Source organism: Dreissena polymorpha, chromosome 5 (assembly GCF_020536995.1).
Source record: "Dreissena polymorpha isolate Duluth1 chromosome 5, UMN_Dpol_1.0, whole genome shotgun sequence".
Taxonomy (NCBI): domain Eukaryota; kingdom Metazoa; phylum Mollusca; class Bivalvia; order Myida; family Dreissenidae; genus Dreissena; species Dreissena polymorpha.
Genome location: NC_068359.1, coordinates 125,043,032 through 125,187,210, shown reverse-complemented (window position 1 = coordinate 125,187,210; position 144,179 = coordinate 125,043,032). Strand labels below are relative to the sequence as shown.

The 144,179-nt window shown below is 35.0% G+C and overlaps 4 protein-coding genes across 6 annotated transcripts in view; 3 read left to right on the top strand and 1 right to left on the bottom strand.

Annotated features, from left to right (window-relative positions):
• Nucleotides 1-40,989, bottom strand: part of LOC127880882 (nucleolar complex protein 2 homolog) — a 192,257-nt gene extending 151,268 nt beyond the window's left edge. The window contains exons 1-12 of the mRNA XM_052428359.1: nt 40,921-40,989; nt 38,829-39,044; nt 35,568-35,686; nt 34,137-34,696; nt 33,063-33,176; nt 31,488-31,599; nt 29,875-30,047; nt 27,394-27,504; nt 25,966-26,079; nt 18,172-18,360; nt 16,984-17,123; nt 15,879-15,990 (exon numbers count right to left, since the gene is read on the bottom strand). Coding sequence (XP_052284319.1) covers nt 15,879-15,990; nt 16,984-17,123; nt 18,172-18,360; nt 25,966-26,079; nt 27,394-27,504; nt 29,875-30,047; nt 31,488-31,599; nt 33,063-33,176; nt 34,137-34,696; nt 35,568-35,686; nt 38,829-39,044; nt 40,921-40,961 — 2,001 coding nt within the window. The 5' untranslated portion in view covers nt 40,962-40,989. The remainder of the gene's footprint in view (nt 1-15,878; nt 15,991-16,983; nt 17,124-18,171; nt 18,361-25,965; nt 26,080-27,393; nt 27,505-29,874; nt 30,048-31,487; nt 31,600-33,062; nt 33,177-34,136; nt 34,697-35,567; nt 35,687-38,828; nt 39,045-40,920) is intronic.
• A 9,139-nt stretch (nt 40,990-50,128) lies between these two features.
• LOC127831932 (sex peptide receptor-like) lies at nt 50,129-56,752 on the top strand. The gene is made up of 3 exons (XM_052357018.1): nt 50,129-50,242; nt 50,391-50,500; nt 55,343-56,752. The coding sequence occupies exons 1-3, from the start codon at nt 50,226-50,228 to the stop codon at nt 56,545-56,547; spliced, it is 1,332 nt and encodes a 443-aa protein (XP_052212978.1). The 5' UTR covers nt 50,129-50,225; the 3' UTR covers nt 56,548-56,752.
• Nucleotides 56,753-71,556: 14,804 nt separating this feature from the next.
• LOC127882354 (sex peptide receptor-related protein 2-like) lies at nt 71,557-87,177 on the top strand. 3 transcript variants are annotated; one of them, XM_052430941.1, is made up of 2 exons: nt 71,557-71,696; nt 85,036-87,177. In XM_052430941.1, exon 2 carries the CDS (start codon nt 85,059-85,061, stop codon nt 86,199-86,201), a length of 1,143 nt encoding a protein of 380 aa, XP_052286901.1. In that variant the 5' UTR covers nt 71,557-71,696; nt 85,036-85,058; the 3' UTR covers nt 86,202-87,177. The 3 variants fall into 3 exon arrangements, with proteins under 3 accessions (XP_052286901.1, XP_052286902.1, XP_052286903.1); XM_052430942.1 differs by lacking the exon at nt 71,557-71,696 and adding an exon at nt 76,586-76,653; XM_052430943.1 differs by lacking the exon at nt 71,557-71,696 and adding an exon at nt 84,706-84,830.
• A 17,070-nt stretch (nt 87,178-104,247) lies between these two features.
• On the top strand, nt 104,248-119,428 carry LOC127832236 (interferon-inducible GTPase 1-like). The gene is made up of 4 exons (XM_052357543.1): nt 104,248-104,344; nt 112,120-112,215; nt 113,570-113,604; nt 116,399-119,428. Exons 2-4 carry the CDS (start codon nt 112,131-112,133, stop codon nt 117,632-117,634), a joined length of 1,356 nt encoding a protein of 451 aa, XP_052213503.1. The 5' UTR covers nt 104,248-104,344; nt 112,120-112,130; the 3' UTR covers nt 117,635-119,428.
• Nucleotides 119,429-144,179: the final 24,751 nt, after the last annotated feature.

Below are 144,179 nucleotides of genomic sequence, written 5' to 3'. Positions count from 1 at the left end.
AGCGAGCAGCTTGGAAAACTAGGCTTTATGCATGTTCGAAAAGGGTCGTCCCAAATCAGCCTGTGCAGTCCGCATAGGCTTATCAGGGACGACACTTTCCGCTTTTATTGAGTGTTTTGTTTGAAGGATGTCTCTTCTAAACGAAAATCCAGTGCAGGCGGAAAAGTTTCCCCTGACTAGCCTGCGCTTACAGCACAGGGACGACATTATACGCACATGGATTAAGCCCTGTTTTCCAAGAGCGCGGCTTTTATATTGTTCACATTATTCGTTGTTTATTCACTATAGTCGTAATGTCGCTGTTAAACAACTCGGACTATCGCACTCTTGCTTTAATTATTAAGCGTACAATCGTTGTTTATAGACCGACAAACGACTATAAATACGAACTTGTTTCATAAATGAATAATGCATCGATTGGTCGATTGGAGATTATTCCAGCGGCAACATGAGTGACACTCGAAGACTTGTTTGTAACACAATAAATGAAAGCTGGGATACATTGATAGGGATTGACAATTATATGAGTCGTGTTCTGAAACAACTGGGCATAATGCATGTGCTTAAAGTGTCGTCCCAGATTAGCCTGTGAAGTCTGCACAGGCTTATCAGGGACGACACTTTCCGCTTTACGACATTTTTCGTTTGAACGAAGTCTCTTCTTAGCAAAAATCCAATTTAGGCGGAAAATGTCGTCCCTGATTAGCCTGTGCGGACTGCACATGTTTATCTGGGACGACACTTTACGCACATGCATTATGCCCAGTTTTCTCAGAACACGACTCATAATGAAAACACCCGATGACTTGTTCGCATCTCGCATGGTTGATGCCATAAAAAGCGATGCGCACATGGTTGCCTTGAAGCAGACGGTTTATGTTTTTGGGAAAAAAATATTAATTATTGAAGTGACATAACAATTATCAAAGCAATTACGATTTCCACACGGAGTTAATGTTTTTGGAACCCCAGACAGTGACGCTTAGTCTTAAATACCCTCCTTTCGTTCTTAAGTTCAGATTCAGAACAGTATGTTAACTTTCCATATTGGCTGGTATTTACACATATTAAAGATATGCGAGGAAAACATGAATACACGAGAGGCGAACATCCAAATCAAAACATATTTAACATTCTTGGCTCAATAAACGAGCTTTGTCGGACCGTATTTGGTACAAAAACGAATATGTACAAGTTTGTACCATATTCGGCCGAATATGGTACAACTGTCTAATTGTACCATATACGTATCTGCAGTTTTGGGGTAAAATGCCTGACCGAATATGGTACAAACTTGTACCATATTCGGATGAAAAATGTACCACATTCGTTCCGAATATGATACACACTCATCATCGTAATCATCATCATCATCATCATCGTTATCTCATCATCATCATCATCATCATCGTTATCTCATCATCATCATCATCATCATCACATCAATTATCAACACCCCAATGATCATCATCGTTGTTATCTTTACCAACACCACCATCATCATCACCATCAAAACCAACATCATCATATCCATTATCATGATCGTAATGGTGATCACAAGTTTTTTTTGTGATGATAATGACAGCGATGTTTTCGGTCGATAATGAGGATGTTGTGATGATGATGACGACGATGAGAATATCATCATCATCATCGGCCAATAAACATCGCCATCATCATCATCACAAATATTTTGTTATCATCATCATCATTATCATCATCGTCGGCCGATAAACATCGCCGTCATCATCATCTAAAAACTTATCATCATCATTATAACCATCATCATCGTCCGATAAACATCGCTGTCATCATCATCCCAAAACGTTTGTTATCATCATCATCATTATCATCATCATCATCATCATCACCACAATCATCAAACCCCAATCATCATAACCACTGTCATCATCATCACCACCACCATCATCATCACAATTTTTTTACCATCATCATCATCACAAATGTTTTGTCATCATCATCATCACATATTCATTTTACATTTTGTATTTTATATTTGTTTCATTCAAGAGATTCAACAAACTTGTACTTTTTTCATTTATTGGTATACTGACAGGATTTTTCAAAGTAATATTGAAGAACATAGAACAGCATTTAAATTTTAATCCAACTGTAGCATTTTGACAAGACATAATATACATATATACATTCATTTTAGTAGCAGCCAAAATATCCCAAATGTGCTTCGTAAAAAGTTACCAGTAAATGAGCAAATGACAACAAATTTCCGGTAGAAGAACATAATCATCAATCACAAAAATAACATAACAGGTTTCCAAACACCGATATACATGTATATTTGACCTGTAATGTCTGTACATGACATCTATGATATCATACCAACCGATTCCACTAACACGCAAACGCAGCCATGCGTTTGCCCATTTTGGCCCCTTGATGATTTCTTTTATTGCCGAAATAAGACCGCTGTTTCTGCCCGCTCTTGTTAATAGGAAACGAACGCTAACAGGATTTCTGTTACTAGTATCTAGTCCAATATCCGGCCGAATGTAAATTCTAGGTGTTTGCAAACTCATTGACCTTATTAAATCTCTAAAGGGTTTGCCGACCTTCGCCAACACAAACTGGATTGACGGGTTTGATTGTATGCAGAACTTAAAAATTTCAACTTGAATGTGAAGTGGTAACATCAGAAATGGAAAAGTCGTTCGCTTCTGTGCCCTCCTATTGTTTATCATATCTTGAAGCTCTTTCAGGGCTGAACACACAGAGACGTCACCGTTGTCGCCAGAGTCACCGTTGTCGCCGGAGTCACCGTTGTCGCCAGACGCAGCGTTGTCGCCGGAGTCACCGTTGTCGCCGGAGTCACCGTTGTCGCTGGAGTCACCGTTGTCGCCGGAGTCACCGTTGTCGCAAGAGTCACCGTTGTCGCCAGACGCAGCGTTGTCGCCAGATGCAGTGTTGTCGCCAGACGCAGCGTTGTCGCCGGAGTCACCGTTGTCGCCAGACGCAGCGTTGTCGCCGGAGTCACCGTTGTCGCCGGAGTCACCGTTGTCGCTGGAGTCACCGTTGTCGCCGGAGTCACCGTTGTCGCAAGAGTCACCGTTGTCGCCAGACGCAGCGTTGTCGCCAGATGCAGTGTTGTCGCCAGACGCAGCGGTGTCGCCGGAATCACCGTTGTCGCCAGAGTCACCGTTGTCGCCAGACGCAGCGTTGTCGCCTGACGCAGCGTTGTCGCCAGACGCAGCGCTGTCGCCAGAGTCACCGTTGTCATACGACTGTTCTAAGCGTGATATTATGTCCTTGTACACGCGTTGATTGATACGGATACTAACGTAATGCATGCCAAATCCTTCTGGGAAATACCCCAATGCAATTGTTCCAACATCACCATCGAACTTTCCATCTGCTGACACAATTGATGAGTGTTCTAGTCCTCGGGTAGAAACTACCAGGCACTGCAAATTATATTCTCTCATAAGTGCAATGAGCGTGAGGTTGTCGTCGTATGTCCCATTCTTAGACATATTCTTAACGTATTCATCAAATGTTTCATCATAGACAAAAGTTTCATAGAAATATCTGTTTTCTACAATGTGATGGACTGCTTCCTTACGTAAAGCATCTACGTCTTTGTATATACCAATTTTACCAAGTTGATGCGATATAGCAGCAAATTGACAATTTCCATCCGGATTTGGGTCCATGGCAATATTCACCCCATCCAACAACTGCAGATTTTCATGGTGTGTTAAAACATGATAGTACTTAGTTCTGTGATTTTGTTTCTCTGAGCGGTTCTGTTTTAATGAATGTTTTTTAATTTTTCGTTGTTTCTCTAACGCAACAGTTAGGCTAGTCATGTTTTCGACCCCAACCGATTTGCTTACGAATCCAAGTTCGGGTTTGTTCGGTACTTGAAATGACACGATATAAACACCATTTCGTTTTACTTTTTCTACCTTGCCTTCGATAACATATCTTTTGGTTGGCACCCTGGATTTTCGAAAGGGATAGCGAATTAATACTGTCTCTCCTACTTTGTACTTGCTTGGGGAAGTTGCGTTTTTCAACAGCGACCTGTAAGCCTTTTTATTTGCTCGCCGTATGGTTTTCTTTATTTCACGAGAACTATGACGTTCTTTGGTAAAAACATGACTTCTTCCGTAGTAGGCTTCAAAGGGCGTGAGACCCCCAAGAACTCGTTTGAAACTTGTGTTTATGGCATAGGCTAAATCTTGAAGCCCTTCGACCCAGTTAAATCCACGTTTACTTTTTGTTGCAAATAGAATCTTGGCCTTTATAACACTGTTTGACCTTTCACACTTGCCCTGTGATTGAGGATGATACGGCCTACTATTGATCATTTTGATGTTGTACTTGTTCAACAAAAGTTTCATACTAGGGCCTTTAAATTCCAGTCCGTTGTCACATTGGATGATGTCAGGGGCAAGGTTAACCATCAACACGTCCTCTAATGCCTTTGCAACTTCACGCGAACTCTTCGTTTTCAGGGGTTTTGGCATAACGTACCTAGAATAAACGTCCACGACTTGTAGAATATAACTGTATGTGGACCCCTTGTAGCTAACACTTTGATTTTTCATGTTAATTATGTCAATCTGCCATCTTTTGCCTGGTTCCTCTTCTGTAATTGTCTTTGGCTTTGGCTTGTTTGTAAATCTCGGATACTTCTCATGGTAATACTTGCTATTGTACAGTATTTCAAGGATAGCTTGTTCCGAGAACCCCGTGTAATTTACTTTCAGTTTGTTGTAAATAACCCTTGCTCCACATCCTTTGTTTTCCATGAACATCTTCTCAACAAATCTAGGAAGATCTTCTTTCACAAGGACTTGCTTTCCGCCACACAATAAAGAACCCCGGTCACCAAGCTCGAAGTCCTTACGTTTTCTAATCATGGCCAAACAATTATTCTCTTCAGGTGTCCGTTTCTTCACAGGGACATCGAACGATCCGTTTAAACATCTGACAATAATGTCGTACTTCGACCTGGGCAAGCACCCTAATTGCTTCCTTTTTCTCCTAATTGCTTCCTTCATCTGAAATAATATAATAAGTTATTATACATTTATACTTCATTAGTTAATAGAGCTTGTATTGAACACCGCGTGTCGAAAACGAATGTCTCACGACATGAGCTGAGCTAAAATCACTCGTCTGATAGCTCCGCTAAAATTTACAATCCGAACTTCCGGGCAATATGCGCAATGAAAGTAGCAAGTACTTCATGTAAAGTTTCATTGAAATCCAACCGAATTCAAATTCAGGGGAAAAATAGCGGGCAAACTTATGGCGGTCAACGGACAAACGGTCTGTAGAAACCAATGCTACGTGGATGGAAGGGATATAAAGAAGGGGCCCTGGGGGCCTAGGTCGCTCACCAGAAGTCACGACTAGGCAGGGTTCGAAGGTCAAAGACCTATAAACTCCATAAAATTTAAAATGTTCAAATCTACAGATTACAGGAGCTCGATCTGATTTTGGTGGAAAATACACTTTCGAAAAAATGACTGTAGCTTAAATATTTTAGCAGTTTAGGAGTTACGCACCCGGAAGGAATGCCACGGACAATTGGATAGACGGACGGACAACTGCAAATGCACTCTGAGGGGGGGGGGGGGGGCATAAAACATAAAAATCAATGCATGTTAAAACATCAATGCATATTAAGACAACTGAAAATTAAAATTATGTACAGTACTTACTGTCAAGAATTCTTTTGAAGTTTGAAGAAAGTTTGGATTTCAATTCTTTCTAGTCGAAAATCACAACTTTTCTTGCCGACCGCCAAGTCAAATATGGTTACTGACTTCTGAGTAAGACTCGTGTGCAAAATTCCCGCCTTTTTAAAGCGGCACGTTATCAAAGAAAAAATCGGAAACTTCAAAGCTTTGTCGGCTTCTCAGCAATATGACGTCGGAACGACAAATCAACTTTACAAAGTAATGTTTAGGAATACAGTCACACCTGTCTAAAGCAGCCAGTCAAACATCCTTATTTTTGGAGAGATATATTCATTTAAAAGAGCTCAAAATCTCTTAAATCGGATTTTGGTGAAAATACACTTTCGAAAAAAAAAGTTTTAAAAATTTGAAAATTGCTATTAATGATCTCCATGAAAGTATCTGGCCCGCCCGGGAATCGAACCCAGGCCGCCTGCGTGCCAATCTGACGCGCAACCGACTGAACTAGCCGGCGAAACAGATGATGATGATGATGATGATGATGATACTTTTGTCACTTCCAATATTAGGTTAATACAATGTATTTGAGTTTGAAAAAAAGTTTACACATCGGCAGACTATTTCATTTATTAAGAAATACATAATTTATGTACCATATACGTAGGCCATTTTCATTTTTATGAGTTTTTTTGGTATGTACCAAATACGTTTTGGCGAGCATAGAAAAACTTATTCCAACCGAATATGGTACAATGTTTGTACCATATTCGGTCGAAAATTGTACCATCTTCGGTCCGAGTATGGTACATTTGTACCATATTCGGCCGAATATGGTACAAATGTACCATATTCGTTTTTGTACCAAATACGGTCCGACAGAGCTTCGAATACAGATACGGGCATTCAGTTGCAATAATGCAGGGCGCAATTATTTGTGGGCATTCACCCAAGATGTTTATGTCGATGAATACTTATCAAGATGTTTTTATACCTTATTTGGCATTACATTTGTTTACCAAAAGATCATATACACTGTCATTTTACTGTATCGTCGCTTTTAGACCCGTGCTTTAAGAAAAGGGGGTTTAATGCATGTGCGAAACTTTCCGCTTTTATGATATTTTTCGTTTCAAGAAAGTCTTTTCTTAGAACAAGTAAAGTTGAGACGGAAAGTGTCGTCCATGATAAGCCTGTGCTGACTGCACATGCTTATCTGGGACGACACTTTACGCACATGCATTAAACCCCTTTTTCACAGAGCGCTTCCCATTTATATATAAGCAATACAAGCAAGTTGTGATACTGTTTATTTTAGTGAAGTGCCTCTTGGCTTTCATCGCATCTAAACACTGTCAGATAACAATTTATTCACATTTATATTACACGGTCCAATGCAGAACACGTGTTAAGTGCATTCCGTAACAATATCAACTTTTTCATGCAATGTGTATGGAGCTTAAAATGTTGGCACTCTCTTGACGGCAACCCCAGACTTACGTGTGGTCACTTATCACTAAGCAGTTGAGACGTCCAGTATGAAAACGGGGCTTAATGCATCTGCGCAAAGTGTCGTCACAGATTAGCGTCTAGTCTGCAAAGGCTTATCAGGCAGGGACGACACCTTGCGATTGTTCGCGTTAAGGAAGTCTTTTCTAAACGATAAACACAGTTATGCGGAAAGTGTCGTCCCTGCGGACAGAACATTCTAGTCAGGGACGACACTTTACGCACATGCATTAAGCCCATATTTGCCAGAGCTCGGCTAAATTATATTTGTGCCAATTTGTACACACCACGTCGTTATTACGAGTCCCAACCCTGCCGTTAGTAACCAGCCATTGCATGATTACGCCGGGATAATTTATCTGATGTCGTTGATTCGCAAACATTTGCGATGCGTTACGCGGCTAAGTGCACGGATAACAGTAACCTTGTGAGGTCACGGTACGTTTACAATCACATAATTATGCGTGATTCCGAAAGCAGATTCGATGTCCACTTAACCGGACCACGTTAATTTTACAAGGTACTTACAGGGCTCATTAAGTTAACATTTACAGGCTATTCACGCCTATTTCGGGCTACACTCCACCCTAATATAGCTCATGTTTGAAAGGAACCTGTCAAGTGTTCGCCTACTGACACCGACTGACTCAACATTAACCTTGATGTTTTATCAACCTGCATGACCGGTGTACGCCTGTGGTAATATTGTTTAAACTGGCAAACAATATTTTAGTATCGATCTGGAAAAACGGGGCTTAATGCATGTGCGTATATAATCAAAGATATTTTCCGCTTCCATGGAGTTTTTTGTTTAAAGAAAGACTTTTCTAACTGAAAATCCAGTCTAGTTTGATTAGCCTCTGCATAGTGCGCAGGCTCATCCGGGACGACACTTAACATACATGCATTGAGCCTCGTTTTTAGACAGCGCGGAATATTTGAACATGATGCTCGCTCATCTTCATATAAACGATACAATACAGCGCTTCATGTAACATAACTATTTGAAAGGCACATCCTGCAAAATTCGAGTTCATTTTCGCATGCTTGTGTAGTAATTACTCAAACTCTTTATTTATTAATCGATCAATACCGACAACTCAAAAATGTATTCTTTCTAACTAACCTTTAGAAAAACCCAACGATACATTATTGGAACCAAACAAATCTGCATTGGGGGCAGACAATTATAATTATAGCAAAACATATACATTTTACAATCAAGCAAGAGACTGACAAGATCTTACTAGAATGGCGGGCAACTATACTATTGTAAGAGTATGTGGTTAACCTATGTATGCCTAGTGGACTCTCACATCCTTCTAAATTGGATCAATTTATTTCCAAAATTAGGGATGTCTAGTATACTTATATCTATATAAATTTTAGAATATTTCTTACAGAAATTCCTTTAAGCAAACAGCGCAGACCCTGATGAGACGCCGCATCATGCGGCGTCTCATCTGGGTCTTCGCTGTTTGCCAATGCCTTTTTTTCTAGACGCTAGGCATAATTGGGTTAACAAAATTAATGTACATCCAAATGCATATCTATATGAAATAAACAGCGACTGCATTCACAATATGGACATAATTATTTTCGTCATGATTCCAGCTTGCAAAACAGATGGTAGATTTATCATTATACTTGCGCTTCGTTCTAAGAAAACGGGGCTGAATGCTTGTGCGTAAAGTATTGTCCTGGATAACACTGGCAGTACGCACAGGCTAATCAGGGACGACACTTTCCGCCTAGATTTGATGTTCGCAAAGAAGAGACTTTCATAAAACAAAAAAAGGCCATAACAACGAAAAAGGCCACACAAGCGAAAAGTCGCGTACTTGATAAGCCTGAGAGGGCGGTACAGGCTAATCTGTGACGATATTTAAAGCACATAAATTAAGCCCTGTTTTCCAAGAGTGATCTTAGCCCATGAACTTGACACAAATGTATACTGCAACATTCTTAACCGGCGAATAACATTCATAATTAGATGCGCGACCTATAGCCCAGAGCTAACATTATTATCCGTCGCGTTATTTATGGACGTCGCTGTGATACTTTTAGCGAACGAGTCCAGGTGGGGTGAATTATATTTCTGATGTATGCTTTCTGTTTTGGGGACAAAGGTGTGGTGTATACTATTTCATATTTATATTGTCAATATAGGGAACAAAGGTCGACCAGAATTCATCAAATGTAACATGTTACACTACTGGTCAAACCGTATGTCTTATATTGTCTACTATTGTCACTAAAATTCAACAAAGACAGATGTCAAGAGATCTATCTCTTTCTTTTGGACTTTCGCACTGAAAATCATCATACGTTTGTAAAATTGTTCGTGGTGTTCTCGTTCGTTGCCATTCAATTAACAAACATTGCTAAATTGCACTACAGCTACACGACAACTGGCAACGCAAAGCAACCAATTTCCTTGAACGTTTTCGTTTTAAGATTCTTGTTAAATGTAAATGCTAGTATTTTCGCGACACCAAACTAGATGCATGCACTGGATTTGGGTTACCTTAACACACGCAATTCTGTAATAAATATTCGTAAAACTCGAATTCCCTTTAACCCGAACGTCTTCTCTCAAATGACAACAACACATATATGAGAAATACAGCTTATATTTTGGATAAGCCTGCGTACTACCGGTTGACACAATGCAATTCGTAATGCGTTTATACATCATACAAAAATACATAATTATATACATTCGACGTTCTTTACAAATATGCAACATTGTAATAATCTATATATTTATAAGAAAACTTGTCATTCATAGCCCTTTACCTAAACTTTAGTAAAATTAATGTGTAAAACCGGTCAGCATCGCCAAGCTGAATGACAATTCCTCGTGCGTTCACCCGCATTTACCTTTCTACAACGCCCTCTTGCGGTGACTTATCTTATTCAAGGGAAATTAATTTTCATCTAATCAACTTTTTTCAAACTAGGAAAATTATAATGCTGGATACGAATATCAAGATTGCCGACTGAAGGTTATGCATAACATAAATTAATGTTTCGCCAGTGCAATGTGTTCAAACGCAACTGAATGCAAAACTATTGTATTACAAATTTTTCATTTACATATGCATTAGGCCCGAAATTGCCGACGCGACAACATGTTGCAAGGCTTTTCACGTTCAATTTCTTGGCATCACAGTGTTTTCAACTGCCTTTCTGTAGCGAATCACAGACCACTGAAGGGAATAAACATATTCTTTTGCGATCCGTTACGATTGTAAATGAGTTATACAACACTCGCACAAACAATACAACATTTTTTATAGCGTTTCGATTGCATGAATCACTCCACGCAAGATCATCGGTAACAGTAGAAAAATAGCCCGGGTTCGACATGTATAATTTTACTTATGCAATACCTGCCAATAATATTAACAAGAAATAAGTCCGTCGGAAACGGATGCCTCCGCTTCCGCTTTTGGCTCAAAACTACATTTACGTCGGAAGAAACAGACTCAAAATATAGAGGTGCGCAAGTTCACACGCCAGTTAACCATTTGCATGCTGGGAAATTTGTCGTCTGCTAAAATGTCGTCTGCTAAATTTCCAAATTCGGTTCCAGCACTGAAGGAGTTAATGTTTTTGTAAAGTTACATCCCTCTACCAGCCATTCGTATTTGTTAAGTGCGTATTTTTTTATAAAGAGGGTCCTTAATTCATGATTATCAAGAGCGGGGTATTTTCCGTCAAAAGGCAGTACGGACTAGGAAAACTTGCCGCTCAAAAATTGCCGGCGATGCTTTCTTTAAAAAAATTATGATGAGAAGGGCGAAACAAACAGGAATTAAAAGGCTTACACTGAAGGACAAAATGATACAACTAACAACCGTGAACATACATATATATAATAACCTGTTACTTATATTGCCATTTATAAAGGTCTACTTGAATATCCCAAGAAACCATATGCACGGGTAATAAAACGGCACACACAAAACCGCAGTTTAAATATCAGAGCGCCGTTATACACACCTGTGCTTGAGTGACCTTTCTTTTACTTCTTTTACATTCTCATAATGTCGCGCTATCGTGTTCAAAATAAGGATAAAAATTATAACGAACCATGATGCAGATCACCAAGTCCTTGACAGTCATGACTTTTAAATGCCATTAGGTCTGAGAAACAATAAACAATATGCCAAGTAACCAGGTCATGGAATCTTAAAGCCCTGCATCCTAGTACCAGTGCAGTGAGTGCACTATGAAAAATCTTCAGAAACCAGCTTAATATTTAATACTTAGTCACTCAGGGAAAATAAATATACAGGTTTTGAGGCAAATGCTAGGTTTCAGTCAAAGTCCCAAATGGTTTTGATTCAAGAATGGTTGAACACAACAGTCTATATTTATGTTTTCAAGTATTAAAAACATACACTACATAAATTTATAACAAGCATCTGGTATTTTTAGACAAAATTATACATGCAGGACGTTTGTGGGTTCATCGTTTCAAATTTGGAATACAGCTGTTTTGAGTCCACAGTAAACTAATTCTAAGGTGGACACGAAACAAGAGGGCCATGATGGCCCTGAATCGCTCACCTGACTAACCAAATACAATCCCAACCCAGATTTCATCAAGATAAACATTCTGACCAAATTTCATAAAGATTTGATGAAAACTGTGACCTCTATTGTCTACACAAGGTTTTTCTATTATTTGACCTAGTGACCTAGTTTTTGACCCCAAGTGACCCAAATACAATCCCAACACAGATTTCATCAAGATAAACATTCTGATCAAATTTGATAAAGATTGGATGAAAACTGTGACCTCTGTTGTCTACACAAGGTTTTTCTATTATTTGACATAGTGACCTAAATTTTGACCCCAGATAACCCAAATACAATCACAACCCAGATTTCATCAAGATTAACATTCTGACCAAATTTCATAAAGATTTGATGAAAACTGTGACCTCTATTGTCTATACAAGGTTTTTCTATTATTTGACATAGTGACCTAGTTTTTGACCTAGTGACCTAGTTTTTGACATAGTGACCTAGTTTTTGATCCCAGATGACCCAAATACAATCCCAACCCAGATTTCATCAGGATAAACATTCTGACCAAATTTCATCAAGATTGGATGAAAACTGTGACCTCTACCGTCTACACAAACAAATTGTTGACGGTTTTTCTATTATTTGACCTAGTGACCTAGTTTTAGATCTCAGATGACCCAAATACAATTCCAACCCAGATTTCATCAAGATAAACATTCTGACCAAATTTCACAAATATTGGATGAAAACTGTGACTTCTACTGTCTACACAAGGTTTTTCTATTATTTGACCTAGTTTTTGACCTAGTGACCTAGTTTTTGACCCCAGATGACCCAAATACAATCCCAACCCAGATTTCATCAGAATAAATATTCTGACCAAATTTCATAAAGATTGGATGAAAACTGCGACCTCTTTTGTCTACACAAGGTTTTTCTATTATTTGACCTAGTTTTTGACCTAGTGACATAGTTTTTGACCCCAGATGACCCAAATACAATCCCAACCCAGATTTCATCAATATAAACATTCTGACCACATTTCATTAAGATTGGATGAAAACTGTGAACTATACTGTCTACACAAACAAATTGTTGACGGACACACGCACGCACACACACACGCACATACGAACGCCAAACATCACACGGTCACATAAGCGCACCATGTCACTTCGTGACAGGTGAGCTAAAAACACTTCAAGGGAGCGAATGAAGCTTTATACAGTAATTAAGGTGTCAAGAGTTGTTGGTTTACATTTTTGAATTCCAAAATTGTCAGCGCTTTTTGTCATTTAAATTGTGAATAAATATAGTTCATACATTAAAACAAGAGGGCCATGATGGCCCTGAATCGCTCACCTTACTAACCAAATACAATCCCAACCCAGATTTCATCAAGATAAACATTCTGACCAAATTTCATAAAGATTTGATGAAAACTGTGACCTCTGTTGTCTACACAAGGTTTTTCTATTATTTGACCTAGTGACCTAAATTTTGACCCCAGATAACCCAAATACAATCACAACCCAGATTTCATCAAGATTAACATTCTGACCAAATTTCATAAAGATTTGATGAAAACTGTGACCTCTATTGTCTATACAAGGTTTTTCTATTATTTGACATAGTGACCTAGTTTTTGACCTAGTGACCTAGTTTTTGACATAGTGACCTAGTTTTTGATCCCAGATGACCCAAATACAATCCCAACCCAGATTTCATCAGGATAAACATTCTGACCAAATTTCATCAAGATTGGATGAAAACTGTGACCTCTACCGTCTACACAAACAAATTGTTGACGGTTTTTCTATTATTTGACCTAGTGACCTAGTTTTAGATCTCAGATGACCCAAATACAATTCCAACCCAGATTTCATCAAGATAAACATTCTGACCAAATTTCACAAATATTGGATGAAAACTGTGACTTCTACTGTCTACACAAGGTTTTTCTATTATTTGACCTAGTTTTTGACCTAGTGACCTAGTTTTTGACCCCAGATGACCCAAATACAATCCCAACCCAGATTTCATCAGAATAAATATTCTGACCAAATTTCATAAAGATTGGATGAAAACTGCGACCTCTTTTGTCTACACAAGGTTTTTCTATTATTTGACCTAGTTTTTGACCTAGTGACATAGTTTTTGACCCCAGATGACCCAAATACAATCCCAACCCAGATTTCATCAATATAAACATTCTGACCACATTTCATTAAGATTGGATGAAAACTGTGAACTATACTGTCTACACAAACAAATTGTTGACGGACACACGCACGCACACACACACGCACATACGAACGCCAAACATCACACGGTCACATAAGCGCACCATGTCACTTCGTGACAGGTGAGCTAAAAACACTTCAAGGGAGCGAATGAAGCTTTATACAGTAATTAAGGTGTCAAGAGTTGTTGGTTTACATTTTTGAATTCCAAAATTGTCAGCGCTTTTTGTCATTTAAATTGTGAATAAATATAGTTCATACATTAAAACAAGAGGGCCATGATGGCCCTGAATCGCTCACCTTACTAACCAAATACAATCCCAACCCAGATTTCATCAAGATAAACATTCTGACCAAATTTCATAAAGATTTGATGAAAACTGTGACCTCTATTGTCTACACAAGGTTTTTCTATTATTTGACCTAGTGACCTAGTTTTTGACCCCAAGTGACCCAAATACAATCTCAACCCAGATTTCATCAAGTTAAATATTCTGACCAAATTTCATAAAGATTGGATGAAAACTGTGACCTCTACTGTCTACACAAACAAGTTGTTGACGGACACACGCACGCACACACCCACATACGGACGCCGGACATCACACGGTCACATAAGCTCACCATGTCACTTCGTGACAGGTGAGCTAAAAACAACAGATTTCATTCATTATAACTTTAAGTTAAAACAAAACAAGTAACTGGTCTCAAACAAACAAGCTTATAACATAATGTTTACACCAAAGTTATATAGATATTTATTTATAGATGTGTGGTTTCTACAACAGTATTCAATAACTCAGTAAACATAATTTAGCTCCTGGTTTTTAGTGTGTTTTTTACACATACCATTACAAAATTATTGCTTAATTTTCCAATTCTATACACGTTTCGGTAATATTCAATTAAAATAAATGTTTTCTAATGCCATTTCATTCAGTCTCAAAACAACATGGGTCAAAGTGATTACCAATTTCCTAAGTAACAGGCATGTTGACAAGTTACTTAGCACATGACTTGGCTCATTCACAAACATAAAGCAAACTTCCGATGGGCAACACACACAGCATATATATATATATATATATATATATATATATATATATAGCTTAAAAAAACAAAATTTTCATTTTTAAACAACCAGTTTTAATTTTGCAATGTTCAAGTAAAAAAAAACGGCATGGAAAACATGTACAGATTGAACAATATATAACTCTTCCGTCAAAACTGCAAATATGATGCTACACCTCAAACACGGGTCAGTTTGAGGTAGACAAACTACCCGTCCTGAGTCCTGGTGTAAATTATAAAACAAGAGCATCACATAACGGGTGCCACGCTCGGCTACAGGTGGAGTTTTGAATAAATGAAAGCTTGTCAGAATATTATTTTTTTTAAAGGTCACAGTGACCTTGACCTTTGGCCTAGTGACCAAAAAATGGGTGTGGCGTGTAGAACTCATCAAGGTGCATCTACATATGAAGTTTCAAAGTTGTAGGTTGAAGCAATTTGATTTTAGAGCCAAAGTTCAAAAGCTTAACAAAATGTTAAGGTTTTAGCATGACGCAACGGCTGACGACGAGCTGGCTATGACAAAACCTCAGGTTTTCTCCGAAAACGCTGAGCTAATAACAATGGTACTGTCTTCTAAAATTCTAAATGAGCCAGATTCTAGGAAAAACTAGCTTCATACATTAGCATTAAGTGTCGTGGGACAACATTTTGCACTTTTATGGAATTTTTCATTTAAAGAAAGTCTCTCATAAACAAAAATTGTCTCTAGACGGAAATTGTCGCACCCCGATTTTCATGTGCAGTCTGCAAAGGCAAATATGGGACATTTCATGCACATGCATTAAGCCTGGTTTTCCCAGAACACTGTTCAAATCTATCTTACCTCAAGCAGGAAAGGCAGGACTGGTACAAACGTCTTCGTAGCCTTAGACAGCTGGGTCAAGGTAGCGCAGCAGTGGAACCGTAGTGGGTAGTACCTCTGGGTTGGAACCAGTCTATATTATGCAGGAAACCCATCAAAAAATATGCAACAGATTTAAAAAACAGTTTAAATATGCATAAGATTTGAGAACCAGTAAAAAAAATGCATAAGATTTAAGAACCAGTCTAAAAAATACATGAAATGTGAGAACCAGTCTGAAATATGCATAATTATTGAGAACCAATCTAAAATATGCATAAGATGTGAAAACCAGTCTTAAATAAGCATAAGATCACATTCATAACATGGGCAGTATACTAAGTGTTTATTTTTGTCAAGTTAAACGTGTTCATCATGAATATTTGAGCCTCATTCTATGAAAACTGGGCTTAATGCATGTGAATGGTGTCATCAGAGATTAGACTGTGCAGTCTGCACAGGCTCATAAGGAACAACACTTTCAGCTTTTATGGTAATTTTTTTTAAAGAAAAAAAGTTAAGTTGAAAGGTGTCAATCCTGATAGTGATTAGCCTGTGCTGACTGCATGAACTAATCTGGGAAGCAGCTTTAGTCACATGCATTAAGCTACATATTACCCATGCCCAGCTTATTTCACAACACAGGCAGCACATTAAATGTTTATTTTGTACAGCTTAAATTTGATCATTATGAATATTTATGTGAGATACACAGGTTTTGCCTCAAAATGGAGTCTCCAATGGTTCTCATTTGTGCAATGCTTCTTAAACATTGCCTGAAATCACCGCTGACCTTGACCTTTGACCTTGCATGTTGTGTTACATAGTGACTGCTCATGGTGATCACTGCTGACAAGACATGAAAAACTATCAGAAAGCTAAAATGGTTTTGACAAAATGTAAAATGGTCATTTTTGACCTTAGACCTCTAAGTTTGACCTTGACCTTTGAGCTAGGGACACAGACATTTTCAACAACACAATGTCTCTTTATGGTGATAATTTGTTGCAACTTACTTTTAAATTTCCTTACAGATCAAAATTACAGCCTGGGAAAGGCTTTAGGCAGATGACCCCAAAATACTTACTTGATAGTGCCAATGATCACTTGAACCAAGGGATAAATAAGGGGCTGCATGACCTCGTTAGGATACGTGGCACACAGCACTCGACACCAGAGACTCAGACAGTGGATGAACTGCCAGTTGTATACAGCCTGGCATGACTCCTGAAAGGATAGCATTACGTACCAATTAAGCAGCCTTTTTACTGGAGGTATAATTACGTAAGAAATCGTGCGTACAAATGTTTATGAAATGGGCCCATTTTGCTTTTGACTTATACTAAGTTGAATAAGTACTGATAGATTTTGCAAGCTTGTGAATATTTTACTCACTTTTAAATATTTTACTCACTTTTAAATATTTCACTCACTTTTAAATATTTCACTCACTTTTAAATATTTCACTCACTTTTAAAACTGATAAACGTGAAGAGTGAAAACAGCTTGAACTGCAACTTTTAGATAATCAAAGGGCAACAAGGATGTATTTTCTAGTACACACATTACAAAATGTTTTGTACACATTAATCATGGATGCTATTTTACAATCTTATAAGAATGCTGTACAATTGTCCAGAGACTGCGTATTTAATCACACTTTTACAGCAAATTCGGTTGATTAAAGCCCCGTTGATTAAATTTCTGCTATAAACCACGACACGTGCTACGTTGTTACGCTACGTTGAAAACAAATGTAGTTTCTTGTACAAAACAACTTATGTTTTAATATATTGATGTTATAAAACTTTTAGATTAGCAATTTAATATGAATAAAGTTGTTATTAATTACGCACGACTCTTGTCACAGAATGATATTCTGATACAAAAAATGATTATTTGATCAGCTGTTATTTTTGGAACGCGGAGTAATACACTGACCTTGGTTACACTACAGTCGTTATCAAAATACGACAAACACTCATGAAAACTTATTTCGTTTAAATGAAAAGGTTTACTGAATAAAAAGTGGGATTAATAGAATAATAGGTTAGTGTTGATTATAGATCAGGTTTATCATGATCTGCACGAAAACGAAAAAGCACAGGCCAAGACTCTTTTTGTTTTGTTTTGTATGCCTCGCATGATAAACCTGAGCTATAATCAACACTAACCCATTATTCTCTATATACACAATATTTTACAGTATTCAATTCACTCAGCTGCTCCTATGACTATTTAAATTTGTTTTCAGAAAATAATTGATTGTTTTTACCTTTTTCTTGGTAGTGATAGCATTCCTCAAGTGTATGGCCAACTGTCGGATGTAAATGAAGGCGTATTGGTACGCGAGGTCATAATCAAGGGAGAGAACCTCTACAAACGATCGCTGCATGAAGTTGATCAGGGGTAGCGTGTTAGGAGACGTGAACTTGCAGTTACGCACATAGGCAATGTACAATTGCTGAAAACAAAATATACAAGTCAGTTACAAACTTTAGGCAATGTACAGTTGCTGAAAACAAAATATACAAGTCAGTTACAACTTTAGGCAATGTACAGTTGCTGAAAACAAAAGATACAAGTCAGTTACAACTTTAGGCAAAGTACAGTTGCTGAAAACAAAAGAAACCAGTCAGTTACAACTTTAGGCAATGTACAGTTGCTGAAAACAAAAGATACAAGTCAGTTACAACTTCAGGCAATGTACAGTTGCTGAAAACAAAAAATAAAAGTCAGTTTCAACTTTAGGCAATGTACAGTTGCTGAAAACAAAATATACAAGTCAGTTACAAACTTGAAGCAATGTACAGTTGCTGAAAACAAAAGATACAAGTCAGTTACAACTTTAGGCAATGTACAGTTGCTGAAAGCAAAAAATATGTCAGTTACAAACGTATGCAATGTACAGTTGCTGAAAGCAAAAGATACAAGTCAGTTACAAACGTAGGCCATGTGCAGTTACTGAAAACAAAAGATATTTGCATTAATTGTCAACTCAGATAAGCGAAGACAGTCCTCAAAAGGATTAATCAGGGGCAACACTTTCCGCCTAAACAAGATGTGAACTTGCAGTTATGGACGTACGCAATGTACAGTTGCTGAAAACAAAAGGTACAAGAAATTGAAGGAACTTTGTTATAAAAAATTCAGACACCGCTAAAAATGATAGTGAGAGTATAAGTTAGGAATGTGCTTAACAAAGGCATGTTCAAAACAAAACTTAATCATAACTTCTATACAATGTGATTTTGTATAAAAACAAATAAGTTAAACAGTGTGAACAAGAAACAGTGTTATGGATTTTAAAGGGGCCTTTTCACAGATTTTGGCATGTATTGAAGGTTGTCATAAATGCTTTAAATTGATAAATAAACTTAAAAGCTCCCGGAAAAAAAAACAAGAATACAATTTAAACAAGAAAAAAAAACAAGAGATGTGTTTGTCAGAAACACAATGCCCTCTATTGCGTCGCTTTGAAATAAATTTTAAATATATCATTTTGCAGGTTAAGAAATTATCTCCCTCTTAAAGCTTATTACTTCCCTTGGATTGTATTTTTTGACTTTTGACCTTGAAGGATGACCTTGACCCTTCACCACTCAAAATGTGCAGCTTCATTAGATACACAGGCATGCCAAATATCAAGTTGCTATCTTCAATATTGCAAAAGTTATCGCAAAACTTTAACCAAGGTTAAAGTTTTGGGACAGAATGACAGACAGACAGACAGACAGATTGACAGACAGACAAAAGGCAGGCAAAAACAATATGCCCCCGATCATTCGATCCGGGGGCATAAAAAGTAACCCTCAACAGGGCTTGAACCACTGACCGCTGGAGTTCTGGAGTAAAAGTCTACCGCTTAGACCATTCGGCCATCTGTGCTCAAACTATGAAGGATGTATTTTTTACCTTATATAAGCAATCCTCATAGTTTCACAAAATATAACGACAACAACAGAACTCTCCAAATTATTAAATTGTTTCGCGTTGCAACGCTTTATAATTTTCAGGTTTCCAAATCGTCAAAAGATGCATATAATGGTTATTTTAGAGCATGGTAAATGTTCAGTATAACTGTTTCCTCACAAAGATAATAACTAAAACGAAATTTAGCGAATCTGAAAGTCAAACACATTTTAAATTTTTTGTCAATTTACCAAAAATTGAAAAGGCCCCTTTAAGCATTCAAGTTATAAATTTTAAAATAAAAATGTGCTATGCCAAGCTCGTTCAGCAAACGAGTTACCTACACATTGAATTTCAGTGCAATATCTTCATCAAAACTTAAAGCCACACACCTTGAAATGAAATACATGGCATAGTAAATTTAAGTATAAATAAGAAACATATTTTATATATGCCAATTAGAATATATCTGGTGGTTATAAGGTAGAAATCCGTCTTTTTTGCGCTTTAAAACTTAAAAATAATCACGTTTGTTGAAATAGACGTATACGTCTACAAATCCTACTTTCGGTTTAAAGAGCGGTACCGTTTGAAAAACCAATAAATTACTTGCTAACTAGGCTATAGATTTAATTGTATCAATGCCAATTAGAATATATCTGGTGGTTACAAGGTAGAAATCCGTCTTTTTGTGCATTAAAACTTAAAAATTTTGAAAAAATAATAAATTACTTGCTAACTAGGCTATAGATTTAATGACAATTTTGCACACTTTCAAATTGCATCTATATGAATTGATTGACATGTATTTCATTTCAAGGTGTGGCTTTAAGCTATTAAATGGAAAACATTTGGGCCATGTTCTGTAAAAAGGGGGTTAAATGAATGTGCATAAAGTGTCATCCCAGATTAGCCTCTGCAGTTGGCACAGGCTAATAAGGGACTTGCAGCCTGTTCAGGTTTTATGCTGTTTGCTACTCATCAGTATCTAATGTTTGGAACTGAAACTTTTAAAACTTTGATCTTTTAAGAAAGGCCTTTAATTAAATTTATTGTTCTAAGTGATGTTCTAAGTGACTACAAATGCATCAAAATACGTATCTAAGTGGTAAAGGGTTAACTACTTGTTGGCTGTTTTTCTTTTTTAGTTACAGTGACCTTGACCTTGATCTAACTGGCCCAAAATTCAACCGAAGCTAGGTCTTCATTAAAGCTACGTACACACACAATTTACATAAATACCAAAATTTCTGAACATGCTTATTCAGAGTGTAGGATTACGTGACTTTGTTAGGTACCCAATTAAACGTAAATTGATTAACACACTCCAATAAGTGGTGCTTTTTCTCTTATAACATTTAGAAACAATTTTAATTAAGAATTTTAACTAGTGCATAAACGACAGTTTTTTTTACTCTGCATATTGCAATGTGAAATACATCACAATTATTTTATTTAATAAGTCTGTGTTTTTGGACTAAAATTTGATACCTACTGCATTTACAGTCCAACCTGTCAATAAAGACCACTCAAGGGATTTGGTCGTTGTGGTCTTTGTTCACAGGTGGTCTTTATTCGCAGGGTCGATCGAATCTTTGCAAAATATGATAGTAGTTTTTTAACAGGTACCTTATCTATGTATGTGCTCTATTGTTTAAATGTTTGAATACTTATGCATGTATAATGAAATAAAGGATTGAAAACACAGTTTTGTTATACATTTGTATATTTATTACATGTTGTATTTCTATTCCCTTATGTTTTATTATTTATTTAATTTATAGGTCCAGACACAGGCAAGAGCCTTGCACTTGCGTCAACAAACCACTTATGCACTAAGTCATTCACTGACGCGAATTCCGACTCACGCTTAGGGCGTTTACTTTCACAGTTTACGTTCTCCTTGAATTCGTCCATAATCTCATGTTTACGCTTGAAAATGCTCTGAATTTGAGTTTTTCCTACACCAAGATCACTAGCCACTCGTCCACAACTGTGTCCTTTACCTAACAAACTAATGACCTTAACACGTTCTTCCAACGTCAAGAACTTACGCTCGGAAGCCATGATGGTTAACTTGAACTGACAATTTACTTTTCTATTATCTATGAACGTCTTATTACGGAGAAATTTAAGAAGAGAATGACTATCAAAATGTTTGTCTTTAATAGGCATCGTTAATGATATGAAACCGTTAATTTCCTTAATGAGTTTATGAAAGCCCCAAATTTGTCTTTGATATTTTCGGCAATTAGTACATTAATCGCGAGTCACTTAAATACAAAGGCAAATTTTTACACTTTTGACAAACTGTCAAATGCATAAAAGAAGCAGGCGACTACCAATTAGCAATGCATGTTAAATAAACAAACAACTGCTATCGAGTGCAATAAACTGTCACTTGCCAATATCTCCATAGCGACCGACGAGTCCACTGGTAAGATGTGTATCACGTGACTACGCAGCGTCCTGGCCGCCATTTTGTTTTTTGAAAGTTGCGAAATCGTTGATTTTTATGATTGCAGTGGTCGTTGTAAGCTATCAAAATGGAGATTTCGGAATGTAAAAGGGTGGTCGTTGGTCTTTGTTCACAGGTGGGCTTTATTCGCAGGTTCAATATATAGTGAAATCGTTCGGGAGGAAATCGGTGTGGTCGTTATTTACTGTTGGTCGCTATTAACAGGCGGTCGCTCGGGCAGGTTGGACTGTACATGTATGTACATCTTAATGCTTCACAAAACATGGAATTTTGTGACCGACTTCAGACGTATTCAAGGATTTTTCATAAATCTTAAGATGTCCTAAACTGCAAGAAAACCTGTCTTGTATGCATTAAGGACTTTTGCAAATGTATTTCAATAATTTGAGATATTTGCAAAAATAAAGTTCTTAACGATGTCTATACATTCTGTCCAGCCCGTGTGTAAAACCCAGAAAAACCCTGTTGATTCTGCACCCTGATTTGTAATATTGTTAAAATATTACACCCAAGTGGACCTAAAAATTGTGGCATGTGTATCTACAAACCTTTACACATGTTCTAGCAAGACCTTGCATGTACATAACAATACTTTCGATACAAAAAACAAATGTATTTAACATTTATACAGCTCATGGGAATTGGTCGAGTCTCTTTTTAATTCACATTTACCTTCATAACTATTAATATTTTTTATTATATTTCTATAGCGGTGACTGTATTTTCTTAGTATCCCAACAATGTTTGGATACAAATGTGCAATGCATATTGGGGATTAAATAGTGTTCAAAGAAAATAAAGAAAATTCGTTGAACTGATATCCCCCGCAAAATAAATGTTGTTTATGGATCGGTGCAAATCCCTTGATTAACAGTATAATAACTCTTGTATCAAAGAAACAAATGTTCTGACCAAATTTCATGAAAAAATTTGCCAAAAATGTAACTTTTAGAGTGTTAACGTTTTCACTATATACATATAGAGAAAAATGCCCCGCTCACTGGCGGCCATGTTTTTTCACCGATCCGAACTATTGTCCAACTCGTCCAAGATATCAATAAAACCAATGTTTTGACCAACTTTCATGATGATTGGGCAAAAATTGTGACTTCTAGAGCGTTTACAAGGTTTCTCTATGGCCGAATAGGGAAAACTGCCACTATATACATATAAAGAAAAATGCCCCGCCCACTGGCGGCCATGTTTTTTCACCGATCTGGACCATTTTCAAACTCATCCGAGATATCAATAAAACCAAGTTTTTGACCAACTTTAATGATGATTGGACAAAAATTGTGACTTCTAGAGTGTTTACAAGGTTTCTCTATAGCCAAATGGGAAAACTGCCACTATATACACATGTACATATAGAGAAAAATGCCCCGCCCACTGGCGGCCATGTCTTTTCACCGATCTGGACCATTTTCGAACCCGTCCAAGATATCAATTAAATCAATGTTTTAACCACCTTTCATGATGATTGGGCAAAAATTGTGACTTCTAGAGTGTTAACAAGGTTTCTCTATAGCCAAATAAGGAAAACTGCCCCGCCCACTGGCGGCCATGTTTTTCAACAGACCGGAACCACTTTTAAACTCAATCAAGATATCATTAAGACAAACATTTGACAAAGTTACATGAAGATTGAACATAAAATGTGACTTCTACAGCGTCAGTGATTTTTTTTGATTTTTTTTGTTACAGCCTGTGGCATTTGGATTGGGAAAATTAGCGCGATAAACCATGAAATTGGGAAAAATAGCGCGATAAACCATGAAATTGGGAAACATTATAAATATGATTATAAGAACAGAATAAAAATTATTAAGTTCATGTTTGACAGCATTTTTATATTATAAAGTGTTGCTTTTGTGTCTTCTTACAACGTTTAGTTAATATCCTTCCACATGGATATTAAACTTGCAATAATCTATAGATTCTTCAATATATATGTACCATTATGATTTAATCATAATCTCTTTAAGAGTATGAATTTAATTCAGGATGTTTTTTTTAAGTAAAATATGATATGGTGAAAACATTAACAAATGTTAACAAACTTGCTTAAGTGTTCTTGCTGTGTTAATGTTGTATTAAATGGAGCTAAAATAATACATTTCATTTGTTTACCTTTTAATATCTTGCACAATTGACATCCTCAGTCCAATGCCATTTCACCAAACTATACGGCGTGACAAACATAATAAAGCAGAATATGCATATGGATCTGATTATACACAGATCAACTAACATATAAATCAAATCATGTTTGTCTCTTTCCATTTTCGAACGATACCCATCTTAAATGCTTTAACTTTGTGAGTAAACTTACTCCAATTTCCCAACACAGATTTCTGTGACGCACATTCACTGTGAAGATTTCTAATAAATATTTGTTGTTGTTCATCTCAAACGAAGTATTTTGCGTTAATTAACAAACATATTAAATTATCTCCTAATAACCATGTGATGTCTGCTGTTAATTTTAGTGTTATTTATCATTTTCGCTGCTCATCGCAAACTTCTCGTCTGCTTGCCGCCATCTTGGACGTTTGTAAAAACAGGTGTTAACAATCGGGATACATCGACTATCGACGGTATCCTCCGCAATATAGAGAGAGATGTGTGGATAGCAAGGTAAAGTCGTATTCTGCTACATTCACGAACATTCGTAAGTCAGTTGTCATTCGGCGAAGACTCGACAAGCTCGATCGGCACTCGTTCTACGAAATTAACGCTAAATGACATTGTAATCTTATTGGCTTTATTGGGAAAATTTGGTCATTTTTTGGGAAATTTTGGTCAGATTTTTGGGAAAAAACGTCATTTTTTGGCAATTGGGAAGCAGCCGAATATCGGCGGTAATTTTGGGCAAAAAAAATCACTGAGTGTTTACAAGGTTTTTCTTTTTTTTAACCTAGTGACCTAGTTTTTGACCCGGCACAACCCAGTTTAAAACTAGGCCGAGATTTTATTGGGGCAAAGCTTCTGACCAAGTTTCATGAAGATGGAACAAGAAATGGGGCTTCTAGAGTGTTTACAAGCAAATGTTAACGGATGGATAGACGTACGACGGACAAAGACCCGTCAGAAAAGCTCACCTGAGCAATCAGGTGAGCTAACAACAAGGTGCAATAACTCTTAAGTTAAGAACTGGGTTGTGGCTCTTGTGAATGACATTTCTTTCCATTGATTTCTACACACCCATCAAGTTACATGTTGAAACATTGCATCATATCTGAGATATAACTCTGAAAAGTTCCATCATACAAAAACAACAAAGGGAAATTACTCTTACTTAAAGTGAAGGGTTATGGTTCTTGAGCATGGCACTTAACATCATTAATATCAATATACCCAAGAAGTTTCATGTTGAAATCTTGCATGGTATCTGAGATTGAGCCCTGAAAAATATTCATCATAAAAACACAACAAAGGGCAATTACTCTTACTAAAAAAAGTATAAGGTTATGGTTCTTGTGCATGAAACTTCTCCTTATTGATATCTATACATCTATGAAGTTTCAAGTTGATATTTTATATAGTTTTCGAGATATATCTCTAAAAAGATTGTGACAGATGATGGACGGACATTTTTATGGACCGACAGACGGACAGCCAAGCCCAATTCTATATACATCCGCCCGTGGCGGAGATAAAAAATAATCATTCAATCACCTTGACACAGTTTTCCAGCATGGCCTCGGGGTTGATCCGAATGATTCGATTCACGCACAGGAATGCCAGCACCCGCGATGTCTCTTCACCCGCGCTCCATTGGTGGATCACTTTCTGTAAATACAAATACATGTGTGTGCTTTATAATGAGGCTGCATTGTTTGAGAAATTATTGTACACACCTGGGTGTGTTTTAGCAACAATCACACATTTTGAATCAAAGACTGTAAATTGCGAAATATTGTCTGTATAATGATGTATTTTTTTCGAGAATAATTGAGTCTTGCTTTGAGAAATCTGTGTTTAATGCACGTGTGTAAAGTGTCATCCCTGCAACATGCACAGGCTAATCAGGGACGACACTTTCTGCCAATACTGTATTTTGTCATGTGGAGACTTCCTTATAAAAAAAATTGCATAAAGGATGACTGAACACGCCAATCTGGGACATTACTTTATGCACATGCATTTTACTAGGTTTTCTCAGACCAATGCTTAATTTGTATTTTGGAGTGGTATTGTGCTGTGAGGGGAAACCAGAATACCCCAAGGAAAACACACCTGTTCGGTATGATGAACAACGGCATGAAATAAATATTATTGACATGATCATTTTGCATGGTCTCTTATTGTAATCACAATGCTTCTCATAAAATTTAAACCTGAATTTATCATAGAAACAGTTCAAATAAATCTTGAGGGTGCACAAGATATTTGTGGAAAGATATTTGCTGAATTGTTGATGCTGTTAAAGGGGTACTGCTTGCACAAACTAATGTAAGACTACTGAAACGAGCTTTTAAGAGAAAATAAGCCATTTACACATAATTTCAACAAACTTTATCCCTTTACCATTCAGATACGTACTTTGACCCCTTTGTAGTCCCTTAGCAAATAAAATAGAACTAAAGACCATTCTTACCAGATTCAAGTTTTTAAGGCTTCATTTTCAACCCTTAAATACTTATGAGCAGCAATTTTTATCATCATCAAAAGTGTACTTTTTCTTAATCATTTCCAGTTTCAGCTAGTATCAAACGCGTTCCAACCTTCAACATGATTTTCACCACTTTGGAGTAGCAAGCGTAAAAGATAACAAGTAGAAACAAACTATTGACTGTAAATAAGAAATTTACAGTGTATATCTAGTTTAAGGGAATTAAAACGAGTTTTAACCCTCAACAGATTTTCGCTACTTTTGGGTAGCAAGCGTAGAAGACGACAAGTAGAAACGAGCTATTGACTGTAAATAAGACATTTACCGGGTATATCTAGTTTTAGGGAATTTAAATGAGTTTCAACCTTCAACATGATTTTAACCACTTTTGGGTAGAAAGCGTAGAAGACAACAAGTAGAAACAAGCTACTGACTGTAAAAAGACATTTACCGGGTATATCTAGTTTAAGGGAATTTAAATGAGTTTCAACCTTCAACATGATTTTCGCCACTTTCGGGTAGCAAGCGTAGAAGACAACCAGCTTGTGGATGTGCTTCAGAAGGACGTCTATCATGCCGCTCTGGGACAGACCGGTCAGTAGCTGAAAAAGAACATACAAAATACAATCTTGGCCGGTCAGTTGCTGAAATAGAACATACAAAATACAATCCAGGCCGGTCAGTTGCTGAAATAAAACATACAAAATACAATCCTGGCCGGTCAGTAGCTGAAATAGAACATACAAAATACAATCCAGGCCAGTCAGTAGCTGAAATAGAACATAATAAATGCAATCCAGGCCAGTAAATAGCTGAAATAGAACATACAAAATACAATGCAGGCCAGTCAGTAGCTGAAATAGAACATACAAAATAAATTCAACAAACAGTCTTACAAAAAATTAGAAATTAACCCTTTCCCCCATAAGAATCAAAGTGAAAATGGCTTTTGCAACCAGCATAAAACCAGAACAGCCTGCAAGTAACTCGCAGTCTGTTCAGGTTTTATGCTGTTTTCTGCTCATCAGTATCTAAAGGTTGGAAATGAAGCATTTAACACTTCAATTTAGTAAGAAAGGTATTTAATTAAACGTAGCTTTCTATGACAAATGCGTCCAAGTACGTTTCTAAGTGCGAAAGGGTTAATATGAGTTGTGTTCTGAGAAAACTGGGCATAATGCATGTGCGTAAAGTGTCGTCCCAGATTAGCCTGTGCAATCTGCACAGGCTAATCAGGGATGACACTTTCCACTTTTATGTCATGTTTTGTTAAAATGAAGTCTTTACTTAGCTTAGCAAAAATCCAGTTTAGGCGGAAAGTGTCGCCCTTGATTAGCCTGTGCGGACTGCACAGGCTAATTTGGGACAACACTTTACACACAATCATAAAACCCACTTTCTCAGAACACGACTCATATGAGATCGGCCATACCAAAAAACATCACCAAACCAGCCTCTCTCTTGGAAAAAGGGGCTCCATGCATCAGAAATACAAACTAGAACATACAATCAAATATTTAATGCAACAATTCAAAATCAATATGAGCGTGTGTGTAAAGTGTCAAACCAGATTAGCCTGTTCAGTTTACACAGGCTTATCAGGCTTCAGGCTCTACACTTTCTGCCTTAGCTAAATTTTGGCTACCAAGAGACTTCCTTTCAATAAAAAATACCATACACGCGGAAAGTGCTGTCCCTTATTGCACAGGCTAATCAGTGAGGAATCTTTATGCACATAAAATAAACCCTGTTTTCTCTGAGCAATTACATTTATATACTTGAAGTGATAGTTATGGTTAATTGAGTTAGACATGCATGTGAGCCAACCAAAATAATGATAAGAACTCAATTCAAATTCTGGGTTACCACAGGAATCCAGTAACAAGGCATGTTCAGAATTTTAGGGGGTATAATAGTTATTGAGCTGTTACCCGATTAGGTATTATTCTTTTCGTCAGTAACATTGACTTGAACTTGTACTGTAGTGAAACTATCTCTTAATCTTATGTCTAGTATCTCTTAATCATGTGTCTTCTATCTCTTAATCTTTTATCTAACATCTCCTTATCATTTGTCTAACATCTCTTAATCATATCTTTAATATATACATCCAATATCTCTTAATCTTGTGTCTACTATCTCTTAATCATTTGTCTAACATCTCTTAATCATATCTTTAATATATACATCCAATATCTCTTTATCATGTGTCTACTATCTCTTAATCATTTGTCTAACATCTCTGAATCATATCTTTAATATATACATACAATATCTCTTAATCTTGTGTCTACTATCTCTTAATCATTTGTATTTCATCTCTTAATCATATCTTTAATATATACATCCAATATCTCTTAATCTTTTATCTAACATCTCTTAATCATTTGTTTATTATCTCTTAATCATATCTTAATATATACATCCGATATCTCTTCATCATGTGTCTACCATCTCTTAATCATTTGTCTAACATCTCTTAATCATATCTTTAATATATACATCCAATATCTCTTAATCTTGTGTCTACTATCTCTCAATCATTTGTTTAACATCTCTTAATCATATCTTTAATATATACATCCAATATCTCTTAATCTTGTGTCTACTGTCTCTTAATCATTTGTCTAACATCTCTTAATCATATCTTGAATATATACATCCAATATCTCTTAATCTTGTGTCTACTATCTATTAACCATTTGTCTAACATCTCTTAATCATATCTTTAATACATACATCCAATTTCTCTTAATCTTGTGTCTACTATCTCTTAATCATTTGTCTATCATCTCTTTTTCATGTGTCACAAAATGTAATTGTGCGTCATAAAGTATAGTTTTGCATCAAAACATATAATCATGTGTCATTTAATATAAGCTTCTGTCATAAAACATTGTTGTGCGTCAAAAAACATTATTGCATGCCATAAAATATAATTGTCAATCTTAAAATATGATCATGCATCTCACCTGCAATACATCAGTCAGGTAGGACTTCACATCAGAGCGCACCACCTTCCACTTCTGGTCCTTGCTGGTAGGCAGCACAGGCTTCTGGAGGTCGGTGCGCGCAGGCAGGTTGAGAATCTTTTGAAGGGCCCCAGGGACCTCCACCAGACACATACGCACCACCGCGTTGTACACTGACACAACAAACAGAATAAAGTTTTTCAGGATTTAAACTTCTTTTTATCTTTGCTTATCGTTCTATAAACAATGGTTTTAATTAAACAAATAATTAATATAGGCAAAACAGAAGATTTAAAAAAAAATTAGCCGTGCTCTGCGTGAACGGGGTTTAATTATTGTGTAAAGTGTTGTCCTAGATAAGCATGTGCATTCCACACAGGCTAATCAGGGACGACACTTTTTGCTTTTATGAATTTTTCCTTCAAAGGAAGTCTCTTCTAACCCTAAATCCAGTTTTTGTGGAAATTGTAGTCCCAGATTAGCCTTTTTTTTGTGGACTGCACAGGCTTATGTACAACACTTTATGCACACACATTTAGCCCCTTTGTCCCAGAAGCTCTACTTAACCCTTTGCATGCTGGGAAATTTGTTGTCTGCTAAAATGTTGTCTGCTGAATTTCTAAAATTAGCATTTTCTTCTATTTTTTTTCAAAGAATACTATCAGAATAGCAAACAGTTTGGATCCTGATGAGACGCCACGTTCTGTGGCGTCTCATCTGGATCTAAACTGTTTGCAAAGGCCTTCAAATTTCGGTTCCAGCTCTGAAAGGGTTAATGAACAGAGATTTATATTTATCACACACCATACCCTGTTTCCCATGTAATATAACCATTATGAATATTTTATCTTACACATGTGTAATATACTTTTGAAGCATTTTCACTGGCTTATTTTCATTTGATTGAACCATCTCATTTTGTTATTTTGCTGAAATGACTTTGCAACGTCAAATGATGTCACGAAATGTAAACAACATTTGGGATTTATCATTATGTTTGCGTAAATATTTACTTAATTTCCTCATTTAAAAGCATGTGATAAAAAAGATCTGAAACTCGTCCAGGAAATTCTTTAGTCAGTTCGCAAAAGGCTCGCATACTAACAAAATTCCTGACCTCGTTTAATTCAATATGGTATGATATGACAACTCGTGCCAGATCCTATATAAACGGAATACAAGCAAATTTGTACTAAAATTATAATCATAGCTCCAAAACTTAAACTGAATCTAAATAGACAACTAATATAGAAGATTACAGTGGATAAGATTATATCCCATATTTTATACCACCAACTGTGTTTGTGAAAAACAATGCACCCTGCTAGGCTTTAAAGCAGAACATAAGATATTTTAGACAAAATTGTTAAGCCCAAGGCCTGTAACTTGGTAAAATTAAGAATAGAAAAAAAATCGAACTTGATTTGTAAGTCATGATGGTAGAAGCCCACAAAAAAGGTAAATATCTGAAAGCGTTTAGGTAAACAACTCCAGAATTTGAATTTCTGACAGATGGACAGACAGACAGACAGGGACAGTGTATATGCCCCCGAACAGAATAGTTTTTAAAAAAAAAGTGTGCAATATCAAAATAAATAAATAATTGTTTGCACCTTTTGCTCCCTCCACCTTGTATTTCGTGGACACAGTCTCCCCAGATGTGTGTAACACAGCAGCCTTGAAGGCACCCACTGCCTCTTTAATCAGGGTCGGAGAAGGGGTGGTCTATTGTAACACAAACAACAGCAGTTAACAACATTAAGTTGCTATATAGTAAGACAAAAAACAGCAATTAGAAATATTTTAAGGTGTATCATAACACACATTACAGCAATACACAACATTAACAATGTATGTGATTTCAGAATGGGAAACATTTCTTTCCCTATTCTGTATTCAGATTAACAAGTTGAAATCTCAAATGCATTTCTTACGAGGCATTGGCAGACCTAAGCTTTATTTAAATGAGTCGCATTCTGGGAGAAATGGGCTTAATGCATGTGCATCAGGTTATCACAGATGAGCTCGTGCAGTCTGCACAAGCTATTCAGGGAAGACATTTTCCGCTTTTTTGGAATTCTTTGTTTAGGAGGTCTCTTTGAAACGGAAATCAAGGCAAAAAGGGTTATCTGGGATGACACATTACTGTCATGCATTAAACCCTGTTTTCCTAGATTGTGACTCATATGTTTAGTGTAATCTAGATGCCGGCTACTTTCCCTAAAATATCAATTGAAATGTAGCAAATACACGCATTTTATTGCTTAGTAGCTGGCTACTTTGAAAATACAACTGACTGCTCAAATTTTTCTGGAGAAAACTGCATATATTATCATACCTTGTATAAAGTACTTGATTTATAATGACTTGATAAGATAAGCCAGGTCACATGCTGTATGTATTTTACCATATTAGATAAGTATAATTTTTTATCACGTTTGTAAATTTAAATGACTTCACAAATGTAAATATTCAATGTCATTTAATACAGTAGAGAAAACTTTTCTATGGTTATTACGTTGATGCTGGCTAAAAATGGTACTTGGAAAGATGTATTGGTCATGGCTTCTTTATGACCCCAGAGGCTGTGATACAGGGTAGTAAATTCATACGCTCTCGCCAAAAATTGATTCACAGATCCTGTATTACACTGTTGAGGGACAGTAGGTCATGTTACTTATAATAGTAGTTGACAGTAACAAGAACTTCTCTCATGATAATGATTCTTAAGTTTCATTATTCCTATTTAAATTGCACACAAGTTTACTATAAAAAATAAATAAAACAAATCCACAATCTCCTAAAAATCTATAAAATCTAAACTAATTTTTTTTTTTTAAAGTTTACTTTCAATTTACCATATCTAAAAAATAAACTTTTTAAGTAAGTGAAGGAATAAATGAAAGGAGTTGTTTTAACAACTGGGCATATTATTATTTCCCACTGCAGCCTGCCCTTCAATAAAAATAATCAAATCTTCAACTTTGATGAAAACGATGCTTATTTGTATATGCAAATAAAGCCAGCAACTTAACAAAAAGGAATTGTCGAGAAGCAAACAAAGCAGAGACACCAAGTATTTGTTCTTCCCAGGAAACGGACTCAAGAACTTTTCAAAATAAGCCTGAGGCAGATGCAATCAAGCTAAAATGAATAGGTTTGAACATAACTTAACAAAACAATCTTACCTTGAATCTCCGAGTCCAGTTTTTCACCATTTTCACTGTCACTGAAATCCGTCCACCTTTCTTCTTAGGCTGTCCATCATCATCGTCATCATCATCATCACTGTTACTCATCTCCTAATAACATATGAGTCGCGTTCTAAGAAAACTGGGCTTAATGCATGCGCGTAAAGTGTCGTCCAAGATTAGCCTGTGCAATTTGCACAGGTTAATCAGGGACGACACTTTCCGCTTTACTAGTATTTTTAGTTTCAAGGAAGTCCCTCTTTACTGAAAATCAAGTTTAGACGGAAAGTGTTGTCCCTGATTAGACTGTGCGGACTGCAGGGATGACACTTTACGCACATGCATTATGCCCAGTTTTCTCAGAACAAGGCTCATATTGTACATTTCTCTTCTTTTAAGTTGTATTAATATTCAATTTTTTTAAATTAATAAACTTTATTGCCACAAAATAATGTAACTATCCCAAAAATATTTAACAACCACACAATTTCAGTAATTTCTTTACAGACTAAGTTAATTCCTTATGTAGGGTCTAGCTTTCTAGCAACAGAAAAATAGGATATAGATTAGTGGGACATAATACCAACTTCCTGAACAAGCCTCCAAGAGTTTGCAATCAAATTTTCTTGTGTGCATATTATTGCAAGGAACAATGTTCAAATTCACATTAAGCTGAAATACAAGAGAAATTCAGAAGACTTGTCTTATATGATTTAAACTCAAAAGATATTAATTTTTTAACCTAATTAAGATTGATAAAGCTAAAGGTTACATTTGAGCCGCATTCTAAAAAAATGGGGCTTCATGCATGTGGGTCAAGTGTTGTCCCTAATAAGCCTGTGCAGCACGCACTGGCAAATCAGGGACTACACTTTCCACTTTTTACAGTAATTCTTGTTTAAAGGAAGTCTCATCTAAGCAAAATATCCAGTTAAGACAGAGAGTGTCATTCATGATTAGCCTGTGCAGCCTGCACAGGCTAATCTGGGATAAAACTTTAAGCACATGCATTAAGCCCCATTTTTCCAGAGCGAGGCTCATGTAAAAAAGCCATGCTTAACACAATGCTACCTCCAGTTCCATATCAGGTTGATGTAATATTCCATCCTCATCCGAATCTGATTCATCCATATCAAAATCATCCTCATTTTCTTCCTCTTGCTCTCCGGCATCCTCCTCATTTTCCTCTTCCTGGTGATCATCATTTTCATTATCATCATCATCACTATCATCTACACTATTTATTTTCTCAACAATATCTTTTGCCTCCGCATTGTGGTCAGTTTTCTTCTCTGCTGTCTTCTTATTTCCCTTATTTTTTTCTACCACATTTTTCTTATCAGAATCAACGACCTTCTTGTTCTTCTCAGCAGCCTTAGCTTTGGCTTTATCAAATTCCTCTAACTCAGCTTTCTTCTTTGCAATTTCCTCCTTATTCTTCTTCTCCAGGAATTTCATGATCTTATCTTGAGAGATCTCATCCTCTGATGAAGACTCAAAGTCACTGATATCTTCATCCTCATCTTCATTGTCATCATCATCATCAGGTTTCTCTTCATCAGCGTTATCAGATTTGCTTGTCGAGTCATCGTCATCACTGCTGTCAGAAACATCTGATCCTGATAATTCCCCTGCAAAGCGACCAAAAACATGTTTTTAAAACATATATATTATTTCAGTTTTTCACATATAATGTGTAGTTGAAGTTTGACTTTTTTTATCACTAATGACACTTAATTCAAAATAACAGTTGTTATCTTCAGTAATTCCAAACATGTCTATTAAACAGGTTCATGTTTTCACATGTTGATTCCTTTCGTTTGTCATTGCAGATTTGATCTCCAACTTCCTTACATAGACTCTTACAATCACCGACAGCAATGAGCAAATATGTTAACCCTGAACCCCTTAGATACATGTATCATACATTTGTTGTCCCATAGACATTTAAATTTAATTAAAGACCTTTCTGACTGTATTCAAGTTTTAAAGGCTTCAGTTCAGACCCTTAAATACTGATGAGCAGCAAACAGCATAAAACCTGAACAGACTGCGAGTTACTCGCTAGCTGCTCTTGTTTTATGCTGTTTGCTCATAGCCATTTTTCACTTTGCTTCTGAGTGGGAAAGGATTGACAAGACATATATTTGTCCAATTAAAGGGACTTGTTCACAGAACGGACAAATTGTTCTCATACCTTCTCAATAAAGATTTAAAAGATATTGTTTATACACGCATAGAAATATCCTTTAATAGTACACATCAAAATAAGCTTTAAATACTGTTGTATTAATGAGTAGTGGTCAATAAAAATTGAGAACATCTCATGAAAAATGTCAATGGAGTTGCGCCCAGAAGTGTGTCATAGACAGAAGCACACAGGCAAAAAACCAAATGACGCCTACACTATCTATATCCCTAAGCCTTGCTGAGGGTGGGATAACATAAAAGCCTGAAAGAAGAGCCAATTAAAACAAAGAGTCATATGTTAATGGTACTGACCAAATTTAAGTAGAGATTCATCTTCATCTTTAAGGAACTCATAAAATTCAGGATCCTGCTTTGCGAGTCTGTCTAGTGAAGCCTGATGTTTTGATACTACCCCTTGGGACTTCTTGCCACTGAAAAGACATTAATGGAGTTGCACTCTGGAAAAACTGGGCTTAATGCATGCGCGTAAAGTGCCATCCCAGAGTACATATTTTGCGCAGTCTGCTCAGGCTAATCAGGGACGACATTTTTCCACTGTTTTGGAGTTTATTGGCTTAAAGGAGGTCTCTTTGAAACAAAAATCCAGTGTAGGTTGAATGTGCCTTCCCTGATTAGCTTGTGAAAACTGCACAGGCTTATCAGGGACGACAGACACTTTACACACATGCATTAAGCCCAGTTTTCCCAGAATGAGGCTCAATTACATGATCTTGTAGAGTGAAAACAATTTTTGGGAACAAGCATAGGATAATTGCTTCTTACCTATTAAAAAAAATAATTGAACACACATTTAGTACATGAACATAAAAACAATAGATTGTATCATTTGTATACATAATATTTCTGATAACTTTTATTACGGCTGAAATTAAAATGGAAAAAAAACACATTCATTAACACAATACAAATATATTTTATGTTTCTACAGAACCATATTAACTATAAACGGCAAAGCAAGATTTGTTCATGTGTAAACACAGATCTTTAGGGTTTTTTGGGGTTGTGGGGGGTGGGGCTTTAAGACCTAACATGGGGGAAAATTTACGCGTGGTTTTCCACTTTGGGGGAAAAATTATGCGAGTTTTTTTCTTAATGGGGGTAAATGTTAAGAGTCTTACTTTTACTGTTAAATGGGTTAAAAAAAGACTGTTATTTTTTTCATAGATCAATGTTTCTGGTTATAATTAACATTTCATTAGACAATTTAACAGTGGCATTTCCCTGTTTTTCTTCCCTTTAAACATTTCCACTAATGTTTCCATGTCCTCCTCTGTCAATAACTGGTCTGGCCCTGATAATTAAATATTAAATAAAGTGAATGTTCAAACGTTTTAAATACACTTTTAATATTTAACATGTGTACTTATCAATCACAGGTAAGGCTATCACGTTAAAACGGTCACGTTTCGCATTTTGCTCATAAACGTTTACCAAAACAATAAACGTTTAAACGATAGTCAATATCAATACAAGGCTATTGTCAAGCAATATGGTCCCCTACCGGCTCCACCATTGTCAGAAATTCCACCATTTTCAGATTATTTTTTTTTGGGTTGCCATAGCAACAACAATTTTTGACATAGGAACAAAATGAAATGACGTGCATTATGTCCATATTGCCATCTATCCATGTTGCGAGTTTCATGCAAAAATATTAAGAACTTTTAAAGTTATCGCAGGATCCAGAAAAGTGTGATGGACAGACAGACTGACTGACAGACAGACAGACACCCAGAGCGCAAACCATAAGTCCCCTCCGGTGAAACCGGTAGGGGACAATAATAAATATTGCGGTGCAAATAACGTAGCCGACTAGCCGTACGAAGTATAGCGACGACGAACTGCGAAATCCGGGTACTTGCGGTAAATCCGGGCTACCCAATTCGGCAGTAATTTATTTCTGAATGGTTAGAGGATGGCACAGACATGAACGGAAACTAACGGAAAATCTTCGCTACTTTCCAAAAATCGTACAACATGGCAAGAAACAGTGCATATGCTGCCATCTTGAAATATTTTAAGTGATTGATTAGCAAAGTAAAACACTGCAGTAGCATGTTGAAAAGCAATACTTTAACCAAATTATATATTGATTACGTTTTTGCTAGTTAACTGGTTTTTCATTTTCTGCGGTCAAACTATATGCACATTTTATTTCATGTGCAAAATACGTACATTTTTTTCGGAGTGTTGTTTTCGGATACAGTATTTTTCATCGATTTTACATTATTTTCGACATTCTTTAAAAAAAATTATCGAATGACGAATACACATGACTAATTGTGGTGATACGCGAATGGGATATGCACTGAATATTACTTCAGGAAAAAATTATTATTTTCGGTTTGGAAATGCGATGGTACTGGTGCTTTTTAAACGGACATAGGGATACCGTTTAAACGGTAATTTCGTTTATTTCATTTCGTTTAAACATTTAGAAAAATCTGTAAACGTGATACCCTTAATCACAGGATATTAACAGCAATTGATGGGGTGGGCTAAATAAAAGACCTGACGAGTATATAATAATGCAATCAAGCTGTATCTCAATCAGTGATAATTGTTCATTTTTAACCAGTGCGTTTGTAAAGTGCACATGTGCTGAAACAATGAGCTTTTTCCAAAAACAATCAGCTTTTTTGGTTTTTAAATTAGTAATAAAAAACCTTTGAAACATCAACAAATTTTTAATGATGCATAAACATTTGAATTTCTAAAAGAAACTGTTATAACTAAAAACTTGGATGATGCTACATGGTTATTACTTTCGGCAATTCCAAATGCAGCCTTCAAAGTTATTTGATCTTGACAGGGTTTTATTTTTTTGGAGGCGCATTTTGACAGTTCAGAAAGCAAAAGCGGATGCGAACATTTAAATGATTCTACGTCGTCTTATTCAACCTTATAGTTCACGCACAAAGCAAAGAGCCAGTATGAAACGCAGATACGAATGAAGTAGTACACATATAGCCGGCGTTACAGCAAAAATCACCTTTTGCGTTCCGATAAAATGCGGAAAAATTTGGGCCCTGTTAAGTATTGACAAGTATCTTATTACGGCATGTACAGGATGGAAACCATAATTAGAAGGGTACCCAACAGTGTTTTGTATGATTTTGAGCGAATTTGTTTTTAAGTTCAATTGTTTGCAACTGTTTTATGGAGGGGGAAAAAGCTTCTGCTGGGGGAATCTTTCGATCCAGAAAGGGGAAAAACCAGCCTAGATTGCTGGGGAAAAACGCCAATAATCGGCGTTTGTTATATAAGGTAAAAACACCCTGATCTTACTTGTCTTACAGCTCAAGTTTGCAGCACAGCCAATTTTTTAAGGGTTAGTGAAGTTTTAATTTTCTCAGAAGGTACCACACACTTCTCAACATAATTATAAGCCAAACTCAATATTAATCACTCCAGCTTCAAGCATGCATTAATTTTGCTCTAATGATATGATATGAGACATGAGTACCAGGTATTCAGTTTTATCTTATCAAAACAACACTTTGCAAAAACAAATTGCAAATGCAAGACAAATGCATCTTGCTTGTCCAATACCTGTTAGTGTTTTGCTTCATCTTTGATTGTTGTTTACTAGAGCTCTGTTGTTTACTTGGGGTCTGTTTTTTACTTGGGGTCTTTTGTTTACTTGGGATCTGTTTTTTACTTGGGGTCTTCTTCTTCTTAGACTTTGTTGCAGAGTGGTCTGACTCCGTCCCGCTTGTGTCCAGGTCTCCAGCCATAAACTCATCCACACTCAAGTCTCCAAGTTTCCTAAAAACAAATGAATCATGCTCTTGGCTTTATGAAGTTGCTCAGTGTTTTTTTTCACAAATAGGGAAATGGTGGTGGGGCCAGTCCAAAGGGGAAAAACACGTCAATTTTTAGGAAAAGAGGAAAATAAAAAATTTACTCATTTATATGTTATAATATTTATTATATGAATACACATGTATGTATGAATGTAATATTCACAGCTGAATTTCTTTGTCCTTTTTCTTAAATATATATCAAAGATTTTTTCAACATTAGTTTCAGACAATTCAGCCTTCATGCACAGTCTCAGTTTTCCTAGCCATTTTGAGTCTAGTTGGGATTTTGTAATCGATAAAATGGCAAATTAGAGCATTTTTAATCTATCAAAATGAGCAAATTGGAATGTTTTTATCAACAAATATTGACACAATATAGATACATACATCAGGTCTTTTCCTGGCCATTTTGGGAAAAATGCAATTCATATGAAAAGTCCACTGCATGCAATTCATATGAAAAGTCCACTGCATGATGTGGGAAAAACTAATTTAATATAACTCTTTATAATAATTCAAAATCAAATCATATTAATTTGTTATATACTTTGTTAGTTGTTTATGAAATTAATTTGAGATATATTCATCAATTTTTTTTTTAACTTCTAGAGGGGATTTTTTCTATAAAATTGGGGAAAAGTATATACTCTTTTATTAGGGGAATGGGGCTGAATATCGGCCGAAAATTGCCATAAAAACACTGTTGCTTAAAGTGTGTTGCTGTTTTGGAATGTTTTTGTTTCATCTTTGCAAAAATTCAGTTTATGCAGAAAGTGTTGTCAATGATAAGCCTGTCTGGCCTAGATGTTGTAAAAATTAACATTTTAAACATTCTTAACAGGTTTCATCAAGATTAAGTAATTAATGTGGCCTCTAGAGTGTTTATAACAAATAAGACCCAGATTTATATTCGGCCTAGATAGTGTAAAAATGAACATTATGCAGTTTTTTTTCAAATTCTGGGCCTTTATTTGGCCCCATTGTCAATGAAAAAAGTAACAACCAACAAAACAACATTTTTTTTCATAAGTCTCCATATTTAGTTCACATCTGGCTCTATAAAAGTTGAAACTTCATAAAAATAATAATCAAAACACTTTCTCAATTTTGAATCGTTTGTAAGCAAAACAACAACAACAACACTATTTTCTCAATTTTAGTCAAAACCAATCCAAAAGGACTGGGTCACACAATAGCTTGCAATACCCAGTGCTCTAGATAAGTCAAAAGTGCTACATTTTGTATTATAACACCTGGCAGTATTGAATCTGAAAAATCTGGTCACACTGAAATTCGTTGTTGTACAATTATGTTTTGTAAAGTCAACCATTTTTGAAGCAATAATCTCAATGTTTTCATCAGGCTGACTGAAGGGACAATTTATAACTCAAGTGAAGGAAAAAATGAAGCCTCAGAACACAATTAAAGTACATAAAATACCTTAGCATACACACCTCCCCTTTATGTTAAAATGTAAGAAATATAAAAAAAAATCAATATTGCGCAACTGAGCTCATACATTTTTTAAAATAATTAAATATTTTACATGATGTAAATTAATAAGGCATGTAAATTCAATCGCTATTACAGATTATGATTTTAATTATAATTTTTTCTTAAATCTATTTGATGCCCTGTACTTTAAAACTTATTACAAAAGTTCTTTAATGTCCGAAAACAAAATGTCCGAAATACCAATAAACTATGAGGATCCTTGCATTCAAGTGATACATATTAATATTAATTAATAGATCATGAACAACTTATTTCTGACAATAAACAAATATTTTTATAGGATGAAATACAATACTTTTGATGGCATTTACCATTTAACGTACCTTTTTTTACTTGACATGCTTTTTTTTACGGACGCAGCCATGATGGTTCAGTGCAGAAGACGGTTACAGGAGGCTAACAGTCACTAATATACAACAAAATTTGAATTCGTGTAAAACTGCTTTACCTCTCGTTTGAAACCAAAACGGAATTTTATTTAACTGTCACACGCAAATCAAACATCCGCCTGAACTAGATTTTTGCTAAACTTTCATTAAACGACAAATCATAAAATCGGAAAGTGTTGTCACTGATTAAACTGTGCGGACTGCGCATGCTAATCTGGAACGACACTTTGTGCACATGCATTAAACCCCTTTTTCACAGAACGCGGCCCATATGCACTATTGCCGTGTTGAATTATTTTTCAAGTGAATCATTAGTGTATGTGTGCGTTCGTATTTATAAAACCGTTAATCAAAAATTAAAACAGATATATTTTATGGCGTGTAAAGCGTTGCAAAATTTAATGTTTGCACATGTATGTGATATCTTTGTGTATACATGTCCTATATTTTCATGTTTATGTGTTATACTTGTGTAGATATGTTATATAAAGCCATACATGTGTATTGTAAAATATGTATGAAAAAAAGTGTATTGCATAACTTCATGTATGAGTTTGTTATTTTAATTTATGTATGCTAAACATGGTCATATACCCGGTAGGTAAGGTAACACTAATTCCGAATCCCGTAGGGTCCCATTATAAATCTGCCAACTTTAGAAACATTTGCGTTCCTTTAATAAATATCAAACCTTTCAAGCCTTACATCACTTTAAAGATGGACAATCTTCAAAAAAAACACCTTCTCTCACATTTTTAGAAAACATTAATCACTCAAATGCAAGCGTCCTCAGATTACAGGGTTTCTGGAGGGCGATTTCGATAAAATCTATGACCATTTTACAACAAATACATAGACAAAATGCACCTAAATATGAACGTGTAAATCACACACATTCATTTTTTTTGAAAATTATACAACACAAACATCACAATTTGATCATATATACATATAAGAAGATATTGCACAGATACATTAACTTTTTGAAAAGATATATGAAAATATGAAATATAAATATGAAATTTATACAACACATATTTATTTTGCCATATAATAATAGGATTTTAGCTTTTATAATTATATGTATATAACTTTATACATGTACAACAAATATATACAACTATACCACACGAGCATGGAAATATAGAACTTATATACACAAATATATCACGTAAATATGCAAAGCTTGACTTTTGCAACGTTTGACACGCCTTAAGTTCCATTTGTTTTATGAAAGTAATACATCGTTATCCCGTGCTCTCGCATCGTGTTTTCGTGTTCCGTGCTTGTCTATTTGAGGTTTAAAATTAAAACACGCAACAAAATCTGTACAAGCGTACAGGAATGTATATTTTCAATGAGCATGATAAACTCCATTGGACAAGAACAAAAACAACTGCATTTCTTATACAAGTACAAAGTTTTCAGTGAAATAAGCGAACACACACATAATCGTGCGTGGAGCGTGAAACTACTGTTTCTAGTAATGTCTTATTTATCAGATATAACTGAGTCGCGTTCTGAGAAAACTGGGCTTAATGCATGTTCGTAAAGTGCCTCCAAGATTAGCTTGTGCAGTCCGCACATGCTTATCAGGGACGACACTTTCCGCTTTTATGGTATTTTTAGTTTCAAGGAATTCTCTCTTTACCGAAAATCAAGTTTAAGCGGAAAGTGTCGTCCCTGATTAGCCTGTGCGGACTGCACAGGCTAATCTGGGATGACACTTTACGCACATGCATTATGCCCAGTTTTCTCAGAACAAGGTTCAACTTATTCACGGATATATTCGTCTATACGCTAAGTAATTACACCAGCAGGTAAAGTTTACAATGCTTTATCGTAAATGGAAGTAAAAAAAAAAAATCGAAGATATGAGCCGTGCTCTGTTGAAAAGGGGTTCAATGCATATGCGTAAAGTGTCGTCCCAGATTAGCATGTGCACTCCGTACAGGCTTATCAGGGACGACAGTTTCCGCTTTTATGTTTTTTTTAGTTTCAAGGAAGTACCACCTTACCGAAAATCAATTTTAAGCGCAAAGTGTCGTCCCTGATTAGCCTGTGTGGACTTCACAGGCCAATCTGGGATGACACTTTACGCACATGCATTATGCCCAGTTTTCTCAGAACAAGGCTCAACTTATTCACGGATATATTCGTCTATACGCTAAGTAATTACACCAGCAGGTAAAGTTTACAATGCTTTATCGAAAATGGAAGTAAATAAAAAAAAACGCAGATATGAGCCGTGCTCTGTTAAAAAGTGGTTTAATGCTTGTGCGCAAAGTGTCGTCCCAGATTAGCATGTGCAGTCCGTACAGGCTTATCAGGGACGACACTTTCCGCTTTTATGGTATTTTTAGTTTCGAGGAAGTCCCACCTTACCGAAAATCAATTTTAAGCGGTAAGTGTCGTCCCTGATTAGCCTGTGTGGACTTCACAGGCCAATCTGGGATGACACTTTACGCACATGCACTATGTCCAGTTTTCTCAGAACAAGGCTCAACTTATTCACGGATATATTCGTCTATACGCTAAGCAATTACATCAGCAGGTAAAGTTTAGAATGCTTTATCGTAAATGGAAGTAAATAAAAAAAAACGCAGATATGAGCCGTGCTCTGTTAAAAAGTGGTTTAATGCTTGTGCGCAAAGTGTCGTCCGTACAGGCTAATCAGGGACGACCCTCTCCGCCTAAAGTGGATTTTTGATAAGAAGAGACTTTTAGTAAATCATAAAAGCGGAAAGTGTCGTCCCTAATTGGCCTGTTCGGACTGCACAGGCTAATCTGGGACGACGCTTTACGAACATGCATGAAACCCCCTTTTCACAGAGCGCGGCTCATATATATTTGTTTTCCAAACCTGCATCTGATTTTACGCATCATGCTGTATGCTACATATCGTTGACAAAAATGGCCTGTTTTGGCTCATGCAACAGACAGAAAGTCGAGAGTTCAAATTAAATCTCGCGATCTCGCAATATAGAACTACGCTTATGCGAAACCGCGATATTATATTCGATGCTCTAGACGGCTTTATATTCAGCTCTTTCAAGTTATATTATAATTGTGAACGTTTTGCACATGGCACTGTTCGATTCTATATTTATTTAATGAATGATTGAATGAATGATTTATTGAAAGATTTATTGAATGAATGAATGATTTAGTTATTGATTGATAGACTGACTTACTGACTGACAAATTGATTGAATGATGATGATTAATTGATTGATTGATTGATTGATTGATTGATTGATTGATTGATTGATTGATTGAACGGCTAAGGCTAACGCCTTTCATTGAACTTATTTTGATGAAATTCGATGAAAGTGCAAACCGAACATCCTTCAATGTCGGGAAATATTTTTATATTACTGCCAGCTAGGGAGGTAATGTTTATAAATATTTTACTTGTGAATGTATTGTATGAGGCTGGAGGTTATTTCTCGACATATTTTACTTGTGATTGGATTGGTTACCGCAAGGAAGTTCAGTTATGGAAGTATTTTACTTGTGATTGCAATTGTTACCGAAACGGAGGTAAGTTCTGAAAATACAATGTATACAATTACATGTGATTTCAGTGCCGGTCACGAGGTATTTTACCCATTTATGCCTAGTTGACTCTCCCATCCTTCTAAATTGGATCAATTTATTTCCAAAATAAGGAATGTCTAGTATATTTATTTCTATATTTAGAATATTTCTTACAGAAATTCTTTTAAGCTATCAGCGCAGACCCTGATGAGACGCCGCATCATGCGCGTCTCATCTGGGTCTACGCTGTTTGCTAAGGCCTTTTTTCTAGACGCTAGGCATAAATGGGTTAAGTTCTGGAATATTTTATTTGTAAATCCATCGGTTACTTCAAGGAAAGTAAGTAGTGTGATTAGATTGTTACAAGTATTGAAAGAGCATAAGTTCGCGGATGGGATCTATAAACAAGTATGTCATTTACATATGTGAACATTGAAATCGGCTCTTGTGTTTTATTTCATGAATTCTGCGCACGACCGTGTCTCGTCTAACTGATAAGTCCAGAAAACACTATATTACAATGGGCATGTTGTTATAATTAAACATCATATGCTTGTGTTTCTTTAATGATATTCCATCTCCACTTACGAACATGTTACCCGGGATGTCAATATATTCTTCAAATTCCCACTATATGCCCGTTGTAGTGTGATGTAACTATTCTCGTGGAATATCTTTGATACTGCTGCACTATCGTTTCGACCATCTAGTGTGTACCGCAAACAACGAGTTGGCTACCATCGTGGCCATTAACGTCATTTTGGGATAGCAGGGTGTCTTGTCAGTACTAATGAGCGATCTGTTGCACCAGCCCCCGCGCATAGATCTGGTGGTTCCGAGGGATGTTATGATGTAGATGATATGATAATTTAGATGTAAATTGTAAAGATGAATATAAGCGAAATCCAATGTATGCCATATTTAACATATTTAACATGACGTTTCATAATTCTGTCGAAAATCGAATTGATTTTTTAAATATATTTTTATTGTATAATTGGGTAAATATTGTATTATACGTTCAAATCGACTTCTGCCCTTGTTAATTATTTCGTTAATCATTCTAAAGATAGCCCGCGGTAACGTTGTCATATATGGACGAACAAAGAATCATACACCCGAGAATGTCAACGAATATGGATTTTATATGCTTAACTTACCGCGGGTATTAATTTATATTCGACTTGTTCATGCATTTTATGAAAACAATTAGTTGTAACCGCACATTTCTATCAACTTCTCCAGGAACAATTTATTATTTTTAAAAATAATGTTACCTCTTAATGCGAGTTAAATACGAAGTGAAATAAGCCCCGTAATCCATTGCATAGGTATTCATGTATTTTGTTTTCTTCACATGCACTCTTTTTTTAAACAAATATCAAGAATAGTATTTTAATACAGCCTTTGTCTTATTTCAAACGTATACGGGAATTGAAACATACGAATTTTTGAGCTTTAAATCTGATGAGCAACGCATAAAAATGCAGGCCTTTTAGCGCCATCAAACATAATATGAGTCGTGTTCTGAGAAAACTGGGCATAATGCATGTGCGTAAAGTGTCGTCCCAGATTAGCCTGTGCAGTCCGCACAGGCTAATCAGGGACGACACTTTCCGCTGTTATGGTATTTTTCGTTTAAAGGAAGTCTCGAAAGTGTCGTCCCTGATTAGCCTGTGCGAACTTCGTTTTCTCTAGTCCTTTGGCGGGATATTTTTCCAATTGTTTTAGAAATGCCAAAAACATGTGCCATAAGCCAGTAGCAATTGGAATCGTGCACAAATCATAGAAGTACCTATTTCAAATGAGTCACTTTTCTCTTCTTGTTTTGGAGCAATTTAGCGATTCCACTTATGCTATTTGTTATTATTTGTTACTGTATGCCATGTGTGTCTGCAACATTTTGGTTCATTTCATTGAGACTATATAGAAAGATGATTGCGTGGGATGCATTTATTGAAGTACGCGGCTTTTGTCAAAATCTCACGTCCGAAATTCTGTGTTCCGAGGGTGCTTGCCTTTGGGCGAATTTTACTTTTTTCAGAAAACCATATAACTAAGTTTGACTGAAATTATTGAAAGAGGACATATTTGTCTTCGAAATGATTCCAGACTTGCAGAATTTGATATATACGAAAGGCAAGAAAAATGCCTTGAAAGTTGGAAAATTTATAATTGGCATTGGAATTTGTGTAATCCAACCATAGGGCACAGGGCAACAAGAGCGTGCGTGGAGCGTGGCTTATACGGCGATAACAATCACAGAGAAAAGTGTTAATATGTATATTGGTCGATGTTAGTGTGGCACAGATACGTTCCCCATGTTTAGATCGTTGATGCGGTATCATACACTTCGCCACATAACTATGGTGTACGAACTGGTCCAAAATTATTCTAAGCCGTCCGGGACTGTTAATAAACCGTCCCGGACGGTTTACTAAACTGTATCGGACAGTTACATACTTTTGAACCGCTCGTGCGTCTGTAAACCGTACCAAGCGATTTATTTTGTGGATAACAAACCGTCCGATACAGTTTAGGCAACCGTCCGGGACGGTTTTCTGGCGTAAAATTATAGTATGGCATAGATTTTGAAGAGGAGTCAATCAACCAATCAGAATCTGACGTAATTAAAGATACACCATTTACAACAAGTGTAGAAGAAAAATCATCAATTGCTTTCTTGTCATTGTCTTGTCAAAACAAATAAACAAAAAAGAATGATGAAATTTAATTTATGTTAGGTCCAGTATATTTTTATCACAAAGTTCAAAAATCAAATATTTATATAAAAAAAGTATTTCTTTAACTAATTCAGAAAACTTTCAATCTCCGGCTTTGCTTGCGGTATTTTTGTCAATTGTTACTTGAAAAAGTATTATCCTTTTGAAAAAAAAAACTACTGTTCAGCAAAAAAAATACCGTATCGGACAGTTTAAACCGTCCCGGACGGTTTATGCACACGAACGGTCGAAAACATTCCTACATCGTCCCGGACGGTTTATAAACTGTCCGGGACGGTTTACAAACCGTCCGTGACGGTTTATAAACTGTCCCGGACGGTTTTGAATAGTTTTGGACCAGTTCGTACACCATACATACCATCCGTCTTTTGCTTTTACTTTATCGGCTTAACACTTTTAGTCAGGTATTATAAGTAGTGCAAATTGATATTTTTGTTTATGACGTCTAGCTGTTAGCAACTTTCCTTATCAATTGGAGTACTATGTTCATTGCCATCGTCATAAGGCACTCTATATTTCATTTTACTATAGCAAACATCCTATGACAAATACCAGAAAGATCGAGCTGCAATAGAGATGTTTACGAAACAGCTAATATTGACATCAGTAGTGTTTGCAAATGTTCTTGTGGCTAGTCATTTCATCTCTTACACACATGCATAAACGCTACGTAATATTACTTGGATTGGTACTTATCTGCTTCGTATTTATGAAGAACACAGACTCGCTTCCACTATATGGACATGATAAAACGCGCGCGCGCGTGTGTGTGTGTGGTTCTAGGGTTTAAAGGGGCCTTTTCACAGATATTGGCATGTAATGAAGTTTGTCATTAAATGCTTTATATTTATAAATGTAACAATTGGATCTAAAAAGCTCCAGTCAAATATCAAGAATTAAAAAATAAAATAAATAAATAAATAAGTAACCCTTAACAGGGCTCGAACCACTGACCCAGGGAGTTCTGGGGTAAAAGTCTACCACATAGACCACTCGGCCATCCGTGCTCATACAAACACTAATGTATTTTTATACTTTATATTAGCAATCCTCTTAGTTTCACAAAATATAACGATAACAACAGAACTCTCCAAATTATTCAATCGTTTCGCGTTGCAAAGCTTTACAGTTTTCAGGTTTTTAAATCGTCAAAAGATGCATATAATGGCTTTATAAGAGCATGGTTAATGTTCAGTATTACTGTTTCCTCACACATTTTATAACTAAAACGAAAATTTGCGAATCTGAAACAACTTTATTTTTGTGTCAATTTACCTAAACGTGAAAAGGCCCCTTTAATGTCCATCCACGCCGGAGGCTGCATAATGTGATGGCCTCCCGTGCGAATATTCTGAGTGATAAACATATGTGGTCGGGGACAACAATCGCCTTTCTTTTACGATCAGTATATACGATTGACAGATATCTCCGTTACATGGGAAACGAATGGATTTAGTATCATACGATGAGACACCAGCAACATATTTGTATATGATAGTTCATGTCAGTAAATTATACACTGGTTCTGCCCCTGTTACAAGAGCAATACCATTGCCCCTGTTACCAGAGCAATACCATTGCTGGTTGAAGTGAGGTGGATTTTATTCATTGCAATTAAAAAAACTGGTAAACTGCTGTGATTTGAAGGAATGAACATAAGGTAGGTTTGCATTTTGTTTTATTTGTTATAATATAATATATATAATTATTTATTTTTAAATTATTTATCGTTGTTTTTCAGTGAATAGAATACACTATTTTTTACTTCTGATGCAAAGACATTTACCCATGATGACGTTGCCCAGATTTATTTTATATTCATGAATCGAAAAGAAAAGAATTGTTTATTAAACCATGAATAGTTAACACACAGATAAATTTAAATGATGTACTTACCTATGTTTACATTAATTTAGCTCTTACATGATTACAGATATAATCTTAAAAATTTAAATATAATTTCGATTCTAAAACGATAGTATAACAATTTGGTCAACAGCGGTGGAAAGAACAGTTTCCTTATCGTGCTCAATGTTTGGACGTCTACAAGCAGATCTTATTTGTAGTTTTACCAAGGGAAATTTGCTGTTGTTTCTTTTTGCTTATAGATATCACTGTTTTTGGTTATAAGTTGGGAAGTTACATTTCCAAAAACAGCAACACCAATAACAAAGGCAGCATTTTGCTGTTATTTGACAGTCTTAATTCTTGATATTCAATGATATATTTTATTACAGTGTCAATTGATTTTTAATTTATAAGAAATTTACTTCACGACGATACCTTAAACATGGAAGAAGTAACATTTTGCACATAAATTGCTTTATTTCAGGAAATTATTTTAATTAAATTCTCACTTACACTAATATATTTATGAATAATGTTCAAAGATTATTAAGTCGTGACGATAAATTTATCATTATTATTATCATTATTGTTATTAAAATTATTATTATCATATTATTAGTAGCATTATTATTATCTATATTATTATCATTATTAATATAATTGAATGATATTGTAGTCCGATGTGGTGTTGTGCTTAGGTTCGATTCCCTGCACCGGAAACTGTTTAGTGCCATGTTTCTTTCTTTTCTTATTGCAATCATCGAGTACGAACGGTTTGCATTTTTTATAATTAACATATTATTTTATACCAATGCTTTGTTTCTGCATTAAAGCATGTGGTTAAACGGAATATAAACTGCTTTGAAGAACGAGTTAAAAAATAATCATAGTAGTTAATCCCAACATCGGCGCTTTGTTGACGAATTAACAAACAAACACAAACAACGTGGAATTAAGTTTTGAAAGTGTATCACCGCGGATATCACAATATAGTGACGTAATCGCGTAAATATTCATGACGTCATTTGATGTGTTCGTGTTTTTAAGTCATCAATTCCCAGCCCAGTCGTTTCATTTCTAAAACAAAGACGTAAAAATGCAATTAAGATGACAAAAAAGTATCGGTTAGTGTCGAATATTAAGATTTTACGGGCAAAAATACAGAACCACTCGCAAAATATCTGGGTTAAGGGTTTCTTATTCTCTAAAAAATAAACGGAATGCGACGTGAGTACTATTTCCATCTCTATGGTAACAACTGTCTTTTTTCAGACGACAACCAAGAGCGGCGATTCCAGGAGTGGCGGCCATGCTGGTGTTCACACCTAGTGCCAGCTACCACACGGCGCATGACTGTATCTATGACAACGACTCATTCACCGGTACATCATCACCATCATCATCATTATCATCATCATCATCATCATCATCATCATCATCATCATCATCATAATCATCATCATCATCATCATCATCATCATCATCATCATCATCATCATCATCATCATCATCATCATCATCATGATATTTTTTTCTTATATTCTTATTATTCGACTGTGTCATTCATTATGCAATTTTATGATTTAGTACCAGCTTAGCATGAAGAAACGGGTGGCTTTTAATACCCGTGTCCCTATGTCTAAAGTCGACGTTACATTTGGAGATCAAAAGTAAATCTTGGTCTACGAAAGACCACCATGCAGAGACGGCGTTTGTGTGCAACAAAAGTCAAATGTGGCCATAAACCATTTTTACATTAATTCATCATTCATGATGTAATTTTAAAATACCTAATAACGACCATTTGAAGACGGCGTGTCTTGTGTAAAATCCATCTCCTTGCCTCAAAGGTCAATGCCACTCACAAAAGGTCAATCGTTGAAGTTTTACATACAAAGCTTTTCCGGACTGTAACTTCATCTTGGATCATGCAATTTTAAAATTGGTTTAAAGAAATGTCACAATGTGGATGCACCGTTTCATCCGTAGCAGCTCCCTACTTGAAAAGTCAATGTCACACTGAAAGGTCAAAGTTTAAAATTTACAAATAACATTTTATTCAGACAACATCCTCATAACCCACTTTGAATGTTATTTACGACACATTTACACCGATTGGAAACGGCATCCTCTTAGCTCCAATCGTAGCTTTCACTTACAGGTGAATTTTCGAATTTGAGAATTGAACAGCTTACCCAGACAGCATCTTCATCATTCATAATGTAACTTTATTTTGATATACCACACATTTTTACTATGGTGCAGATGTGTCCGTTTGACCTGTCTCTTAGCTCAAATCAACGTCACACATAGAGGTCGAATATCCGACTGGGGCATACTAATTTCCAAAACGTTTTCCAACAATTGTGTCACGCGCCATGTGAGCAAAAGTCAAGTTCACATTAGCATGTCTATCCGTAGTATTGGCCCTCTTAATGACTACATACGAATTTCGGAAGTGAAAAAATACAAAATACGCATGTTTTATATGTCAATTTATAGTTCAATGTGTATTCTTGGGCATAACAACGAAAACTGCATTTAAATCGGCTATGTTTTGACAAAATACTGACTAGACTTAGCTCCCTGTAGTAATCTGTTTCAATGTTTTTAATCTGTACCATTGTCTCACAGTATCGGCCCTTCTGATTAGTTGCTAAGTTTTGTTTCTGTGCGCTTGTGCTTGTTCTAAAAAAAATAACTTAATGGAAAAGTGAAACACTTGCTCATGTTGTTCTTAAAATATTTTTACATTTTATTCAAAAATAAGCGACATATAGCACATATGATATAGCTACTATAAATACATAAACAAACAAACATAATTGTGTGTTACGTAATTAAAAATTATAGCATCACCCTGGAATAAACATGACTTACTTTCCAACGAAGACCGGAAATCATGAGAATGGTCGTCGTTATAGTCATGGATAACTATCAAATAAATTGCAACTTCTAAATATTGAAAAAAAAGCACATCAACTTTCCAGCAATTCTTGAAGGTTTGTCGTAAAAGGCACGATACTATGAGGGGGACCTATACTATGAGAGTACGGGATACAGCTAAAATGTTAGACATGTTCAGCATGTTAAATTATTGCAGGCATTAATTTTTGCAATAGGTCGGACATGTTTCCAACAGTAATCTAGCTAGTTTAATACGAATTCGTTTCGAAATACTGCTGCGAGTTGATGTATAAATATAAACAATGTGTGTAGGTGGTACGAGCTGGCTGCCTGTTGTGTTATTGGCTGGGCGACCATACCTGTATTGCTCAAAGGGACTTCGCCAACGGAATAATGATCTCATTCTTTAAGACACAAGCACAACAACAATGTTATATAAACGCTATGTCAACATTTTACATATTCGAAAAAGAGAGCCGACTTTCGCTCTAAAGAGTTTCGCAACGGTTACATTCTGTTTTCATAAATCAAAACAAAATGACTTATTATGTTGTTTGAATGGACCATTTTTTAGCGGTTTCCATTTATTCTTATTTTTACAACGGAAACGAACGCGTGCAAGTATAAGAAACCACTTTTAGCTGAGAAATCAATTTTTCATATTTGCAATCCAAATTCGGGCTGCCATTATCATTAACTAATAGCGCAATCTTTGCCCATTGGGACAACTGTTAATCGCCCCGAGAAGTATGTCAAAATGAAAATTCCAGAAAAGGCAGTAACATATTGCCCCCCAAGTGAGCGCGTCACGCAAAGCCATTTAGGACATGACTACGGTGTTTCATTAGGCCCATTTTTACCGTTCGACCTAAAAATAAGCAAGCTTCGAAATAAACCATTTGATGGATCAAAAACTCGATCGTCCGAGAAAACGAGGCGACGAAGCCCAGTTATAGGGGCATATAAACGGTATTAATGCTAAATTATAAAAAGTTTTTAATTGATTCCATATTTCTACTGTTTTATTCGTTGCTAATACATTATTATTTTAACATATTTTCATAAGTTGTTGAATGTCAATATGAACAAGAAATGTATTTAAACAGACACTCCGCGTTTTAATTAATGTATATGTACATTCGAGTCGATTGAAAAAAAACCGAAGCTGCTACTAGAACGATCCACACAACAACAAAAAAATAGTTGACTCAAAAGCTTCAAATAATATGATACGCTTGCATTTGTAATGCTTTTGAAAAATACTTAAGTTTTGCTAAAAGCGGTTTGGTGACGAGTTGGGAGGTAATGATAACATAAAAACTGATCATTTTACAATATATGTTCGAGCGATTCTAAATCGTAATCAAACAGCTTACACCATAAAAGTTCATTCGACAACTATTATGTCCATTATGGGCTTCCCGAGAAACTACACAGCGATCGGTCAGAGCTTCGTGTCACGCTATGTAGCCTAGAAGGCATTAAGCAAACACGCACGGCTGCTTACCATCCCCAGGGTAATGGTCAATGCGAATGGCTTAACTGGACACGTTGCCAGATGCTGCTCACGCTAGACTAACCACGAGATGAAGACCTGTAATCTTCAGTACATATTCTTTGTGAATATATATAATAATAATTTAAATAACAACTGCAATTATTCGTATGACATTAATCAGAGAATAAAATATCAGTTTATACAAAATTGGCACGATACAATTAATAACCAACCGAAATTAAAGTACTACAGAATGTTTAAGACTGAATTTGCTTATGAAAACTATTAAGATTGCATTAATAATAGAAATAATAAACAACAGTTATCTAGATTTAGACTTGGCGCTCATAAATTAGAACTAGAGACTGGTAGATCACTTATTTCTTACATGCTCCATCTATAAAGACCTAAGAACAAAATATTATATTTGATCTAACTGGCCAAACTTGGGCAAATTAAAAAATATACAATCTTGTCAAAATACTACAGTAATTAACAATGTTGCCACATTCATTACTGAGGCAATGAAACTCCGTGATGAAAAATTAAAAGTATTTGCTGCTTCTTAAATTAATATTGAATCGAATCGTTAATATATTGTTTATTTACTTCTTATTTCTTTTTACATAAATGGCAATAATTTTACTTTTGTAAATGATGTATGAACACTTAACATAGTTATTTATGTGTATAATAATGTATGTTTTTTTGTATTGTACTGATGCACTTCGACCATTATTTGTTAAATTGAATATGTAAATGGTCAAAGGCATTTTTCCGATGTTTCAATACAAACTTGAAACTTGAATACAAACAATTGAAAATACCACGAATACAACAAAAACAATTTAAATGTTACAAAAATAATTAAACACAGTTTTTATTGTAATATAACATATACATAAATCGCAAAGATTGTGTACATTTGAAAGAAATGCATCGAATGAAATATTTAAATAATTCGATAAACGTTACTGGAGATTGAACAGTAATCAAAGAAAGTGTACGGGATAAGGGGCGATTGATTTAAGAGTTATCCAAGTGTGAAACTAGATATTTTAAATAACTTGAATGATTTAACTTGAAGATTTAACACAACGATCAATTTAAATGATTTTCTAACCTACATTTACAATTATGAAGCTCTAAAATGATTACATTTATAATCTTAAACATTTATAAATTCGTGATATATATTTGGTAATGAATGTGCTTTTTTTCAAAAGAGCTTCAAAAGAAAACAGTTCATAATTGTATTGCTTAATATTAATATTAATAAACCAATTCAGAATCGCATTACAAACGATCTGCAACATACGTATACTTATCTTCGAGTATTCCAAATTGAATTATAGTTTTTTTTGTAAACAAACCTTGAATTAAATGAATAATTTTTAAAACAAATGAGTTGCGATCTGGGAAAACGGGTCTTAATGCATGTGCGTAAATTGTCGTCCAGGAAACGCCTGTGCAGTCCACACAGGCTTATCTGAGACAATACTTTTGTTGTATTTTTCTTTGAAGGAAGTCTCTAATAAGCTTAAAGCCATCTGAGACGGAAAGTGTCGTCCGTGAGACGGAAAGTGTCGTCCGTGAGACGGAAAGTGTCGTCCGTGAGACGGAAAGTGTCGTCCGTGAGACGGAAAGTGTCGTCCGTGAGACGGAAAGTGTCGTCCGTGATTATCCTATGCCAACTGCATAGTCTAATCTGGGTCGACATATTACGCATATGTATTATGCTCCGTTTTTCCAGAGCGATGTTCAAATATCTTAGATATTATGTTTGACAATAACCAACAACTCGTTTGTGCATTTGCAGAGCTCCTCTACGAGGATTTCGACTCCTACGTCATCAGCCCATGGCAGTGGGTAGAAGATCACGAAATTGATGTCCTTAGCATTTTTATCGTCCTGTTTGCCATAGCAACCGTCGTCATGAACGTCTGTGTCATCGTGACCTTTGTGCGCCAGAAGATCCTGGCGGCGTTCAACATCATTCTCCTCGGCATTTCCGTCTTCGACACGCTCACTGTGCTAGTTCCGGCCGTCGCCGAGGTGACAGTTCTATTTTTAGGCCAGCGTCTGCCGAAAGACATTTCGGTCGAACAATGCCAAGCGTGGGCGTACATGACGAAGTACCTGCCAACCATTGCCCACAATGCATCTGTATGGTTGACAGTGGGACTCGCTTACGATAGATATATTGTCGTGAAAAGGCCGTTTATTTCCAAACGGAAGTACACACGGAAGCGTAGCGTTATTATGATCTGCGTCGTGTTTTTACTGGCGGTTCTTTCCAACTTGTGTCGCTTCTTTGACACGGATTATATGAATGTTAAAATTGTGTCCGCGGAGAATGTCATGGAAATGATACGGGAATCAAAAGAACACAATTTTGAAAATGTCACTGTTAATGTAGACTTTGGACAGATCTCAAAAGAGCTACTTGAACAAACATGCCGCTCGTCGAAAGGCCACACATCATGTAGAGCGGTGTACAAACCATTCTTTCGAGATTTCAAACTATACGAGTTCTGCTTTTATTGGTTTGTGATCATATTCGTGAAGTTCATTCCCTGCATTACTTTATTAATATTAGACACACTTATGCTGCGCGCTCTTCGAAAAGCTGAGAAACTGCGTCATAACATTTCCTATCACTCGTCAATCGCCGCTGACACAATGCCCGGTGGACGGAAACGATTTTTCAACGAAAGCAGACGAATGACCGTGCTTCTTTTCGTAGCCATAATTATTGTGGCAGTCGTTGAGCTTCCAATGGGGTTTGTGCTCATGTTCTGGACTTTAGCGGAACTTCACGGACAGAAATTCATGTCGGAGGAAACGCTAAGTGACCTGAGTCGAACTGCGAACATTTGCGTCTACGTTAGCTACCCGTTTATATTTCTTTTGTACTGTTGTATAAGCGCTAAATTCAGGGCGGGGTTTTGTCGGCTATGCTGCTTTGCAAAGAAGGGAAACTGCCAGCCACCCTCCACATGCGGCTTAGAATCGAACCTTTGAGCCCAATCCGCTTTTATAAGGCAGTTAACAAATATATTTTCAGTGCAGTTTAAATGTTCATTAATTGTATTTAACGTTAATGTCCGTATAAAGCTTATTTACTAAAATTTATTTCTTTTGTAAGAAATGTGTTTAAATAATGTCGCGTTGTACGTAGATGACGTGCACATATGTAAATAAAATTTTACGTGATTTTTATTGATTATTAGGCGTATATATATATATATATATATATATATATATATATATATATATATATGTATATATATATACACAAATATCTGCCCATAAATATTACATGAAGCATACCAAATGAATGATTAGGAGCATTTAAATGGGTTAGTTTTATGGAAAAAAGGGAACTTAAAAAGGTCGTTTTATTTTATTGTTCTGAATTAATTTAGTAGTATGTATTTTAAGTTGAATGTAAAGAAATACAACTTGAACACTACAATTATCATTTGTTAATAAAACGACTTCTGTGACAAATTTGTGATTTTCATTAATAGATTTGCAGTCTATAAATCGTGTCAGTGTTGTATGATTTTTTTTGGAACATGATGTAATACGCTTCTTTACGAATTAAATACATTTTGGATTGTCTGATGAAAGTCACACGTTTACAAGTTATTAAACAAATAACATTCGAGTTTACCTTAATTGAGTTTTTTTTATCATTTTAGACGATGCTGTTTCAAATACAATATTTTATTCTCATAGCAGCTACATCTTTTTTTTCTTAGCATATACAAAGTTAAAACTCTCTTATAATTGACAATAAATATATTCGAAAAATACGAGTCTGAACGCAATCATGAACACTGTCTTAGATATGGTCAGAAGTTAATATATTAAATGTTTTACTTTAAACATTTTCGGATTTCTAGTATTTTGTTTGAAGGATAGTTTTTAATCGTACCACTTTGCACGGACAAGCCCTGTATTATACCAGAGACGTAGATGCTATCTATGTCTCTGATTATACGAATATATCACATATATACTACGATGTGATTTTAGTTGGTTAAACAGCATGTCACTAAAGCAAACAATAAAAGTTTTATTGTTGTAATTAAATTTGAGAAATAATACAAAAATGTATGTGTTGCTTGTTTATTAGGGCTGCAACGGGTACCCGAAATATCCGATGATATCCGATCCACCTTCAGATTCGCGGATCAACCCCTGGATATTTCGGTTCCCAATATTTATTTTCATAGTTGTATGTTACGAAGCGCTGTTTGCACGAGTATTGTTTTTTTATACGTAATGAGCACCGAAAGCAAAACTAATTCGAAATCATGGAGGATTTACACATTACAAATGCAATTCTAATGGCAATAAGTAAGTTTACAATCCTTTTTGTCTTTCTGAGTTGTATTAAAAACAACCAGGGTTGGCATATTGACCGGTCAGTTGAGTAATGACCGGGCCGGCGGTCAGTACCCGGTTAAAACCGGTCAATACTGGTCCTTGTTGGCCATTACTGGTCAATACTGGTCGATTGACAATTATAGCATTTAAACATCACAAAGGAAGACTTTAAGCTATTCTATCTATTAAATCAATTATTATTCTGTAATTGAGTTATTTATTGTGTAAAAAATACTTCTTTATTATTTATGGAAACGGCGTCAAATACATAGGACTAAGGCAATATCTTTATCTCAGTGTATCACAACTGTTACTAGTGTATTATTACTATTGTAGTTATCATAGTTTTTCACTGATCTATTGATATATCTATTTAATAAGCAGATCGACAAACAGAACTCTTGTGTTTTTTAGGGTAATTAATCTGGCCCCATAATGGGCCCTAAGCCTTAATTGGTAATAAAATGCATGCAGTGTTATGTCTCTGATATTGACAATGAAGCAAATCTGCCCTTAGGCTATTTCATAACATTTAAACAAAAGGAGATAACTTGCTATTAATTTAATAGTTACTTCTAACTTGTCTCCTTTCTGTATTAAGAGTTTTTTCCCTTTCATATTTAAAAGTTCAATTGGTGTTCAAATGAATAAGCAATCAAAGTTCTTGATTTTGCCAACAAATACTGTTTTCCAATTGTGGGTCTACTCTAGACTCTTATTTCCAATTTTTTTCTTTTATTAACAATTATTTCTAATTATATTTTTTATTTTTATATCAATGGAAAATAAAATATTTTTTCACTGTTTTGTTTAAAAGAATTTAAAGAAATCTTGGCAAGAATACATGACAAGTAAGGGTCGTGTCAAAGAGGTGCCATTTAAGGGCCTATTATTAGTTGTGTGTTACTGGTTTCTCTGTGGATATCAAGACATTACCTGGTGAATTTGTGACAGTTCAACAACACACATTTTGATAATGCCTGTATGAAGTGATGATGGTGACAACTTTGACTTATTTGCAAAATTTTGAGAGATTGGCCTTCAAATTGCATGAACAGGTATAAAATTATGGTTATTATTAGCTTAAGGCATTATTGGCAACATGTTTGTTTAATTTATATTATCAATATTGTTTAATTAAGCATGGAATATTGATCAAAATTTGGGGTAAAGTTCAAACGACCAGTATTGGCCAGTAATGACCACTTCTGGAGTATTGACCGGGGCGGTTTTAACCGGTAAAAACCACCGGTTATAACCGTGAGCGGTCGATTGGTGCCAACCCTGAAAACAACGGTAGTGGATCCAGTGTGGCTTGAATGTTATTCAGGTAAATTCTGCATAATTTCGCGACCCGTCAAATTGTGTTCCTGCATAATGTATTGTCTTGAAAGCATATCTCTTATATACTAAGTTTAAATTATATCTTCATATTGTGATGAAAGGAACCTCAGTGCCCAGTGAGAGAATCTTCTCCACAGCAGGAGACCTCGTCAGTGCTCCTAGGGCATGCCTGAACCCTGACAATGTTGATATGTTAATTTTTGTGAAAACAAACATCAAACTGAATGAACAGTGCTAAGTGTATGCTAACGAGCAAACTTTTAAGTGAATAAGTGTAAAGGTTTCGTTTTATTTTGACATTGCTACAATGTTAAACAAGAATTATTTTTTTTTGTATAATAAATGTTTAATGTTTTATAGTCAAACTAATATATTATAGAAAATTCTAATTTTCTCTTATCTGAGGGATCCGGATCCGAAAAACTGTAATAAACCATATTTGGAATCGGATTCGGATCCGAACAATTTTTTTTGATTCGTTGCAGCCCTAGTGTTTATTGTCCCTACATGCAGATCCTTATCGTATTCTGCACTACGAAAATGCATCGTATTAGCAGTATTATACTTTACGAATGCTTTGTTACAACCCGTTTTGCAATAAACCCGTTTTGCAATAAAATTATTGCAAAACGGGTTGGAGTGTCTTATTGCAATTTTTTTTTAAACAACCCGTTTTGCAATAAACCCGTTTTGCAATAAAATTATTGCAAAACGGGTTGGAGTGTTTTATTGCATTTTTTTTAACAACCCGTTTTGCAATAAACCCGTTTTGCAATAAAATCACCACACATTTATTTGCAATAATTTCATTGCAAAACGGGTTGGAGTGTCTTATTGCAATGAGAATTTTGTATAACAACCCGTTTTTCAATAAACCCGTTTTGCAATAAAATCATCACTCTCGTATTTATTCAAATGGATTGGAATAGTTAAAAGTGATGTTCAAATTTTGTATTTAAATAATATTGTTTTAAAATAGACAAAACTGTGAGTTAAAACTTAAAATTAAAAAGCATGGAAGGTGGTGAATTTCGAGATTTAATACGATAAAACAAAACAGAATGTGTGTCGAAACGTGTTGAAGTGTCTTCATGCAACGTCAGTTGTGAGTTACAAACCGTTTCGCAATGCAATCATCACATATATACTATTTGTTTCAAATTGATTTGAAACGGCATAAAGGCAGTTTAAAATGTCGCCTGCAAGGTAAATATGATACAACTAAACTGAATGTATATATGAAGTGATTTTCACCAATTGGGAAATTAAGTGAAAACAACCCAGAAGTGCAATAACTTTATTGCAAAACGGGTTGGAGTGTTTTATTGCAATTTGTAATTTTTATAACAACCTGTTTAGCAATTAACCCGTTTTTCAAAAATTTTATTGCAAAACGGGTTGGAGCGTTTTATTGCAATTTGATTTTTTTTATAACAACCCGTTTTGCAATAAACCCGTTTTGCAATAATACAATGACACGTGTATTAATTAATTCAAATTGATTGTAAACATTAAAAAGGATATTTAAAATATCGTTTTTTTTTATTTCCAAATATGGACAAAACTGTTAGTTTCCACTAAAAAGTAAAAAGCATTGAAGGCGATGCATTTCGAGATTTAATGCGATAAAACAATACAAAATGTATATAGAAAGTGTTTCAACCTATTTAGTACTGAAGTGAAGATAACGCCGAAATGCAATAATTTACTGAAAAAACGTGTTGAAGTGTCTTCATGCAATGTGAGTTGTGTGTAACAAACCGTTTCGCAATAAAATCATCACATATATACTATTTTTTTCAAATTTCTTTGAAACGGAATAAAGTAAGTTTAAAATGTCGCCTGCAAGGTAAATATGATAAAACTAGGCTGAATGTATATATTTATGAAGTGATTTTCACCAATTGGGGAATTAAATTAAGACAACCCAGAAGTGCAATAATTTTATTGCAAAACGGGTTGGAGTGTTTTATTGCAATTTGTAATTTGTATAACAACCCGTTTTGCAATAAACCCGTTTTGCAATAATTTTATTGCAAATCGGGTTGGAGCCTCTTATTGCAATTTGAATTTTTTATAACAACCCGTTTTGCAATAAACCCGTTTTGCAATAATACAATGACACGTGTATTAATTAATTCAAATTGATTGTAAACATTAAAAAGGATATTTAAAATATCGTTTTTTTTTATTTCCAAATATGGACAAAACTGTTAGTTTCCACTACAAAGTAAAAAGCATTGAAGGCGATGCATTTCGAGATTTAATGCGATAAAACAATACAAAATGTATATAGAAAGTGTTTCAACCTATTTAGTACTGAAGTGAAGATAACGCCGAAATGCAATAATTTACTGAAAAAACGTGTTGAAGTGTCTTCATGCAATGTGAGTTGTGTGTAACAAACCGTTTCGCAATAAAATCATCACATATATACTATTTTTTTCAAATTTCTTTGAAACGGCATACAGTAAGTTTAAAATGTCGCCTGCAAGGTAAATATGATAAAACTAGGCTGAATGTATATATTTATGAAGTGATTTTCACCAATTGGGGAATTAAATGAAGACAACCCAGAAGTGCAATAATTTTATTGCAAAACGGGTTGGAGTGTTTTATTGCAATTTGTAATTTGTATAACAACCCGTTTTGCAATAAACCCGTTTTGCAATAATTTTATTGCAAATCGGGTTGGAGCGTCTTATTGCAATTTGAATTTTTTATAACAACCCGTTTTGCAATAAACCCGTTTTGCAATAATACAATGACACGTGTATTAATTAATTCAAATTGATTGTAAACATTAAAAAGGAAATTTAAAATATCTTTTTTTTTTTTTTTTTTCAAAATATGGACAAAACTGTTAGTTTCCACTAAAAAGTAAAAAGCATTGAAGGCGATGCATTTCGAGATTGAATGCGATAAAACAATACAAAATGTAAATAGAAAGTGTTTCAACCTATTTAGTACTGAAGTGAAGATAACGCCGAAATGCAATAATTTACTGAAAAAACGTGTTGAAGTGTCTTCATGCAATGTGAGTTGTGTGTAACAAACCGTTTCGCAATAAAATCATCACATATATACTATTTTTTTCAAATTTCTTTGAAACGGCATAAAGTAAGTTTAAAATGTCGCCTGCAAGGTAAATATGATAAAACTAGGCTGAATGTATATATTTATGAAGTGATTTTCACCAATTGGGTTATTAAATTAAGACAACCCAGAAGTGCAATAATTTTATTGCAAAACGGGTTGGAGTGTTTTATTGCAATTTGTAATTTGTATAACAACCCGTTTTGCAATAAACCCGTTTTGCAATAATTTTATTGCAAAACGGGTTGGAGCGTCTTATTGCAATTTGAATTTTTTATAACAACCCGTTTTGCAATAAACCCGTTTTGCAATAATACAATGACACGTGTATTAATTAATTCAAATTGATTGTAAACATTAAAAAGGAAATTTAAAATATCGTTTTTTTTATATTTCCAAATATGGACAAAACTGTTAGTTTCCACTAAAAAGTAAAAAGCATTGAAGGCGATGCATTTCGAGATTTAATACGATAAAACAACACAAAATGTATATAGAAAGTGTTTCAACCTATTTAGAACTAAAGTGAAGATAACGCAGAAATGCAATAATTTACTGAAAAAACGTGTTTAAATGATATTGTTTAAAAAATCCGTATACATTTGAAACTTCCTTAATACTGTTTCTAATCAATTAGTATATCTGTAATGATATTCCTGCAAAACGCGTTGTTATAAAAAAAATAACATTGCGAAAACAAACAAATTTAATTCTGGGTTTTCTTCGCATCATTCCCTTTTTTTTAAATCATTTTCTATACACATATTGTGTTATTTATCATATTTTCTCCTGAAATTAATATCTTGCCATGTATTTTATTATTTGGGCAAATCTTACAACACGGTCTAAATATTTTTAAAACTGAAATCCGTACATACGACATTTGAAATGTTCTTTTCACAGTTTCAGATCAATTCGGATTCAATAATACATGTGTGATGATGTTATTGCAAAACGGGTTGTTATAAAAATTTCAAATTGCAATATGACACTCCAACCCGTTTTGCAAAATACTATTGCAAAACGGGTTGTTGTAAATAAAAAAAAAATGCAATAAGACACTCCAACTATTGCATTTCAGGATGTTTTTTTTTTCAATTAAATCAATTTTTTCAATGCCTTTTATTTTTTGGTCGAATCTAACACCTCTGTCTTATTTTGGAAACAATCCTTTTAAACGACATTTGAGAATTCTTTTTAAAGTTTTTTAATCAATTGGAATCAATTAGTACACCATGTGTGATTAATGAGTGCAAAACTAGTTTATTGCAAAACGGGCTGTTTTTTTACATTGCAATAAGCTATTGCAAGCCGTTTTGCTATTAAATTATTGAATTTCTGGGTTTAGTTCGCTTGAATATGAAATTGGTTAAGTTCTTTTTATATATACATTCTGTGTTTGTTTATCACATTTACTCATGAAATTGGTCACTTTCAATGTCTGTTAATATTTGGTCGAATCTGACACCTCTGTCTTATTATATACAAACTCCCTGAACACGACATTTGAATATTTCTTTCCAACGTTTCAAATCAATTTGAATCAATAAGTACATGTGTAATGAGTTTATTGCAAAACGGTTTGTTAAAGAGAATGCACATTGCAATAAAACACTGCAAACCGATTGGCAATAAAAATATTGTAAAACGGGTTTACATTGTATTGCAAAACGGGTTGTTATAAAAAAAGATCCAATTGCAATAAAACACTCCAACCCGTTTTGCAATTAAATTATTGCACTTCTGTCTTCACTCAATTCCCCAATTGGTGAAAATAACTTCATAATATACATTCAGCCTTGTTTTATCCTATTTACCTTGCAGACTACATTTTATACTTCATTAAAACCGTTTAAAATCAATATGAAACAATCAGTATATATGTGATGACTTTATTGCAAAACGGGTTGTTAAACAAAATTCAACTTGCAATAAGACACATCAATACGTTTGTCCATACATTATTGCATTTTTGCTTTATCTTAACTTGTACTTAATTGTTTGAAATCACGTTCGATACACATTCTGTGTTGTTTTATCGTATTAAATCTCGAAATTCACGACCTTCCATGCTTTTTAATTTTAAGTCTTAACTCCCAGTTTTGTCTATTTTTTAAACAATATCATTTAAATACAACATTTGAACATCACTTTAAATTAGTCCAATCCATTTGAATAAATACAAGAGTGATGATTTTATTGCAAAACGGGTTTATTGCAAAACGGGTTGTTATACAAATGTCACATTGTAATAAGACACTCCAACCCGTTTTGCAATAAAATTATTGCAGAACGGGTTTATTGCAAAACGGGTTGTTATAAAAATTCAAATTGCAATAAGACAATCCAACCCGTTTTGCAATAAAATCATTGCAAAACGGGTTTACAATTGTATTCCAAAACGGGTTGTTATAAAATATCAAATTGCAATAAAACACTCCAGCCCGTTTTGCAATAAAATAATTGCACTTCTGGGTTGTCTTCATTTAATTCCCCAATTGGTGAAAATCACTTCATATATACATTCGGCTTAGTTTTATCATATTAACCTTGCAGACGACATTTTAAACTTCCTTCATACCGTTTCAAATCAATTTGAAACAAATAGTATAAATGTGATTATTTTATTGCGAAACGGTTTGTTACACACGATTCACATTGCATGAAGACACTTCAACACGTTTTTTCAGTAAATTATTGCATTTCTGCGTTATCTTCACTTTAGTTCTAAATAGGTTGAAACACTTTCTATATAAATTTTGTGTTGTTTTATCGTATTAAATCTCGAAATGCATCGCCTTCAATGCTTTTTACTTTTTAGTGGAAACTAACAGTTTTGTCCATATTTGGAAATATAAAAAAAACGATATTTTAAATTTCCTTTTTAATGTTTACAATCAATTTGAATTAATTAATACACGTGTCATTGTATTATTGCAAAACGGGTTTATTGCAAAACGGGTTGTTATAAAAAATTCAAATTGCAATAAGACGCTCCAACCCGTTTTGCAATAAAATTATTGCAAAACGGGTTTATTGCAAAACGGGTTGTTATACAAATTACAAATTGCAATAAAACACTCCAACCCGTTTTGCAATAAAATTATTGCACTTCTGGGTTGTCTTAATTTTATTCCCCAATTGGTGAAAATCACTTCATAAATATATACATTCAGCCTAGTTTTATCATATTTACCTTGCAGGCGACATTTTAAACTTACTTTATGCCGTTTCAAAGAAATTTGAAAAAAAAGTATATATGTGATGATTTTATTGCGAAACGGTTTGTTACACACAACTCACATTGCATGAAGACACTTCAACACGTTTTTTCAGTAAATTATTGCATTTCGGCGTTATATTCACTTCAGTACTAAATAGGTTGAAACACTTTCTATATACATTTTGTATTGTTTTATCGCATTAAAGATCGAAATGCATCGCCTTCAATGCTTTTTACTTTTTAGTGGAAACTAACAGTTTTGTCCATATTTGGAAATATAAAAAAAACGATATTTTAAATTTCCTTTTTAATGTTTACAATCAATTTGAATTAATTAATACACGTGTCATTGTATTATTGCAAAACGGGTTTATTGCAAAACGGGTTGTTATAAAAAAATCAAATTGCAATAAAACGCTCCAACCCGTTTTGCAATAAAATTATTGCAAAGCGGGTTTATTGCAAAACGGGTTGTTATACAAATTACAAATTGCAATAAAACACTCCAACCCGTTTTGCAATAAAATTATTGCACTTCTGGATTGTCTTCATTTAATTCCCCAATTGGTGAAAATCACTTCATAAATATATACATTCACTCTAGTTTTATCATATTTACCTTGAAGGCGAGATTTTAAACTTACTTTATGCCGTTTCAAAGAAATTTGAAAAAAATAGTATATATGTGATGATTTTATTGCGAAACGGTTTGTTACACACAACTCACATTGCATGAAGACACTTCAACACGTTTTTTCAGTAAATTATTGCATTTCGGCGTTATCTTCAATTCAGTACTAAATAGGTTGAAACACTTTCTATATACATTTTGTATTGTTTTATCGCATTCAATCTCGAAATGCATCGCCTTCAATGCTTTTTACTTTTTAGTGGAAACTAACAGTTTTGTCCATATTTGGAAATAAAAAAAAACGATATTTTAAATATCCTTTTTAATGTTTACAATCAATTTGAATTAATTAATACACGTGTCATTGTATTATTGCAAAACGGGTTTATTGCAAAACGGGTTGTTATAAAAAAAATCAAATTGCAATAAAACGCTCCAACCCGTTTTGCAATAAAATTATTGCAAAACGGGTTTATTGCAAAACGGGTTGTTATACAAATTACAAATTGCAATAAAACACTCCAACCCGTTTTGCAATAAAATTATTGCACTTCTGGGCTGTCTTCATTTATTTCCCCAATTGGTGAAAATCACTTCATAAATATATACATTCACTCTAGTTTTATCATATTTACCTTGAAGGCGACATTTTAAACTTACTTTATTCCGTTTCAAAGAAATTTGAAAAAAATAGTATATATATGATGATTTTATTGCGAAACGGTTTGTTACACACAACTCACATTGCATGAAGACACTTCAACACGTTTTTTAAGTAAAGTATTGCATTTCGGCGTTATCTTCACTTCAGTACTTAATAGGTTGAAACACTTTCTATTTACATTTTGTATTGTTTTATCGCATTCAATCTCGAAATGCATCGCCTTCAATGCTTTTTACTTTTTAGTGGAAACTAACAGTTTTGTCTATATTTGGAAATAATATTATTTCAATACGATATTTTAAATTTCCTTTTTAATCTTTCCATTCCATTTGAATTAGTTAATGCATGTGTCATGTTATTATTGCAAAATGGGTTGTTATAAAAATTTCAAATTGCAATAAGACGCTCATACCCGTTTTGCAATAAAATTTTTGAAAAACGGGTTAATTGCTAAACAGGTTGTTATAAAAATTACAAATTGCAATAAAACACTCAAACCCGTTTTGCAATAAAGTTATTGCACTTCTGGGTTGTTTTCACTTAATTTCCCAATTGGTGAAAATCACTTCATATATACATTCAGTTTAGTTGTATCATATTTACCTTGCAGGCGACATTTTAAACTTCCTTTATGCCGTTTCAAATCAATTTGAAACAAATAGTATATATGTGATGATTGTATTGCGAAACGGTTTGTAACTCACAACTGACGTTGCATGAAGACACTTCAACACGTTTCGACACACATTCTGTTTTGTTTTATCGTATTAAATCTCGAAATTCACCACCTTCCATGCTTTTTAATTTTAAGTTTTAACTCACAGTTTTGTCTATTTTAAAACAATATTATTTAAATACAAAATTTGAACATCACTTTTAACTATTCCAATCCATTTGAATAAATACAAGAGTGATGATTTTATTGCAAAACGGGTTTATTGCAAAACGGGTTGTTATACAAAATTCCCATTGCAATAAGACACTCCAACCCGTTTTGCAATGAAATTATTGCAAATAAATGTGTGGTGATTTTATTGCAAAACGGGTTTATTGCAAAACGGGTTGTTAAAAAAAAATGCAATAAAACACTCCAACCCGTTTTGCAATAATTTTATTGCAAAACGGGTTTATTGCAAAACGGGTTGTTTAAAAAAAAAATGCAATAAGACACTCCATCCCGTTTTGCAATAATTTTATTGCAAAACGGGTTTATTGCAAAACGGGTTGTAACAATGCTTACATACCATCCCGCAATGTTTGATTAAGGAATTTTTTGGGACCGTAAGTTTATACAGATGATCAATAATTTGTTGCGAAAACGCGTGTGATGTAATAAAACAACAGTACTACCGGTAGTTAGACTTCCGATTAAGCTTCCTTAAATTAATCCATAACCCTTCCTACAACCAAACGCACGACGTAGTATGGTCTGAAATTGACTACCTGATGCTATTTATAAATAATAAATAGCTAAACACTTTACCATTTTAATCCATAGTTTTGTTGTTTAAAGATGCTCTCAACGTGTTTTTTACGCGATCAATAGTCGGATACTCAAAATGAATGGCTATTCAAAATGTAAGCTTATTATGAACTGAGTTTCATGAAAAATTCGCAATAAAGGGAGGTAATTTTCAACGGAGGTCACCTGGGTCCGGTTAAATAAAAAACTACAAAACACGACTGTAGTCGCGCGACTGTGCGGTCGACCGACTGCTGTCGGCCGCCAACTGACAAATTGTCGCGTTCACGGAGGAATTTGCCGCGACTGTGGTCGCATGACTGTGTGGTCAGTCGACTGCGGTCGTTGTAATCGCTATTTTTAGAAAATTATCACTTCCGCCATCAACATTTTTTTATTTATTGTGCGAAAACTCATATCACGGAAAGTAAATCTTAAATTTGTTAAAATAATATGATATTATTTGTTTAAACATAATTCGCTTGCGGATTCTTCGTCAAAGGTGTGTTTGTAATAATATTCATTAAGTGTTCAAAGTTCAAATACAAAATCTGACGCAATTAAATAAATCTACTACTATGGTTCACGTGTCTCTGGACAATGTCCTTTCGCGTGTCAAAATTGCAGAACCTCAAACATACTTGCCAACGCAGTTTCAAGATTTTGGTACTTAAGACCGTACATTTATATGAATATTCACCATATACCAATATGAATTAGTGCGCTCGACAAATCGGACGGAAGGAAGGATCGAATGAATAATGGTCGTAGATCGAGGAAAACGCGTGCAAAAACTGCATTGTGGAGTCTGGATGTCTACGGAAGTCTTTAAAACCAAATAACTGGTTTGCAATCAGCTCTGGAATTCACTAATGATTATGGACATACTGCTGAGACATTTTTGTTAAAATGTTCTTTTATATCTGGCTTCTAAATCTGCCCAATAATGATTGCACTTTAAGGTTTGATTCATTGCATTATCGTCTGCAAAATACATATTAATGAGAATCTATCTAAATAAGGTTGATATTTCACTTTTATAGGATTGATCTTATGACACTTTATATGGGCAATGATCGTGCTGTTAATTATTCATATTTCATTGTAAATTTCACTACAACTTGATACACATACTCGAATAATATGTATGGGACTCTTCTAAATAAATTTAGGTACATGGTGCCGAGAAAATTGTATTTCGGGGAGTTCGTTCCTGCATATTTTATAATACTGTCAAGATATCTGAGATTTGCTTTATTGATACCATGCTGTTTTGTCTAAAGTAAACGGTATTTTTATACAGGATATATTTCACATCTGATCTGAAAAAAAACCCTCATGAATTCGTATTGTCGGTAATAGGAGATTAATCAAATGAATATTTGAAGCATCTGTCAGTATTACAAAAAAGTTTACTTACACTTGTCTTTATTTAAGATATTAGTCTGGTTATTGATGGCTCGAAACTGATCTAGTAATCCGAGTGTTTTTTAGCATTATTTTTGTGATTTAATTTTATTATTGATGTCTTTATCAATATATCATTTTATTTCTCAACCTACGAAAATGACGTAATGATTCATGAGGAAAAATACTTATCCTTAATGTGTTGATATTTGTTTCTGTTTTTCCCTTCCTTCGTTGTAACCACAAATTCTTTCTTCTAAAAGCCATTACCCGGTATTCATTATTAATATTGATGTAGGTTATATGAATCATTCAAAATTGTTATTAAAAAATTAAATTGGTACTGTTTCTTATACATAGACACGAAGTGATGAAGCTATTGGTGGAGTAACATTAAAGTTGTGCACATGTAACTAAGTATCGACACCATTTTACTTTACACTTTACTGCATGTATAAATCATTTGTGCGTATGGTATAAGTATGGCCGTTTTTTATACCATGGTGTATTTTTACAATTTTAAAATAATGCTATCAATATACATGTATGTTGTCATTCCATATAGTTCAGCATATATATGAGTAGTACTCTGTCAAAAGTGGGTTAAATGCATGTGCGTAAAGTGTCGTCCCAGATTAGCCTATGCAATCCGCACAGGCTTATTAGGAACGATATTTTCCGATTTTATGATATTGTTCGTTTAGTGCCTCCTTAACAAAAGTCTATTTTAGGCACACAGTGTCGACCCTGATTAGCCTGTGCGGACTACACAGGCTAATATTGGACGCTACTTTACGCACATGGATTAAACCCCCTTTTTACAGAGCACGGACCATATGTAGAGTAATGCGTCAACGGGACACGTTGAATGTAAAATCCGTGCCTTCAACTGAATTCATCTCAACATACGTGTACAATTTGCGAATTATAGGCCAAGATAAGTTCCAAAGAAAGTTGCCCTTAATCAACTTAGTCACACAGGAAGGCAATGCGCAGTTTATTGAATGATATTGGTGCACATAAACCCGGGATTATTTGCGCATTGCCTTCCTGTGTGACTAACCTTTAACTTTAAGTGAACAGTTTGCGCTCGTCTCTTGTATTATTACTTCTTTTTATAAGCCGGGAGAAAAATAAATGACGCGACGTTTAGCATCATAAAACATATTTATCACAATTGTTATTAAGGTAAATCAATTAAGTGCATTTCTTCTTAACTACTGTATATGTATTACATTCCCTTGCTCGTGACATCCGTGTATTGGATGGGAAATACGCATATTGATGATACAATATTGTATAAATTTCAGAAACGTATTCTAGATCTACAGCAATGGTGTCTATGAGCTCCAATAGCTCTCTCCTTGGTAAGCGAAATCGACGGAAAAGTTCATCATCATTGTACATGGATTCAACATATCTCTAAAAACTCGCTCTCTTCGAAAATGTCTTCGCATTCGATGAACAAGTCGCATGGAGGCCGCCATGATTAAACTCGAAACTATCCGCGTTCATTTTGCACGGGTTTTGAATGCCGACAAAGCGTCAAGCGACGAGCAGTCGTGGTGTGAGGGGTAGACTGCGGTCGCTCGACAATATGTCGAACAACGCGCGGTCGATTGACGACCGTCGCTCTCCATTAAACACGGCTATCGTCGCACGACGATTATTCGCTGGTACAACCATAGTCGCCCGACCATGGTCGCTCTCATTAAACCGGACCCTGCTTTTGAGAGGTTGCCTCCTTTACCACCAGCTCTTCTGGATTTTCGTAATTCCGTGTTGACATAGTTGTCGTTCGTGCGGGACGGTATACCAACTTCCGGTGTCAATATAAACAATGAAAAAACTACTGCTGCATCTTTGAATGTCACAATTTTATCAGCAGAGACAGAACTTTTCTAAAAAAAAGTCAATTACCAAAGGACTTATATACAAAAACGACTGGGTAAGAGCAAATAGCCGGAGAAATTAAATTCCAACGATTAATACACACGTTTGTTCGGACCACTTCCTAGACGGTATAGTGCAAACTCGATACGTCGACCTAAAGAATCTTTCAAAATTAGAATTTACGCCATCGAATAATTTTACAACAGCATAAGCAAGAAGCGTTAATTTGTACAGCTCCTTCATTGTCTGTCTTATATCATGATGAATTATAACATGAAAAGGGGCAGACACTTGTTATCTCATCAAATAAACATCTTGTTTTGAAGGAAGAAATGCCAATCTAAAAGTTAACAATTATTTTGATATATTTATATTCTTTTAGCGACCCACTTAAACAGTCAACAATGTTGACATAAGTAAAGGAGTCAAATAAAGTGTTGTAAAAATATTTTATATTGTAGCGGTGCGTGAAGTTGGCACTTACATCGAAATTCGACATTCGAATTTCGAGTTGGGGCGAATATCCAGTGTGACATCGAAATTTGGCCAAAGTCCTGAATATCGAGCTGGAACGAATGTCGAACCAGCTGTGATATCGACATTCGGCAGAAGTCCCGAATATCGAGCTTGGGCGAAAGTCGAGCTAGCTCTGTCATCGACATTCGGCACAAGTCCCGAATTTCAAGTTGGGGCGAATATCTAGCCAGCTCGGACATCGACATTTGGCAAAAGTCATGAATATCGATCTGTGAAGTATGTCGAGCCAGCTCTGACATCGACACACGGCAAAAGTCTCGAATATGGAGCTGAGACGAATGTCGAGCCAGCTCTGACATCGACATTCGGCAAAAGTCCCGAATATCGAGCTGGGGCGAATATCGTACCAGGTCTGACATCGACATTTGGCACAGGTCCCGAATATCGAGCTGGAGCGAATGTCGAGCCAGCTATGACATTGACATTTGGCACTAGTCTCGAATATCAGGCTGGGGCGAATGTCGAGCGAGCTTGGGTGAATTTCGAGCAAGCTTTGACATCGTCATTCGGCACTAGTCCCGAATATCGAGCTGGGGCGAATGTCGAACCAGCTCTGACTTCGACATTCGGCACTAGTCCCGAATATCGAGCTGGAGTGAATGTCGAGCCATTCGCTCCAGCTCAATATCCCGGTTTTTTGCCGAATGTCGATATCAGAGCTTGTTTGACATTCGCCCAAGAGTTGATGTCAAATATTCGCCCCAGCTCAATATTCGGTAATTTTGCCGAATGTCGATGTCAGAGCTCTCTCGACATAAGCCGAATGTCGATGTCGAAGCATGCTAAATATTTGCCCCAGCTCAATATTCGTGACTTAAGCCGAATGATGATGTTACAGCTTACTCGACATTCGCCCCTGATCGATATTCGGACAAGTGCTGAATGTCGATGTCAGACCTGGCTTGACATTCGCTACAGGTTGATATTCGGGTCTTTTGCCGAATGTTGATGTTAGAGCTTGCTCGATTTTCGCCCAGCTCGATATTCGGGACTTTTGCCGAATGTCGATGTCAGAACTGGCTCGACATTCGCCCCAGCACGACCTTCAGGACTTGTGCCGAATGTCGATGTCAGAGCTGGGTCGACATTCGCCTCGGTTCGATATTCGGGACAAGTGTCGAATGTTGATATCAGAGCTAACTCGACATTTGCCCCGGCTCGATAATCGGGACTAATACCGAATGTCGATATCAGAGCTGGCTCGACAGTCCCCCAAGCTCGATATTCGGATCTTTTGCCGAATATCGATTTCAGAGCTGCCTCCATATTCGCCCCAGCTCAATATTCGGACCTAGTGCCGGAAAAATGTCGATGTCAGGGCTGGCTCGACATTTACTCAAGTTCGATATACGAGACGTTTGCCGAATGTCGATGTCAGAGCTGGCTCGAATTTCGCCCCAGCTCGATATTCGAGACAAGTTTCAATTGTCGATGTCAGATCTGGCTCGACATAAGCCCCGGCTCGATATTTGGGACTTTTGCCGAATGTCGATGTCAGAGCTTGCTCGACATTCGCCCCAGCTCAATGTTCGGGACTAGTGCCGAATGTCAATATCAGAGCTGGCTGGACATTCGCCGCAGCTCATTATTTTGGACTAGTGCCGAATGTCGATGTCAGAGCTGGATCAACATTCGCTCCAGCTCAATATTCGGGACTAGTGCCGAATGTCGATGTCAGAGCTTGCTGATTATTCGCCCCAGCTCGATATTCGGGACTTTTGCGAATGTCGATGTCAGAGCTGGCTCGACGTTTGTCCCATCTCAATATTCGGGACTGACAAATGTCTATGTCGGAGCTGGCTCGACGTTCGTCCCATCTCGATATTCGGAACTTTGCCCGAATTTTGATGTCAGAGCTGGCTCGACATTCGCCCCAGTTCTATATTCGGGACTAGTGCCGAATATCGATGTCAGAGCTGGTTCGACATTCGCCCCAGCTCGATATTCGGGACTTTGCCCGAATTTCGATGTCAGAGCTGGCTCGACATTCGATCCAGCTCGATATTCGGGACTTGTGCCGAATGTCGATGTAAAAGCTTGCTCAATATTTGCCCCAGCTCGATATTCGGGACTTTTGCGAATGTCGATGTCAGAGCTGGCTCGACGTTCGTCCCATCTCAATATTCGGGACTGCCAAATGTCGTTCCATCTCGATATTCGGGACTTTGCCCGAATTTCGATGTCAGAGCTGGCTCGACATTCGCCCCATTTCGATATTCGGGACTGGTGCCCGAATTTCGATGTCAGAGCTGGCTCGACATTCGCTCCAGCTCTATATACGGGACTTTTGCCGAATATCGATGTCAGAGCTGGCTCGACATGCGCCACAGCTCGATATTCGGAACTTTGCTAAATGTCGATGTCAGAGCTGCTGCGACATTCGCCCGATCTCGATATTCGGAACTTTTGCCGAACATCGTTGTCAGAGCTGGCTCCATATTCGCCCCAGCTCGATATACGGGACTAGTCCAATGTCGACATTCACGCAAGGTCGATATGTGGGACGTTTACCGAATGTCGATGTCAGAGCTGGCTCAATAATCGCCCAGCTCGATATTTGGGACTTTTGAGAATATCGATGTCAGAAATGGCTCGACGTTCTTCCCATCTCGATATTCGGGACTTTGTCCGAAGTTTGATGTAAGAGCTGGCTCGACATTCGCAATTTTTCGATATTCGGGACTAGTGCAGAATATCGATGTCAGAGCTGGTTCAACATTCACCCCAGCTCGATATTCGGGCCTAGTGCCGAATGTCTATATCATAGCTGGCTCGACATTCGCTCCAGCTCGATATTCGGGACTTTTTTAAATGTCGTTGTCAGGACTGGCTCGACATTCGCCTTAGCTCGATTTTCGAGACTAGTGCCGAATGTCGATGTCAGAGCTGGCTCGACATTTACGTCCCAGCTCGATATTCGGGACTATTGCCAAATATCGATGTCAGAGCTGGCTCGACATTTTCTCAATCTCGATTAGCGGGTCTAGTGCCGGAAAAATGTCGATGTCAGAGCTGTCTCGACATTCGCCCCACCTGGATTTTCGGTACTAGTGCCGAATGTCAATGTAAAGCTGGCTCGACATACTTCCCAGCTCGATATTCGGGACTTTTGCCGAATGTCGATGTCAGAGGTGGCTCGAAATTCGCCCAAGATCGATATTCGGGACTTTTGCCTAATGTCGATGTCAGAGCTGGCTCGACATTCGCCCTAGCTCGATAATCGGAACTTTTGCCGAATGTGGATGTTAGAGCTGGCTCGAAATTCTCCCCAGCTCGTTGTTCGGGACTTTTGGCGAATGTCAATGTCAGAGCGGGCTCGACATTCCCCCGAAGCTTTATATTTGGGCTTTTGCCGAATGTCGATGCCAGAGCTGGCTCGATATTCGGGACTTTTGCCAAATGTCGATGTCAGAGCTGGCTCGACATTCGCTCCAGCTCGATATTCGGGACTAGTGCAAAATGTTGATGTCAGAGCTTGCTCGACATTCGTCCCAGCTCGATGTTCGGGACTAGTGCCGAATGTCGATGTCAAAGCTGGCTCGACATTTTTCCCAGCTCGATATTCGGGACATTTGCCGAATGCCGATGTCAGAGTTGGCTCGACATTCGCACCAGCTCGGTATTCGGGCCTTTAGTAAAATGTCGATGTCAGAGCTGGCTCGTTATTCGTCCCAGCTCGACATTCGGGACTTTTGCTGAATGTCGATGTCAGAGCTGGCACGATATTCGCCCCAGCTCGATATTTGAATGTCGATTGTCGATGTCAGTGCCAAATTCACGCACCTGAGTATATTTGCAAATGATTGTCTATATTGATTTATTAGAATATTGCAGATCTCATTCGGACTCCTCAAACCATGACATCGCAAACTTTGAATCATTTAATCAAGATTTTTTGCTAACAAAACGTTTCCGTTAAATACCCTTATTAATGTTTGACGTTTTAAGTGTCGGCCAAAAATAGAATTCGAGTCACATGCATGAATTCGTTCGCATGAATATTATTTCTAAATTGAATTAAATATTGTAATGAACTAGTGACTAACCTAACCACATTATGAACGACTTTACGACTGCATGTATGCGCAGACCTGAAGCTAATGGCTAATGAAATAAGAGTGGTTTTACTTTGTTTAAACCGCTAAAACGGAAATACAACCATGTAATTGGTTTGGAAAAGACACTTTCGTATGAAAGTGTAGACACTTTCGTATGAAAGTGTTTCTAAACTGTGTACCATTGGCTGATATCAACGTCCAAGAAAATCACACAATAATACAATTGATTTGTGCAATGTGCATATTGGTACACTTATGTTTGATGTTTGAACGGAAGTTAATTTGGTTTTCTCCTAACTCATTAACCGCTGATGTTACAATCAAATGATAAACAAATCCTGTTAAGAAACCTATATATTTGCACGTATTCATAAAAAGAAATCAAGTGAATACATGTGTCGTAAAAGTAATTACTAGGTGAGTTAAATTTTACTGTTAAAGTGAATATTCGTTGGATAAATTTATGTCTGAAAACCATTGTTAATAAATATTTATAAAACATTCAAATCACACTTTCATAGCCGCGTCATGCGAAAATGGGTCTTATGCGTTTCGACCAGCTTATCTTAAGTCCAACCTATGCATTTGCGCAGTCTGATCGGAGGCGATGCTGTTCGCTATTAAATCATCCAGACTGAGAGATCCGCAGGCTGAGTGGGCTACACATATGATGGGGGCATATGGAATAAGACCCATTTTCGCCGCATGACGAGGATCATTAAAAATCATTGCGATTTGTAAATGGCACATTTAAGCAAAATGCTTTTCGATACAAAATTTTATTCAAAATATCAAACTTGTAAAAAAGGGCAGCCTATTCAGGCGTTTGGGAACGATTTTTAGACTTGCTGATCGAGTACGGCAAACATTTGTGGTTGGATAATTAAACGATTTTCCTATTATCGTGACACTATACTATTTGTTTGTTTACTCATATTGAAAGCAAAACTTTGTTTATCGATTATATATTCCCCGGACAATTTAGTGAACGAGTACTTACATTGAAATTCTGCGAGATGGAATTTCAACGACGCGTAATAGTAACTGGGCCACAATTTGTCATTTGAACATACAGAGAGTTGTCCGGAATTCCTTACAATGAATAGTGATTACATCCTTTGCGCTGAGCACAGACACAGTGATGTAGCCAAAGTTTAGAGGTTTTATCTCGAATCAGCCTATGAAATATTCGAATTTATCCCATTTTCACCGCGACATTGACGGTATAACACGTTGTGGAATATACTTGCTTGTATTCAACACTGTGGAATATACCTGTCGCGTGCACGGACTACTTTTTAAATGACGTCATGCGATATGCGCTAAAATTAGGTCGATATTGTTTGGTTCATTGATCGAATTTTAAGGTCACCCATTAGAAGAAAATGTGCATATTTTGCAGAAAAAAATATATATGACATATTCACCAAAAGAAATGTTGAAATAAAATATAAAATTACACGATTTTTGTTTTGTTATTTTTTATTTTATATTTACCACTGAATGATTTTTCATAAGTCGACAAAACTTAAGCTTCAAAATTATACGACCTTCAACCAGGGACCTATACAAACAAATTGTATAGGTCCCTGTTTCAACCTTTAAATCTAGTCATATGACATAATTTTTCGCCATTCGTATAATGAATCAGCTGATTGATGGCGTCATAAAATGACATACTTATTGCGTCATTTTCCCCATTTTTTTTGACGATTTATTATAAACGCGACTTATTTCACATGTTTTCTACATGTACTGTATGTCGACATATCTGAATTGTCAATTGATCACATTTTCCTTCTTTCGTGTAATGTGCATTGTTTATAACAAAACCATATACTTTTGACATTTAACTTAAATATTGAGAATGTACAACAAGCCATACACATATCGCACAGTTCATGAATAATCTGCTATGTTTGCTTTCCTATTTAATTCACGTTAGGCATAGAGCTGTGTAAAGTATAAGATGGTAAAAATAGCACCACACTGGAATTGGGAACGTCCCATTTTGTACACGGATATTTTCTACTCATTTATCTGTTGTGTACTGGAATGTTTTCCATTCTTTGTGTATTTATATATTAAATTATTTTCTCGTACAATAAGGGCATTTACCAATGATAAATAAAACATTGTGCAAGTTTAAACATAATTATGTTTGTATGCAGAAATCTGCAAATGCAACCGAGTTTACCAACGGCTATTATTAGATAAACTGCTCCGGTTCATTTGAACAGCAGTAATGTAGAGCACATGACGTAGCGTGTGACGAAGAAGAAAGTTTATCGCGTTCATAAACTCATTTGAATAAAGTGATAGAATGGCATAAGGGTCTTTATTTAAATATGCTGAAATAATTATTAAAGACCCTAGAGGCAAAATCGTCAATTATTGAGTTTAATGGATTATTAGATGGATTTTAAAGGGTTATTAAAGGTAAGATACTAGTTCTTACGTGTTTTGATTTTTGTTTGTACTTTTGTCGTTCCCTGTTCTCGGGGAAATGATTTTAACATGGGCGCCATTGATGCATCGGATCACACACGGCATACCCATAACATTATAAAAAAAAACACGTTCTGCGCGTCCTTAAATTCGTCGTCCGAAGTCGGAAAACGTATTGCCCTGTATATTTTGTAAAATAAAGTGTCAGTCGCTGCAATTGTCTGTTTACTCGTCAAAATTGTCAAGGTCGTCGATAGCTAAAGAAACTTTATTGTACAGTTTATTTAGTATTGACAGACCTGTACAAAGTCGCGCCAGTCAAAAATCATAAAAAGCGACATTTAAAGTTATGGTAGCCAGAACTAGGTCGTTGATGGTGAACATGTATGTTGACATCGACAGCATTTTGTCAGGAGCAATCGCCGCCATATTGTATTTTGATCACTTTCTTTCGAAAATAAAATGAATTATAGTAAAGTAAAATCTTCTTTTCGCGGTCGTAATGTGTTAAAATTCGCATACTGCGTAAAATTGAATGTAGGCATTTGGTGATATTTTTACTTGTTTTACAGTTTGTGTGTGAATTTTTTAAAGACTATTTTGCGTACCAGAACAAATACATGTATATCACTACGCATGGTTACATTTGTTAGATTTTAAGCGCTTTTATGACTGAATTAAAATTATTGTTAAGGTTATTAGATCTATTTATGTTAAATGTCACGTTGAAAAAAAATCAAATGGGATAAATAGAATACTAGGATTAGCGTTGAATACAGAGAAGTTTATGTTGCTCGGCTCGAACACCGAAAGCGCTCGCCAAGGCTCGCGCTTCCGGCGTTCTAAGCCTCGCAACATAAACTTCTCTGTATTCAACGCTAACCTAGTATTCTCTATATATTGATGCGTGTCTGCTTGCGTTATGTAAAAGTCATTTAAGGTGAAAAGCTGGGTAAAACAGCTATGCCGAAAAAGCGCATAAGTGCTCTATACCTATGTTTAGATCAAAGTTGTTGACACCGTGTGAACTGCTAGGGTAACAAGTAATACATAAACAACATAGTACTGGTCAACAGGCCTGTCTTTATGACTACCCAATTCGTGCGTAAAAAAGTATTGCTCGCAGATTTATTTTTTATCGCAATTTTAGTTGTTATTTATTTTCATTAATTATCTTATTCTATATTTTGAATTTGGATAATTATGGTGTCAAAAATCAAAAGTTTTGTACAGGGAATTTCAGTAATGAAATTATATCCTTAGTAAGATAGGTATTCGATATTTAATAATTATTTATTTAATATGATGGTGATTGCAAATAGTCTTTATATTCAGTTTTCATTACCGTTTTCTTCAGACTTGCTTTGCTTTCTGAACGTCAAAAAGGGTCGTGTTGTTGTTATGTTGTCTAAGTTATCTCTATATAATAAATAGGATGATTAAAAGTGCACACTAATCTCGACCCGTGCGTTAAGACACTCTCTTTATAAATGTGAATGGCTTGTGTTGATTTCAAACTTGCGACTAATTTTGAAAAATGAGTGGCGTCTTAATTTATGCAATAGCGAACGACTTTAGTGCCTTCAGCGCTTTTATTTATACATGTGTACTTCTTACAATGGTGTTTGTAAAAAAAAACGTTTGTGTAATACGCAATATCTAAAAGCTTAAGTTTGTCGGCATTTTTTTATTAAAAATTTTCTTACAGTAATCACATAAATTAAATATAAGTTTCATTTGTCTCGTATGTCTAACACACAAATGATATAATATAGGGATAATACACGTCTTCGAGTGCATGGTCATCTGCGGGCGCTCGAAAAATCCGTTCCTGCCCTCGTGCTGCGCACTCGGGCAGGAACGGATTTTTCGAGCGCCCGCAGATGATCATGTCCGAGAAAATGTGTATTTTCGCTATTATTGCATAAACAAATCACACATAGATCTACCATAATAATTTTAAATAACATTGAAAACAATGTTTTGTTCATTCGACATCGACAAAATAATTCGATTATTTCAATACAGTTCAATGTTGTGTTTTACATATGCCTCACTCGGTCATCATCTGAAATGACGAGGCTTTACCTTCGGATAGGCAGTTTTCGATTTAAAATGTGTTTAAACAGTGGATTAATGCAAAGTTGAAATGCAGCCGCGTAAAGTAAGAAATGGGGAATTATTTTGGAATTTACAGCAGGAACGTTGAAGGTACATAAACACTTACATTTACAGCATAGTCTTTTGAAAGTGTTGAGTAAATAACCGTAACTTCAATGACGTTGCCAATACAATAAAGCTGTTGTCAAGAGAGTGCAGATGGTATAACTTGAAAAGTGGATTGAACTAGTCATTATCCCTGCATGCATGAGGAAACTGGTGCTTATTCAGTTCCCCATTTATGCTTGGAAAGTCGTCGAAGGCTGGAGAAGGGAAGTAACTGCGCGTAGACCAGATTATGGATATGAAAAACACATAACAGGGCTTGAACGGCACGTGAATCGCATTGTTAATACACAATTTCTCCCGTTCAAGCCCTCCTTTTGCCAAGTTTCTGCACCCCGCCAGAGGGCATTATAGATAGAGTTTATGCAATAATAATGGATACTGTAAGGAAATAAATTAAAAGATACAATAAAACACTCTCGGTAATGCGGTTAAACCCTCAACAAAACACTTGAAAACAAATAATATTGAACATTTCCAACACCGTACTAAATGAAGCTCATTAGATTGCATGGCTAACAAAAAAGATATGAGCCGCTATCTGGGAAATCCGTGCTTGATTCACGTTCTTGAATAACCAAGGCAGTCCACACAAACTGCACAGTCTAATGAAGAACGACATTTTCTTGTTTTATGGATATTTTTGTTTAAATGAAATCTCTTCCATAAGAAAACCCTTTGTATGCGAAGTGTCCGCTCAGATCAGTCTGTGCGGACTTCACTTGCCAATCGTGGACGATACATTACACAAATGCGTTAATCATTTCAGTCTTACAAGTAGTTCAATAACTGTAATAATGTTGCATGAGCTTGCGTCGTTTGGTAAATACCAATGACATTTCGGAAGAAAGGCGGTGATATGTTTGCGAATGCTTGGCATCTTGTTACATACTAGGGCATTAATTGTCCGCTATCTGAACATTTGATGAAAGGACACCGGGGCACAATTGCTGCAGGTGTGTGTTGCGTTGTTTTTTCAGTCAATAAAGCACAGTTTTAGGACTTTCGTAGACGTTTTATTTAGTGATCGAATATAAAACTTACATTGTGGCCATGTTGAGAAAACTAATGAGCATTCAGAGATGAAAGAAAACGGGTTGAGATTATAATTGGCAAAGTACAATATAATTATCTTCTTTTCTTAGCTATGTAAGCACCGTTACAGGTGATAAATAATCTCATCTAAATTAAGGTTCGTTTGACAGGTAAGAATGTTCTATTAATATGATTAAACCAAGATCGAGTTTTTTTCCTTCGTACTTTCGAAAATATGTTTTATCGACTCCATATCAAATGCTTTGAATAGTATTACCTGTACGTCTTCACCAAATGTCATGATTACGAAGAAACATAATATCAAATCACATTCGTTTTAAAATTTTTACGCTGTAATTGACGAAGAATTTAGTGACATATATTTAGCAAGAAGTAATTAAAATAAGAATAGTAGAAACATGAATCCGCGTTCATATAACGATAACACATTCCTTCTTACTACGTTTTACACTTAATTCTTAGCTTAAAATACGAGAAAGTGCACTGGAGCATGATCGACTGTGATCGCATCATTATATTTAACGATAAAGTTCAAAATAAACTAAAATAGCTATCATGCACGTGTTTCTTGATTAAAAACATGATGTATCGACTTGTAAGTTTCTCTCGGATGCACTCAAAATATGTCATCTGATTTATGTCCATTTATTTGACATTTCTCATTAAATAGTGTTTGGAGGAATAAATCATGACTGCATGGTAAGTCTGTATGCAAGTTATGGCTGAAAGGCGTTCTTATTTATTATACTTAAATTGTTGGTTACTATATTACATCATCTAGTGCATCTAAGATTTGCTGATAATTTATGTACACAACGAATTTGTCGTCATTTATATATAATACAAACAATCTCTGATGTTCTCAATAACCTTTCAAGTATTTAATAACATACAGGTATGTATGTATGTATATATATATTCATACGAAACTAGATTTTATATTAATGTGCATATATTTATTAAAATATTTCCTAAATATTATATTTACAAAGTTTAAACAACGGTTATTAAAACGCATATCAAATTGGCATATCTACGGTTTATACTGTACGGTAAATTTTTTATAAAAAAGAGGAGTATCATTTAGGAAGTATTTATCAAAGTGCCTACACAACGTTGTCTATTCAGGGTGTGTCAATTAAAAGTTAACAGTCATTTGTTTAAAGTAATGTTTAGTTATAATTTTTCCATTTATTTTGAAACAATTGTCTCGAACCGAAGAATCCAAATGTTTACGCTACGCTCGACAGCTTAATCATCAACAAATAGAACGTTTTGTGATATGTAAAGGAAAATATTCCGCACATAGCATGTTAACTTATAAACCACAAAATACGCGATTTCCGTTTTTGAACAAAATTCGCAATTGATCTCGCAGACACATTACATGGTGATGGTTTTCGATTATGAGTAGGTACTCTTCTTCTTTTGGCGAAGCGATATCACGAAAAAGATTACCTGAAATTTAACATGGTTTACGTTACGGTGAGCTACACGCAACCGTGTAGGCAAACTAATCTTTTTTTTAAATTAAATTGTTGCTTAAATCAGAGTATAGTTTAAAAAAACGCCCATCAAAAAAGGTATTATTGTAATTGTCACACTGTTCATCTTAATGAAACTTCCCGAGGGCGTGTTTAATCAGCAGTAGCTGTAATAGTTGTAACAACAGTTTAATTAATAAACTGGGACTTTGTGTTGTTTAAAAAATGTCTATAAATATGAGGCAATACAGTCGATACAACATTTTCGTTAACACCATTTCTTAGAGCATTATAACAATTTTCAAATTTGACTGGGAGATTTTTAAAATACAAGCGCACTCATCATTACATAATTTCAACATAGATATCATAAGGTTATATAGTTCAACTACAGGTTAGCACGTGGGTACTCCTAGAGACATGAATTTGGTTTTTCAGTGTAATAATACAAGTGCATTTAAAAAATATAATGTAGATTATTTTAGTTTCATAAAATTGCAATTGAAACATATAGAAGGAGCCAACGGTGTATTCGTACGTTCTGTTAGATGTGTTTTCTTTACAAACATATGATTGTTTTGAAATCAAATTTTTATGTATATTCTAAGAAATTGTTGGTCATGCAAACAGTCGTCTGACAAATTTGATGATTGCATGTTTCACTCGCTTACATGTATCTAAAAACGTTGACGTGAATTGTAACTTTAAAATGCGATTACGAGGTAAAAGATTTGTGCTTAAGCTACATAAATTATTTCGTATAATGTTTATCAGAAATTGAACTTATGTTTCAATGTAAGTAAATAGTTCCATCAGATCGTGCACAGCATTAAACTCATATAGAGTCATGCAGTATTTACTAAGCCGAACTTTCAAATTAGTCTTACAGCACGGAAAATAAAATTAGGCATTGCGGTTTCTTTATCACAAATGCGTTTTTCCCCAAAATGCAAACTCGTTCATTGATAGATATTTGCTTACAAGTACTACATACCCACCTTATCTAGTGTGTTCAGTGCAGATAATTCGTTTTGGGCGAGTTCATGTTGCTTGTAATTAAAACGCCTTTTATTGAGCGTAATGAGATCTTAATGTCTACAAAGAGTATAAGGCGTTGCAGAATGTAATTCATTATCGACAATTGTCTAATTGGAAAATAGATTGGTGTTATATTATATACCCTATACATAAAGTAAAGTCAGATAAGGTGTTTAGCTAAAATAATCATTTCTTAAACTATCTTTCGTTGGGAAAGTGGACTTTATATAGACGTTTGTGAGCCTAGGCTCAACATTACATATTTTTGTTTTGAAATTGGACATAATACGTTGTTATAACTATTCATACAGTTTAGTTTATATTTATTACTAACAAATTCAGGTGAGCACATTTTCACCTTTGTAATTTAACGCAATATTATGAATTGGCTGTTTTGTATTGTTTATAGTTCTTCTATTATTGACTTAAATTACTCCAAATTCCTACTTTTCTTTACATTATTGCGATGCATTTTTTTAAACTGCATTATTCAATCGACCTTAAATGCCTCAAAAACCTGATTCCATTACATACATGTTTGTTTAAGGCTTACTACTATTGACAAGAGACATGGAGAACATTTCAGCCTACGAAAACGGCCCTGATCCTGGTCAACATATTAACCACAACGATACCGATCCCACATACGACTACGAGTCCTACTCCTACGACGACTACTATCACGAACACGAGTACAGCATATTCGACTTTGAGATTGTGATCTACGGATATATTTGGCCAGTCTTGGTCATTATTACGTGTCTATGCAATTGTCTTGTGATCGTTGGATTCTTACGAAAGCATATGCAAACTTCTGCTTATATTATTTTGGTTTTCATCGCAATATCCGACTCCCTTACCGGACTGGTGACCCTCCCAGCGACGTTCTATGTGTACTCACGTGAACAGATGTTTCTTTCTACAGACTGGTGCAATGTAACCATGATAACCAGATTGTACATTGCACGTGCATTTCACACCGTTTCCGTCTGGGAAACCGTTTTCCTTGGGTTTCAACGGTTCTTGCATTTACCTCACCCTGCTGCCGCTAACCGTTGGTGCACGATCAAGAAAACGATCGGCATTGTTGCTGTAATGTACGTCCTGTCCTTCTTATTGCACATGTACCATGCTTTTGACATTAAGACAAGTCATGGGTTTTGCCACTGGAAACTCAAAGAGCCATGCGGATGGGGCTGTGCTTATATCTGGGCCTCGTTTATCCTGGGTCACGCTATTCCCTGCGTGGCATTGGTGGCGTTCACGACACTGATGTTGCGATCAGTGAGCCAGATACATCGTAGCACAAGTGTTGACAACAACATTAGGCGACAAAAGGAGCAAAACAGAAACACTACCATCGCTATTTTACTGATAGTCGTCATCTTTCTTATACCGGAGCTGACTTACGGTCTCTTCTACTTGTTGACGATGATACTGAAACTGAGCGTGCAGAGGATTCTACCTCTGAGAACCAACAGGATTTTCCACGCAACGTATGAGCTGGCCTTGGTGCTTAGCTTTCATCTGAACTTCTGGGTGTACTGTGTGATGATTCGGAGCTTCCGGACTGGCATTAAAACTCTTCTTAAGATGGCACGGTGCAAGGAAAGCAAATCTTCAGAAATTGAGCGCGAGCGCACGTCATCTCAGAACGTGAGTTATGAACTTGTTGGTATATCAGAAAGAGAGGCTGAACACGTTGAAATGTGAAAATATGTTAATGTTACTCAACGATATAAACAGCACACTCATTGACTTAAAGTCTTAGAGTAAGGTCTTATTTAGAACATATTTATTATTTGAAATCTGTTTCAATTGAAATGTTAAAATCATTTTAAATATCAAATAAAACTAAATGAATTGTCAGTTTCAAATAATCGCAAGTGTCAGCAAATTCTGTTACCTGATTTCGTAAGTAAAGGTCTGGCATAAACGCAATATCATACGTTGACACCGGTTTAACGCAATTTTGGCGCGGCACGATATTATTATAGAAATAATTTAATTAATGTGCTACGATGCAGTGTCTTGTAATTATTTTGTGTTTATGATCAAAACATGCTGATGTTATTGGTTTACCAATAATGATTTTTACCATTTGTTCATCCTCTCGTTTAAGTTCTAACTATTAGCTCTCCTTTAAACGTTTTTTGTACAGTTCCGTATTCTTGTAGACATTTCATTTTGTATAATGTGCTTATAACATGTAGCATATATAACGTGAAGAGTGCAAGAAATATTTAAAATCACATTCTATGGTATTTTATATGACCTCGTACAGAATACTCATTTTGTATTACCTCATCCGGGTGAAAGGCCTACAGTTTATTTGGTATAATTTGCTTATCATGGTCGGAAACACTACCTTCCACATCATGTTGTTATTACCCCTGAAAAGACAACATCAGAGCTTCGGGTTGTCTACGATGCATCTGCAAAAACGAAGAAAGATGGGATAAGCCTCAATGATTGTCATGGACCTGTATTACTAAAAGATTTATATGGAACGTAACTGTGTGTTTCATGTTTGACTTTGTTAGTGTAAAAATGTGTTATATATAAACATAACTGACCAAAATTAACAAAAAAATAGCATTTGTATAATTGCTTTCAGTACATGTATGGATGTTTGCCATTTATTTTCGTGTTTATTGTTTAATTCATTAAGTTTTATTAAATAAACGGAAACGTGTGGTTGATAATATATCTTGAGCATGCATTGATTTTTGAGTAAATGATTGGTTCATGATTGGTTCATGTATGGTTGATTATATGTTCATGTTAAGTTCATGAATTGGTTTATGTATGTGTTGTTAAAGTGTATAGTGTTAGGTATAATGGTATAGTTTTTGAGCAAGAATTGGTTTTGACAATTTATGCTATGCTATGTTTTGTTATGTTATGGTTTGGTATGAGTGTTATGTTATTTTATGTTGGGTTGATTGCTTTTTGAATTTTCATCCTTTTTTTTGGCGGGAGTGTCGCGAACTGCGATAAATTATACCTTGGGTGTGGATGCTGGATCAAATATCTGATAGTGTTCGAGAGAGAGAGAGAGAGAGAGAGAGTTTGTTTGTTTTAGATGAAATGTGCTCTGTTGTGAGAGAGTTGACATTTTCGGGCTGTTTTATGTTGTGAATGTTGATAAGTGTATGTCTGCTTTGTGATTGTGGACAAAATTGTAGTGGGAATTTAGGCTTTAAAGAAGTAACATCGGAAACCTTTTACTGTGGAATTATAGTTGAATTAAGACCAGCAATATTGAAATAACTAAATATTAAATTTACAAATAAAAACAGCTTATCTTGGAATAAAATGAAAATTGTGTTAAAATAAAAATAAAATACTATCTAAAATAATAATAAAGTGGTGTGTCATTAATGAACTCAATGTAGTGATTAAATTGATATACAATCCGAACAATTATTCTTAAAGAACAATTAAGAAAAGCTCGCTACATGCAAAACAGTTCATTATATGCAATGGTTGAATCAAATACTTCAGAAAAAATGACTTTCTGTTCACATGGAAATTTCACTTTCATAGCCATGGAAAAAGAACAGGCACAAGACAGATCAAAAATACTTTTTATTTGTGGATCACCCAATATCTTTATACTCTATGTGCACACATATCACAAATCTTTTTTCGTACCCAATTTTTTTTTCGTACCCAATTTTATTTTGGCATAATTTATTCTTACCCAAAATGTTCGTACCCAAATTGTTTTCGTACCCACATACACAATTGTGGTGATGTAGATAAACTTAAATTGATGCTTTTATATCCATCCTCTTCAAAAGCATCGTCACACCAGTACTGTCAGTACTTTGATTTATATCGAGGTCCAGTGCATTTTAAGTAAGATTATATCTTCAGCTTATGTTATGTATGTCCAATATTGATTTCATTTACCCTGTTAATATTTGATTTAATGAGCTCAAAATCGATAAATAAAATGCAACAGTAAAAACACAACTGTCAACAGTCTTTTGTCAATGAATGTTTCAATTATTTATTTATGTGCCATTATATTTTGTTTGCTGCAGGATTAATGCTGTTGGTCCATATTTATTAAAGAACTCGTAAACTATGAACATACAGTGAAAAGGAAAAACATAAATTACAGAATGTTAATTGATGTGGAATCCTAATTTTTGATGTGAAGAAATGGAAGTTTTATCATTTAAAACTTTGGCTCAAAATCTGTCTTGAATCATTTTGCTTTCAAAAAAATAAATACAATTCCCTTCTGAAATATAACTGAATTGAACTCTCTTGTGTGTGTTTTGTAACGTTTTAACTTTATTATCACTGATTATGAGTGATAATGATGGACATTAAGTCACATCTGGTAATTAAAGTATGTTGAATTATGTACATTGAACACGAATGTTCCAATATAGGGGTCACTTGACTCTTGGTTTCAAAAAAGGAAATCCCTAAATTATATTTTGACAGCTCAATATATCCATAGGTAAGTACATTTCTGTGATGCTGATCACACTTAATTAAATCTTGTTGTAGAGTTTGACAAAGAAAAAAAAACAAGACATAGTCAAGGAAAGTCGTGCTACTGGTGGGGGGCCACCACCATCAAAACTATATGCTTGGGAAGAAAAGGTACAACCAAAAGGGCAATACCAGTTGTATGCATATTTGGTTGCACAAGAATAGAACCGTTTTCATGAAAAGCTTTATGCACAAATTAGTTGAAAAAAACACTGTCATGCATCGAAAAACCACAAAATAGAGAATACTATGTTAGTGTGATAATGATTGTGTACTTAAATTTATCCCGCGAGTGAAGAAAGGTTTACATGGCGAGGCTTGCCGAGCCTTGTAAGCCTTTCTGAGACGAGAGGGATAAATTTAAGTACAGGATCACACTAACATAGTATTCTATTTATCCTACAATTTTTTTTTTATTTAACTTATTTCTGATGCAATAAAAATAGTAGACTTTAATTTATAAAATAAAAGCAAAAACACATTAAAATAGCTGAATCTAACATTGCGTAGTAATATTAATTGTGATATTTCCCGTTTACGGAACTCGAAATAGTCCTTAAGAATTCCACGCAAAAGAAGAGTAACGAGACAAAATATCGCTATACTCCTCGATTCAAATTTGATCAGCGTTCCAAATGTTACACATTCAAGTAGAACACAGACGTTTGTGTTCAAACTACAATTCTGGTTTCATCACTGTAAAATACCAAAAACAAAAATGGCTGCCATTTTGAAATTTACAAAATGTGTAGAAACCTACGAGAAGTTGTGTAGATCTTCTAACCATGTTTATTTTCGTAAAGTTTAATTTGCTTCCATGACGAGTTTAAATTCTGGACACATTTTTTCATCGCCATCTATCTTTTCCATTTTAACGCACTGGATGCAAGCAGGCAATTCTTTGTGAATACACATTCTTTGATCGACTGACAAAGAAACGACTTATTCATCAAAGAAATTACCCCTTTAACTCAACATCGATTTCCTTCGAACAGTTAAAGAACAATTTACTGATACTTTTCTTAAATTTAATCCATCAATTGTTCAACAAAACATCGCGTTATTCGGATTACATTCGACATTTTAACGAATTCGAAAATGCAATCTCACCAGTTTCATTCCAGTTTTATATCCCAACACTGTTATTCACATTCATAATATGATAATAATCCATCGTAAACACACACAATAATCGTTCGATGCTTAAAAAATATTTAATTGCTAAATAAAAACCCTCCAAGTCCAAATGTATGTTGTCCTTAAATCCAAAGAGTCTAGCTAGTTTCGTCATTTAAATTACGTCACACGAGATACGTCATAAATTGCGTAATCAATTGAATGAAAATAAAAGTACGGAAAGCTGGTTCTTCATAAATTTAAGTGAAGAACCAAAATAGTATTATAGTTTGACTCAAAACCTGTGCCCATCTATAATTTAGTATAAAAGTAAGATATATATTATAGACGTCAATACACGGCTGAGCCGGGCCGGGCAGTGATAATCGGCCCCAGGTCGCAAACCAGGGTTATGCCCCCTGCGGACCGATTATCACTGCTCGGCCCATCTCAGCCGTGTATAATCCTCTAAATATTCCATCGTAAACACACACACTCGTTAACTCGTTAAACGACTGCGTACCCAATGACCTGGGCCCGTATTCACCAACCGATTCTAAGACTTAAGAATAAAAAATAGACTTGGAACCAAGAAAAATGTGTTCAGTGTTTGAATATATACAGGCCTCCACTGGTGATTATGTCATTAACAAAATGTTCTATATGAAGAATAATATAGATATAGATGTTTACTGCAGAGTTTGACTCAAAATTAAAGAAATTCTTGAATATTATAATTTAAAGAATTTTCTTTATTCTTAGACTTAAGTCTAAGAATTGTTTGGTGAAAACGGGCCCTGAATGACGCAATCAGGGGTGAAAGGCCAAAAAAAGTAGTCCCTATGTTCTAAAAATAACTGTGGAATAAACCTTATCTAAAAATAACCGTGGAGAAAACCTTATCTTTTCTGTATGAATCGTATTTGTTCTATAAAATCATTTAGCTGTAGGATAAAAGTGCATTTGAAATGTAACGATTATATTATTATACAATGAGAGTGTATTTTTCTTGTGAATTGATTACTAAGAAAATATAAGACATATACACTATAATCAGAAGAAACACAATAGCCTAGCAAATTTCATTTTAACAGTGAAAAAATGAATTTGTTTATATTATTGAGATCTCTAGTGAACTAGGGAAGAACTGGTGGAGTGAGCACATTGATTCAGGCGTGAGTAATATGATAAAATTATGTATATTCATCAATGTAATTCCTGTTTTAAATTCAAATTCAGACACTGACGGTTATACCAAGCTGCTCTATCTCTGGTGTAAATGATCATGGGGACATTTTTCTAATGAACTCCATTGGTATGTATTCATTGCTTTACTGTAATCAACCATTTATTAACAAGTCATATAACAATAACTTATTCAATATTTAGAAGATCATGTATGTACAAGTAAAAAAATTAGTACCTCAAATGACAGTACATGGAAAATATTGATATATAGCAAATAACCATACTCATGGTTTACATTCTTTTATGGTATGAATTTGCAAGTACATATGATTTGAACAAACTAACATGATAACATGGCATGCGTTCACTTAAAAAATAACTTAAATGTGCAATCTGTTTTACTTTTCATGTGAGATTAACTATACATATACTTTTTCCAGCGTGGCCCATTGATGAGTCCGCATCAAGTGCTGCACCAGTGGATTCTGAACAATATATGAATGTTTACATATACAATCTATTATTTAAATCTTTACATATAATATTAATTCTCGCCTTCTGTTCTGACCATCTCTATTTTCGGCTATTTGAACTGGCATGTCGTGATCATCAGCCTCAACTTCTATGGCCTCATGTGCAGTGGAACATTTCGCGTGACACAAAAAGTGTGCAGCCGCATACACGCCATGACCACTTTAGCAGACTTTTTTGGGTTGAATAGCAAACAACCACCACATTTATGGAGGCATCTGGAAATAACTAATAATATTGATTTATATAAAGAAGTATTATTCTTCAAGTCTTACGCACATTTGTAATCAATACATAAGCGGCACAGACATTATATGCTATTATATAAGTAGAGCTTAACATATTTTTTTGTTGCTGTTTTAAAGAAGTTTTTAGTTTAAAATACCTAAATCGAGACTTGAGGACACCAAATGTTTTCTCTACCACCATGCGGCCCGTTACTAATGATGCATTGAAGCGTTCCTCTGCAGGTATTGTTGGATCGGACAGCGGAGTCACCAAGTATGGTCTCAGTAAATAACCGCTGTCACCCAGATGTCCTACGTCATTCGCAGCCAAATAGTCATGTGTTTAATTATTGGCGTCGCTCTGGAGAGCGGCGACTAGTATGTAATGCATTTTTTTCGCTTATGGGAGAAGTTATTTTACGGATCAATGTATATATTTTGTTTTAAAAATATCTTGCATAGTGGTTATTTTTTGTGCAAATTAATGCAAATAAGTACTGCATTTGTGTCTATTACATTTATTACAACATTTATTGCCAATAATGCAACGCTAATTGTTTTAATTAATAACTGATCCACAACTGATCACAGGGGAAAGATCGCAGAGACTGGGCAAATACGCGAAACTTTCTGGTTTTGTATAAAAACAAAACATAATCAAAATATATTTATTTTGTGGTTTTTCTAATGTGCTTATTTAGTGGAGAATCAATGTAGTACGATATTTGACGACCTATCGCGCAAGCAAGTTTATTGGAAGGCGTAGTGGTACGAAAACGTACAATGCATTAGTTTATTATTAGACATATAATAACGATCGCTGTACACAACTTCACCAAATAGCAGTACATAAATGATGTCAGCCGGAAAAGCTCAGTTGGGAGAGCGTTAGACTGAAGTTGTTTACGCAACAATCATCCAAAGGCCCTCGGTTCAATCCCGGGTTCCGGCACGAACGGAACAGTTCGGCGGCTAACATTTTTTTCAGTCAGGTTAATAAATATAATAAAGCTTTATTTTATGTAGACATTTAAAAATCATTTTACTACAATTGGACATTTTTATTAAAATTAATGGATGCCGCGTGGTGACAACGTTAATTAAATTTTCTTACATCACTTAAATATCTTACAAAAATACACGTGTTTTTATATTAGCTAATAAATGCAAACAACACATCTATTATCCATGTATTTATGGTTGTCTATCATAGGCCCTAAGTACTATCCCTACCACATATAGAGCGCGAAGCGCGACACGTATTTTTGATTGTAACAATGAGTTGCGATAAAGGAATCAGCCGCTTATCAAGGAGGAGCTGTGTCCCAGCAACCCTTTTCCCTAGAGTCAAGCACTCCTCGGAGTTTTTTTTTTAAGAACCACATATAGAGCGCGAAGCGCGACACGTATTACTATCCAGGTGGTATGGGTCCTTTAGCATTATCCGACCATTACGTCCATAGTTATCTTCCTTAGAATTTGAGAAATTTTGAAATCGTTGTTCGAAGTCCAAAATTTTCATCCGATTGTTCCCAAACTTGCACAGATTTTTTTATCAATAAGGACCCAACCCAAACTCTATATGAGCAAAATCGGATCATAAGTCCAGAGTTAAGTCTCTTTGAATTTAAAAATAAAAGTGAAAAACTGCTTGGTTAGGTGATTATGTCAACATTTTTCATCAGATTCTTTCCAAACTTACAGTGTCTTCATATCAATGAGCATTTTGACCTCATTCAAAATGAGAAACATCGGAACAATAAGTCCAGATTTTTTTTCTTTTAAATTTGACAAAATAAACAATTTCCACTTGTGTAAAAGATTTCACAACTTTCGTCTGAATCTTTCCAAACTTGTTAAGTGTTTTATATCAGTATTACTCGAACCCTATTGAAAATGATGAATATTGGAGCAATAAATCTATTATGATCTTTTACTGAATTTCAAAGTTTTGTGAAATGCAGCTTCTTTATGCAATTTACAGTTTTCATTCAATTTTTTTTTCAAACTTTTACAGTGTTTTCATATCAATGAGTACTCAACCCCTAACGTAAATGAGCAACGTTAAGAATAAGTTCAGAATCATATCCCCTTGAAGTTGAGAAAAATATGAAATTACGCTTACAAGATGAAGCAGATTTTTTAAAACCTACACAGTTCTGTTCCATTAATGAAAACTGCACACGGATGCCAGTAAAAAAGGAAACCAATGTAAAATAAAATGAACTACGAAATATTTGGGGGTTACTACACAAAATCATAGATAATGGTTATTTGGGGGTTATAACACAACATCATAAATAATGGTTATTTGGGGGTTATAACACAAAATTATAGATAATGGTTATACCAGTATCTTTTTTCTATTTTGTTTAAAATAATCGGCCAATATATTAATATTTACAGTAGAAAAAAAATCGTTCCATGTAACTTCATTGAGTGCCTTTTACACTGAAATTCTCGACGCCCTTTGATGCTTTGCTTCAATACTTATCTTGTTATTTTTTTTTAATAAACATAAATATAGGATCTAGCAAGAATTGTCATTTCGTACCATATTTTATAAAACAAGTTAAGGAATCTTTAGAAAGCAAGCCTTGTGCTGACCAGCATAATCATGCTACTTGTGAATAAAACTGTGGTGCAACATTTAAGAGCATAAAAGATTACAAAAGAGATAAAGACATTGTGGTGATTTTTTTTAAATGAACAAAATCGTGTTAAACAATGTAACCATTAATTCTTTTAACGCTTTTTTACTGATGATAGAGATAAGTTCTTTTTTTGTTTAAAATCAGCAAGTTGTGCCTTTCCATTATTACACCGTTTATAACATACACTTATAAGTAAAAACGAATCCATTTACACATTATTTTCTAAAAAAATATTAAAATTAGTGTATTTTAGCTTACAAAATAATATATGAACCCGGGCCATCGTGCCACTACATCAATGAATCTAGAAGTAAACAACTGTTTACATATTACACATAACATATAGTGCAATTAAGTGAAGGAGACAACTTATCTGCACTTGCAAGAAACAGTGAACTGTTACCTTTTAGCAAGTGCACTATACCAAAATATTTATTATTTAAAGACACTTTGATTATGTATCTACTTGCAGTGTAAGTCCTACATACATTAAATATGGTGATGGGATAAAATTTAGAAATAACAATAACCAATTAAGTCAGAGAACGTGCACAAAATGAATAAGTATAATATAAATATTTCAGTAAAAGCACATGCTGTTCAATTGTTAATACATTATAAAAGATTGTTTTATATATTGATTTCTATTGTTCATGTTCTTATCAGCAGATGATTCAAATTGCATATTGATTTATAATATTCTAAGTTTGTCACCAACAGCTGCTTGTATGTTCAGTGCATGGAATCCCTTCCTGCACACATAGGCCTCCTCATTGACATGTGGTCTGCAGATTGGAATCAATGTGCCGTCCACCGCACCAATGACATTAGGAATATGCAATATCGGATAAAATGCATGTTTGCATCTTAACAATTCAGGTCCATTCTTAAATCTGAAAAGTCATAATTTGATAATAAGTTATATTTATTGCCACTCATTAAGCAGTTAAAGGTATCAACATTCTGAGACATGTTACATAATCTTTAGACACTTCATTTTTTTCAGTCTTGATAGACGATGTTTGTTATTTAAATATTTTCACTTATTTGTCAAAATAACTAAAACTATTCCTGCCAAATGTTTAAGATCAATAGCTAAACCGTCAAACATCTTCACTGCAATTATTGTCTTATTGCCTTGTTTGTAAGATATGTAAGCTTTTTTTAATGTGAACTGCTTGAAATGTCACTTATTGTTTAAAATTCATAAGTAAAAAACACACACTTATCAACATAAATTTTAAATCAATGTTTGCTTTGATAATGGATTGTGATCCAGAGGAAGAATAGGTAACCCATACAGTTTTTATTCACCCCTTAACCAGTAGGCGCCGGCACAAACGAGTGCTGTATCGGAAGAAGATTTTTGGACATATGCATAATGTCAGTAAATGTGAAAAAAATGCACTTTATACATTTACCTGGTGTTCATTAATCTGTTGTTAACTGCTTCAATGAAGTTGTGGAAGAATCTGCAGAAATGTAACCTACTGATGCCATGCAAATTAGCGACTTCGGAATAAAAATCCCCCTTTCCAAAGTAACGAAGAGAAGCAAGAACCAGAAAAAAAAACAACATTTGTGTACTATGTTCAATAATAACTTTATGATAAAATGGAATATTTTAAAATGAATCAGTGAATGTTTCTTAAGCTTATGATGTTTTTTGGGTAAGAATACAAACAAATTTTATGAAGCAATTATAAATAAGCAGATATTGCAAATACATTAATATACGTATAGGGCCAAACTACTACATGTAACAACATGTACAAGGAGCAAGCTTTTTCGGCACCTAGCTCTTTCGGCCCAGTCCGAAAATTCAGGTCGATTCGGCACCAAGCTTTTTCGGCCCAAATTGACCAGGCTTATTCGGCCCTATATTTTATTACACCTTTTCGTTAAAACTTTATTACTTACAGCGGGTTATAGATTAGTTAGCGGTCCGTTTGGTGAAATGATATTTTGATTTGTTTAAATTGAAAAAAGGTGTTTAAAATGATAAATTTTCTTTCTTGTCGGTTTGTTTCTTCTTATTCATTTGATTATGAATGATTAAATGTAATTAATTGAAAACCATTATCGTTTTACAAACTGTTACCAATGTATGTAATTGTTTTAATTTTTTAGTTGTAACGGCTTTTAATTGAATCGATTGTTGGTATGTTTTGTTAAATATTGCGTTTGTAAAGGTGTAAATGATGAGTATTTGTTTGATATGTTCCTTTGTTGTTTTTTGGCGGTTATTCAACCGTTCTTAACGCAATACAGGTGTTTATGAAAACTCTATTGAATATAATGTCTAAGATTTTCGACAGTCAATTAATTGACCAGTCGCAAAATTATCGATCGCTCCGCCCACATAGTCACGTGGTCTAGTGATTAGAAAACTCCGACAAGCAGATCGCAATTATAGCGCATTACGTGGGTGAAATACTATACTTGTAACGATGTATCATGCTCTTTTTATTAAAGCCGCACACTAAACTAAACTGCTTTGTACAACTTTAATACAATCATAAATGCTTTAGAGAGAAATGGCGTAATCAAAATAAATGAGTTAACTATCAGAAACGTTTCTTATACATATTATAGGAAGTTGATGAAAAATCAGTGGTAAAAATGAGCATTTATTTCATATTGATTTTGAACTTGTATTTAAACCGTCTGGCAGTGAATCCGGTTGCTATTCATATATAATTTTGAAAATGGTTTTATTAAATGCAAATGACACATCCATATCATGATGGGTTTTTCGTTTATTAAAAATGTTTAGATCTTTGTTTTATTGTGTTATTTTTAAAAAGACACCGATTTTTTTAATTTAGATATAAATTAAATTTTGATTGTAACCATAATATAATACAGGCCTAATTTCGTGGTTTCATTAACAGATCTAATATGCATTTTATTTCATTTATGTTTAATGGGAACCTGCTACATTTCACTATCGAAAAATGAAATTTTGGTATTACGGTGCTGTTCACGAACATCCGAATTGAATACATTTATCATATGATGCATTTGTTTATTTATAGCAAGATGGCCCTTATATGTTAATTTCAATTTTCACATTTCTCCCCGTATCAATATATGTTGTGTTAGAAATGTTGTTGTTGTATTATAAGCCTTACATTTTACACTTGAAGTCGCTTTAAGCTAGCTAAGCCGCGTTGAAATCACCTTTTTGTTGCTTTAACTTTAGTTAAAACAATATTTAAGTTAACAATTTATAATAATTTCCATTGTTTATGATCCACAGAAAATAGATATATAATTGGAAATCATTTAAGTAATTAAATATTTCTTTTCTTGTGTACAGTACCTAACAATGCCTTAATGTTCCTTCATTCTGAGATCCACGCAACATACTGTCATTTATTAATCATCGACAATTACGCTGAGATTAATAAGCACGTGTGGCAATTATTATGTTGCCCAAATTGCTTAATAATATTGTTCATCAAACGGTATAACACGTTTTATAGAACACACAACTGGTGTGGTTACACTATTTATTGTGTTTGTTTTCTCATTATTCGTTCATATGTTCAAGAAATAAAGATAAAATAATAACCTTTTATAAAGTATGTATAGCACCTACAATTTTGAATAATGATCGAACAGTAATGATCATGCATTTGATATAAAATCTGTGTAAACTCTTAAAAATTACGTCCATTCCATATGTACGATACGCTTTGTTTGTCGGACAAAATGGCGGCCAGATAAGCCTTGCTGAGGGATGTGTGAAAAATCGATATCTGATTGGCTGATCGAAGAATGTGGGCGGAGCGATCGATACTTTGGCAACTGATCAATTGTCTAATATAATCGATTTTTTATTCATGCCCAGTTAATTGGTGATGTGTCCATTAGAAGTGATTGCTCCATATTTAATTTGATACATATTAATTGGTTGTCAATCAATCAATAATGTTAAGCGTGTTTGTTACAAGATTGACGTGCATGATATGAATCGTTTTATGATTATGTTTGTATGTAAAATACTGGGAACTACGATACGATTAAGTATATGCAGAACATTTGTTTTAGCCGGATTCGTGCTTTAGTTACAAATAAAGCATTGAAAGTAGCGCCTATCTCTCAGAAGCTCCGTTTCCTGTCTGGTATAAAAGCGATTTATCAATCGCAGTTCATAGATCGTCTGACCATAGGCGATATATGACTTTGTAAGACATAGTGCTTTATTTTAGCTTTCAATATTTTATGGTTAATTTCTTATGGAAAATTTTAAGGTGAGGTCAAAAATTTTATTATGTTATATAGTCTTAAACTGTACTTTGCCATATGTGACTTAGTCTCATAACTCTAAGAATGTACAAAGATGTTTTAACCGACGTTTTAATTGATGCCCAGAGTTAAGTAGAGACTATATAATTTTGTGGTCTTTGGAAGAGAGGTAACTCTGTAGTTCATGGTGCAGTTTTCTGTAATTTAAATTCGGAGGTTATCTCCCTTTCATTTCACTATAATTATATGATGATTCTTGTGTTGATATAATAAATACTCTAGTCTCCTATAACTCGATACTTTCGATTGGCAGCATTTTATTATTATTACGGTCATGTTTTATTGTATGTTGTGATTATATATACATGTATGCTGATAAGACTTTAATAAACTAATAAACTCAAATCGGAAATATGTCTTTTGTGGTTATTGTTTATATTATGCGTGCGTCTAAAAATTTTACTGCGTTTCATATGATAACATTTTATTATGATATAGTTTATGCTTTCGGTGGTTTATAGAGAAATATCACTGAATTAAAACTGATAGTTTACTTATTGAACAAATATTCTCTCTCTATATATGCGTGTTGTTAAAAAATAAGCACACTGTCATATTGTATTGGTGACTTTTACATTTATAGTTCCAATACTGTTTATGGATTGAGGTTGTTTTAAATGTATGTGATATTCCATAGTTCAGATCCTCATTTTCACCTCATTTTTATGTTATCTCTTAACCGTGACTACAATACTTTTATTTTAAATAAAATATTTATAAATAAAAGTTATATGTAGTATAACGTTTTTAATTTGTCTTTACTCGCGATACTAAGTACTGAATATTGCGTACAACTATTAGAAGTGGTCGCTCGTTCGTTTGCAAGTTTGCGCAAAAAAAAAACTTATCGTCAGACTTGCATTAATAGACGTAGAAACTTTGAACGCCGACTGAATATCCCGGATCGACGTAAATAAAACATGTTTGAGCGTGATCATAAGCTTTAGGAACAAACTGACATGGACATATGACAATGGAAATTTATAATGAAAACTGTTTAAAGGCCGTGGCTTTATTTAACCTTTAAAATAAACAATAATAGTAATTCGCTTCATACATTAAAATGATGCCGATAAAAGCTTGTAAAACCTTCAGTTATACAGAATCAGAACATGAGTTAAGCAAAATTTTTAATAAAGATTGCGGCCGCAATTTTTTACATGAACTTATTTCTTAAAACGAACAAACTTTATATTGATATAATTTTTGCGACACAAATTCTTTTGATACTTAATTGTTTATCAAAATCTTGTTTTAAATTAAAAATCTAAATGCAAGCCAGAGACACGTACAATGCACGAAAGCAAACAAATTACTTAATTCCGGTTCACCTCTCTCTTGATCACTTCCAGTTTACCATGTTTATATGCTGGACGTCGGGTTAAGGTCAGCGATGAAAATCAGATAAGAGTCATCTAGGGAAAATGCGGGCAATACAAAAATATGTTATTCAGTGTGAGACTTTATAAGGTTAATATATTCTTAGTAATCGTGAGTATTCACTATAATATTGAAAATGGTGATGTTCAACGAACATGTTTTGGCACCGTTGCAATTGCAAAAATGTATGCACCTATTGCATAATAAAGAGTTGTCAAAATTACTCTCATACTCATCCGACTATGCTATTAGTCAACTTACAGAAGGTATTAAATGTTAATGTTTTAATGGTTTTTTAAGTATTCATGGCAGAGTGTTCTCTATATTCTGACCATTAATATAACTTTTGTTAAAACATAATATTGAGATTCAATTGTACTCTCTTGAAGATTGTGGATCCGCGATCAATCTTTATGTTCGTGATTTGGAGGAAAAATAATTCACGAAACAGCAAATCAATTAATTTTAAATTATACCGGTTACAAAATCGCAAACCGGAAGTCTTGATTGTAAGTTTGATAATAATTATCAATATCTTTGTTTACGGCGCATACAATTAGAAAAATCGATTCTAAATGATAAGATGTATTCAATTTTAATGACTATACGCAAGAAATAAGGAAACAACATATTTTTTTTGCATCTGAGTGTTATAACGGTTTCAATCCTCACATCGTTTGGTCTATTTGTTACGCTCAAAATGGTAAGCCTAAAGCCGTATATATATAAGACTTATATTATAAGTTACAGCGTAAAACTGTTGTTTAAATTCATTCTGTATATTTTAAAGTTTAAATCCTTATCTTTTCAACTTTTACGGCTGTCCTTTGGATAATAGCTATAACTTGGTCACAGTGGCAAATGATATCAAACATTGCAAACTTTATATCCAACAAAGAAGGAACGTATTTGCGCATGTGTAACATTTAATACGCAACAATTTAATCTGCTGACAAAACGTATAAATGAACATTTTGTCAAGCTTTCTGTAAATATGCGTCTTAGTTTTTGAAAGTGAACTTCATATTAGTTTCATCAATGGGTAGTGATTAAACATTAACATTTACCATTTATACACGATTTTAAGTTTTTGAATAAATGTAAAAAAACGAATTGTGGTAGAAATAACAAATTAACGAGACATCCTTAGCTTTAAATTATAGCAATCGAGCTAGTTTCATGTAATAATTTAACGCAAATGACTTTTTAACCCATTTATGCCTAGCGTCTAGAACAAAGGCCTTGACAATCAGCGTAGACCCAGATGAGACGCCGCATGATTCGGCGTCTCATCTGGGTCTAAGCTGATTGCTTAAATGAATTTATGTAAGAAATATTCTAAATATAGAAATAAATATACTAAACATCCCTAATTTTGGAAATAAATTGATCCAATTTAGAAGGATGGGAGAGTCCACTAGGCATGAATGGGTTAATATTACATTTTCGTGTGTAGTTTAATGAGTCGCTAAATTTTCACTGAAGGCCTAATTCGTCCAGCAGCAACAACAAACAGACCTCTTGATTGTTCAGGCCTTAAAAAGGACACTCTTCCATCGATTAGTTTTTTCTTGCACAACTTGTTTGTTTCATAAATATCACACGGCTGCGAACACTGATTAAGTTTGTTTACGTGCATATTATAGGATAGGGAAGAATTTACCACTAATGGCTTGAAGATAGATCTCATTTTGCGTTAAAAGTCTAGAAATTGTCATGCGAATCATTATCCTGAAATTCTGAAAAACACAGAGCTTTATTAAAAATAATTGCTAAAACTGTAGCAAAAGCATTTGAACAATTGTTTTATGTTTAGAAAAAAACTTAAAAAAGCTAAAAAAAGTATACCCCTATTACCGGAAGTGTTCATCCACCTTGTACAATACGTTGAAGATACAAAAACACATAGTTATAAATAATTTACGAAGTTAAAGTTTGTCGCGGAAGATAACTTAAGAAACAACAGGAAGTAAGGCAAATCGCCTAACAAGTGTGACAATGCTACTCGTAAATATTCCTATTACATTACATTTTGCGATAAACAATGTATGTACTAAGAGGATGATAAATCGCGATGAAAAGGCATGTGCTAATAGGAAGATAAAAAGGCTCAATTTCATTTAAAGGTGCATCTTCTTAAACAAACCTGATTTTGAGGAAAATAACAACGGCATATTCTTACGAACGAGATTCGTTATGTATATTAAAATAGTTATCCCCACGCTTTTTGAAAAAAAGGTGGGGATATTGTGGTTATCTCCGCCGTCCGTCCGTCCGTCCGTCCGTCTGTCTGTCTGTCTGTCTGTCTGTCTGTCCGTCCGTCCTGGCCACTATCTCCTCCTACACTAAAAGCACTAGAACCTTGAAACTTACACACATGGTAGCTATGAGCATATGTGCGACCCTGCACTATTTGGAATTTTGATCTGACCCCTGGGTCAAAAGTTATGGCGGTTGGGGTGGGGCCGCGTCAGAAATTATCACTCATTTTTTTAGGTTATTTTACATTTACTTCTTTATTTCTACACCGATTCACTTCAAATTGATACTGGACCTCTCTTATGACAATACGGTCAATCTCAACCATGCATGGCCCCATTCCCAACCCTGGGGCGCCCCGCCCACATAGGCCACACCCACCAAAAATTTCCATTTACTATAATTTTTTCATTTCTACACGGATTCACTTCAAATTGATACTGAACTTTTGTTATGACATTAGGGTCAATCTCAACTATGCATGGCCCCAATCCCAACCCTGGGGCGCCCGCCCACATAGGCCACACCCACCAAAAAATTCCATTTACTATAATTTTTTCATTTCTACACGGATTCACTTCAAATTGATACTGAACTTCTCTTATGACATTAGGGTCAATCTCAACTATGCATGGCCCCATAACCAACCCTGGGGCCCCGCCCACATAGACCACACCCACCCAAAATTGCCTTTACTATAATTTCTTCATTTCTACACCGATTCACTTCAAATTGATATTGAACTTCTCTTATGACAATACAGTCACTCTCAACTATGCATGGCCCCATTACCAACCCTGGGGCGCCCCGCCCACATAGACCACACCCACCCAAAATTGCCTTTTACTATAATTTCTTCATTTCTACACCGATTCACTTCAAATTGATACTGAACCTCTCTTATGACAATACGGTCAATCTCAACTATGCATGGCCCCATTACCAACCCAGGGGCCCCGCCCACATAGACCACACTCACCCAAAATTGCCTTTTACTATAATTTCTTCATTTCTACACCGATTCACTTCAAATTGATACTGAACTTCTCTTATGACAATACGGTCAATCTCAACTATGCATGGCACAATTACCAACCCTGGGGCGCCCTGCCCACATATGTCACACCCACCCAAAATTGCCTTTTACTATAACTTCTTCATTTCTACACCAATTCACTTCTAATTGATGATGAACTTCTCTTATGACAATACGGTCAATCTCAGCTATGCATGGCCCAATTACCAACCCTGGGGCACACCTAGGTCAAACATTCGGCGTGGGGATACGCGTCGGCCTCTGCCGCGCCATTTCTAGTTTATGCATTGTTATGCATGAGTTAAAACTCATTTTGAAATATGGGATTTATTTGTTTTGTAGTTTTTATTTTTACTTTTTGACGTCATAAGTGTGAGTTTTCGATATAACTTCTTAGCTTACCGATTTATTTACAAAACATGATATCACAGTTGGTTTAAAGGATTTCTACTTTAAATTGTTTGTATGACTCTGCTTTGCATAGTTCCTTTAACATTTGATAACTTATCATAAACCAAATCGCGACCGCGACAGTTGATCGACAATGAGACCTGCATGCTTTAAAGTATTTGGTCAAACCATTGAATGGTTCATATGTGAAATCCTTAAGACCATATCGTCATCTAGAGATTTCAGGTAATACACTTTTTTACTTGAAACGTTTTATATTTACCATTTTGACGAATAAACACACGGCTCAATAACTGTGTGTATTGTTCAGCTAATTGCAGACTTGACTTTATTGTTTTATGTAATAATAGTATTAGTGGAATTTCTCAATTTCTGATATAATTTATTGTGTAGTTAACTGCGAATAATTTTCAACAGCGAATAAAAATTGAAACGTTTTGGATGAAGAAACATAATAGTTTAACGTTGATTCACTGTACATCTTATCCATACATTAAGATATGCATCTGACGAAGTGTCTTATTTTGTAGTTGGTTCTATAAAGTTAACATGCAAAACTCGTAAAATGATTTGACCGGCTTACAGATAGTTACTCGACATTAACGATTAAAGTTTAGCGGTCGCTATGGTCGGCTAATTTTCATTAATTATGGATATGCATTCTTGGTGCATTTGTTGGCGTCGCACTGAAGTGCGGCGACTAGTATGTAATACGTTTTTTTTCCGCTTATGCGAGGAGAAGTTATTTTACGGATCAATGTATATATTTTTGTTGTCAGAATATCTTGCATAGTGGTGATTTTTTGTGTAAGTTAGTGTAAATAAGTACTGCATTTGTGCCTATTACATTTACTACAACATTTATTGCCAATAATGCAAAACTAATTCTTTTAATTAATAACTGATCACAGGGACTGTGCAATAATAAAAGATCACAGGGACTGGGCAAATACGCGAACCGGTAAAACTTTTTGGTTTTGTATAAAACAAAACTTCTTTGTTCAAATATCCTAGCAACCACATAGTTACAAATAAATAATAAGTCTTGATAAAGGAAGCAGCCGTGTACCAATGAGGAGAACCATCACAGCACCCCAGTCTCATTACTATCAAGTCCTCCTACAGGTTTTTTTTTAAGAACCACATATAGAAGGCCACAGGCCTGACCCGTATCTTGCCAGTGGTATGGACTCTTTGGTATGGAACTTTCACTATCCAGCGTTTAAACTTCCGGGTTTACATTTAAACCGACTATTAATAGCGTATTAATATCTTAGTTAGAAGGTGATTTTTCAAGCGGTTCCGTAGTGTAGTGGTTACACGTTCGCTTCACATGTGAGAGGCCCAAGGTTCGAGTCCCAGTAGAATCAAATTATTTTATTTGTGTTCTATGTTAACTTTTTGTTTTGATGTAGACATTTTAGTTTAAATAAATATGCTGTTTTATTGTAACCATTTTTTTTAATTATGCCCATGAAATATATGTGTCAGAGGGGGGGGGAGTTTGTAAACACATTAAAACTTTTACAGTGTTTTCATATCAATGAGTACTCAACCCCTATCGTAAATGAGCAACGTAAGAATAAGTTCAGAATCATCTCCCCTTTAAGTTGAGAAAAATAGGAAATTACGCTTACAAGATGAAGCAGATTTTTTAAAACCTACACAGTTCTGTTTTTATTAATGAAAACTGCACACGGATGCCAGTAAAAACAGGAAACCAATGTAAATAAAATGAACTATGAAATATTTGGGGGTTACAACACAAAATCATAGATAATGGTAACTTGGGGGTTATATTACAAAATCATAGATAATGGTTATACCAGTATCTTTTCTATTTTGTTTAAAATAATCGGCCAATATATTAATATTTACAGTAGAAAAAAAATCGTTCCAGGTAATATCATTAAATGCCTTTTACACTAAAATTCCCGACGCCCTTTGATGCTTTGCATCAATACTTATCTTGTTAATGTATGAAATAATATTTTCATGCGCTTATCTTGATGACAACAGGACATTCAAATACTATTTTTTCATTAACAATTATATTGAAACATTGTTTATTGAGTCGAATACCTATTTCCGGTTTAGATAGATACTTGATTCCCTATATTTTTAATGCATTTGAATGATGGCTGTAAAAAGGAGTGATGTGCATCAAACCAATTTTGCGTGTAGGTCATTCGTTATTTGCACTTTCTTTATTTAGACATATCGAATTAAGTCGGTCGAGGTAAAGTAATTCGATAACATATAACCTGTGGAGTTGTATCAAGCGGAAACAATTGATGCATAATCAGGCATTTATGTTATTGGTTGTTCGCTTGCGGACAACTAAGGTTAGTAGAGTGCGTTGCAAGTCGGTCTGCTCTTAACTACGCTGAGAACGATAACCACCGCATCTGCCTGTTTATACTTCACCACTGGTACACTGCAGACAGTGACTCTGTGTATGTAATCAATAGTGTTTAACAGATAGTGCGGCGGCATTGGCCCGTTTGTCATTGAAATCTGTACATATTGGCGCTTTCAGGGAAAACGGGACTTAATGCATGTGAAATAAGTGGTGTCGCAGATTAGCCTGTGCACACTGATTAGCCTGTGCACTGCGCACAAGATAATCAAAGACGCCACTTTCTGATTACATGGTGTTTTTCGTTTAAAGAGAGTTTCTGGTACTGGGATGACAATTAATGCATATGCATTAAGCCCTGTTTTCCAAAAAATGAAGCTTAAATTATTTTTTTCTATTAATGATTTGAAAAAAAAAGATAAAAATGATAATCACTTCAAAGTAACCTCGATAACAAGGCAAATCAACAAAATCACTTTTAAATCAAATAAACAACCAATGAGTTCTAAATTATAACATTGTGGCAATTTTATTAAACATCTAAAAGGGACCTTTTCACATTTTGTCATTAAACGCTTAATATTTATTAATGTAACATTTGATCTTAAAAGATCCATTTAAAAAACAAGAATAAAATTAAAGAAACAAAAAATTTACACTCAACTGGGCTCGAACCACTGAACCCTGGAATAAAAGTCAATCGTTTAGACCATCCATGCTCATACAATGAGAGATGTATTTTACACTTTATATAAGCAATCATCGTAGTATGAAAAAATATTACGACAACAACAGAACTGTCCAAATTATTAAATCGTTTAATTTTGTCAATTTACCAAAACGTGAAAAGGTCTCTTTAATGTCTTCAGATAAGCAAATTGAATGAATTCAATACACTGTCAGATTGTACATCATGAATAACTTACAGGTTTAGTGGTTGCCTGTTAGTCTGGGGCCAGTAGATTTAAGCACAGGAAACTAAATTTCAAAACTTGGTTACAGTTGGGCTTAAAAGCAGGGCAACTCGCTTTTTCAAAGCTTGAAACAACTCAATCCAATTAAACATAGAATACAAAATGGCGACTGTGGATCAATTAGGCCTAGGAAATGATTCAATTCCGGCTCACAACAAAACATGATGCATTTAAAGTCTGTCATGTCGGCAAAATTGTTGCTCAAATTAAAGAAAATAAATAAAGTATTAGATACACATAACACAACATGTACATGATTCTAGGCTTGTTGTTCTTTAGCAAGACAACCAAAATTCTAAAGATGGTTGCCAGTGCAGCAACCATTTGCGAAAAAAAGAGACATATTGTTGTTATTTTGTCTAAGTTTTTCTCTGTAACGTAAATATGAGGATAAACAGTGCAAACACATCTCGACCTGTGCTTTAAGACACCATCTTTATAAATTTGAATGGGTTGTGTTTATTTCAAACTGCCGATATAAAAGGCTATAACATAATTTTGAAAACTAAGTTGCGTCTAAGATTATGCAATAGCGAAAAACTTCAGTGCCTTTAGCGCTTTGATTTTATTTAGTTAATCGTCTGCTGCGTTTTCGTAGATTGAGAGATCCATACGCTGAAAATTAAAATCAAACAACAGCAACATATTGCTGATGTAAAATAAGGTGAGGAAAATGTGAAATAAGGTGAGGAAAATGTGAAATAAGGTGAGGAAAATGTGATTTGTATATAAAATTTATTTGTGCCTATTGTAAAAACTTATTGTGATGGACGTTATGTAAGAATGTGCTTTTAATGTTAATTGTGCAATTATGTTTGTTAATGTGTAGGATACATTTATAGTATTTGAATATAAACTATTCACCTTTTGATATGACTTTTATAATGATTTTGTAACATATTTTGCTCTGTAACGATATTAATGCATTAAAACCTAATCATTTAATGCTGATACAAAACAAAACCATTTCTTTTTTTAAATGAGGTTAGGTTTGAATGTAATTGGGTAACAAGGTTTCGCAAATGGAGTTATTCTTTTGACAATGTAAACACACATCTACTGTAGTGGCCATACATCATCCATTCTAATAAAATTGGTGTTATATTGAAAAAAAATATCCCAGCACTTACCAATGTCCACCTGAAAAAGGCAATGCGATTATTTTTCAAAATCAGGTACCCGACTTTCGGGGTAATGCGTCTTTCGTATTTCACATTTTAATGCATACAACTAGTATTAATCAATTTAAAGGTCGCACAAAAAATCCAAAAATATCTGCCATAAACTGTCAATCACCACGTTTAAGGCTCGGTCAGACCGACTAACGAATATGTAACGGAGAGAAAACGGACAAAATATGCAGATCTTGGTTATCCGGTGATGAAATTTACCTGCTCTGCCGCTCAAGACGCTCGCAATCGGTGTGTGAAGCGTAGAAAAAAACAAAATGACCGCACAAGTACCGGTGACGGAACGGAAATAAACGTACGTTTAACGGATATGTACCGGATAATTAACGGTCGGCTTACGGATATAACCGTGCGAGTAACGGACTTCTACCGTATAAAACGGCAGTGAAGCGCATTAGTACCGGAGAAAACGTTCTCCCAACGTGATAAAACGGAAAAGTACCGAACATCAAATTACAAAAAACGGTCATTTAATGTCATGCTTCATTTATATTTTAAAGTATCATACTTTTGATTTGCTTTGTTTTTAACGCATATGCTTGTTTGTTTCTGTATTATGAATGTTAATGTACACTTACGCAAAAAATTAAATAAATAAATAAATAAATAAATCTTGGTCGGTTGAACACTTTTATATTTTCTTTCCGATGAAAAAGAAGGGTACATCCTCAGTATCATGTGGCAAAGCTTCAAGTTCTGGCAGGTCAAGGTCTCCGTTATCAGCTGCTGCCTTTAGGTCTGACTCTTTCCACAACTGTGCATCGGATGAAGAATCACGGCCTCCAATGTCAGCCCAGGCGAACTTGTAGCCGGAATTATCCAGAGCTAGCAGGGCAACGGAAAAGTACTTCGTGTAGTTTAAATACGTAGACCCGGATCTTGGTGGACATTTGCAGGCAATATGTTTGCCATCAATAGCACCAAGCGTGTGAAGGAAGTTCCGGCTGTCCCTGAAGCCGTCCGCTATTCGCGTCCAATCGGCAGCTGTTGTTGGCAACGGCATCACCTCGTCAGCACACTCATCTATGACTGCTCTACAAATCTAACGTGTAAAAGATAACAGTATGATAAGCTAGCGTGGATTATAAGTGTATGACACAGTAGTTAATCCATGACTTTTAGCGAGTGGATGATTAGGTAAAAATATACTACTTGATAAACGGTGCATATAACTGTGTGCATTTCAAGATATGCGCACAAGACAGTACTAATCGAATTATATACAATTTAGGAGATAAGTGTTGTAGTGCGCGCACTAATCTATTTGTCTTTTATACTATACCGATAAGTAAACACAATGCAATTCATATAAAATGATGATAGAATTAGACATTAAAATATATAAATATATTAAAATGGCTAACAGAAGCCTTTTAAAATTAATTTTAGCACTATAGTAAATTAAGCGGTACTACTTCTGGCACGAGAAGAGAAATAGTGTTGTGGGGTACCCTCCAGCCGAATCGCACATCACGGTACTTTGAACCAGACACAAGATGCCGCAGCTCAATTGTAAGCTTCAACCCTGGTTAAATTGAAGACTGTAGTTGTTTCGTTACTCTTGGGACCACTCGTGCGAGAATCTCATCGAACAACTCGGGTGGCATTATCATGATGTTGATGAATGCGCATTGGTCCTCTCGTCGTAGATGGACCATAAGTTGGTCATACAGACCGAACTGACGCCTCCGCTCGGGACCCAGCCAAGCCCTGATCCACCATGTGCGCTGCCTCCGTCTTCTTGCTCGCTTTTGCGCAAGACGATGCATGGCCAGATTAGCATCCAAAAGGCCAATCTGGGCCTACACGAGAGTGACTTGACACTCTAATTGAATGCGAGCTAGACACTCCATTGCACATGTCCTTCTCACAAGGCGTACCCAAATGAAATGATACTTCGACCCACAGGTTAATTACGTTTAAATGTATGTCAACAGTTTTGTTCCGCCACACTTCTCCCACTTTTTTATACGTTAGCTGTCCGTTATTATCTGTTGAAAATGCGTTAGGACCAGGACAGCCGGACATAAACGGACATCAACCGGATACAGGAGGTGTAACGCACGAGTTCCGAACAAACCGTAAACTAACGTATGAAGACCGAACATCAGACGGAAATCTCTGTCCGTTTTATCCGGTGGAAAATTTTGAACATGCTCAAAACTTCCCAATAGATGGAATGGATGTCACCGGACATCGCCGAACAAGGAGCGGATTCACCGGATATGAAACGGACATTAAACGGATAAGAACGGATAAGAACGGACACGAACGGATAAAATTATTTCATGTCCGTTTCTCGTCCGTTACCTCGGTGTGACCGGGCCTTTACAATCAAACATTTAAAAATGAAATGAACTCCGTGTAATATCGCCTTATTTTGTTTTTACATTTCTGCAACCCACACCGGTCTCCGAGTGTGAGCATAAAGCTAGGACTAGTTGGTCAATATAAAAACAAGACAGCAACTCTAATATGCAACTCACATGTTCTAATTCGTCGGTCGTTTATAGGTACTTCGAGAGATCCCGCGGTCGATGTTCGCGGCAGGCAAACGTTATAATCAACTTTGTTTGATAGTATAAGTATTTAAGAATATTCCAAATAAAATGGTGTTGATTGTGAAAAAATTAAATGAAATAAAAGCAAATAACTAAGTGTAAAAAAGTTCTAAAATTACAATTTCCCCTTTCTAAAACAGTCAATAAAACGTATTTTAAAATTCAAGGTTTAGGTAGTTACTGCCTGATCAGTGTTTGTACCAAGAAAACATATTTTATGATAAATTGAGAATTGATTGTACAGAATTAAATTATTTATCATTTCACATATCTAAACATACGTTTGCACACTAAAACTATTGTACAGTGGAACTCCACTAAACCGGACACCCTCGGGACCGAGAGGAAATTCCGGTTTAGAGAGGATCCGGTTTAAAGGGTTTCCACTGTATATTGAAACTATGAATTCAGAATATCAATGCTTAGGTGAGCAATATGAAGTAAGCAATGTGAGCTATTTTGGGCACGAATACCTTCGTTTACAAATAATTAACTACACTTTATTAATACCTCTAAGCAGTTGATAGTTGAATATTTATATATTGCATAAGTTAATGAGACTTTTACAATTTTTAACTGCAGCATGGTTATGGCAAATCAGTTGTGCAAACGTGGATGTTCTTGATTTTTTTTGCAGTTCTTTTGCAGTTTTTATTTTTCGATCGGGGAAACATAGAACATTTCTATGCTCAAAGTTTGTATTTAGCTTCGGCCATAATTGTTTTCAAAAATTATTTTAAAAATGACTTTTGACTAGATATTGTTTATTTGTCTGGTTTTCTGAGGGGTGATAACAACAGTTGTGTTCTTATTTTCTTTGTTCCACTTGTTACACCTCATTCAATATCACACATGCATGTAAAGTGCATTTATACCTATGTATTAATTTTTTAACCAGTTTGAACTCATCATTTAGTTTCCTCAACGATGCAGTGTGCCAAGTGTAGATCAGGTCTTTTTTGGTGGTGGCGTTTTTGTCCAGAATGCGGAGAAAAGGTCATTAAACAACCGGGTAAGTAAATATAATTGACTTTAGATTTAACCAACAAATCATTTTGTAGTCTTTATCATTCGGTAATGAAGCTCATTGTAAACTAAACCTTTTGTGAAAGCTTGATCCAGTGAGCAAACGCATTGTAATCTCAGAGTCTTATTTAATCTGTTAATATTTATTTCCCATGTACAAAACAACGCCTGTGGCTTTTGTTGCCAAAATGATAATATTGCTCTATCACGCCAAGGAAAAGTTTCGATTTTTAGGTCATAGCTGTTTCAAATTATGAATAATGAGATAAAGGACCTTATAGGTCATGCCTTTTAATACATTTATTGATATCATTTAACAAAACACACTGAAAGAGCAAAATGCAATTGTTCATTTATAACGACACAATTTTAAAGTAAGTTTCAACTTACCTCACGTAAGCCCGCTAAGTTCCCGTATACGCATGCCCCCTGCAAACTATCTCAAGTACATGGAAGCAATTGATGGCATTACATGGGTTTTTAATCGTCTGCGATCGGGAGATAGCCAATTGTTGTCCTAAGGGAAATAATTTAAACAATATTTGTAGAGGTCTACCGGCGTTTTGAGGTTTGTTTAATTTATACCCCTGAGGTGAAACATGGCAACCTCTGTGCTGTCGAATACAGTGGTCTAGTCTTGTTTAAAACTTTACGAAAACTTTAACATTTGCACGCTAACGGAACGGAACGGAAACGCCGACGCCGGGGTGAGCAGGATAGCTCCACTTTATATATTTCATATAAAATAGTCGAGCTAAAAATGATTAATGTTTTTTTTTCTTTGAGATGTTTTGCCTTAGTCTCGGTGGTTGAATATTATGTTTATACAACCACTTGTCCAAAACAAACGTTTACACTTTTGTAATTTTCCATTTTAAAAAATTGTTATCAATAAGTTTCTGTGTATACACTTACCATTTGATTAACGTATCATAATTTTATGATGGTTATCATCTTTTAAAAATATTTTTTAATGACGAAAATGCAAGTCTTTCGGTGAAAAACTTTCCTAAAGATAAACATTATAAGCGACAATGATGCTAATAACATAAACATAAGTTTACATTTATTTTATGGCCCAAATATTCATTATCACAAACTCCATTATAAATCACAACGAACAGACCAGATTTTGCCAAAAAGACGTTATTCGTTGTATTAGATACACAGTTGCAAAGACAGGCTGTATATGGTAAATATTTAAAATTAGTGAAGGAAGTATTTCAAAATAAATTTAAACAATTTCAATCACGTGTACTATTCAACGCGCAAACATGTAAGTTACCTGTTTATAGTTTTAAAATTAACTGCATATTTAAAATGTTTTCATTTCATTTCAGATCGAAACGAAGGAGGTATTCAAGAAAATGAAATGGTACCCATCATTTGATATATTTGTCATATTTGTTAAACAAAATGAGCTCATTTGTTTATTTTACCTAAGCACAAAGCCATTAACGGTGATATTTTGTCTCCAGTTTGTTATGTCTTCTCCCGTTTAAAAAAATCTTTAACCGGAAAAGCACTCACTTGATTACACAATCGCGTTATATTAATGTTTATTACTTTTATCTGTAACACATTCCTATTTAAAACAAATATTGATAATTGATTTGTGGTTTCAGTCAAATTCTATTACAGCAAGAAGAGAAATATTTTTTCCCAAATCTGATGATCGTATTTTTAATTTATGTCACCGAAATATTCCTCAGGATACCTTGTTTCAAACTCGTGTTTTATAACACAACGCGACTGATATAATGATTTATCATACCATCGCATTGATATCTGCCTGATATAACGTTGCCTGATATATTTTTTATATCATGGTCAACAGTAAGTTCTTATATCAGTCAATGTTTGGAGTTACGTGGGATTGGCAATTAAGTCAACAATTTCTATACACATGAATCAGGTTCAACAAAACAAACAATTTGATACCAAGAACGTACATATTTTATTCTAGTTTAAAGTCTAAAAATCACAAAAACGTTCATTTTTTAAAAATCACAACAGCCCGCACTGCAGAAGTTAAATGACGTCATCAATGGGGCAATAAATCTTAAATATCGATATAGTCATTGCACTCGCAAGTGTTGTACAGAAAGTCAAGACAAATGATACCTGTATGCTAATCCTGAACAATTTAAACAAACGATTTAACACACTTATCATATGTCATTATTGACACCATCATAAAAATGTCAATTTCAATACACATCTCCAAAATGGCGTCTCCAAACTATTCGGTGAAATGTGTTGTTTGATTAAATTTGTCGCTGCAGTCCATCCCTGATTCCAATTCAAGACGTTTATAATTAAAGCGGTTGTACTCTTCCCATTCGTAGTGCAAACAACTTTTTTTCTCTTTACGATGTTTAAAATAAGCGATTATTCGTGTTGTCTTTTCGAACGCCGTTTCTACATGTATGTCAACGTGTAAAAGCCGGATCAGCAAAATCAGCGGGGATCCGTACATTTTAAATATAAAGAAATGGATTGTTTTGCAGATGTTTAGGAAAATGTGGTATGATAAAAAGAAAAACAGGTCACTGTCCCATCGTTTTGTAATATATCAGGCTCGGCACGAATAACATAACGGCTCGGCAAGCCTCGCCGTTATATAATTCTAAGCCTCGCCTGATATATATTCAAAACGATGGGACAGTAACCTGTTATTCTCTATATAGTGGTATCGTACCATTTGATTGTCAATTAACGGCTTATCAATTTTTGATATATGTTCACAACCAATTTCTTCAGTGCCACTGAAGAGTCATAATGTATTATTGTACTGTCTTGTTTTCATTACCGTTTTAAACTCTGTTTAGAAATAATTGTTTTTCATCGAAGGAACCAGTGAAATGTACAGGAGGGTCATAGGGACATTGCATGATTTTAATGGCGGATTGGAGAGTAAACAAAAAATTGGTTCTATGCGTTAAAACTACTAAGCTTGTTAACAAACAACGCAGCGAAAGACTGTTTATCTAATATTATCCTTAGTTTTGTGAACGCAAATTTTCATATATTTATCCATTTTGCTTAAAAGCAATTTAATTCGTCTTAACGTTGACAAACTTTTAATTATAGCATCCACACGACCCCATTTAAATTTTTATTGTGATCGCCAAGGCCCATCAAACGTATATTCGATAAAGAATGGTATATTAAAATATGCTTCGGCTGTATTCAATTGCTTTGTTATTTTATTGTGTTTTTACCCAACCAGTATACGGTCTTTTAGATCCATTACTTACTTACTTGTTGCAAACAATAATTTCGACTGGAAACAGTTCAATAATGATTTTGGTAATAAGGATGATGATGATAATAAATACGATGCAAATCATGAGCATCACCGATGATAATGTATTCTGATAAATGTTACTTCTGACACTGATGATAATTATCTAGTAATAAGAACGATATAACAAATTAACGGCGCCTAATTATTCTATGTCATATCAGGTCACTGTCCGAGAAGAAAATGTTAGTCCCCACCAACATTTAAGATAAAGTAGCCAACCAGCAATTGTTCATGATTTTTAAGTGACAGCACCTTGGAACTCATCTTTCAGGACTGTCGTGAAAAAAGTAACTAAAGTCAATTAAGGTACATTGGTGAATGAGGGATGATTTTAACAGTTTTTACGAAATCCAATCAAAAGTGTATAAAATTAACACACAGCATACGTTATATATATATAATATATATATATATATATAATATATATTTGTTTTACCAACACAAATATATATATAAATTATATTTATTAATTTAATGCGATTTGTAACTGCTATATTCAGTAGATATGCATTACAAAAAATGTTTATAATTTACTAAGAAAAAAATTGTCTATTGAAAAGACGATTGTTCCAATTTTTGCCTATTAAGCCCGAAAATGAGTTCGTCGTTGAGATGAAATTAAACATTTGAACAATTAAACACATTCAATAGTTAACAAACAAACATACTTAGACAAATTAAGAATTATATCATTTCAATTAAATCCCTCAGACGAATTAATATATAAGAACATTTGCTATACGTTTTGAGTGAGAAGTGCTGTTCCTTATATAAAGAAAATGCTGAAAGTGTGAATAAAGATAGCTCTATCTAAAGCTATATTTTTTTTTATGTAAAATTTGTGTTTATTTTAATCCAGATACAAAAAGACGAGGTTATCAAGCTTCTGGAAGATATTAACCAAAGTGACGTTCCGAAACTGATGCTAATGCTAGAAGCGAAATACAATGAAATGGACAATACTATGATAAAAGTGGCATTGGTCGGCCCAACAGGAAGTGGAAAATCAAGTCTTATTAATGCTTTAAGATGCATTAAGGACGACGAAAAAGGTGCTGCAAAAACCGGATGCACTGAAACAACAAAAGAACCGACAGGCTATCCATTCCCAAATCACAAGAACGTGCAACTCTGGGACATGCCGGGTGTTGGGTCGATAAACTTTACAAAAGATGATTATATAGAAAGAATGAAATTTGAAGATTTTGATTTCATTTTGCTCGTGACAAGCACGCGTTTTACTGCGGATGATGCATGGTTGGCAAATAACATCAAAGCTAAATTTCCCGTCGCCAAAATATTTTTCATAAGAACGAAAATTGAAAACGACATTAGAAACATAAATGGTGGAAGAAGGAGACCTATGACTGAAAAAGAAAAACAGGACTTACTCGACAAAATTAGAAGAGATTGCACGGATAACCTTATTAGAAGTGATTGTAGGGATCCCTGTATTTTTCTGTTAGATAATCATAGAATATACGAGTACGAGTTTCGAAAGTTTCTTGACACGCTTTTACAAACTCTCTCAGGTTTAAAGAAAAATATTCTAGTTATGGCGATGAGTATCATCACTGAAATTATAGTTCCACTAAAGATCCAACGACTTCGAGAGAGAAAATCGGAGGTCAGCAAACTAGCAGCTAAGGTGGTCGTTACTAGGAAAACAAAAGAAGAAGGCCATCCTGAATTAGATATTCTTAAGGCTGAAATAGACTTATATATGGAGCAACTTGGTATTAACAAACAATCTGTGAACAAATTTGTGGAGCTATTTGATGCGAATACTGATGATGTTGAACAATCACTTGCTTTGGTCATATTATACACGCAAACAACTTTTAATTACTATATCAAGTTGCAAGACACACAAGCCCCATCGTTTTGGTTTCATTTACCCATCATAGGCAAATGGTTGGCTTTGAAAGAACATCAAACAGAATGTTATAATATCCTTGACACCATATTGGAATGTTGCATTAAAGGAAATAAACAAATCTTTGAAATGGTCGAACAATTCGCAAAAGGTTCTACGAGAGGCGCCAAAATTATAATTGAACAAAATCTCTATTCACGTTTAGACAGTACCGCATGAAAAGAAACGTACACATTTATTTAACTCTATCATGTACAATCATAATCTTGATGTTTCAACATTAATGTTCGTCATTTATAGCATGATGCGTCGAAAAATTAGTGATAAAGTTGAAGGGGTAGTTGTTGGACTTTTGAAGACTAAACACACATATAGGAGTATTCAAAATGAGTTGAAAGCAATGGGATATTTTATTTCCTTTGGCTCCATCAAGAATATTCATGATAATATTGGATATCCACGCCAAAATATCAATGCTGGCCATCTTATGCCAAAGTTTAGTTTTCGTCGAAATGTGGCCACACCGAACGTCATCAGGAAAATCAATCGTATGATCGCCAAAGTTAATCCACCGACCCAACGTGAGATGTCGTCTATGTTAGGCATCTCTAAAGGTACTGTATATAACATTATCACAAAAATATTGGAAGTGTAACGTGATTACCGTTTCTTCGGGATGTATGCAATGGCCACAAACACCATTGGTATTTTTCAACACACGGATTTTCCTTGGGCTTTCCACACGTTTAATTAGATACTAAACTTCCTCAATTTAAACTGGAATCAATGAATAAATACACTATTAATGATTAATAATTTTTGTTTTATTCGATGGTGGACGTTTAATCACTTTACAAGCCGGTTTCGTATGGCATGTGTGACTTGGGTTGACTTGGGTTGACTTGGGTCGACTTGGGTTGACTTGGGTCGACTTGAAATGATTTGGGTCGACTTGGGATATCTTGGGTCGACTTGGGTTGACTTGGGATTTCTTGGGTTTGCTTGGGGCGACTTGGGTCGACTCGGATGTCTTAGGTGACTTGGGTCACCTCGGATGTCTTACACCTATAGCAACGAGCCTGCAGTGTCCCCTGTTTGCGTTTTGCAATGAAGACAATCGGCCAGTGGAGTACAAGCGACACTAAGCAGCTTGACTTCGGCTGACCTACGAGACCTGACACGTGCACTTACTTATATTTCCGATGGAAACCTGTGACCCGGACTTATATATGAGTCTCAAGCTTACCCAGCAAGCTATGGTATGTTATGCGCAAAGTTGCCTGGGTCACCCCCACTCAAAGGCATCCAAAGTCACAGATACTTCCAATGGTATATGGTCTCTAATCACTGCAACGTATTAAACGTTGTGATCTTTTCGGCAATCGAACGCAGACGACCTACTCCCAGAAGAGCAGCGCTTTATATACTGATAGTTCACGTGACCCGTTTGCTAAAGACACCACCCTACTATTTTATTTCATGAGAACACAACCCTACCGTTTCAAACAGTAATTGTAGAATACTGTGACTATATTATGTAACATATATTGTGCATCTTTATAACAGACTTGTTTTATTAAATCATATAACTATGTACATACAATGATCAATCCAAAATGCACATGCTATTTGCGTGGAACTTACCGAAAAGTCAAAAACTTGCACACGGGAAACGTACTTTCGTTTTAATATACATATTGGGAATGAACTCAAAGAATAATGAACCTAAAGGATAATGTATCGGCAAAAATATTGGTTTCTAATAAAGCAGGATTTTGTACCAAAAAGTCTTGAAATCAAATAGTCCAGTGGCGTGATGCTCGTCATATAACTCTAAAGTACGTGGTTCGATTATCTTTTTTAACCGATTTATTAATTGTATTATTGTTTCATATTCATTAACATTGTATTGTTTATCTTGAAATAAAGGTCAATTAAGAATAGAATTTTTCCTTCACTATGTGTTTTAAATTAGTTTTAATCATGTTCGAAAGTACACAACAAATAATTCAAGCGGACAACGTCAATAAGTTAACGTCTGTATCAATTTCTGTTTAGCTGTTATGTATAGAATGGTGTAAATAGTTAAAGGCGTCATTCAAATATAGGATTAAAAACATTAAAAATATAATATTATAAAAATGATTAAACCTGCGTATATGATGCGTGAAATTGTATAGCGAAATTTAGGTTTAATAGTAATGGCATCAAATAAATTAACAGATATTGTATACCAAGTAGTTAGCCCTTTTGAAACAAAATAATAGGAAATAATATTCGCTTTCAATTTCACAAGTAGTTCATTTTAGGCAAAAAAGTTGTTCTCAAGATAAACCGCGATATCTGCCTGATTCGATTTCACGCGGAAGTGTTCCAGAACGGAGTTGTGCCAAACTGCGTCTAAATTTGCGCACAAATAAGATACATACGTATAATTCGTGTTCATATTGTGACATAATATATTTCTATAGTTCCATTTTGGGAGATGTATTTAATATACTCCACCAGGTTTGTAAGCATTGTGTTTTAGCCCTTTCTCTAAATTCATTTATAAATGTGTGTGGGTTTTAGACATGCTGGCTAATCCAAATGTACTGAAATCCATTTTTGCTTAGTAAGTTCTTTATGTCGTTGGCCAAATTAAAGTAGAGATTTAAGTTCGTGTTCAATAAGTACTTTAAGGACGTATGCGGCAGTTAAGTTTTACGCAAATTTGTTTTGACTGTTACACCGGTTGCGCAATTAGTGTATGCTTTTTCGGATATTCGAATAATAACGGGATGCATATTCAATAAGGGAATGAAACCAAGAAATAAAGTGTTATGCAGTTTAGAAAATTGATAAAAAATGTGTTGGCCCTAAATAACACAGTAAGAATCGATCATCATTCCTGCGACTACAAAACCCTTTTTTATCGCGTTTTGGTAGCAACAAGGAAGAATCTCATTTTGGAAAACAGTCCATACTTCCTTATTACAGAAAATGTTTGTGTCGCAAGTACGGCTTGTTTAAACGGATAGCTTTCCTTCAAATTTAGCAATTTGTCATTAAATCATATTTAATATATTCAAAACATGCCATCAACGTATATGTGTTATATATAAAATATAATCAAAATCGTTATGTACGTTTCATGTTATGCTTAAAAATAAATCGGAAAACTTTAATTTCTCAAACAACGGCTTAAGATATCAACTTGTATGTAATGTTGTTTGAGATAATTTACTACATAGAATATCTGATAAATTAAAAGTATTCATCCACGACGCTCTGATACTTCTGAACCATGTGCGGATGTTGGTGCCTCTTGCCGCACGTGTATATAAAACTTGCATATTTTTTCCGCTTATTTCTCTCTGACCAATATGATTCGAAAAAAACTTATATTGTGTTCATTTTTGGTAAGAAATTGATTAAAAATACATTGATGTACACTAAGCAAAGTATTTGAACGTACGTCGGTACCGCACCTGCAACCCATTTATAATAAACACATAACGTCGTATTACACGAATGCAATGCAATCTAAATCTTTCTACCTAAATATAGTGAACTCCTTTTTTATTGTTGTGACACGCTGAAATACTTAAGACAACACATGGGGTCACGTGAAGCATATGGGAATTTGATAAGGCCCGTATTCTGGAATGGGAAAACAACAGCCTTTGAAATACAAGTTTATAATGGATTCTCAATAAGATATATTCTTCTAACATTTGACAGATCAAAGACCCGCACTATATTGAGCAAACAGGATCGGGTATTTATTTATTTAGTGCATTTTCAGTCGTGATGTGTTAGAAGCTAGCATGTATTGTTTGACTGTGAGTTGTAATTTAAATTGTAATTTTGAACAAAAGTGCCTGGTGACTTAGTAAATATCCCCCTCTAAAGGCGGAGGGATATACAATTGGCATTGTCCGTCCGTAGGTCAGTTCGTCCGCCCGTCTGTCACAATCAAAATGTTGCGGGGGGATATCAATTCAACGAATTTGCTTGTTTATCTGTTTTGTTATTTCTTTTTGATAACCTACGAGCCATTTGGGTAAATTGGAATGAAATCTATATGCGGGAAGGTATTACAAGTTCAAAGTAAGAAATTATATTTTTTTTGTATTTTTCCGATTAACTTAGTTGATATCCGTTTGACGTTTAATGATATTTAATAAAGTTGTTATCATACTTATAAATGGACACAGAGAATAACATTATTTTCAACAGTTTTTCACTTGTGCGCTCATTTTTTGTTCTTTGAGGCATATTTGCGAGGTGAACTCACATGTTGAAATAGTTGTTTAATTCAAAGCTCAATAAATCAAATAAGAACACCCGTCACCCTCGATTGTTATTTTATTTTATTATCAGAAAAAGATGGATCTACCGCGTACGTTCTTAAAATGTATTATGTACTTAAAAACATCTGAGTCCTTTAGATTTGAAAACAAAATACTGATTTCGTTATTATTACATTACAGTTACGTATCAACAACTAATAGATTATTATAATTTTAAAAACTCATTGTAGATAACGCAGTTCCTGTAAGCAGTGAATGATTACTTTAAATATGCGCCATGCAAACTTGTTTGAAGTATGTAAACGTTTCCCTAAAAATGCAATACTTTTGTTGGATTAGATTTTTATCGTACATGAACTGTGAAGATAAAATTGTTTTTCTTAAATATTTTCCTAAAAATTCCAAAAATATGGTACTACGTTTATATACATTAATTCATACAAATGATATGCCGTGAATTAGTGAAGTCATATCAAGAATCACAATTAATACCATGCCCCTTTAAGTGTATTGTATACGTATCGTTTTTAATTGAATACTTTATTAACCTTATGTAATGATCTCGATATACAACATTTATAATTTGTATTATATTCAAATCTACATTTGCATATAACAATAAATTGGTAAAATCATGTCAGGAATTAAAAAAAATAATTGTGGTAAAACCCCTTTAAATGTATTCACCTATCTTGTTTTTTTATTTGGTTCAGTATAAACTTATATTTAATCGATCTTGCTACACATAATTTGTGTTTTCACTAAAATTAAAATCTACTTTTGCATTCGCAAACATAAAAACATTGGTCAAGTCATGTCAAGAATTACAACTTTATCGTCGATATGCCCCTTTAAATGTTTTGTATACATCTTTTTTAAAATGGATGCTGTATTTACCTACTTTTATTGGTCTTGTTACTAATAACTTGTGTGTTCATTCACATTAAAATCTCCTGTTTTATTGGCATACAGCAATACATTTACTAGCATGTGTTTTGACCTGCACCATGTACATAGTTTCCAATGTTTATTTCAATTGTATTTTAATACATGCAGTTAAACTGCATTTGTGAACAAACGACCCCGGTGACCTATTGTTTTCTTTTTATATATGTATTAAGTTATAACTCATTAAACATTTTGGAAAATATCTAGGTGCAGGAAGGCATGTAAAAATAAAAATGACTTTGATGCAATTTATTCATTTTCATATGTGAAATTCTGTTGTTTTTGTTTATGTTTGAAAATTGATAAAAACATGAATCAATTGATTCATGTTAAAAAAATAATGTGCAGTCAAATTAAATCAGTATTACATATTTTGTGAGAAATAAAGGTTGTTCTCAACACTTTTCTCATTAATTTGCTCAAGTTTTTATGTTATTACCTTATTGGAGAAATGTTATTGTGCTAAAATATGCTTGTTGCTGAAGTGCGAATTAAAAATGATCAACACCGGTGACCCATGATTTTTATTTTATTTTTCTATCCACAACGGATGGTTCTACCTAAATACCAAAACTTATCAAAATCTAGGTGTAGCAAAATTTGCATTAAAACTGCAGCATACGTCCTTAAGCTTTTTTAAGGTATCTGGTCTCGGGCATGCTTATTAGTTTCAGCCCATATTAAAGACATTAAGTTTCTGGAGTTATCGCAATCGTGTTGCGATCACCATCTCCTAGGCTCGTGAAATTTGATGTTTTTACCAAGACAAAGGTACCTTTTGCAGACGTATAAGTGAACGATTCGATACATTTTATTTGTTTTTAAATCTCAAATTTCGCTTCCATGTAATAAAACAGGACATATTTTACAGTCAAACGGTTTAAAAAACTGAATTAGATAGTTGACCATATTTATACAAGGACAAATATATGCCATTCAAAACACGATTGCCCTTAGTTGTATTTTCACTAGCAATTGTAGTTAATGAACAGAACAGAACAGAAATTGTATTACGACGTGTACATAGTGCATCGTCAGTCTAAACATGTTATAATTAACATTTCAAAAGGAAATGTGACAAGAAAGAGATTATACAGGAGCATAGTCAGGGTCATCAAATGAACTTTTTATAAAATCGAACGAGATAAAATCGCATTTATTACCTGCCCTACTGTTTAAATCGCCACAAAGAACTACGCATCCCAGCGAATAAAATAGAGAAACATCATTTTCAAAATTATTGGCTGGAGATTCTTCACCCCCGATATATGCCCCGCACATATAAACATCTTTAACAGTATTAATAAACAAGCGATCTAATTTCATCCAAATAATAGTGTCATGGTAATTATTAATGCCATCTTTTAAATGATCTTTACACAACAAAATAATTCCTACACTATTCCCATCGGCTTTACGGTTTTAAAATCTTCTATAAAAGTTGCGTGTTGGGTAACCATTTTATGAAATATTGCTATTAAAAAAAGTCAATGATTTATAAAAGAAGCAAATGTCAGACGCAGAGATAATACTAACAGAATCAGATGATTGTTGATTCACTTTTGTAAGGCCATGGACGTTCAACGAGATGATGGAAAGTTTACCCACATCGTCCCCCTAGTCCCTGACTGGTTTACCGTCCACGTATAACGTGTCGTATACCAGCCACGCACATTTTCCTTTGCCAAACACCTCACAGGAATCCACCGTCTGACTAAGTTCTGTATCAATTCCATATAGAACAGAGTTAGTTTGTTTCAATTATCCACTTAATGATGTGTCCAAATCACTTGACGGTCCTCTTTATCACCACTAATCCCAACACTGCTCCGATCCTTTCGCTTACTTTCCTGACTTTTTGACATTATATCTTTTATAGGCACATGAGAATTCATCACTTGAAACAAAAATATTAACTTTTTGACGCTTATTTTTACCAAACACCATTTATTTAAAATTTGTATGAGAGCGCGAAAAACACGACCGTGTCCGATCTAGTCACGTGACAATAATGAATAACGAGCAGTAAAGAAGCAAACACCAACGTAGGTGAAGGACTGAGCAATGTGCAATAAAGTACCCGCAGATATCCAGCGTTATTAACTAAATCAACTCATTTTATTAAATGTGTTTCATGTTTATGAAGTTTTGAAAAGGCGTTAAATGGGTCTTTTCACGTTTTGGTAAATTGACAAAATTAAAAAGAAATTATTTCAGATTCGCAAATTTTTGTTGTAGTTATGATATTTGTGAGGAAACAGTAATACTGAACATTTACCTTACTCTAAAATATCCATTATATGCATCTTTTGACTATTTAAAAACCTGAAAATTATAAACCGTTGCAACGCGAAACGATTGAATAATTTTGAAAGTTCTATTGTTGTCGTTTTATTTTTGTGATATAACGAGGAATGCTTATATACAGTATAAAATACATCACTCATTTAAGGATCATGGATGGCGAAATGGTCTAAGCGAAAGACGTTTACTCCAGAGGTCAGTGGTTCGAGCCCAGTTGAGGGTTACTTACTTTTTCTTTCTTAAATTTTATTCTTGTCTTTTAATGGAGCGTTTTAGATCCACTGTTTACGTTTATATAAATATTAAGCATTTAATGAAAAAATTCAATACATGCTAAAATCTGTGAACAGGCCCCTTTAAATTATATTGCGAGTCAAGGACGTTTAAAAGTAATGCCTATTTAATCAAATATATAAAAATGTCGTAAACCGCATTGCTATGGAAGGAAATGTCCACCAGTGCATTCATATTGCCAAATGACAATTTAATACATATTTCTTAATTTAAATTTTATTTTATTTTATGACAACTCCATATTGATATATTACAATTTGGAATATCCGCAACTACATGCCCGTTGATAAAATGAGTTTTATTTGTAACGAAATAACTGCGTCTAACTTGCGTCTTTATGCTTTTTGTTCTATCAGTAAATTAAATAATGCTTGCATACTCGTTTTTATGTTTACTCGATGTATGTTTATCATGTAGTCTTTCGAGTAAAATTAATGACAAGTTAATCATTTCTGTTAAAATATTCATGTGACAATCTTCTTGTTGCTAAACTATTATCATTTCGATAATTAGTAATGCTAGGAAAGGCATATTGATTGTAAGTTCCACTAAGCGGAATAAATAAGCACAAGGCAGCAGCTCACATGAAGTTAGCCGAATTCCGAATGCATTAAGACGAATGCATTTGTGCAGAATTCTTACAAGACGGGCAATCACAGTTGTCGCCAGTTTTCGTAAAAGGTTTATATTTAGAACGGTGTTGTATTATATATCTACCAGAATAATTAATATACCGCGTCTTTTCAAACACAGGTGGTTACAATCTCTTGCACGACGGTCACATTACATTCACCTCTGTGTTGGGCTCAGAACGGACTATTGTTATGTAAGCGTCTCATTCATGTAATGATCATTCCAAACGTTCATCATTGAGGTTACAGTATACTAAACAATCTCTTGCACGATGGTTACATTGCATTAACTGCATTAAAGAAAACCATCTCATACCATGATATCTTATATCAGTCTTAATTCATTATTATATAAAATTGATATGTTTTTTTATGTTAAGAAACCAACATACATACACACGTCGAAGCAATTTATAACGTCACTCAATAAAAAAGTTTGTTCAATTGTTTACATTTGTAAAGTGCATGGAATGATTCCATCTGCGTAAATGGACAATAAAATAGTTCCAAAGAGTTGCATTAAAACTCGCAAGTTTTTGCACGAATTATCGTACATTTAAAAGTCATATTTCTTAATTTAATGCATGCGATCTTAAATATCCAATCAAATATACATTGAATGCATTTGTTCGGTTTTAACTATTTTATATACAAAATGGCGTGCTGAGACTTTCGCAGAGTTGTATGTGATAGCAAGGAACGACAACTCTGCGTGGAGATTGAGGTGGTTAGCGTGTGGCTACGATATTACTTAGTAAAACGGAACAGCCGTAACTTCATCAATTGTGCAGCGATATCCAAGAAGTCGGTCTTATTTGACGCGGAAATGAATTTCCGTTCTGGAAATATACATATCTTGCAATATGTTAACACATGCTGGGTACAATTTTAAATAATAACACGATATATAACTCGAGTGACCTACTCGTGATCGATCTTATCCGATTCCAAACTGAAATCTTCACGGAGTAAAGGGCATATTCCCTGCAAAATCCACGGTCCTCGGTTCCAACAAAATGCTGTAGTCAAAACTTCATTCTCTAAAAAATAAAGAAACAAATAATTTCTCAATTAAGGTAAACTTCTTTGTTCCTTGTTTGAACAACTGTAAACCTTTGATAATAGCGTGTGCATTTTAGACTATAGTGTTCACAAAAGTCGTTTTGTTAAAAAAAGGAAAATTCTTTGTATTCAGGTAAAAAGTTTTTTATAATTGTCAATTAAATCAGAAAAATCAAGTTAAACAACTTAACCCATTCGTAGACTCTTAATGATTCATATGGTAAGCTTCATCAGATATGTATTGACAGTTATATTTGGTATATAAATGTATACATAACGCCTCACATAGAAGTCACCGGAAGGGACATCACTCGCGATTATGCATGGAAAGTTACCTAGATTTCAAACGGATGTTACCTAGTTTTGAGAACAGCCCCCCGGGCAAACATCTTTCGCATACGGATGCCAGTGTGTTAATGTATTCTGAATTTGTGAAGTGCTCATAAGAAGCAATTGCAGAAAAACATGCTCAATATATATGTTTGTCACTGTCGTTTGATATATTTGTGTAACTATCGTTTGCTTTAAATCTATATAGTCTGTAAACACTAAGAGGGTTTAATGGGTGACTTATGTAAGTTCTTTGTTAAACAATTACATCAGTTTAAAATTCGGCCTTCATTGTCTATGAATTCTTTAAATTTTTGTCCATATATAAATAAACAATCGACTGTGAACGAGTATCTATTAATAGATCCCAGAAAACGGAAATAATGTTGTTGTGAAATATAATTATCTCCCTTGAAACGCCTTCATTGTCTATAACCCTAGAGTCATTTAAGTAATATCGACATTATTTTGTCAATCATGTGACAGTTTAGTGTTGTCAAATTACATATTTGCACACTTGTAACGTTTATTTTAGGTCCATTCAAATTGCATGATATTAAATGCTGCAGCATACAAATTAGTATTGATACTGTTTACTAGTGCTGTTGCGAGCCTACTGCTCTGTTTTCTTGTCAAGATTGTTAAAACGCTCAAACAAGTCAGTTAAAGCTTCACGTAGCTTTATTCTTTAACGTTAACTCGTAATGAGTATAATGTAACAATATTAACAGTGAATTTTCTTCAATTAATAAATAACCGTATAACTCTTAGAAAACAAGTCCTTCAATCACAATGAAACTCTCGCGCAACTGTCCAACACTCATTCAACACATAAGTATAAGTTTTAAATAATGATAAAATATGTAAATACATTTACGGAATAAATCACTTAATTTGTTAGGTATTTAAGACTATTATAGTGTTGTACTATATATGTTAATTCAGTACATTTAGTATTTAGTTTAATCGTTTAAACCTATTTATTTTAGCTCGATTGCATCGAAAGCCGCAGGCTTATATAAATGCTCTCGAGACCGTTTCCTAGGCATTTAACCAGTACTTGGTGTCTTTGGGGAAGATCTAGAGAATTCTCCCCGAGTGGGGATCGAACCCGTGGCCTCCCGATCACTAGGCGGACACCATTTCCATTACGCCACGGCGAACTTACACTTATATTTAGTATTTCTTTCAAGTTTTCTTAATATTTTTTAATCGCTGTAAACGCCGTTGATGTTATGGTTTGACTGAATTACTTAACACAATTTCTGGGTCCTTTTATACTCGAGTGACCAAAAAGTTGGTCACTGACTAATTTTACATGGCCCGATCAAGAATTCTTTGTCGATCGCCCCAAAATAAATGGTCGGTGGCCAACAAGTTGGTCATCGTGACGTCAATCGACCACAAAAATCGCCATGAACGCACAAAATGGCCTTTAATGCACAAAAACGCCGCTGTATTTGAATTTCAAACAGAAGCTTATGTAAAACAAACTATGGACGCTTAGAAGGATGGATACGCCACTTTAAACTAGAATAATACAGAGATTATATCATATCTAAAATAACCTGTTTCATGCTTTGTTGAGTCGCTGCCATGTGCACAAACTTAGATATCGTAGCATGCAATTGAAGTCCCGACTCACTAAGAACAACAACAACAACAAAAGTGGAATTTGCAGTAAATGGTAAGAATGTTTTTAAACGGCTATGTCTTTTGTTTGTATGATGGTCTGCGAAAGTAACAAGTTCGCATCAAATGAAATCATGGCTGCTCAAATAGTGAATCAATTAGTTGTAAAGAAACAGGTAAGTAAAGTTTCATTCACATCCAAATTAAAGATCTTTTAATATTTTTTTATATGCAGGGCATATCAGTATTAGGCTTGGTGTTCAAATATATTGCTTTCATGCGACCATTTTGCGTATCTGTCGTTCGCAAGTTTGCGCTGTACGATAAAAGTAGGTTAAATATTCGCATTATATTAAAATTGATACTTAACAAAAGTCATGAGAACATCAGAAGATCCATTTGCAGAAGGAGCGTGTATAGTTAACATTACTTTGCATATACGGTATATGTGATGTGCTATTGCAATAATTATTCATGTTTGCCTTACTTAACTCATTTATGCCTAGCGTCTAGAAAAAAGGCCTTGGCAAACAGCGCTGTTTGCTTAAAGGAATTTCTGTAAGAAATATTCTAAATATAGAAATAAATATAATAGACATCCCTTATTTTGGAAATAAATTGATCCAATTTAAAAGGATTGGAGATTCCACTAGGCATAAATGGGTGAAACAAATGAAGGCCACTTGGAATAATGAATTTGTAAATACACTTTAGTCTAGTGAACTCAACCACCAAGTTTCTAAATAAGGTAAAATCTTTTGTTCAGTAAAAATGGAATGCGAATTCAGAACGCCTATTATTAGTATTCTTTTCATGATGGAAAAGCTACGAATATTGACTTGTATCTTCAAATACCAATATTTCAGCACGAGTAACATTGATAAGGATGTCAAGGAAATAGAACTTGGATGAGAGATAAATAGCTTAAAAACCTGACAAACGAATCCAAACATTATGCACTTTTTGCATGTAATGAATTTTCTAGTATTGCTGTTTTCTAATATTATATTGCAATATTCATAGTAAAGTCAGTCCAGTTAAGTTGCAACTGTGCGATTTGATTACATTTGAAACAAGTAATACATTTATGTTCATCGTGACTGCAATTTTTTACGAAAGTAATCTACAAACAAGGAAACAACAACTACAAGACTGTACACAAATATTTTGTCAACAACTTTTCATTTATATGGCAAATTGGACTGTGTTTTTTTTCACAGCAACATTATTAACATAACTTTCATATCGTGGTCATTTTTAGACTATACTTATACTAAATATTATTAATAATAATGTACATTGACTTATTGCAAATAAGACACACATTAAATGCACAATGTTTTTAAAGTAAATCGTGTTCTTTGTGTTTAACACTTTCTTCAGTATTGTATACACTGAACATGTCATATACAGCGTTTTTGAGACAATATTTAGATAAATTGTTTCAAGAGAGTACACCTTAGAATAGTACTACTACATTACACGATAAGAGAATTAAAGATACATTTTCAACAGCACATGAAATATCAATCATATCCACACCTATTGAGCAAATTTAAATCGTAGAATGGATAGAAAGTAGGGATTGAAGAGAAATGTTTTTCAATGTGATGATGGAATAACAATCAGGACTTTCTGTCAAGTTCATTGAATGAAATACCGCTATACAAATCATGGAATAAGGTACTGCAAGAAGTTTTTTGTTAAAATTTCACTCACATCATTTATGAATTGAAAATCTGTGAATTCCCGATGTAATATCTTGTGTCCTTCTCTAGCATGCGAATTGTTCTGAGCGTAATTTCAAAGTTTGAATTAACAAAGCATGCATCCGCTTACTACATGTGTCTATATCTTAAAAAAATGCTTAACTTTATTTCAATAATCAATCTGGTGTATATAGACTTTCGCAAATGTTTACCTTAAATATACGACTGAGAAATTCGATATTTCATAACGACTAAAAGATCGACTATTTTACAAATACATGTAGTTCTTAGTCAAGCATGTTTGACAGCGAATATACCTAAACATAATGTGCACGTGGCTGTACTAAAATCAATGTATTATGTACAGTTATCATTATTTATATAACATAAACATATATAAAAGATAGCACAAACTAGTTGTTATTTAAAATTTAATGTTATTTTCATTTATTTACACCATGACACACACACACATATATATAAACATGGAAGAACACTACTACCATTTAATTGTATATATTGTAATAAGGTAATAGCACATTTGGATAATGAACACTACATTTAAATTATTTACAATCATAAACAAAATCAGAACAATTTCTAATCAGCAGTATTTAACAAATAAATGTATATGACAAAAGCAACAAACACATTTTTTTGGTTCCTTTTACGATGTGTTAAGGAACAAAGTTGGTCTGTTATCGCTGTTATGTGCATCATTTAGTAAATGATAACATGTGAATAACTGCAGGTTTTACGTAACCGTTACAGTATTAAAACATCTTTGTGGAATTTGTTATGATCACATATTATAATTTCAACCTCTGTATAAATAATGATGTCATGATATGTACACAATTCTGATTACGTATTTTATTAAGGATACCTAATGCATAACCCTTTTTTCAATTCTAACTCTCTGTACAATAACATATTGATACTGATACGAATGCACCCAATATGAGTGGACAGATTCAGAAGAAAAAGAAACATGAAAACGGACACAATTATCAAATACTTTATACAAGCAATACAAGGTATATACACATAACATAAAGAACTACTCTTTAAAAAAAAATTATAATGAAAATCTCAATCAAGTATATAAATCATTAAAATATGAACATGCTTTGCCTGTGACGACTAAGAAAGTTAAATTTGCATCTTTTTCACATATACAGTCAACATGGCTTTTTAAAGAGTGAACCAGCGTTTTGTACAATGGCTTGGTATCGTTTTGCAGTAATTCCAGTAAAATTACACATAGGATCTATAACAAATGTACCATTCAATAAATTAAGATTGTTGAGGCATTGCATTTGACAGCTTGATATCCGACTATTTCTGCTAATGCACAGGGCACGGTTGAAAGTCTGGTATTAGTCAGTGAAACCGTTCGCAGCGCAGTCGTTTGAGCAAATGCATGAGCTCCGATATATTCCAATGGATTGTCGTCTAGGTATAATTCTTGAAGATTATGGAATGTATTTAAAGCTAAATTATCAAGGTCGATCATGCGATTGGTTTTCAATGACAGAGACTCTAAACGTGGAGCTAAGCTGCCTAGTATAGATGGAAAATGAATGAGTTTATTGCTGTCCAAATACAACATCCTTAACTCTCTCATTATATAAAGCTCATTGATAATGTATTGAATTGTGTTTTTCTCAAAGTGTAATGTTTGTAAATTTGGAAAAGTTTTACCGATATCAGGCAGTATATCAAAATTGCATGATTCAACATGCAATGTATTAATTTTTTGAAACGGGGTTTGGCAACTGAAAAAGTTTATTGATTTACCAATAAAAGAATTGTTTATAAGACGTATATCAGACAACTGACGTAATTCACACAAAAAAATTGGAAATTGTGCTAACGACGAATCCGATATTTCAAAAAATGATAAGTTCTGCATATGTGTTAGATACGAAAAATCAGATTTCGGTATCAATGAAAGGATGACATTATATACAAAAATCATAGCTAATTTGTTAAGGTAGTGCAGTTCTTGCGGCCATCGTTGGAAGTGATTCAATGAGATGTCAAACATTCTTAGGGAATTACCGATTCTAGAGAATACACGTGGATCTAAAGACATCAATGGATTGTATTCCATATTTAGCTGCACAATTCGAGTTAAACTTGCAATTGCCATTGGTATTGATTGTAACTTATTGTAATGGATACGTAATTGGGTTATTTTATGTTCAAGTCCAGAAAAGCACATGTCCTCCATTGAAGATATATTATTATGAGCTAAATCTAAAATTACGTATGGTTCAGCAATATTCGCTAGTGAAATAAAAGCATTATTTCTAACCAAATTGAAGGCGCTGTACCGCAGATCTATGGACGAAATTTTGATATTGTATCCGGTAAATTAAACGTTGGAGTGTCAATTACCCTATTGCTGGTGCAATCTATGCTATGCTGGTCGCATCTGCAAACGTTTCCGGTGGAGCAAAAGGTGTCCAATAGAAACCCAGAAGATCCGATGAATTGAAGAATTATCTGAAATGTAATAATATGTTCAACTGATGCAAGTGTGAATGTCAAGCAGCAAGAGTAACAAATAATGAGGAATTTGCACATTTTACAAATCCGAACCAGAACACACATGACATGGCCTATTGATAATTGTTTGAGTGTAACTTATTCATAAATAGACCGCTTAAGTCAATTGCAACACTCGCAGCGAACGGCTATTACGTATTAGTAACCAGTAACATGCACTACACATCCTCAGTATGTAATTTATTAGAACATCAATTGTATAACATATATAAAATATAGTTTGGGTTTGTTGATAAGTGAAATTTATAATTAGCGTTTATGTTATCAACTTCTTTATACCTTATATATACATTAAAGTTTGACAATATCGGAATGAAAAAGACTAATACAATTGCTAATATAAATAATTCACTTACCTCAATATAGCCAATACATCATTGTGTTCATGGTTCTGAGTTATTGATTAAAATGAGTTGACGAGTAAAATATTAAATTACGTGCTTCTGTTATTGTTCGTATATATATTAACAGTACGTGCATTAAACAAAGAATATAATAACTTCATATTCTAATGGTATGCTCTGTCGTTTAGGTACATTATGTTTCCTTTCCTTTCGCATAATGCATTAATAATTAATGGGCATAGTTCAGGGTGCATGATTTGAGCTTTAACCTATGAAGAGCATTGGCCGCAGAAAATCGGCAAGTAACCGTGTATACGTTGTCAAGTGGTCACTTTCTGCGAGTGGATTGTGTCGTGTATGTGTTGTCAAGTGGTCACTTTCTGCGAGTGGATTGTGTCGTGTATGTGTTGTCAAGTGGTCACTTTCTGCGAGTGGATTGTGTCGTGTATGTGTTGTCAAGTGGTCACTTTCTGCGAGTGGATTGTGTCGTGTATGTGTTGTCAAGTGGTCACTTTCTGCGAGTGGATTGTGTCGTGTATGTGTTGTCAAGTGGTCACTTTCTGCGAGTGGATTGTGTCGTGTATGTGTTGTCAAGTGGTCACTTTCTGCGAGTGGATTGTGTCGTGTATGTGTTGTCAAGTGGTCACTTTCTGCGAGTGGATTGTGTCGTGTATGTGTTGTCAAGTGGTCACTTTATGCAAGTGGATTGTGTCGTGTATATGTGGTCAAGTGGTCACTTTCTGCGAGTGGATTGTGTCGTGTATGTGTTGTCAAGTGGTAACTTTCTGCGAGTGGATTGTGTCGTGTATGTGTTGTCAAGTGGTCACTTTATGCGAGTGGATTGTGTCGTGTATGTGTTGTCAAGTGGTCACTTTCTGCGAGTGGATTGTGTCGGTATGTGTTGTCAAGTGGTCACTTTATGCGAATGGATTGTGTCGTGTATGTGTTGTCAAGTGGTCACTTTCTGCGAGTGGATTGTGTCGTGTATGTGTTGTCAAGTGGTCACTTTCTGCGAGTGGATTGTGTCGTGTATGTGTTGTCAAGTGGTCACTTTCTGCGAGTGGATTGTGTCGTGTATGTGTTGTCAAGTGGTTACTTTCTGCGAGTGGATTGTGTCGTGTATGTGTTGTCAAGTGGTCACTTTCTGCGAGTGGATTGTGTCGTGTATGTGTTGTCAAGTGGTCACTTTCTGCGAGTGGATTGTGTCGTGTATGTGTTGTCAAGTGGTCACTTTATGCGAGTGGATTGTGTCGGTATGTGTTGTCAAGTGGTCACTTTCTGCGAGTGGATTGTGTCGTGTATGTGTTGTCAAGTGGTCACTTTCTGCGAGTGGATTGTGTCGATGTGTTGTCAAGTGGTCACTTTATGCGAGTGGATTGTGTCGGTATGTGTTGTCAAGTGGTCACTTTCTGCGAGTGGATTGTGTCGATGTGTTGTCAAGTGGTCACTTTCTGCGAGTGGATTGTGTCGATGTGTTGTCAAGTGGTCACTTTATGCGAATGGATTGTGTCGATGTGTTGTCAAGTGGTCACTTTCTGCGAGTGGATTGTGTCGATGTGTTGTCAAGTGGTCACTTTCTGCGAGTGGATTGTGTCGATGTGTTGTCAAGTGGTCACTTTCTGCGAGTGGATTGTGTCTATGTGTTGTCAAGTGGTCACTTTCTGCGAGTGGATTGTGTCGATGTGTTGTCAAGTGGTCACTTTCTGCGAGTGGATTGTGTCGATGTGTTGTCAAGTGGTCACTTTCTGCGAGTGGATTGTGTTGTTTCCAAATGACGCTGATTGTCAAGTGGTCACTTTCTGCGAGTGGATTGTGTCGTGTATGTGTTGTCAAGTGGTCACTTTCTGCGAGTGGATTGTGTCGTGTATGTGTTGTCAAGTGGTCACTTTCTGCGAGTGGATTGTGTCGTGTATGTGTTGTCAAGTGGTCACTTTCTGCGAGTGGATTGTGTCGATGTGTTGTCAAGTGGTCACTTTCTGCGAGTGGATTGTGTCGATGTGTTGTCAAGTGGTCACTTTCTGCGAGTGGATTGTGTCGATGTGTTGTCAAGTGGTCACTTTATGCGAGTGGATTGTGTCGGTATGTGTTGTCAAGTGGTCACTTTCTGCGAGTGGATTGTGTCGATGTGTTGTCAAGTGGTCACTTTCTGCGAGTGGATTGTGTCGATGTGTTGTCAAGTGGTCACTTAATGCGAATGGATTGTGTCGATGTGTTGTCAAGTGGTCACTTTCTGCGAGTGGATTGTGTCGATGTGTTGTCAAGTGGTCACTTTCTGCGAGTGGATTGTGTCGATGTGTTGTCAAGTGGTCACTTTCTGCGAGTGGATTGTGTCTATGTGTTGTCAAGTGGTCACTTTCTGCGAGTGGATTGTGTCGATGTGTTGTCAAGTGGTCACTTTCTGCGAGTGGATTGTGTCGATGTGTTGTCAAGTGGTCACTTTCTGCGAGTGGATTGTGTTGTTTCCAAATGACGCTGATTGTCAAGTGGTCACTTTCTGCGAGTGGATTGTGTCGTGTATGTGTTGTCAAGTGGTCACTTTCTGCGAGTGGATTGTGTCGTGTATGTGTTGTCAAGTGGTCACTTTCTGCGAGTGGATTGTGTCGTGTATGTGTTGTCAAGTGGTCACTTTCTGCGAGTGGATTGTGTCGATGTGTTGTCAAGTGGTCACTTTCTGCGAAAGGATTGTGTCGATGTGTTGTCAAGTGGTCACTTTCTGCGAGTGGATTGTGTCGATGTGTTGTCAAGTGGTCACTTTCTGCGAGTGGATTGTGTCGAATGTGTTGTCAAATGGTCACTTTCTGCGAGTGGATTGTGTCGATGTGTTGTCAAGTGGTCACTTTCTGCGAGTGGATTGTGTCGTATGTGTTGTCAAGTGGTCACTTTCTGCGAGTGGATTGTGTCGATGTGTTGTCAAGTGGTCACTTTCTGCGAGTGGATTGTGTCGTATGTGTTGTCAAGTGGTCACTTTCTGCGAGTGGATTGTGTCGATGTGTTGTCAAGTGGTCACTTTCTGCGAGTGGATTGTGTCGTATGTGTTGTCAAGTGGTCACTTTCTGCGAGTGGATTGTGTCGATGTGTTGTCAAGTGGTCACTTTCTGCGAGTGGATTGTGTCGTTTGTGTTGTCAAGTGGTCACTTTCTGCGAGTGGATTGTGTCGATGTGTTGTCAAGTGGTCACTTTCTGCGAGTGGATTGTGTCGTATGTGTTGTCAAGTGGTCACTTTCTGCGAGTGGATTGTGTCGATGTGTTGTCAAGTGGTCACTTTCTGCGAGTGGATTGTGTCGTATGTGTTGTCAAGTGGTCACTTTCTGCGAGTGGATTGTGTCGATGTGTTGTCAAGTGGTCACTTTCTGCGAGTGGATTGTGTCGTATGTGTTGTCAAGTGGTCACTTTCTGCGAGTGGATTGTGTCGATGTGTTTTCAAGTGGTCACTTTCTGCGAGTGGATTGTGTCGATGTGTTGTCAAGTGGTCACTTTCTGCGAGTGGATTGTGTCGTATGTGTTGTCAAGTGGTCACTTTCTGCGAGTGGATTGTGTCGGTATGTGTTGTCAAGTGGTCACTTTCTGCGAATTGATTGTGTCGTTTGTGTTGTCAAGTGGTCACTTTCTGCGAGTGGATTGTGTCGATGTGTTGTCAAGTGGTCACTTTCTGTAAGTGGATTGTGTCGTATGTGTTGTCAAGTGGTCACTTTCTGCGAGTGGATTGTGTCGATGTGTTGTCAAGTGGTCACTTTCTGCGAGTGGATTGTGTCGTATGTGTTGTCAAGAGGTCACTTTCTGCGAGTGGATTGTGTCGATGTGTTGTCAAGTGGTCACTTTCTGCGAGTGGATTGTGTCGTATGTGTTGTCAAGTGGTCACTTTCTGCGAGTGGATTGTGTCGATGTGTTGTCAAGTGGTCACTTTCTGCGAGTGGATTGTGTCGATGTGTTGTAAAGTGGTAACTTTCTGCGAGTGGATTGTGTCGATGTGTTGTCAAGTGGTCACTTTCTGCGAGTGGATTGTGTCGTTGTGTTGTCAAGTGGTCACTTTCTGCGAGTGGATTGTGTCGATGTGTTGTCAGGTGGTCACTTTCTGCGAGTGGATTGTGTCGATGTGTTTTCAAGTGGTCACTTTCTGCGAGTGGATTGTGTCGATGTGTTGTCAAGTGGTCACTTTCTGCGAGTGGATTGTGTCGTTTGTGTTGTCAAGTGGTCACTTTCTGCGAGTGGATTGTGTCGATGTGTTGTCAAGTGGTCACTTTCTGCGAGTGGACTGTGTCGTTTGTGTTGTCAAGTGGTCACTTTCTGCGAGTGGATTGTGTCGATGTGTTGTCAAGTGGTCACTTTCTGCGAGTGGATTGTGTCGTATGTGTTGTCAAGTGGTCACTTTCTGCGAGTGGATTGTGCGATGTGTTGTCAAGTGGTCACTTTCTGCGAGTGGATTGTGTCGTATGTGTTGTCAAGTGGTCACTTTTTGCGAGTGGATTGTGTCGATGTGTTGTCAAGTGGTCACTTTCTGCGAGTGGATTGTGTCGATGTGTTGTCAAGTGGTCACTTTCTGCGAGTGGATTGTGTCGATGTGTTGTCAAGTGGTCACTTTCTGCGAGTGGATTGTGTCGTTGTGTTGTCAAGTGGTCACTTTCTGCGAGTGGATTGTGTCGTTGTCAAGTGGTCACTTTCTGCGAGTGGATTGTGTCGTTTCCAAATGACGCTGATGCTGAGTGTGTTGATTAATTTATAAACATTATATCAATTTTTATATTATCATTTAAAGGTTTTAAATATAAATGGAAAAACATTAATATGTTTTAACATTCAAAACACCTGCACAAATATATTTGCATCTCAGATTGCGCTTTTGTACTCATGTTTGATAGGATGAAACATTTACGTACACAATGTTCGGTGCAGCTTAACGCGTCAGCGAAGTGTTATCGGTGCAGTGATCGTGTTAAACATGTTACGAACTGCACGAAAACAAACGTGCCATACGCGTGTATTCCGAACAGAGAGTTTGTTAATTGGAACAATGGTTATGATTGGAATTGTTCTGGTTTATTTCGATAACAATTATCAAATGTCAGAATTGAATTTAGTTGGTTCGATTTATGAAAATGATATTTTGCAATTTTATTATGTTTTACAGGTTTAAAAGTTAAATGATTTTTGACATGTGTTTACATGGCAAATAAACTAGGTAGTTGTTGTTATAACTTTAAATTCGGATATTCGAGGAAACAACACTCATTTATTTTGCAAAAAATGAGATCTTTTTGGGCCGAATTATTTTGCTATATTTGATACAAACAAATATGTGTAGACTATTAATGTGATAAACTTTTTTTTAAACATATCCGTCTACAAACATCGAAACAAATCAATGCTAGTTCTGTTTAAAGTGCATTTACAAACGTATTTAGTGGGTAACATAGTACACTTCACTTGTTTGACACTGTATTGATTTTTCAGTCATAAAACTACTTGGATGAATTCTCACACATTATACACTAAAATAGTTAAGCATAAAACTGCTGCCTTAAGAATTGCAAATATGGCAAATGAAATTTAGAACATTTGGTTGGCACTGAGGTGACTTCAAATTTAAAGCGTTATTGAAATACGCTGTTGTATTCTGGAACGCTTTTGATAAGGATGTCCGAGGCTAATAACGTAACCAAAACGTTATGTCGATAGTTCATTGTAAAGATCTCCATTCAAATGAATTTGTATAAGTCCAGAAGTTTTATTATTAATCCACTTGTTATATTAGTTTTGGAGTTCTAACATGTTCACGAGAAATACACTATCCATCGCGGTACTTGATATTCTTTACTGTTTGCGAGTGTTCACAATGAAAACAATCCATGTATTTGTCTTTTCACATATCTAAACAATATTGTCCACCATCTGTACACAATAAAAGAACATACTTATGATAGTTGTTAAAGTTATTTGATGAATATTTAGAGTGATGGATGCTAAAATGCAATGTACTTGGAAAGTATACAAACTTACATACAAGATAACAATTCTTAAAAAGAATTACAAAAAAATCATTGCTCAAATCATGTTCATCGAACAAATAACCAAATAAACGAGTCGCATTTCAATTGGCCAAATAACTGCTCGTCGGCACTTATTAATAATGTGATTGTATATAACTATTCATAATATTATTGTATACGTTCAATACCTAATTCGAATGAGTATTCTACTATCGTACTCTACGTTTTTTCCGAATCTGAACCATTTAATTTTATCAATCTTGAATAAAATCACATTAATTATGACCCATCGGATTGCAATTGAAAACGAAGCAAGTAACACTCCGGTAGAACTACAAGGACTTGAAATTAGAAGGCTTGTTAAACTAGTCAATAAGATACTTTCAGTTGGTTTCGAACCAGATATTTACAGCAATATAAGCAATGTCAAATAAATGTGCAATCTAAGCAACATGATTTAAGGCGGTAATGCTTTGCACGATCATAAGTAAAGTTCTATTTAGTCACAGAAAAATTAATCTTCTAAAAGTTAGCATGACAAATTAAAAGGCATTTCTGTGGCTATCACAGTTTCGAGAGCGAAACTATAATTGAATGGACTTGTACTATTCATGAATGATTCCTTTTTTCATAGTTATTTTTTTATTTTCGGTAGACTAGATATAGGTGACCATTTATGACATGTATTGAAATATAACAATGCGTCTTTGGATGAGATATTGAGAACGCTCCCAGACTTAGGATCAAATGCGGGCCATCCGGCCACGAGGCTTAAGCCGTCTATATTCACTACCGAAAAGTTAAAGTATAAAGTATGTATGCCTGATTGTTCAAACGGATCAATTGTTGTATCATACATAGGGCCATTACTCGATATCTACCATTCTAGTGAAAGTCGATGTTTCAAGATTAATATAATTGATCCTTAGCAAATATGTGCTTCTTTTATTATGACTAGCTCTATTCGATTTAATGTCATTTTACGAAGCTTCATGAACAGAATGCTACACAACTTATCAACATCACTCCATAATCTTTTTACAAAGGAAGCCATTTATATTTATATTTCTTTTAAATTAATACGCCCATTCAGCTCTATGCTGTTTTTTCTTCCTTCTTTGTTCTGTAATAAAATCATGACAACGGAATACGCAAGTTATTGGAGAACAATCGTCCACTTTTTTATTTAAATGACCTTCTAACACAGACGACATACTTAATCGCATACTTGTTAAGAAATTTTGGGATTTAGATCTTCATGAACATTTTATTAATTTCCATACACTTTAAAAGGGATATCACTGTGCTTCGATTTCTTCACAAAGAGTAGCAAATAAACAATTTTAGTAGTTCAGTCTTTACTTATATTTTTAGTGGTTCAGTCTTTACTTAAACTTCAAACTTTCTTTTCAATATTTTCAATATATTTTCCATTTCCAGTTCTTCTCTCTGACTGGTTTGTAAGAATAAAAATATAAGTATTCATACTACAAAACAAAAAATTCAACTTTTTATCAATGTTGCCCAAAGGTTAATATAATACAGCTCGGTTAATAGACAGAACTTATAATTACTTGACAGATACAATTAAAACTTATAATTAAGTTAGCAAGCGATATAGATGATTGCAGATTCCAATCATGCGTTTATTAAGAAGATGGATACACGTTATCAAACGGTAAGATGCAATCTATAAGTTTAAACGTGGGATGCAAGAAAGCATTATATATTTTTCCAATAGTGTTGTTCATATTAGACGAAGCGTAATGCATGTATCACATGACTATGTTTCATATCCTATTTAGATTGTATAAATAATAATATATCAGTACTTGAACATAATGGCTTTCAAAGATTGGAAGATATATTTTTTATTCAACATGATATAATTTTAACAATTTGCATGGCATTCACGTGAGTGTTGCTAGTTTATCAAGAATAACTCATAGATTTATGATGTGAAATCCCATGTTGAATCCTATTTAAACTTAATATCAGCATATTCGTAAAACGCTTGCCACCCGATATTTATTTTTTTATTACAGGCAGTGCACATATATGAAGTTAAACCATTGTAAGAATTTATTATTTTCCCTACATGACAAAGTTGTATCAATTGATTTGTTTTTGATTTTATGCACGTTTTGAAGTATTTCCAGTTACTTCATATGTTTTGGTCTCTTTAAACATGTCCTATAACTTGGTTTATTAAAGAACTCAAAACGTTTGCAGTGTAAGCCACTCACCTTAACCCAATTTAAAAGTTATCGATATGCAGGGAAACAATTTTAATGGTTTTCCCAGATACTGGCAAAATAATTAATTCACTTATCACTCAACACGTCTACATAACAACTTGTGTTACATATTAAAAGTGAACTTAGAAATATGTCAATTGTTTTAACTGCTTTATCAATATTCACGATCCAAATTTATGAACATTATTCATATCGATAACACGGACATGATCCAAATTTTTATATTTACAGGGAATTACTCTTGTTGGCAATCCTCTTGAATGCGTAGCTGCGTCCGCACGTTTACAAAACATTGCATCGCGCACACTTACAATCGCGTCAGTTCAACTAATTACAGTTTATATATCTATTAAGTCACGTTTGTGTAAACAAATATACGTCTTATATTATGACAAAGCAGTATAGCATAATTATAAATAGATACATAACGATAAATGTAGGGATGTCATATATGAATTGAAGTGCCCGATCGGTCATTTTTATGTCATAGGGCATTCAGTGGGGTTTTCTGAATCTTTCTTAAATGGGAAAAAACCTTCGCAATCATGACTCGAACGGTTTCCTGCTGAAAATATTGGTGGTTTTCATCGTACAATAGTTTGGGTTAAATAACCAATTACATATGCATCCTCGATATTTGACATGTCAAATTAGATATTTAACAATACTAAAGCACTTTTTTCTTCATAAACGTTTTATACAAACAATGTATTAAATCATTCTGCCAGGTGAAAATCGTTACGTAATGAAGTTTAAATATGATGATTGATTCTAACTTGATTCATGATTATGACATGAAAATGTTTCTCATGATTTTTAGTTTCATTTTCATTAATTGGACTGACTGCATAATGCAAGCATGGACAATTATTACAAAAATAAAGACATGTAATTTGCGTTATTCATCAGTACATTCACACTTAAATCTTCCTTTATTTTTTTTTCAAAACAGCACGCAGTTAAATATATTTACTACACGTACGCTAGATAAACAGCTAGATATATAGGAAATAAATAAAAAGTTAACTATGTGTTATTTTGACCGTACAAAAAGGCCTTGTGTGACGTTGTATTACACGTGCGTGGGTTTTCAATTTCACTAAATAAACGAGTTTGATACAAACCATCGTTACGCCACAATAATTAACTATGCAATTTATAAAACATCTTTTTACGATGAATCAGTTATAATATAGCCCGTCATCAAAGCCACACATGATGCATACAATCCGAGCATAAACTTAACATTTTTTTGAACTACGTGAATAGTCAGTTTTGTTTTCAACCTTTTTATGATGAAACGGATTTGATACTTTGAAATACGGAATTCTAAACTAGTTTCCAGCAGTGGATAACAAACATACACTTGTGTTTCGGAAAAAACATATGCTATAATAAATATAAAGATTGACCATAATAATGTATATATACTAGTATACTGTGTTTAATGTATACTGTCTTCGTACGCGTATTTTTTTTTAACTCGGCGCACATGAGACGTTAAGACAAACTGGTGAAATGAACGACAAAGTAACATCTCACTAAGGTACAACCTTATCGGCCGTAAACAAAGACTGCAATCTAGAATGCCTGGGTTAGCAATAGAGTTGTTCTGTATATCTGGACAAGCTACAGATATAGACTATGCGATAAAAACACCTGCACAGCCGCAGGACTACAATGTCAAGGCTATTACCGTCATAAGCAGGGAAACAAGTAACCCATTCTGAAAGAATAAACAAAACGGGCAAAACTTTTGAAAAATCAATGCATTCCAAAGTTATAATGTACTTCAAATATAAAAAGACAGTCCATGAAGTTTCCAAATATTGGTAAACTACTGAACAAGGCCATAACGACCACCGGTAAAACTTTGCAAAACCGAAATTTTGCGAATTTAAGTACCTATATCATTTTTTGAGAAGCATATTGTTGATCGAGTATGCGATACAATGTTTTTTGTGATCAATTATTGATGTTTTTTTTTTATAAATAATATCTACATTTGTTTCATTATATTTTTTTTTAAGATTTCTTTTAGGATTTTTACATATTATAGGATTTTTATATTTTTCCCATGGGACATTTTATTTTCCCATGGGATTTTGTGCCCGTTTTCGGATGGGAATTAACATCCTATGGGAGGTTTGGAATTTTTCAAAGCGTGTTTTTCGCGTATCGAAGTCGTTCAGCGACTTTTAAGGACAGTTTAAGTTTGTTGAATTAGCAGTAGTAGTGATTAATTATTGCTTTTTGCGTATCTGTTATCTTTGTTTAAGCATTATTAAACGTCTTAATTTAAGTGGAATTCTTTTAAGAACAACTTCCCTTTTTCTATTTCAGACAATATTGCTTAAAAAAATATTGTTGCTCCTTTTGATCGAAATCGGAAAAATTA

Bases quoted from the DNA above. Each gene is read 5' to 3' on its own strand.
- LOC127831932 (XM_052357018.1), top strand. The intron at 50,501-55,342 runs GTACATCATCAC...GTGCATTTGCAG, and splicing joins TGACAACGACTCATTCACCG to AGCTCCTCTACGAGGATTTC.
- LOC127882354 (XM_052430941.1), top strand. From the start codon at position 85,059: ATGGAGAACATTTCAGCCTACGAAAACGGCCCTGATCCTGGTCAACAT.
- LOC127832236 (XM_052357543.1), top strand. From the start codon at position 112,131: ATGCAGTGTGCCAAGTGTAGATCAGGTCTTTTTTGGTGGTGGCGTTTT. The intron at 112,216-113,569 runs GTAAGTAAATAT...ATTTCATTTCAG, and splicing joins AAAGGTCATTAAACAACCGG to ATCGAAACGAAGGAGGTATT. The intron at 113,605-116,398 runs GTACCCATCATT...ATTTTAATCCAG, and splicing joins GTATTCAAGAAAATGAAATG to ATACAAAAAGACGAGGTTAT.